The 144179-nt window shown below is 39.8% G+C and overlaps 1 protein-coding gene across 1 annotated transcript; it reads right to left on the reverse strand.

Moving 5' to 3' along the window:
* Positions 1-32420: 32420 nt before the first annotated feature.
* Positions 32421-107603, reverse strand: DEUP1 (deuterosome assembly protein 1). Its single transcript, XM_036323989.1, has 14 exons — positions 107575-107603; positions 94861-95032; positions 93390-93485; positions 85800-85934; positions 80081-80194; positions 77589-77834; positions 68493-68638; positions 65167-65272; positions 59653-59850; positions 57640-57726; positions 49902-49925; positions 46388-46584; positions 41218-41332; positions 32421-33406 (listed from the first exon to the last, which is right to left on the reverse strand). The coding sequence occupies exons 1-14, from the start codon at positions 107601-107603 to the stop codon at positions 33230-33232; spliced, it is 1842 nt and encodes a 613-aa protein (XP_036179882.1). The 3' UTR covers positions 32421-33229.
* Between the last annotated feature and the right edge of the window lie 36576 nt (positions 107604-144179).

Consider the following 144179-nt stretch of genomic DNA (forward strand, 5'->3'; position numbering starts at 1 on the left):
TTTTTGGAAGTCAGATTTCCCGGACTCTGCTGAGTGCCTGTTCTCCTGTCATTGTTGATTACAGAGAGATGGGGGCGGGGGGGGGGGGGTGAGAAATGCTGTTCTAATTTCTAATCTCGGAGGCTGCACGATGCGCTCACTGATGGCCAGGCTGTTCCTGAGAACGTGGGGCCTCTCCGAGTGGGTCTCAGGAAGACAAAGCAGCTGTTGAAAGGAAGGACTCCAGCTGATACTCAGAGATCCTGGGCCTGGCAGGGCTGACGGGGCTCTTGGGCCTCCCAGTGGGAGACACTGTGCCACCTTGCCCTCACTCAAGTGCCCGTGGCCCTGGGAAGAGAGTTATAAAAATGATTGTCAAATGCGAAGCTGATCGCATAAAGTTCCTCTTAGATTTCTATTTCCATCCCCTTTATTTGGTTCTCTCAGGAGCCTCAGGGATGGTTGGTTTCATTCAGCAACATACACAAAAATAGCATAATATGGTATCTGGCATGTACCCATTGACCTGCTTCAGCAAACCCCACCCTGGGCCACTCCTGCTCATTCATCTCGACTGCCTCGCACACCCAGACACTCACGTGCACACCACATTGGGTTATTGCAGCCGAACAGGAGATGGGACTTACACCCAGCCAGTCTGGTTTCCGAGTTCATGCTCTTCATTAAGATCTGCTACCTCTTCATACTGACTTTCTCTCCTCCACTCTCCCAGTCTACAGAAACCTTTCCTGTCCAGGTGTGAACGAACTCTTTTGTTTGGGGATTATGTATTCCCAAATTTTCATGGGCTTGAATGGGCCCACCCCCTCTGGCTGATGGCTGATCTCTGTTCCCAGGTTTGACTGGCAGCAAGCACGTTCCTGACGTCACCCTGACTCACTGTGCATGCACCCATCTTCCCCTCTGTCCAGTTCCTTCCCCCAGTAATCTGCAGGGAATGGACCCGTGGTTCCCCTGGGGAGTGTGAAATGGCAGCTTCCTGGTGAAGCTGCCCAAATGACATGCCTGTAATGTGTGGTCTTCCCTTTGCTCCTTTCTTATTATTAATAACTAGCTAATTACAATGGTATCAGTATCATGCCTAGTACATTTTAGGTGCTCAATAGCCATTCCCTTCCTCCTTGTCTGTGTGTTCAGCTCGCAGAATGTGCATACAGGCCTGCCTCCCGAGGCTTTACTTGCCAGGCTCACACCACACCAACCACACCGCACAGCACCACGCAACACCGCACCACACACCACACCGCACGTTGTATATTAGACCCTTCAGGTGCCTCTGGGTCTTATTTCACCTCCCGTTTTTCCTCTTCATTGTCCATCAGGAGGCCTAGGGGATTTGAACTGGGTTTTCAGAAGGCAGCTACCAGATGGGCTTGGTGAAAGCAGGCTGAAAATTGACGTTTAAAAGGAATACAACTTTGACATGAGCCACCTCCTGGCGGGGACCAAATGCCAATTTACTGTGAACTTGAGTTTAACAGTTCTCAGGGTAAACAGGAGTCCCATGTGGATCGACTGGGTAATTTTTTTTTTTTTTTGAGACATTAGCTTTCAAATTGGTCCCAGTTACTCAATGGCTTCAAGCAAAACTGAATAATTTACTAGCAGTTTCACAGGGAGTCACGCTGGGTTCTGCTGTAGGCTGTGGGGCTCTTGGCTTTCAGAGTCCTCATTAATGAGCCTAACATTTCGTGAAGAACAAATTCCAAAAGAAGAATCAGGTTAGAAACAGGAATAGAAACCATTGTCATTCATGTAAAAGGTGTCACCTGATGTGTTTGTGTGTCTGTTGGTTCTGAATCCAGCAGCTTAATTTCTACCTTTCAGTTCAAAGACAGAGCAGCACACGCCCATCATTCCTTCCTGCCTCCTTCACGAAGCAACAGGAAGGAACCTGCAGCCAGACTCACCTGTAAACTGGAGACCGTAACATCTGCCTCGGGGTTGTGAGAAGGATTAAAGAGATGACTGTCAGTTCCTTTTCCCCAAAAGGATTTCACATCAATATTTACTCACTAGAGTTAGAAAAAGGAGATTTCTTGAAATTGTGGCTTTTAGTTGTCTTGGTGGAAGTCTGCCATCATAATCGTGTGTATGTATGTCACACACACACACCCCTTATAGCTCTGTATTGAAAATGTCCCAGGTGGTCTGACAGCTGAAGGCGTCTCCCTTGCTTTGAATGCACTTTATATTTTAGGAACCATGTCTAATTCTGTTCTCTACAATATTTACCACAGACTTGCTTAAGCTTTATAAGTGAGATACAGAATCTTCAGATCAGGGAAACATAAGTAGCTTCCTCTCAGTCCTTCCAGAATGTATGTACTAGAATTGCATAAGGGTTTGCACATCTGGATTCCTGTCCTGCTCTCCCCCATGCTTCAAAGTAAGTTTTGCCCCCCTCACTCTATCAGGCCTGATTTTTTCTTATGGGCCTTTTTGTTCTACAGTAGCCAGTCTGTCCTTGTCTGTTCTGAGTATTTTCTCATTATTCTGCAAGCGTATGTCTCTGACGTAACTGTATCTTAGTGGGGTCATCTGTATTATCCCCCTGCCTGCCAGTTCCGTGGAAGGGAGCCAGTCTTTTAAAAAAGCATTTAATCCCTTGCGCTATTGGGTAATAGCAAGGAATGGAGACCAGAGCGAGCATGTGGGTGCTCAGTCATGCCGTGATGAAGGCTCTCTCCTTTGTCGTTCCCTTCCCTATGGTAATATGAAGGTTGTCTGTCTTGGAACCCCCTCTAGGACTGAAACTTTTCCCCAGCCTGTGAATATTCCTTTTTGATATAAGGCACAGCTGGCCACACACTGAACGCCTCATCTCGTTCAGAACGTATATTAAGCCTTTTGGGATTAGGCCTAACTCCCAGGGCATAACTCGTTTGGATTGGAATAAATTAACACCCACTATGAAATTCTTTTGCAGTCTCCTCACCTTGAAACCCCTGTACCTCAGCTGTACTACTAGCTCAGGGGAGGGTCTGCCCATCTATGTCATCCACCCAGATTCGCCAGAGCCATTGAAATTCCCTGCCTCACGCAGTCCTCTAGGTTGGGTTTTAAAAGATGTAGCAATATATGTAAAATATGTATTTAAAGCAAAGATGTACTGATGATTGAACATTTAAGAGATGGAAAAAGGTATGTCAGGCAAATTGAACAAAAGCCATGGTGGCAATTTTAATATTAGCAAAACAATTATAAGATGAACATGTCATCAGGGCAAAGGATGACATATACTAGTAACATAATAATACATGATCTTACGATCGTGGATATGTACGTTGCTAACAATACAGCCTCAAAATATACAAAATAAAAGATTATAGACAGACTAGAAATAGATCAGCACTTTTAGTTGGAGGTTTTATGATACATAAATAGCCGAGAAGAGCAAAGATTAGAATATTTGAATTATAAAACTAACTTGATCTAGAATATAGATATAGGTCTTTTTACTCAACAGAATAAACATTTTTTAAGGGCATACATGGGCTAAAAAATAATAAAAAATGGCTTAACTATTTTTTAATTTGATGAAAACTATAAACTCACAGATTCAAGAAGTTAAACAACTCCAAGCAAGATCAACACACACACACCCCACATCTAGATACCTCAAGGTCAAATTGCTGAAAATCAAAAATAAAATGTAGTGGAGGTAGAAGTTAGGCCTCAAACTTCTCTTCTATAGCATTTAGCACTAGAAGAACAACGCGGACAATTGCCAGGAGGGAAAAGCCTGACCCAAGACTTCTTTTGTGTTTTAACTTTGTATATTGTTTATTTAATAAATATTTAGAGTGCAACTATGTGCCAGGCAGTGTTCTTGGCATTGGAGATACACCAATGAGCAAAACAGACACACATGACAGAAACATAACGGAGACTTTAGTTCACCATTTTCAGCAAATGAAGAGGAAGTGAATAAAGGATACATGTTTAGAAGACCCAAACATCATAAAAGAGATCTGACTCATAAATGTCCAATTATGTCCTTTAAAACACGTTTTTTTTCAAGCTCTAGAAACATCACAAAAATTATTTATTTGCTTATTTAATGTTTGCCTACTTCCTCTAAATTATGAGCTTTATGAGATGGGAAGGGACCTTGTCTGTCTCATTAACCCCATTTCCCCAGGACTAATAGGTGACCCATAAATATTCTTGAGTAAGTGAAAGAACACATTCATAAAAGGAAAATACAAAGGGCCAGTAAACCCATGGTGGGGAAAAAGCACAACTTTATAAACAAAGGTATTTCTGTTCAAATAGTAATAGAATACCATTTTTACCTATCAAATTGGCAAAACTTTCAAAAAGTACCATGCTCTCAATCCTTGGTTTGTATATCTCATTGCATACCTAGATAAGGTGTCAACTCCGCAAAATGTCAAGCAACACAGATAACACAAATAGTTCTTTCCAGTTCCCAATCCCCACATGCAAACATCCAAGATGAACCATGAACATCAGGAAATGTACTACTTGTGTATGTCACACCCTAGCTACCTCTCTACTTCAGTGGGTGGCCTGGCCCCAGGCAGATGGCATATCATCCTGATGGACCCACAGCAGAGGTTGACCTCCTCCTACATGGCCCCCGGGCACTCTCGGCTTAGCTGTTCTTGCCCATCGCTGAGAGTCTGCCCCACTCAGCAGCAATCAATGGAGTATCTCCCCCAGCCTGGCAGTTGTAAAGTTGCTACATGGGACTCAAAGAACATTTTTACATAGCAATAAAAGTGCATATTTTATGGTTAGATTTACAGATTGTTCCAGGATTTTAGAACCTCGGAGTCAGTCTCTTGAATTACTGGTTCAATCTTCTACCTCTTCCTGCAGCACCCTGATAGATTCTGATTAAGTATCTAGGATTAGGAGAACTTACAACTATCCAAGATGGGTCCTAGATGCTAGTATTAGCAAAACAAAAGTCAAGGGGGGAAAAAAAGGGGGACTTATGTAATACTCGTTGTAATACTTTAAGCAATAAAACAAAATTTAAAAAAAGCAGGAGAAGATTCCATATCTGAATAAGGATATCTTACTGTACTTCTAAGCTAGGCTTGGGATTTGACCCCCTGCCCACTAGAAAGTAAAGCATCTGCAGTAATGACAAGAATTAATCTCAGCTACACCCAGAATGAGAATTTGAGTCTATGGGCATGAAGTATATACATCAGATGCCAGGGATACATCATCCCAGCTCTTCACTGGATAAGAATGATGACCAACCCAGATGTCATGTTAAACCCTTGACATCCTGACGTGTTGGCTCAGACTATAATTATTTGAATAAGGATCTCTGATCAATGATAGAGAAATGAACGCATGACACATGCTCCTTGCTGGTGATAAAACAATAGTAAAGGAAAAGGAACTGAATTCCCAGGGGGTGGCGCGGGGGTGGGGGGGTGGGGGGGCCTTGAGCGGAGAGAAAGTGAGCATAGAGAGCAACAACAAAGGTGGAAAGTGAATGAGTGGTAACTGGCTGAGCATACCTGAGAATGTTGAATTATAAGCTCTCAACAGAGCATCTAAGAATCAACCTAACTTTAACTCAAAGCTCAAGAGTTGATACGACCAGGTTCTTCTGGAAGTAATTGTGAAGGTGGAGCTAGAAAAAAGGAGATTGATTGAAAGTTAGTCTACACAAAGAACCCAGACTTTCCCCCTAACCCTGGCAAAGGCAGGTGATTCTTAGGAGAAGGTATCTTGGCGGGGCACCAGGTATAGTTGGAGGAAGAGGTCTTGTACTAAAAGTCTGAGGCTTTGGTGATATACACATCAAATGCTGAGATCCCAGCCTGTTCCCACACCTAGCCCCTGAAGGATTAGACCCTTCAGATAGAAAGTAAAGCATCTTCTGCAGATAATTTAATAGGCCCGAGGGGAAAGACCTGGAGACACTAACATTGTGGGCTACCAAAAGAAATGATCTATTGGGTTAGCCTTCAGGAAAGACCTGGGACAGTAAAACTCTACCAAGCCTTACCCACCCTGGGCACAGAGCTTTTGAGTGCCCCGCCCCTATACAATCAGCTAAGGATCACAACGCATTTTTTTAAAGAGGCCAAAATAAAGAAATAGTTTAAAAGCAATGCAAAGGAAACAGAGACTGTACCTAATGACTGAATGATAATTATCATATTGGATCAATGTAAGGTTTCTAATATGAATGTGGGAATATAGGTGTTTTAAAGATGGTTAAAAAAATGTTTGTGCTGCACGGTGGACAAAACTGAGATCGTCAATGGAAATACTGAGAAAGTTAAAATCAATCTTTACAATTCAAACAGAGACCTGTTCAAGAAACAATCATATTGATTTGACCCACAACAGAGTGCATTGAAACAAATACCATCCTGGGAGTGAGAATCTGGGATGTAGGAAGGTAAGAGCAGTGCACAGCTGGAGAAGATGAGCTCACGGTGCTGTTACAAAAGCAACAGAGAGAGAGGAGGCTGCAGATTCCGAAGGCAGAGGAGTGACATCCTCGCTGCTCTTAGCCCCTTCATGTTAGGATTGGGAATGGACACGTACCCTGCAGAAAGCCACTGCATCATTATGAGAACTAATGACTGAAAACACAGTGTAAGACCTCTGAGTGTGTAGATCTCTGTATATTTTTAGCTTCTAAAACGCCATTGAATGAACTCACAGTGTTCCTTGGTGTTTGCTTTAGACTATAAAACTACAACAACCTGTGGGCCAAATCCAACCTGGTACCTGTTTTAGAACAGAAAAGTTATTTTTAAAATTAACCTTTTCATTTTGAGATAATGGTAGATTCAAATGCAGTCATAAGTCATAAGAGAGATCCTGTGATCCTTAAACTACTTCCCCCAATATTAACCTCTTCAAACCTATAGTACAGTATCTTAGTACAACCGGGATATTGAAGGGCACAGTCAAGGTACAGGACAGATTGCCACCAGGACACTCCTGTTTCCCTTTTATAGCCACAGCCGCTTCCCTCTTGCACCCACCCACTCATGGTCCATGGCAACCACTAATCTGGTGTCCATTCCTATAATTTTGTCATTTTAAAAATCCTATATAATAAAAGCCTAATATGCAAATTGACCAAATGGTGGAATGACCAGCAGAATGACCAGTTGCTATGACACACACTGACCACCAGGAGGCAGATGCTCAATGCAGGAGCTGCCCCCTGGTGGTCAGTGCGCTCCCACAAGGGGGAGCGCCACTCAGCCAGAAGCTGGGCTCATGGCTGGCGAGCGCAGCTGCGATGGTGGGAGCCTCTCCCACCTCCGCAGCAGTGCTAAGGAGCAGCAAGCAGGCGGGCGGTAAGGAGCAAGGGCTCCTGGACTGTGAGAGGGCACAGGCCAGGCTGAGGGGCCTCCCCCTCCCAGTACATGAATTTTGTGCACTGGGTCTCTAATATTATATAACAAAATGTAATCATTTGGGCTTAATTTTGTCCACTTGGCATAATTCTCTGGAGAGTCCTCTAAGTTTTGTATGAATTAATTGGTTTCTTTATTGATGAGTAGTATTCCATAGTGTGATGTACCATTTTTTTTTTTAACCATTCACCTCTTGAGTGGTTAAAAGTCTCCCAAGCCTCACCCATAGGCACAGGGACATGTGTTTTGTTCCCAGTTTGGGGCCACCATGAGTAGAGCTGCTATGAACATTCACATACAGGTTTTTGTATGTGTGAACATGTCTTCACTTCTCTGGGATAGATGCCAAGTGCGATTTCTAGGTCATATGGTAGCTGCCAGACTTCTCCAGAGTAGCGGCACTGCTTTACATTCCTACCAGCAATGTGGTCCAATTTCTCTGTGTTCTTGCCAGAATTTTGTGTTGTCACTATTTTCAATTTTTAGCTATTTTGTAGATGTGTAGTAATATCTTATTGTGGTTTTAATTTTCATTTCCCTAACATCTTTTTATATGCTGATTTGCAACCTGTATATTCTCTTCAGTGAAATGTGTCCTCATGTCTTTACCCATATTCTAATTGTATTATTTATTTTTTGCTGTTGTGCTTTGAGAGATTTTTATACATTCTGAATATATAGTTTGCTAATATTTTGTCCCAATATCTTTTATCATTCTAACGGGATCTTTTGCATAACAAAAGTTCTCAATTTTGATGACTTCCAATTTATCAAATTTTCCTTTTTAAGAATTGTGCTTTTTCTTTATGTTTAGCAACTCTTTGCCTAGCCCTTGGTTCTGTAGCTTCTCTCCTATGTTTTTGTCTTAGACATTTTATAGTTTTACATTTAAGTCCATGATTCATTTTTTTGTATAATTGATTTTATAATTTGTTAATTACCCCAAAAGGTTAATTTTTCTATAAAGTATGTGATTCATGAAGAGGTTGGGTGTGCAGAGCAGCCCCCAAATGCTGAATGAGCAGAGGGGACAAAGAACGAAGCAGAAAAGTCCAGCATGTCAGGTTAAGGAGTTGTGATAGGGAACTTGCAGGAACGCATTCTGGTAACCGCAGGATAAAATGGATACCTGCACCATTTACAACCTCCCCCACTCCCACCCTCAAGACCACCTGTTTTATTCCCCTAAGACATGCACCTACCTATTCCTAAAGGGATGCAGGGGTGATTGAGGAGAACAAAGGGAGAAGATGCCCGGGCTCTGGTGCCAGGGCGGGTTAAAAGATAACTTTGAAGGCGCCTTTCCCCAGAGAAAGGACTGAAGGTGTAGGAAGGATTAATGGGGTAGTTCTGATTAACCTGGCATCTTTCCACACCTTTCAGAGTCTACCTGTGGAGAAGGGGAGGGCATCAAGGGTTCGGCTGGATTAGTTTTAAAAGGGAATCAGCTTTTGAATATGGAGTCAGATCTATCTACACAGGATGATACTGATATGTTATTTCTTGCTTGCTTTCCCTATATATTAAGTCTTAAAATTGGGTAGATTGAATACTTTTTATTCTTTTGCAAAAAATGTTTAGCTATTATAGTTCCCTTGCTTTCCATATAAACTTTAGAATAATCTTGTTTACGTGTTCCAAGAAATCCTGCTGAAATTTTGATAGGAATTGTGTTAAACCTATATATTTATTTTAGGAGGACTGAGATCTGTTCTATATTGAGTCTTCCAATCCATGGTATATCTCTCATTTATGTAAATCTTTGATTTCTTTCATCAGTGTTTTAACATACAACTCTGCACATGTTTTGTTCGATTTCCACCTAAGTATTTCATTTATTTGCATAATTGTAAATGGTATTATACCTCTAACTTTAATGTCTATGTGTTCATTGCTGGTATATAGAAATACAATTGATTTTTGTCTGTTTACCTTGTATCCTGCCAGTTTGCCAGACTAATTAATTCTAGGAGTCATTTGCAAATTCATGTCATCTGCAAATAGGGAAAGTTTTATTTCTTTGTTTCCGATCTGGATACTTTTTATTTCTTTTTCTTCACTTATCACACTAGCTGGAACTTCCCTTACTGTATTGAGTAAGAGTGGTGAGAATGGACATCCTTTCCTTGTTCTTGATCTTAGGGAGAAAGCACTCTATTTGTCACCATTAATTAAAATGTTATCCAGCCCTGGACAGTGTTGCTCAGTGGTTGGAGCATTGCCCCATAAACCGTAAGGTGGTGGGTTCAATTCTTGGTCACGGCATACCCAGGTTGCAGGTTTGGTCCTCAGCTGGGACATGTACAGGTGGCAACTGGTCAATGTTTTTCTCTTACATCGATGTTTTTCTCTCTCTCTCACCCTCCTCTCTCTCTAAAATCAATAAACATATCCTCCAGTGAGGATTAAAAAAACAAAACAAAAACATGTTATCCATAGTTGTTTCTTTTTGTTATTTTTGTTTGTTTTTTTGGTAAATGTTTTCTATCAAATTGAGGAACTTTCCTTCTATTACTATTTTTCTGAGAGTTTTTAAATCAAGAAAAGGTGATTTTAATTTTGTCAAATGCCTTGTCAATAATTGATATCATCAGGTGATTTTCTTCTTTAGTCTTGTTAATGTCTTTAGGTGGATTAAATTGATTGATTTTTTAATATTGAAATAGTCTTGTATCTGTGGAATAAATTTCACTTAATCATGGTGTATAATTCTTTTTATGTATTACTGAATTTATTTGTTAATATTTTGTTAAGGATTTTTACATCTATGTCTGTGAGGGATATTGGTCTGTATTATTATTATTATTTTTATTATTATTATTGGTATTGTTTTAGTCTAGTTTGGTATCATGGTAATTTAGTGTCATGAAATGCATTGAGAAGTCTTCTATTTTTTGGAAGAGATTGTATAGCACTTATGTTAATCTGTATTTAAACATTTGATAAAATTTTCTAGTGCAACCATCTGGGCTTGGGTATTTCTTTTTTAAAAAAATTATTGTTTAAAGTATTACATATGTTCTTTTTCCTTGATTGACACCCCCATCACTCCCACCCCTGAGGGCAAGCCCCCACAGCCCCAGAGTCTGTGTCCATTGGTTATGCTAATATGCATGCATACAAGTCCTTTGGTTGATCTCTAAACCCCCTCCTCCCCTGCCTTCTCTCTGAGGTTGGATGCTCTATTCAGTGCTACCTTGTCTCTGGATCTATTTCTATTCATCAGTTTATGTTGATCATTATATCCCACATATGAGTGAGATCATGTGATATTTATCTTTCTCTGACTGACTTATTTCACTTAGCATAATGCTCTCCAGTTCCATCCATGCTGTTGCAAATGGTAAATGTGCCTTCTTTTTTTTATAGAAGTGTAGTATTCCATTGTGTAAATGTACCACAGTTTTTAAATCCACTCATCTGCTGATGGGCACTTTGGCTGTTTCCAAATCTTAGCTATGGTGAATTGTGCTGCTATGAACATAGGGGTGCATATATTCTTTCTGATTGGTGTTTCTGGTTTCTTGGGATATAGTCCTAGAAGTGGGATTACTGGGTCAAATGGGAGTTCCATTTTTAGTTTTTTGAGGAAACTCCATACTGTTCTCCACAGTGGCTGCACCAGTCTGCATTCCCACCAGCAGTGCACGAGGGTTCCTTTTTCTCTGCATCCTTGCCAGCACTTGCCATTTGTTGATTTATTGATGATAGCCATTCTGACAGGTGTGAGATGGTACCTCATTGTTGTTTTGATTTGCATCTCTTGGATGATTAGTGACTTTGAGCATGTTTTCATATGTCTCTTGGCTTTCTGAACGTCCTCTTTTGGAAAGTCTCTGTTCAGGTCCTTTGCCCATTTTTTTTGATTGGATTGTTTATCTTCCTTTTGTTAAGTTGTATGAGTTCCCTGTAAATTTTGGAGATTAAACCCTTATCTGAAATACCATTGGCAAATATGTTCTCCCATACAGTGGGCTTTCTTGTTGTTTTGTTGATGGTTTCTTTTGCTGTGCAGGAGCTTTTTATTTTGATGTAGTTCCATTTGTTTATTTTCTCTTTAGTTTCCATTGCCCTAGGAGCTGTATCGGTAAAGATACTGCTACAACATATGTCTGATATTTTGCTGCCTATGGAGTCTTCTAAGATTTTTATGGTTTCCCATCTGACATTTAAGTCCTTTAACCATTTTGAGTTTGTTTTTGTGTATGGTGTAAGTTGGTGATCTAGTTTCATTTTTTTGCATGTATCTGACCAAATTTCCCACCACCATTTATTGAAGAGACTATCTTGGCTCCATTGTATGTTCTTGCCTCCTTTGTCAAATATTAATTTAGCATAATGGTTTGGGTCTATTTCTGGATTCTCTGTTCTGTTCCATTGGTCTGTTCTTGTGCCAGTACCAGGCAGTTTTGAGAACCGTGGCTTTGTAATATAGCTTGATTTCTGGTATTGTGATCCCTCCAACTTTGTTCTTCTTTCTCAAGATTGCTGTGGCAATTCGGGGTCTTTTTTTTATTCCAGGTGAATTTTTGGAGAGTTTGTTCTAGGTCTGTGAAATATGCCATTGGTATTTTAACGGGGATTGCATTTAATCTATAGATTGCTTTGGGTAGTATGGACATTTTAATTATGTTGATTCTACCAATTCATTAGCATGGTACATTCTTCCATTTATGTCTTCCTCTATCTCTTTTTTCAATGTCCTGTAGTTTTCCAAGTAGGATATTTCCTTTTATTTATTTTTGGTAGTTTTTAAATTTATGAGTTCAATTTTCTCAATAGTTTTAGGGTTATCCAAGTGATCTATTTGATGTTGAATGGGTTGTGGTAACTGGTATTTTTCAAGGACTTGGTCTATTTCAACTACGTTGTCAAATAAATATTTGTTTTCATAGCATTCATAACAGTGTTGTTTATAGCATTCCCTTTATTATCATTTTGATTTTTTTATTTCCACAGGTTCTGCAGTAATATCCCCTATTTCATTCCTGATATTGGTAATTTGTGTCATTTTTTCTTTGTCAGTCTTGCTAGAGATTTGTCAATTTTATTGATTTTTTTCAAAGAATCAGCTCTTTGTTTTATTGATTTTCTTTATTTTTTTCTGTTTCCAATCTCATTGATTTATTCTCTTTTTTATTTCTTTTTTTATGCTTACTTTGGAGTTATATTGCTCTTTTCTTCTAGATGATTGAGATAGGATCTTAGATTATTGACTTGAGACTTTTAATCGTTTTTTACAATATTTTTTTTATTGATTTCAGAGAGAGGAAGGCAGAGGGAGAGAGAGAAACATCAATAATAAGAGAGAATCATTGATCAGCCCCCTACATGTCCCAACTGGAGATCAAGCTCAGAACCTGGGCATGTGCCCTGACTGAGAATGGAACCATGCCCTCCTGGTTCATAGGTCAATGCTCAACCATTTATATTTAATATAATTATTAACCAGGGCTTAAGTCTGACATTTTATTTATTTTTATTATTTTCGTTTTTAATTTTTCTGTTTAGTTTTTTCTGCTTTCCTCTTGGTTACTTAAACATTTGTAGAGAATTCTATTTTGACTTATCTATAACATTTTTTACTGTATTTTCTTTTGTAGAGCTTTTTTTTATTGGTTGTTCTAGGTTACATTACATGTACATAACTTATCACAATCTTCTAGTGTCATTTTATCAGTCCCAGTGAGGTATAGTAACCTTACCTCCTTACTGTCCCTTTACCCATAATTGTAATTTAAAATTATGAAATAATTATAAATTAAATATTAATCGTACATACACTTAGAATCACATAATAAAATACAATAAATTTTCCTTAACCAACTAGCATACTTTAGAAAACAAGAAGAGAAAGGCAGTGTATTGTATTTAACCATATTTTTATTCTTTCTTGTGTTTTTTATTTCTCCTGATGGTCCAAGATTTCTTCTTTTATTTATTTACTAGTGACCCAGTGCATGGATTCGTGCACATTGAAAGGAAATTAATTAGAAGGTGGCTAGCAGGGTGGGACTGGGTGAGATGGGCTGGACACGTCCTGGAGCCAACCTCCCGAGGTCCCTTCGCAGGCATCTGTGGAGTGAGTGAGGTCCCTCCAGCTCTCCAACATCCCCTGAGGGGTCCTGGAGTGCGAGAGGGCACTCTGCAAAGTTGCTGTCGCACAGGGTGTGGAACACAAACGCAAGTGTGCAGTAAACCAGATTCGGAGCCTACAGTGTTCCAGCAACAACATAACCCATGGCCAAAGGTGGAATTGCATGGCCCTGCGAGGAATTGGGCTCCCTCCTCTCTGGTTTTGGGGTGCATTGCCTGAGAACTACAGCTGCCAGTCACTGCAGCTCGGCAGCTCCTGTGTTGAGCATCTGCCCCCTGGTGGTCAGTCGGATGGTTGAACACTTAGCATAGTAGCCTTTTATATATGTAGATTTTGTTTAGAGAACTCTTTTAGCAGTTCTTTTAGGGTACATCTAATGGTGACAAATTCTCTTAGTTTTCCTTCATTCAGAATGTCTTGACTTCCTCTTCATTCCTGCAGGATATTTTCACTATGTATAAATTCATGATTATGGTTCTTTTCTTTCGACATTTGAATATATTGTGCCATATACTTCTGGTCTCCATGGTTTCTGATGAGAAATCTGTTTTAATTAAAACTGTTTTCTCTCTATAGTTAAGGTGTTGTTTCTCTCTTGCAAGTTCCAAGATTTTTTTCTTTGTTTTAAGTTTTTGGAAGTTTGACTGTAATATGTCATAATGTGGGTTTCCTTAGGTTTATGCTACTTAAAATTTGCTTAGCTTCTTGGGAAGTTTTCAGGCATTATTTCTTTGAGTACTTCTTTACCCCTTCCCTTTCTTTCCTCTTCTTCCAAGGCTCCAACGATGTAATTGTTAGGTCCTTTGTTATAGTTTCATGTGTTTTTGATATTCTGTTGATCCCCACCCCACCCCTCGCCATTCTATTGTCTCTTGCTTGTTCAGATTGAACAATTTCTATTGTTCACTGATTGTTTTCTCTGTCTCCTCCAGTCTATTGTTGAGCCTATCCACTGAGTTTTATTTAATATTATAGTTTTTAGCTGTAAGGTTTTCACTTGGTTTTGTCTTCTATTTCTTTGCTGAAACTTTCCAGTGTGTTTATTTTTTCCAGGCATGTTTCTAATTGCTTGCTGAATCATTTCATGGTGGTTACTTTAAATCTTTGTCAGATAATTCTAACCTTTGTGTCATCTTAGTGTTATCCCCTACTGATTGTCTTTTGTCATTCAACCTGAGATCATCTATATTCTTGGTATGACCTATGAGTTTTGTTTGCAACCTGGATATTTGGGGTATTTTATTATGAGACTCTGGATCATATTTAAATTTTGTGTTTTAAGAGGCCTAGTCTGACGAAGTTCAAGCAGGGAAATGGCGAGTAGCATCATTACTGCCAGATGGTAGTGGAAGCTGTGGTTGGCATCTCATTACTGCAGGGTTGGGGTGGGAATTCTAGCTGCCCTGTAGTAGATATTTTGCTAATATCACCCTGGCTGAGAGGGGCCTCATTACTGTTGCCTACGTGGACTGTGACACTGTGATGGGTCGGAGGGGTGGCCTCATTTCCACTGTGGGGAATATCCTGATTCTCCACTAGGCCTCCACTGACACGGCCCTAGTGGCTGCCTTGGTATTGCCCCGTGGGGGCTCCATGCAGTTTCCACTGATATCACTGAGTGTGATGCCTCATTATCTGCGGGCAGGGATGAAGGTTCTGCTCCACTCAGCCTTTGGTGAAGAGTTTAGGATGAGGGTGGACATCCGTGCTGGTGTGGGTGGGAGCCGCATTTTCTTTCTGTGGTATTTGTCTGAATTAGTGTGGTTATTGTCTAAATGTTTTCTGCCTTGTTATGCTGCCTCTTGTCTTTTGTCTAAAGAGTATGGGCTTTGCTGGGGCTTTTTGTTTGTGCCCATTGCAATTTCAAGGTGGTCAGCGTTTTCAGCTTCAAGTCTAGGACATGTGAGTGTATCAGGGCTGTGGTGACGAAGTATTGCAAACTGGGTGGCTTACACGACAAACCCAAATTTGAGTTGCCTTATAGTACGTCTAGCATAGCGTCTTCAATGGAATAAAAGTATTCCTTCCAAATGAAGCTATATGTTTGGCCATGAAATCCTATATTCTCTTAAGTGATTATATTTTAATATGAAAAATAGTACTCTGTATTTATTTCCCAAACTCTGAGACTGCTCTTGACTCCTGCTTGTGGTTTTTTTTTTTTTTTTTTTTTTTTTTTTTTTTGTCTTTTTGGTTTAAAAAAAACCCCCACTGTATTACAATACATATAAAGGGCTGTACATACTTAGGTATACAATTTAATGAATTTGGAGATAAGAATATACATTAATGAAACTAGGACCACAATCTATGCCATAAACATATTCATTAGCTCCAAAAGTTTCCTCCTTCCCTCTTTACTATTTTTATTGATGATTAATTTAGAGCTTCATGTGTGTGCATGTATATTCACATATATGTACACTTATTCTCCCAACATTCTTGGGTGTAACTCTTGTTAATAAAAACCTTTGGTTATAAACTAAACTTTGTATGTAGCAGACTTTTTGGTTGAAGCTAACGAGGTGTTTTAGTTTAGTTCCTCATAATTTTATAATTTATCTCAGCCAAGATATATGTTTCAGATTGAAAATGGTTTTAGCTCAAACAGAACTTACTTTTGGAATATTTTCCTCAAGCTGATAAAAATGAGAAATTTCAAAGCTGCAATGTTCTCGTCTTTAGAAACAGAAAAACAAAAGAAATAATCCCAAATGGGGAGAATGTTAGCTCAATTCCATTCTGTTTTATCATTTTAATGTAGAAAATTTTCTGATGAAGCGAGGCCTGTTGTGCCCACCTCAAGTGCAACATAAAGCCTACTTAGTGTGAGCCCTTGGGCCTCATATAATAATTTTTCAGGCAGTTCAGCATACCTGATAGAAGACATATGGACCAGTTAATTAAAAAGCCTACTTCTTGATTTTGTGTGAAGCACACAGAGCCAAATAAATTTTATCTCTGATGGGTTCTTCCTGTTTGCGGAGCAACCATATCATCTCTGTGCGAGTAAAAAACATTTAGGAAATCGCACACCAGGCTCTCCCCATCTAGCAGAGGTCTGGATTATCAGCTGTCAGCTGCCAGTGTCAAAACAAGTGTGGTTCATTCTAACCCCCTAGGTCCTTGGGCTTTTGGTTTTCTCCTTGGCAGCAAGGGAGGAAAGTGTGCGCGTTTAAATTAAGGGCTGTCTCTGTCATTGGGTGCCTTTCCAAGAGGGTTTCTCTGTGAACACCATGCTGAGTTTTAAGGCAGCGATTCTTTTAATATATTTTATTGATTTTTTACAGAGGAAGGGAGAGTGAGAAGGATAGAGAGAAACATCCATTCAGCTGCCTCTTGCACGCCCCCTACTGGGGATGTGCCCGCAACCCAGGTACATGCCCTTGACCTGAATCGAACCTGGGATCCTTCAGTCTGCAGGCTGATGCTCTATCCGCTGAGCCAAACCAGATAGGGCAAGGCAGCGATTCTTAATGGGGCAGTTAAAGAAGGAGAATGTTGGTCTGTTGGCAGCATCCCTTGTCCCAGCAACTCGGACTCCAGGGAGGGATAGGTCTTTGAGAGGAAAAAACTTTGATGGGCTGTGGAATAAAAAAGGAGGTTGTTTTTAGTGGTGACTTTCAGGAGGTGTGTGTGCGCTTTGCGGGGGGGGGGGGGGGGGGAGGGGGATGTGTGAATCACTTGATTTTTATATTATTTTTTATTTTTTGTGATTTTAATTTTATTTTAAAAATATTAAAAAATAATACGTTATTGTTGAAGGTATTACATATGTCCCTCTTTCCCCCCAGAGGAGTCACTTTAAAAAGCCTATCTGTTTAGAGGCAGTGTGGTCTAATATTAGGAGCATGGACGTTGAAACCCCACAGATTGGCCTTTTCCACATAACTGACCTTGAGATGAATCACTCAGTTTTTTGAATCTCAAAATACATTGGGCCTACTTCTTTAAGGGGTTATTATAAATACTAACTTGAATTTAAAAGCCACAAATCACTGAAACTGACTAAAGAAGAAGTAGGAATCCAAATAGGCTTATAACAAGGGAAGACATTGAATTGATAATTAAAAGTTTGCCATGAGCAAAAATCTAGGCCCAGATAGCGTCACAGGGGAATCTGGGCCTAGATTTGAAGAAGTGATGCTAGTTCTTTAGAAACTTGTTCAGAAAATAGAGGTGTAGGGGAAAGTTCCCAATTCATTCTGTGACAGAAGAATTAATCCTGATATCAAAGCCACACAAAAGCATGACAAGAAAATTACTGACCACTATCCCGCAGGAATATAGACACAAAAATCTTCAACAAAATATTAGACTTACGGGGAGATCACTTTATAAGTTATGTAAATGTCTAACCACTGTGTTGTACACCTGAAACTAATGAAATATTGAATATCAACTGTCACTGAAAAATTTTTTTTAAAATGTAATAAAAATAGTGCATCTCTTATAAATGGCAAAAAAAGGTAGTAAACTGAACCCAGCAACATTTAAAAAGAATTATACATCATGATCAAGAAGGATTTATCCCAAGAATGTAAGATCAGTTTATACGAAAAAATAAATTAATGTAATATACTACATTAATAAAGGATAAAAACCACATGATCATCTTAATAGATGCAGAAAAAGTAGTAGACAAAATCTAACCCCCAATCATAAGAGGTCTCAACAAACTAGGCGTAGTACGTGGCAACTTCCTCAATCTGATAAAAAGCATCTACAGAAAACCTACAGCTATTATCTTTCTTATTGGGAAAGACTGAAACCTTTTCCTTGAGATCAGAAACATGATTGCTGTCACTGCTTCAATTTAACATTTTATTGGAGTTAATTAGTGCAATCAGGTAAGAAAAAGAAATAAAACGAACCTGAATGGAAGGAAGAAGTAAAAGCTATCTTTATTTAAAGACAACATGATCCTGTATGTAGAAAAATTTTAAGAAACATACACTAGTAGAATAAATGAGCTCAACAAGGTCACAGACTATAAGAACAATATACAAAAATCAATTGAATTTCTGTAAATTAGGAATGAATAACCCCATAATGAGATTAGGAAAGCAATTTCATTCCTAATAGCATCAGATAGAATAAAACAATTAGGAATAAATTTAGCAAAAGAACTGCAAGACTTGCATATTGAAAACTGTACGGTATTTCTAAGAGAAACTAAGGAAGATCCAAATACATGGAGAGATATTTTACATTCACTGATTAATTGGAAGACTCGATATTATTAAGATGTTAATTCTCCCCAAATTGAGGTTCAACCTGGAGAGAATGCTATTTTGGAGAGAATTGCCATTCTTATCAAATCCCAGCAGGATTTTTGTTTTGTTTTGTTTTGTTTTGTTATTTAGTTTTGTTTTTGTGGGGTTTTTTGTTTGTTTTGTTTTTTGCAAAAATTGAGATGCTGACAAGACGATACTAAAACTTATGTGGAAAAACAAAGGGCCTTAATTAGCCAAAACAATCTTGTAAATTGGAGGATTTACACTTCCCAATATCAAAACTTACTGTGAAGCTACAGTAATCAAAACTCTGGGGAACTGGCATAAGGACATACAGATCACTGGAACAAAATTAAAAGTCCAAAAATAAACCCTTATATTTATGGTCAATTGATTTTTCAACAAAAGTTGAATTCAACAAGACAATTCAATGGGGAAAGACTAGTCTTTTCAAGAAATGGTGCTGTGACAATGGAATATCCACATGTAAAAAGATGAATCTAGGTTCATGTACCATACAAAAAGCTTCACTCAAAATGGATTATTAACCTAATATAAAACCTAAAACTATAGAACTTTCAGAAGAAAATATAGGAGAAAATAATTGTGACCTTGAGTCGGGGAAAAAGTTCTTACTATGCCAAAAGCATAATCTATAAAAGAAAAAATCGAAGAATTGTGCTACAGCAAAATTAAAAATATATGGCTTCAAAAGATACTATTAAGAAAATGAAAAGATAAGCCACAATCTGGGAGAAGATATATGCAAATCAAATACCTGATAAAGGACTTATTTTGAAATGTATAAAGAATTCTTTTAACTCAATATAGAAGAAAAATTATTATAAAACTAGATGTCCGGTGCACAAAATTCATGCACGGCAGGGTGGGGGTCCCTCTGCCTGGCCTGCCTCACCTCCCCCTTCACAGTCTGGGAGCCCTCATGGGCCTAAGTCGCAGTCTGGCCTCCCTCTACGGGAGGCAACCGACCAATCAGATATATAGATACTTTCTGGAGGCAGCGTGGACTCCTTATTTCTTTCCTCTGTGGTTGGAGAACGGGAACTAAAAGGTGGAGACAGAACTGTGGCTGGGCCTGGGGCTTTTGTAGGCAGCAGAAAGAGGGAGAGGGCTGGGGAAAGTCTAGACATGTTTCCTTTGATTGGCCTCCCTTCCTCTGGGCCCCTCCCTCCGTTTTTTCCTTCTTGTGGTGGATGCTCGGACCTTGGACCAATGGGAGCCCAGCAATGGTGGTATTCAGCCCCCTCACTTCTCAGCTGAACATACAGCTGCCTTTCCAAGCGGGGCTGTTTTCAAGTGACTAAAGAGCTGGGAATCCACAGCTCCCGGCCTCTCCCCTCTCGGTTTCCTCTTTGGATCTGTTGCAAAGTTCACCAAGACACCGAAGCAGCTCTGCCCTGGTAGTGCTGCACCGGCCCCCACCCAGGTCCCGCGGACACTCTTCCTCAAGTCTCCGGGCCCACAGTCTTTGCTCTGGGAGGACACCTGGAGCCCATTCCCCCAGGCAGGCGGGGCGGGGGCTAGCTTGGAGAGCTGGAGGAAGATGGCAGAGTAACAGTCAGTATGAACTGGCGTCTGCTCAGCCAGACTTCCTAAGCTCCCCACTGGGCCCAGGCTGAGCCCCTTCCCGGAGCCAAGAGGACCCCAGCTGAGGTTCCCCTCCCTGTATCCAGTGCCCTCCTCCCCGGTCCACCCCCAGGGGCAGGAGCAGCTCGCCTGCAACACTCTGGTCCCTGCCAGCCAGGCAGACTGCAGCCTAGGGCGCTGGTGGCTGCGAGCCTCCTCTCCTGCCTGAAGCAGGGGTGGGGTCTGTGGCCGGCCACGGAGGCAAGCACTGGGCCAGGGTGGAGCAGGGTGTGCGGCACTAGCAAGCACAGCAGTCTGTGCATGCCCACTCCGGCTCCAGGCTGCCAGGCTCCCGCTGAGCAGCAGCCTGCGGCGAGGCCCCGTGCCCCTTGCAGCCGCCCCTGGGAGCTGTGCATGGAGATGCCTCTGAGCCACCATCTGGCCTGGGACCTGCTGGGGCTGGGGTGGCCTCGGACTCCCGCCGCCCTGCCAAAGCCGGACTCGGGCTTGGCCAGCCGCCCCATCCCTGCCCACCAGTCGGGAGCAGCCTCAGCCTCTGAGGCAGCTTGACTTAGTGCTGGGCATCCCTGCGCGCGCGCCTGTGCCGGGGGCGGAAGTTTCCGCCCCCCCCTCCCCGCCCACCAGCTTCTGCCTGGTCGTGACTCCGACACCTTTAGGACCAAATTAGCATATTACCTCTTTATTATATAGGATGGGCTAAAGATTTGAATGGACATTTCACCATAAAAGATTGGTGAGTGGTAGATAAGCATACATAAAGATGCTCAACATGATCAGTAGAGAAATACAAATTAAAACTAGGATGAAATTCCACTTCACACACACTGAAATCCTATCTAATAAAAGAGTAATATGCGAATCCCAGCAACAACACAGCACTGGTAACTCTTACGCAGCCAGCTCTGGGCAGTGAACTTCCACTGGTCAGAGAGGCCCTGTAGCCTCAGAGGCCAACCCCAGAACACTGCCACCCAGAGGCTGACCCACAAACTGACTCTTTGCTAAACACAAAATAAGGCAGTCTGGGAAACAAATGCGGCTTGCTTTAAAATAAGGACTGTGGTTTACAACACAGAGGAACAGTGTATCGCAGGGAAACTCAACACTCTCCTGAATACCGGGCAGGTCTAAGGCGAGCCACACTGAAGAATAGAAGAACCGAAGGACCTTCACTACTGCAATATATTTTTTTTTTTCTTTTTTCACCTTTTAACTAAGAAACCAATTTTTTTTTCTTTTTTTTTCTTTTTTTTTCTTTTTTTTTCTTTTCCTCTTCTTCTTTTTTTTTTTCTTCTTTTTTCCATCACCTGATTTTACCCTTTTAATTACTACCTTCTTATTTTTAACCAGTATTATTACTGCTACCATTTTACCATTTTTTTTTTAAAGTGCCATTTTATTTTCTCTTTATTTTATTTTGGGATTAGTGTTCTCCATTCTATTTTCATCGTTATATTATTGGTTGTTTCTAGTTTGCATTTATCTCCAGGGAGCTGTTGCTGGAATTTGTTGGGATTAATGGCTGTTCTATAGGAGCATTCTCCTCATATAAAAAGTCTCTTCCCCTCTTCCACTTCATTCTCTCTTTTCGCTCTTTTTTTTTCTTTTCCTTTCTTTTCTCGCTTTTACTTTCCCCCCTCCTTTTTCCCACTTTCATTTTTGCACTCCTTTTTTTGGTCCCTAATTTTCTTTTCTTTTTTCTCTTTTCTCTTTTTCTCTTCCTTCTTCCTTATCCCCTAATTCTCTTAATTCAGGTGGTCACCTTTATTTGGGGTTATTAATATCGTGAATATATTTGTGTATAGTGCCTGGTACGTGGTGCCTTGTTGTGTTGTATTTTGTGCCTTTAAATCAACACAGCAGATCCAAGCAACAGCAACCTCCTGAGCACCACACCCTCTGCTGAGGAACAGCAGCTGTACGTGAAACCTCGCCCCACCAGCCAGAAGAGCCACCACAGCTGTGAACAGCACCCACCAGAGGAGTTGCTGCCAACTGAAGAGCAGCTGCTACCGCAACCGCCCGAAGAGGAACCGCAGACCAAGGAGTCACTGCCACCAAGGGAACAGCCACTGAACGACTCAACGTCTGGATATGTCAGTGAGATCAAACATGGGTAGACAAAGAAACCTCCAAAGGAAAGAGAAGGAGGACTCTCCAGAAAAGCAGCTAAGTAATACAGAGGCATGCAACATGACAGAAAAAGAATTCAGAATAAGGGTCCTAGAGTGCATAAACCGGATGGAGGAAAAAATCGACAACCTCAGCAAGAAGCAAGAAGAAACAGATGAAAAAATCGATAACATATGGAAGAAGCTAGAAGAAACAGATGAAAAAATCGATAACATATGGAAGAAGCTAGAAGAAACAGATGAAAAAATCAACAACTTAAGTAAGACCCAAGAAGATATGAAGAGCGATATAGCTGCAATGAAAAACTCCATTGAAAGTATCAACAGTAGACTAGGAGAAGCGGAGGACCGAATTAGTGATTTAGAAGACAAGGAAGCAAAACACACCCAAAATGTACTGCAATTGGAGAAAAAAATGAAAAGACAGGAGGAGAGCCTAAGGGAGCTTTGGGACAACATGAAACGAAACAACATACGAATAATAGGGGTACCAGAACAACAGAAGGATGAACAAGGATTAGAAAACCTATTAGAAGAAATAATATCAGAAAACTTCCCTGAGGTGGGGAAGAAAAAAGTCACACAAGCCCAGAGAGTCCCAAACAAGGTGAACCCAAAAAGACCCACACCAAGACACATCATAATTACCATGGCAAATGTTCAGGACAAAGAGAGAATCTTACAGGCTGCAAGAGAGAGACGGAAAGTTACATACAAGGGATCTCCCATTAGATTGTCAAATGATTTCTCAACAGAAACACATCAGGCCAGAAAAGAATGGACGGAAATTTACAAAGTGATGCAAAGCAAAGGACTGAATCCAAGAATACTCTATCCAGCAAGGCTATCATTCAAACTTGAAGGGGAAATAAGAAGCTTCACAGACAAAAAAAGGCTAAGGGAGTTTATCACCACCAAGCCAGCAATGCAAGGAATGCTAAAGGGACTGGTATAAAAATAAGAAATAAAAAGCTCAGAAAGAAAACAGCCACACAAAAACAGAAATGCCTACAAACAACTACCTTTCAATAATAACTTTAAACGTAAACGGACTAAATGCTCCAAACAAAAGACATCGAGTGGCTGAATGGATAAAAAAACATGACCCATACATCTGCTGTCTACAAGAAACCCACCTCATTAGAAGGGACTCACACAGACTGAAAGTGAAAGGATGGAAAAATATCTTTCAGGCAAATGGAAAGGAAAAGAAAGCTGGGGTAGCAATACTTATATCGGACAAAATAGACCTCAAAGTGAAGGCCATAACAAGAGATAAGGAAGGCCACTTCATAATACTAAAGGGATCAATACAACAAGAAGATATAATCCTGGTAAACATATATGCACCCAATGCAGGAGCACCCAAATTCATAAAAAAACTCCTGGAAGATATCAAAGGAGACATCGACAACAATACAATCATAGTAGGGGACTTTAATACACCACTGACAGCACTGGATAAGTCCTCTAGACAAATAATCAGCAAAGATACAGCAATCCTAAATGACTCACTAGATCAGATGGACTTAATAGACATCTTCAGAACACTTCACCCGAAAGCCAGGGAATATACATTCTACTCAAATGCTCATAGGACATATTCAAAAATAGACCATATATTGGGTCACAAGCAAAGTATCCCCAAATTCAAGAAAATTGAAATCATAAAAAGCGTCTTCGCAGACCACGATGGCATAATATTAGAAATAAACTACAATAAAAACAACCCAAAATACTCAAACACCTGGAAGCTGAATAGCATGCTATTAAATATTGATTGGGTTACCAATGAAATCAAAGAAGAAATTCGAAACATCCTGGAAACTAATGACAATGAAAACACAACAATCCAAAACCTATGGGACACAATGAAAGCAGTCCTGAGAGGGAAGTTTATAGCTCTACAGGCCTATCTCAAAAAACAAGAAAAAATGGTAGTAAATCATCTAACTCTACAACTCAAAGAATTAGAAAGAGAGCAACAAGAAAACCCCAGAGTGAGCAGAAGGAAGGAGATAATAAAGATTAGAGCAGAAATAAATGACATAGAGACCAAAAAAACAATACAGAAAATCAATGAAACCAAGAGCTGGTTCTTTGAAAGGATAAACAAGATTGACAAACCTCTAGCCAGACTCACCAAGAAGCAAAGAGAGAGGACCCAAATAAACAAAATCAGAAACGATAGAGGCGAAATAACAACAGACCCCACAGAAATACAAATGATTGTTAAAAAATACTATGGACAGCTCTACTCCAACAAACTAGACAACCTGGAGGAAATGGACAAATTCCTAGAAAAATACAACATTCCAAAACTCAATCAGGAAGAATCTAAAAATCTCAACAGGCCAATAACTATGGAAGAAATTGAAGCAGTCATAAAAAAGCTTCCAGCAAACAAAAGCCCAGGACCAGACGGCTTCACAGGGGAGTTTTACCAAACATTCAAGGAAGAACTAAAACCTATCCTCCTCAGACTACTACAAAAAATTCAAGAGGAAGGAACACTTCCAAGCTCATTCTATGAAGCCAGCATCACCCTAATACCAAAACCAGGTAAAGACAACACAATGAAAGAGAATTACAGGCCAATATCCCTCATGAACATAGATGCCAAAATCCTCAACAAAATCTTAGCAAATCGGATCCAGCAGTACATCAGAAAGATCATACACCATGACCAAGTAGGATTTATCCCAGGGATGCAAGGATGGTACAATATCCGCAAATCAATAAACGTGATACATCACATAAACAAATTGAAAGAAAAAAACCACATGGTCATATCAATTGATGCAGAAAAAGCATTTGACAAAATTCAACACCCATTTTTGATAAAAGCTCTCAGCAAGGTGGGAGTAGAAGGATCATACCTCAACATAATAAAAGCCATATATGACAGGCCCACAGCCAACATCATACTCAATGGACAAAAACTAACACCATTTCCCCTAAGAACAGGAACAAGACAGGGATGCCCCCTCTCACCACTCCTGTTCAACATAGTATTGGAAGTGTTAGCCATTGCAATTCGGCAAGAAGAAGAAATAAAAGGCATCCAAATTGGAAAAGAGGAAGTAAAACTGTCCTTATTTGCAGACGACATGATATTATACATACAAAACCCTAGAGACTCCATCAAAAAGCTACTGGACTTAATACATGAATTTGGCAATGTAGCAGGATACAAAATTAACCCCAAGAAATCCGAGGCATTTCTATACACCAATAGTGAACTTTCAGAAAGAGAGATTATAAAAACAATCCCGTTTACCATCGCACCAAAAAAATTAAGCTACCTAGGAATAAACTTAACTAAAGAGGTAAAAGACCTCTACTCAGAAAACTACAGGACGTTGAAAAAAGATATAGAGGAAGACATAAACAGATGGAAGAACATACCGTGTTCATGGATTGGTAGAATCAACATCATTAAAATGTCCATACTACCCAAAGCAATCTATAAATTCAACGCACTTCCCATTAAAATACCAACGGCATACTTCATAGATCTAGAACGAACTCTCCAAAAATTCATCTGGAATAAAAAAAGACCCCGAATAGCTGCAGCAATCCTGAAAAAGACCAAAGTAGGTGGGATCTCAATACCAGATATCAAGATGTATTACAAAGCCACTGTTCTCAAAACTGCCTGGTACTGGCACAAGAATAGGCATATAGATCAATGGAATAGAATAGAGAGCCCAGAAATCGGCCCGAACCAATATGCTCAATTAATATTTGACAAAGGAGGCAAGAACATACAATGGAGCCAAGATAGTCTCTTCAATAAATGGTGCTGGGAAAATTGGACAGATATATGCAAGAAAATGAAACTAGACCACCAACTTACACCATACACAAAAATAAACTCAAAATGGATAAAGGACTTAAATGTACGACAGGAAACCATAAAAATTCTAGAAGAATCCAAAGGCAACAAAATCTCAGACATATGCCGAAGCAATTTCTTCACTGATACAGCTCCTAGGGCACTTGAAACTAAAGAGAAAATGAACAAATGGGACTACATCAAAATAAAAAGCTTCTGCACAGCAAAAGAAACCATCAACAAAACAACGAGAAAACCCACTGTGTGGGAAAACATATTTGCCAATGTCATATCCGATAAGGGCCTAATCTCCAAAATTTATAGGGAACTCATACAACTTAACAAAAGGAAGATAAACAATCCAATCAAAAAATGGGCAAAGGACCTAAATAGACACCTTTCAAAAGAGGACATTCAGAAAGCCAAGAGACATATGAAAACATGCTCAAAGTCACTAATCATCCGAGAGATGCAAATCAAAACAACAATGAGGTACCATCTCACACCTGTCAGACTGGCTATCATCAACAAATCAACAAACGACAAGTGCTGGAGAGGATGTGGAGAAAAAGGAACACTTGTGCACTGCTGGTGGGAATGCAGACTGGTGCAGCCACTATGGAAGACAGTATGGAGTTTCCTTAAAAAACTGAAAATGGAACTCCCATTTGACCCTGTGATCCCACTTCTAGGAATATATCCCAAGAAACCAGAAACACCAATCAGAAAGGATATATGCACCCCTATGTTCATAGCAGCACAATACACCATAGCTAAGATCTGGAAACAGCCTAAGTGCCCATCAGTAGATGAATGGATTAGAAAACTGTGGTACATCTACACGATGGAATACTATGCTGCTCTAAAAAGGAAGGAACTCTTACCATTTGCAACGTCATGGATGGAACTGGAGAGCATTATGCTAAGTGAAATAAGCCAGTCAATGAAGGAAAAATACCACATGATCTCACTCATTCATGGATAATAGAGACCATTATAAACTTTTGAACAATAATAGATACAGAGGCAGAGCTGCCTCAAACAGATTGTCAAACTGCAGCAGGAAGGCCGGGGAGGGTTGCGGGGCAGGAGGTAGGGGGGTAAGAGATCAACTAAAGGACTTGTATGCATGCATAGAAGTATAACCAGTGGACATAAGACATGGGGGGATAGGGGAGGCTAGGGGACTGTCTAGGGCGGGGGGATAAAATGGACACATATGTAATACCCTTTGTAATACTTTAAGCAATAAAAAAAAAAAAAAAAAAAAAAAAAAAAAAAAAAAAAAAAAAAGAGTAATATGCAAATTAACCATCACTCCACCACAAAGATGGCTGCGCCCAGTCCCCTCAGCCCCGCTGCTGAAGTGTCCAGGCCTGTTGGCCAGGCAGGTGGTGGGGGAGGTGGGGGGGGGGGCTGAGGGGCAGAGCCGACAATTGGAGGGGGCAGGGGTGGAGCCAGCGATGGGAGGGGCAGGGGCGGAGCTGGCTCCAAGGGGAGCAGGGAGCGGGCCTAAGCTGTCAGTAGGACATTCCCTGAGGGCTCCCAGTATGTGAGAGGGGGCAGGCTGGGCTGAGGGACCCCCGAGTGCATGAATTTCGTGCACCGGGCCCCTAGTGTTATAATAAAAAAGAGAGACAATAGCCTGGCTGGGTGGCTCAGTGGTTGAGTGTCAACCTATGAACCAGGAGGTTATGATTCGATTCCTGGTCAGGGCACATGCCTGGGTTGCGGGCTTGATCCTCAGTAGGTGGCGTTCAGGAGGCAGCCGATCAATGATTCTCTCATCATTGATGTTTCTATCTCTTTCTCCCTCTCCCTTCCTCTCTGAAATCAATAAAAAATATATATTTTTAAAAAAGAATGACCCTCTTAAAAAAAGATGACAAGTATGGGAGAGGATATGGAGAAATTAGTACCCTTATACACTGCTGGTGGAAATGTAAATGGTACAGTTACTTGGGAATACAATTTGACAGTTTCTTTTAAAAGTTAAACATAAATTTACCATGTAACTCAGAAATTCTGCTCCTAGGAATCTACTAGCAAAAACAAAACATCCACATGCAGACTTGAATATAAATGTTCCTAGCAACTTTATTCATAACAGCTGCCAAGCTGGAAACAAATGTCTGTCAGCTGCTAAAGTGGGTAAATCAGATGCCTTTTACTTGTACAAGCAGAGTACTATTCATCCACAAAAAAGAACAAACTGTGTATACATGCTACAACCTGAACCACAAAAACAAGCTAAATGAAAGAAGCCAGATGCAGAACCCTACATCTTACAGGAATCCATTTATATGAAACATCTAAGTAACTCAGAGAGACAGGAAGTAGCTTAGCAGCTGCCTGGGGTTGGGCATGGGAACAGGGAGTGACTGCGAATGGGCACAAGGGGTCTGTTTGGATGATGGAAATGTTCCAAAAAAGTGTGTGCACAACTTTATAAATTTAGTAAAAGTTATTGAATCATACCCTTGAAGTGGGTGAACTTTATGCTATGTAACTATTTCTTAATAAAATTTTTAACGATTAAACAAGTTTAATTTGTATTGTAGTGGCTGGCACATGGTCCTTCAATAAGTGATAGTATTATTCGTTGAGAATGTTTTTCATTCTGAGTTCAGATCGGATGCCTCAGAGAGCAGTTCTCATTGTGTTCTGGTCTCCTTACTAAGGGCTGTATGCTCATTACCTCCTTTCATCCTCATAACAGTCCTCTGACGCAGGTCATGGTACTATGCCTGTTCTACAGATAAGGAAATGGAAGCTTTGTTAAGGTCACAGGCTAAGGCATGGAGAGCCCCTTACTGCCAACTGAGCTAACCTGTTCAAATGTATGAGAACCTTTAAGACCTAACAGTCTCTAATCTGGCCATGGGGCATCTCCTCACTCTATGCTTGGCCCTGCTGAATCTTTCCCTGTTTGAAACCTTGCTATTGGAGATGAGCTGGCAGCTCAGCTGTGTGATCAGATTCTTGGTCACCGTAACAGGAATTATCTGCCTAACTCAGACTCATGTTCATCCTGTTATAAGACTGTGACCGCTCTTGCCCATGTTGGGGGATGGTGATGTGCTCCACTTCTGAACACGGCGTGGTTGATTCCTGTGGCGCCGGCCAAAGTTTCTGCCTGACCTCCCCCCTGGGAGGTCCTGGAGGTCATGAAAACTTTCCCCTCGGTTTTCCCTCAGCCAGAGCTCCGGAGGCCCATGGTCCATTCATTATTATCCTTGGGCCACAGTGTAGCCTCATTATAGGAGGAAAGAATTTGGAATGTTTTATCACTTAGGATTTAGCTCCTGGTGATGCTCCAATCTGTGGGGTTCAAAGGGTTGGACAGAGTTGCAGTTGCTAAGTGGGCTTTAAGTCCTTGGGCCCGAATCTCTATTACGTTTCTACCACATTGCTCTAGCCCTGGGGTTCTTATGGTTTCATTGGCTCTAACCAGTAAGCACATGGCTAATGTTCTATAATAGATTCCTATTAGACATTAGTTGAAATGTATAAAAGGACTGTGAAGATGCTCAGATGGTCCTATGTGAGGTCAAGTATGAGTGAAAACCTCCCCCATACCCACCAGCATTCAGGCAAATTCACAGTTTGTGCACTTTTCTGCAGCTGACAATTTGCTACGTCTAGTATTTTGTCATTGTACCCTAAACTACCTCCAACTTCTACTCTTGCCTTTGCTAGAGGCATCCCCCATGTCTGGATTCAATCCACTCACCGATTGCTATTTATCAAATAGCTCCCATGGCCAGGACCTGGGCGAGGTGCTCAGGGGAGGCATAGAGGCCTAAGAATAGCCCTCTCTTCTAGGAGCTTTCAGACGGGTCGAGGAGACAGGGGTCACATATATAAAGAGGAAATTTATGTTAATTGAGATGACGGGATGGGGAGGGGATCACTCCACATCATTGTTAAAACTGCAATTGATTACAGATTGCTTGGGTCAGATGAATGTTTGAGGCATAGCAGGGACCTAGACAAACTCATCTCCAGGGCAGGCCTCCATAGTTAGGCAGTGGAAGCTGCTTAGCTTGATGGCGGTCCCAGAGCGGGAGGTGATGGTCAGAGGCAGGTTGGGCTGAGTGTCCAGGTGATGTTAAGGGGGGACTCTGAGGACCACTTAGCCAGAGCAGCTCTGTTGACAGATAAGAAGACTTGCCTATCATTTTGTTTTAACTGAAATTTGGGGATTATCTGTGATTTTCCAGCAGCCCCTCTCTCCCAAATTTGCTTAATTCCTAAACCAGTTAGGTATGTTCCTGGATCACTGAGAAGTAAAGGTATACACTGAGTGGCCAGATTATTATGACCACCCCATTGGTACTTCATTGACACTTCCAAAAATACTGAATATTGACAACTTCCTAAGCAAATATTCTCAAGGTTTTATTGTTATTATTATTTGCATAACTAATTCACTTCATTGTACTGATGGGGTGGTCATAATAATCTGGCCGGTCATAGTAATCTGGCCACTCAGTGTATATTTAAGCCATTAAGAGGCAAAAGTTAACTCAGGGCACACTTCCTCTTTGAATTGACTTGCAGTGTTCAATGGCCTGACTGGGCTTTCTCCTGTTTCCCTCCTTCCACTCCTTCCCTCGTGTGGTAGCTAGACTGGCTTTTGTGGTGTGCAGGAGGCTATAGCCATTGGCATGGTTTCTGTAGGAAAATGAGTTCTGTGCTAATAACAGAGCAAATCTGCTTCTCCCTCAGTCCCTCCCACAACGACGTCTGGGCCAACTGCTCCATGGAAGCCCTTTGGTCTGTGGAGGGCAGGAGAGGGGAGTGAGTGGGGATGGACGCAAGGAGGCCTCCCTCCTCTCCTCCTCTCACAATTCAACCAGCGCTGCTTAATTTTTATCTTCATTATAGGTTGGGCTTCGGCATATAATTCCTTTGGAACACCAAATCCTATTGCTAAGCAACACATATTGAAAACCACTGTTTTGAGAAAGCTGGTGTGAAGTAGAATCTAGTGATTTAAAAGAAGTTTGCTGTGGGCTTGAAATAATGATCCAGAGGAACAAACGTACTGTTAGTCCTGGACAGCCTGCAGGGTCGTGCTGTCTTGACTGCTAAATTCTAAGAACATAGTAGCCTGGATCTTCATTTCACCACCCAGCTTTCAATCCTGCCTTAGTCCTGAAGAGAGCGCAGTGGCATCCAGATAGAGGGGATTATAAAGATAGACATATTTAAACTTTTGCCTTGTTTACATTTGCAGTAAGGATACAAAGGTTTTAGACTTTGTTTATGGGACACCCTTTCCCCTAGACGTCCCCTCCCCCCCCCGTCTTCATAACACTTTGTGGACGGATCACAAGAATTCTCGCTTCATATTACACAGTGTTTTACAAAGTATCATACTTTAAAATGATATTAATTTGTAAGAACATGTGATAAATAACTGCAAAATGCAATGGGTATTTAATTTTAAAGCGTGCCTTTAACGTTTAGGTAAAACGTTTTTTTGTACGCATTCAATAGAAACTTATCTGGCCACTGGGTAAAGCTAGCAATAAAACTACTGGTCTTAAGATAACACTGAAAAATTATTTCCTTTGTGTCCAGGCTAGAAATGACTAAATAATTGAAAAAGTATGTTGATTTTTCTTATTTTTCTCACGGGGAGCTCTTTTGGGCACACTAAAGGCTTTGTACTCCTCTGATGTTTTTGTTGTGAAACATGGCTCCTGTAGGTACAGCCTTATTCACCATCTGCTTGCTTGTGACAGCTGGAGCCAGGCGCCAGAAGCCGGGCATTTCTGCCTCCCTTGCTGACCACGATTTCAGAGGGTTTCTTAACAGCTTGATTTCCAGGAGGAAGGACACTCGCCTTGCTGAGTCACAGGCTTGTTTTGGGTTGAAATGAACAATGCCTGTGAAGGCTTTTTGCAGAGATCAAGAGCTATACAAACCCACATGGTCGAGTCCCCTGAAGTGATCAGGGGACTGTAGTTTCACACAACAATGACACCTGTTACCTAAAGACTCTTGACTTACTTTTCAGTACATTGAGGCTTAATTTCCTTTAAGAGAAAAAAAACACCCACTATAAAAGCTATGGGACTTACCTGGAGTAACTACATAGGGGTTTTTTCATCTTTATATAAATGCCATTTTAAAGAAAGAATAATGGATTATCGTGTGCGCATATATGTAATGTGAATTTTATTGTTCACAACCATGCTATTACTGTTCTATAAAGATTTGACATTTGGGTTTCAAGTCCATGGAATTTTGCATTCTTTTATTAAAAACAGAGGTATTATAACAACAATGCTTTATATTTCCTTTATCTTGTTCATGTCCATGAAGTACTAGTATTGACAAGAAAGCATTAATATTTGGCACACATATTGCAGGTGTGTGGACAGCATATTCTATTGTGTTGAAACAGAGACATTACAAAGATGAGTGCAGAAACAGTAAAGCTAGGTTTTTTTTCTTCCTAATAGAGGTTTTAGGATGTTTACATACCTCAAAATACTTAATATTTTTCATTTTCACAAATTCTTGAGTTTTCAAACGAGTCCAACTGGGCTGCACTTGATTTATTTACATTTGGAATAAATATAGTGCTGCCCTTTCCCTCCTTCCGTGTGGTTTCAGCGTACATGATTCAAGTGGGAATAAAACTGCACATTTAATTCCAAAATATTCCTAGACTGGAAAAAAAGTGCTCTTTTGGAGTAGTGATGTTTATTTTAGAGTAATTCTATAGCCAAACAATTTATTTTGTGAATGCAGATATACAGATAGCGTGATCGAACAAAATACTTACTATTTTCTAGCTGCCTTACAGAAATGATTTACTCAAGAAAACAGAACAAAATTTCTCAGTTTCATTAATCAGCTTCGTAAATATTTTGCCAGAGCTTTTTTTGTTGGGGTGGGGGAACAAGTAAAAAAAGTTTGAAAGCTCATATGTGTCTATTTTGTTTTAGCTTGGTGTATTTATTGAGAGTAAATTCTGTATGTCTTTGCAGTTCATCAATATGTGTATTTAGAAGTTTTTCAAGTTCTTTTGCTCGCTTCTCTTCCTCCATGAGGAAATGCTGCGTGGCCAGGGACGCTGGGAAGGACGTGTCTGGGGGAGACTAAAGGAAGAAAGACAAGTTAGCCGAGGAGCACAAACCCTTTTTAAATTTTCATTCTTCCAGGCATTCTTCAGCCCTGACATATTGTCCAACACTGCAACCCTTAATGAAAGAACATACCTTAAGCTGAATTCCCTCTACCAGTGTAAAGCAGTCCCTAATGACATCGGCAAGGAGCTAAAACATCACAGCTATGATACATAAAAAAGCTCTAGAAGTGAATATTACAGTGTCCAACTGAAGGTGCAGAGAGAACACAGTTACCATGAAACTTACCTAAAACATACTCCACTGATTTGCAAAGCCAATGATTTTCATTTGAAAATAGGCAACCCTAAAAAGGCTGAATAAGATTCTAGTAGAATGGGACGAAGAAAGCTTATAGAGGAAAATAATTAAGGATTACTTTACAAGGGGGCTGACTGCTGCTAGGGAGTTATTTAGGTGAGGGGGGCGGAAGAGTGGGGAGGGCCATAGGCTGGGAGGGATCTTGTTTGTCCAATTACAGCTGAGAAAGTCTCAGTGCTGGGTGCCCAGTTCCATCCTTCAAGTAATAAGGAAGTGCTCATTTAACTGTTTGTGGCCTGTTTAGTGCTTACTCTTATCCCCTACCACACACACAGTATCTGTGGCTGAGGAATAAAGGGTGATATTAAGTAATTTTATAGTGCTCATTAAAAATAATTTTTAAGTTAATTAAAAATAAATTGGGGAAATTTGTACTTAAACCTTCTAGTTCTGTGGTCAACTTTTGTTTTATTAGGAAGAATGGGACTTTATGAAGAGTTTGGAGAGTCAGCAGTTTGAATGCAGGTGAACTTTGTCACAGGGGGAGGGAGGGAGATTTAGTTCACAAGTCTGGCCTCCGCCAAAGTTTATGGGTCGTGGCAGACGATAGTGAAGTACCACAATCTTATCCAAGAAATGGCCCCAGCTGTAGCTGCTGGGCCAGACACACAGTATCTTTACTGCAATAGAATATCACAGCCTTGGGTATGTGGTATGCTGCTGTTCATCTGGCAAATGCATCCTTTTAATAATAAGGAGCAGGGCCAGCAGCATTAGCACGCACATGGCCTAGCCTAGACAACAGTGCACGTCCATGTTTTTGCCCCACTATTGTGTTATGTTAATGATGCTGTTACAGTCAATTCTGAAGGAGCCTGGGCCACCTGAACATTCCAAGGACTACAGACTATAAGACATCAATCATCTATTAACATTAACATCATGCTAAGACCCGATGAACAAGAAGTGGTAAGCATGTAGAAGGCTTGGCAAGACAACACAGACTCCAGAGAGTGAAAGACAAGCCTCATAAGCAATTCAGGGGATTCACCCGGTGTTTTCAGGTGTCCAGCATAGCCACATATTTCCTCTTCAGCACAAACTAATGCACCTTGAATTTTTATCACTACGAGAGAAGCACAAGGAGCAGGGAATCTAGATGGGTGAGGAGATGGTGCGTATTGGTTAAGTCCTTGAGACCAATTGCAGCCTCAAGGAAAGTAGTTTATAGCTCTAACCAGATATTATGATCATCCAGAATCTTGGAGAAGCTATGCCTGAAAAGAATGAACAACATGGAAAGGATGCTGAAGGCTCCCCTTCACCAGGTGGTGCATCTACCCTGCAGCACTGTGGGTGTTGACTGCTAATTGCTCACAGCTCGCCACTTCTCTGGAGACCTGCCCTCAGTTGCACTGGAGCCTCCTGCCTCATTGCAATCCCTCCTTCAGGGCATTCCCTCTCAGAGGCAAGCCTGATTGACACAAGGGCACAAAACACCAGACTTCTTGTCCTGCCGGGGAATCAACTCTGTCGTGTAATCCATGCTCCAAGCTCCTGGTGAGATCAGGCTAGACCAGTGGTCGGCAAACTCATTAGTCAACAGAGCCAAATATCACCAGTACAACGATTGAAATTTCTTTTGAGAGCCAAATTTTTTAAACTTAAACTATATAGGTCGGCACATTGTTATTAACTTAATTAGGGTACTCCTAAGCTGGTCTTTGCTAAAAATGTCCTCAATCCGATTGAGGTACATTTGCTGAGGTTGACCCCTTCCAACTCTCCCATCCACACTCGTCTTGTATACTTGTTTCGTCTATCTCCTTTCGTTCATCCTCTCTGTATGTCCAAATCATCTCAACATACCTTTCTCAATCCTCGACACTACATCTTCTTTCACTCCACAGCGTTCCCTAAAATTAACTTAATAAACTTTACTGAAAGTTTTAAGTCGACTTTGCACTGTGCTTGCATGCCTGCACAAGGTATTTTGTGGAAGAGCCACACTCAAGGGGCCAAAGAGCCTCATGTGGCTCGTGAGTCGTGGTTTGCCGACCACTGGGCTAGACCAATCTTAACTGAGACCTCATTCTTATTTAGCTTTCCTTCCCTCCTCTCTTCTGCTGAGAATACTCTCTCAATAAATCACTTTCACAACAATCTCCATCTCAGATTCTAGGGACCCTGACTGACCTCAGGCAGACAACATCCTAGATTCTTGTGTCAGTGACTAGGTGACATCAATGCCATATACAGTGGGGCCTTGACTTACGAGTTTAATTCATTCCATGACGGAGCTCGTAACACAAATTACTCGTATGTCAAATCAAAAAGTGAACGAGTGAGACACGTGATGCTGGGCTGATGTTGTGGCGTTCACTGTGACGTTCGCTGCGCCAACTAGCGGTGGGGTATTTGAAGCTGGCTCATAACCCGAATTTTAGCTTGCAACTCAAAGCAAAAAATTGGCCGAGAGACGGCTCATATCTCGAAAAACTCGTTAGTCGGGACACTCGTAAGTCAAGGCCCCACTGTATTGAGAAAGGAAAACAGCAAAAGGAGCCCATTAAGGATAAGGTCTTACTTATTTGTGATTCCCCAGGTTCTAGCACAGATTCTGAATTTTGAATTAATATATGAATGAAGACAATGCATTCTATTTTGAACAAAGCTGAGCTAGAGGTGACTAGGGACTCAGATTATCAAGTAGACAGTGGATATATCAGACCAGATCTCAGAAGGTAGGTCTGGATCAGAGATATAAATTTGGAAATTATAATGATTAAAGCCACGAGTTTGGTTGAAATCATCCAAGAGATGCAAATAAAAGAAGTTAAAAAACAGAATCCTGGGGAACACTTCATTTCAGGCACCCACTCCCATGGTCATGTTCTGGACATTGATAACTGCATTGTTTACTAATCAATATTTTAAGCAAACCACATATTATCCTTCTGCCTTACTTAGTCTATAGCAAATACCACAATGGTGCAATATTGGAAACTTTCCCTTTGCAACTGACAATGAGAGAAGGGTGCTGGAAATACCAGTTTTACTACTCAACATTTACCCAAGGTCCTGATCAGTACAAAAGGCAAGAAAAAGAAAAAAGTATAAAGATTTGAAAGTAGGAAAACAAACTGACATTATTTTGATTTCAAATACAAATAAATTAGAAAGAATCTCCAGGCCTGGATTACATGTATAAATTCAAGTGAGTATTTACCTGGGGAAAAAGATTGAGAATCCTACCTTGCACCATTTGCAAAAATTAATTCCAGATGAAGATCTAAATAAGAAACAAAAAACACCCAACCAGAAAAGCAAAATGAAAAAAGAATCCAAAAATACGAAGATAGTGTAAGGAGCCTCTGGGACAGCTTCAAGCGTACCAACATCAGAATTACAGGGGTGCCAGAAGAAGAGAGAGAGCAAGATATTAAAAACCTATTTGAAGAAATAATGACAGAAAACTTCCCCTACCTGGTCAAAGAAATAGACTTACAGGTCCAGGAAGCGCAGAGAACCCCAAACAAAAGGAATCCAAAGAGGACCACACCAAGACACATTATAATTAAAATGCCAAGAGCAAAAGACAAAGAGAGACTCTTAAGAGCAGCAAGAGAAAGAAACTCAGTTACCTACAAGGGAATACCCATACGACTGTCAGCTGATTTCTCAACAGAAACTTTGCAGGCCAGAAGGGAGTGGCAAGAAATATTCAAAGTGATGAATACCAAGAACCTACAACCAAGACTACTTTATCCAGCAAAACTATCATTCAGAAGTGAAGGCCAGATAAAGAGCTTCACAGATAAGAAAAAGCTAAAGGAGTTCATCACCACCAAACCAGTATTATATGAAATGCTGAAAGGTATCCTTTAAGAAGAGGAAGAAGAAGAAAAAGGTAAAGATACAAATTATGAACAACAAATACACATCTATTAACAAGTGAATCTAAAAATCAAGGGAATAAATAATCTGATGAACAGTATGAACTGGCGATTGTAATAGAATCAGGGACATAGAAAGGGAATGGACTATTCTTGGGGGGGGGAAAGGGGTGTGGGGTGAGGGAAGAGATTGGACAATAATCGTGCACCTATGGATGAGGACAGTAGGTGGGGAGTGAGGGCGGAGGGTGGGGTGGGAACTGGGTGGAGGGGAGTTATGGTGGGGAAAAAAGAGTAACTAATGTAATAATCTGAACAATAAAGATTTAATTAAAAAAAAAAGAACAATCAATAGAGGAAAAACTTTTGTCTTTTTAAGAGAGCAAAAGAGAACATTTTTAACATTAAAATTTATTTACTTAAGTGAAAAAAAAAAAAGAGCCAAAGCTTCCAGAGGGAAACATAGGATAATCCTATATAATAAAAGGTAAATATGCAAATTGACAGAACAGTAGAACAACCGGTTGCTATGATGCGCACTGACCACCAGGGGGCAGACGCTCAACACAGGAGCTGCCCCCTGGTGGTCAGTGTGCTCCCACAGGAGAAGCGCCACTCAGCCAGAAGCCGGGCTCATAGCTGGTGAGCAGAGACGCAGTGGCAGAAGCCTCTCCCACCTCCAAGGCAGCGCTAAGGACCCCTCGGGGGATGTCCGCCTGCTGGCTTATGAATATGATGTGCATGAATGTCATGCACGAATGTTGTGCACCAGACCTCTAGTATTTTTATAACTTTGGGACAGGCAAAATTTTTAAATAGAACATCTAAAAATATTAACTATAAAGAAAAAGATCCATAAGTTTGTATTAAAATTAAGAACTGTGCTCATAAAAAAATAAACAAAGGAAAAATAAACAAATGGGATGACATCAAACTAAAAATGCTTCTGCACAGCAAAAGAAACCATCATCAAAATGGGAGAACATATTCACCATTTTACATCTGATAAGGGGTTAATTTCCAAAATATATAAAGAACTCATACAACTTAGCAAAAGGAAGACAAAAATGGGCAAAGAACCTGAATAGACACTTCTCCAAAGAGGACATACAGATGACCAATAGACATACGAAAAATGCTTAATGTCACTAATCATCAGAGAGATGCAAAGTAAAACTACAGTGAGGTATCACCTCAGACCTGCCAGAATGGCTACCATCAACAAATCAACAAGTGACAAGTGCTGGCGAGGATGTGGAGAAAAGGGAACCCTAGTGCACTGCTGGTGGGAATGCAGACTGGTGCAGCCACTATAGAACACAGTATGGAGTTTCCTCAAAAATTTAAATATGGGACTGCCGTTTAACCAGTGAACCCGCTTCTAGGACTATATCCTAAGAATCCCAAAACACTAATCACAAAAAATATATCCACCTCTGTGTTTATAGCAGCATTATTTATAATAGCTAAGACCTGGAAACAACCCAAGTGCCCATCAGTAGATTAATGGATAAAAAAAGGTGTGGTGCCCTAATTGGTTTGGCTCAGTGGATAGAGTGTCGGCTTGCGGACTGAAGGGTCCCAGGTTCAATTCTGGTCAAGGGCATGTACCTTGGTTGCGGGCACATCCCCAGTAAGGGGTGTGCAGGAGGCAGCTGATTGATGTTTCTCTCTCATCAATGTTTCTAACTCTCTATCCCTTTCCCTTCCTCTCTGTAAAAAATCAATAAAATATATAGTTTAAAAAAAAGGTGTGGCACATTTACATAATGGAATATATGGTGCTATAATAAAAGAAGGATCTTCTACCCTTTGCAACAACATGGATGGGCCTGGAGATTATTATGCTAAGTGAAATAAGCCAGCCAGAGAAAGACAAATATCACATGATCTTATTTGTGGAATCTAATGGAAAAATAAATTAATGAACAAAATAGGTCCAGCCCTGCTAGCGAGGCTCAGTGGTTGAGCATCCACCTATGAAACAGGTCATGGTTTGATTCCTGGTCAGGGCGTGTGTCCAGGTTGGGGCATGCAGGAGGCAGCCGATCAATGATTCTCTCTCATCATTGATGTTTCTAGCTCTCTCTCCCTTCCTCTCTGAAATCAATAAAATATATTTTTAAAAAACAAAAATATATTAAAAAATAAAAACCCAAAGAAACCCAAAATAGGTCCAGAGGCATGGATGCATGGAACAGACTGACAGATCTCAGAGGGGGAGGGGAAGAGATTAACCAAAAAACTTATATGCATATATGCACAGCCCATGGACATAGACAACAGTGAGTGAAGGCCTGGGGTGGGCAAATTGGGGACATCAAAGGGTGGGAAGTTGGGGACATCTGTAATACTGCCAACAATTTAAAGAAAGATTAAGTGAAGAGGCAAGTAAGAGCGAGAGAAGATATTTTCAGCACACACAATCAACAAAGGGCTTATATCTAGAATATATACGTAAAGAACTTCTACAAATTAATAAGAATAAAGATAATCCAATAGAAACTTAGGCAAGAAAATTGAACAGACACTTTACAGTGGAAGATATCAGAATGGACAGTAAATAAATGAAAAGGTGCTCATCCTCAGTAGTCACCAGAGAAATAAGAATTAAAACAACAATAAGAGGTTACTAATCACTGACCATAAAAGCTAAATGTAAAAAGAACAACCACTATCATATGTTGGAAAAAATACAGAACAAAGAAAACACACATTATCTCCTGTGTTAACTCAAATAGTTAGGAAAGCAGCTTGGCAGTACCTTCTAAAGCTGACCTTATGGATATCCTGTTATTTAGCAATTCCGCTCTTTAGGTATACACCCAATGGAAATTATGCACTTGTGCAACAAAAGATACATACAGTGTTTTCAGTAGCATTGTTGTAATAGCCCCACACAGGCTATAAATGTCCATCAACAGTAGAATCATTGTCGTATCATTGCATGCAGAATTTATATACAATGGAATACTATAGACTAACAAAAATAGATAAACTATAGTATGGAAAACAACATGGGTGATGAATCTAATAAATAGTGTTGAGCAAAAAAAGCCTGAAACACAAGAACATACCATTTATATAAAATTTACAAATGGCCACAACTAACTTATTATATTACAAGTCAGGATAATGGTTATCTTGGGAGCAAGTTGAAGGTGTGACTGGAGGGGGACGGGGGAGGAGGGCTTCTGGAGTACGACGGCTGTCCTATTTATTACCTGGGTGGTAATTAAGGGGTAATTGATGTCCCCTTAGTGACAATTCATCAAGCTGTCCAGTCTGATTTGTGCATGTTTCTGTATGCATGTCAGAGCAACAGAAAAGATTTTTAAATGGGCACAAAAGATCACCTGTAGCTCTTTAAAATATAGAGATCCTTGAGGACTCATGGAATGTCCAGGGGTGAAGTCACAGTAATTCTGGCCTGCTCTAGAGGTGAATACCATTGATTGACATATTTCATGGAACATTATGGCTCTCTTTTCTTTTGTAGATAGGCATGGCCAAACCACTCAAGCAGCAACGCCTTCTTAACAACTATGTACACATCAGTATATCGGTATCAGTGTAAGCGTAATCACCTCTTAAAGAAAAAAAAAAAATCCAGCACCTGCAACTCACCAGTGGGAATACTTCTTCATCACTAACCAAAGGACTTGTCATCTCTTTAATTTGAAACGGCAAAGGTGGCAACGGAGGCGTTGCACTTCTGTTTGGCTCGCAGTCTGGGCTAAGCCTAAGGAAACAAGGAATGGTTGTCAATGTTGCTACCAAGGGCACCTGTTTGCTTATGTAGCTAAGGATTTTAACTTCTCTGATGTCTAACTGGAGGAAAATACACCAAATGTTTGGTCTTGTTATCTGGGTATTTCTTTGATAAAAAGGCGAACAGATTAAGCAAACAAAGCAAAACAAAATTTATAGACCCAGACAACAGTATGGTGATTACCAGAGGGAAAAGGGGTTGGGGGCAGGTAGAAAAGGTTATAGGAGGGATAAATAGTGATGGAAGACTTGACTTGGGGTGGTGAACACACAATACAATATACAGATGGTGTATTATAGAATTGTACACCTGAAACCATATAATTTTATTAATGTTACCCCAATAAATTCAATTAAAAACAATAATTCCAAACTGGGAGCAGACAGAGGCAAAGGGAGATAAAGGCAATGGAAGAGGTGTGGAACCGGAGGGAGGGGGGCTGAAGACAGGGACAGATGGGAGGAGTGTAACCAACAGCAGATGGAAGGGAAGGGGCTGCCAAGATAAGGGCCCAGTACAAACAGAAAAATAATTAATGGCAATAAAAATAAAAAATATCTATACTAATAAAAGGGTAATATGCTAATTAGACCAGACGTCCTTCCGGACAAAGCCGAGGCTGCAGATGGTGGCTGCTGCTGTGAGGGCCTGGTCAAGGCTCAGGCAGCTGCAGCAGCCAGCAGTGGTAGCAGCGGCAGCAGAGTGATGGGGGCGGTGCCTTCCCCTGATCGGCTGGTTGCCTCCCGCAGAGGGAGGCCAGACTGCAGCTTAGGCCCACTCCCCATGGGGAGCCATCAGTAGGACATCCCCTGAGGGCTCCCAGACTGTGAGCGAGGGAGGCCGGGCTGAGAGACATCCCCCCACCCAGTGCACGAATTTTCATGCACTGGGCCTCTAGTATTAAAATATAAAAGGTATTTCTTTGAAAATAATTTTCCTGATGAATAATTTCTACTTAACTTAAAAGACTTAGAATGATTAATAATGAAGCAGAAAACTTTGTACCATAATCGATAAAAATATCCTGTCATCCTTATTGCCTACATTGCTTTCCTCTCTGTTTTACTTTTGTATCTCTTTGCCACTTAATTAAATAACATGGAAACCAGTTTGAGAAAAATCTCAAAACAGCTAACAATACTGCCCTTGACAGTTCTAAATAGATAATTAATTTTTTATTTTTTTATTTTACATAACCTCACTGGCTTTCTTAACAGAATTATACTTTTTAAAAATTCTAGAACAAGTCATTCTCATTCCTTTAGGAAATAATACTTTAGAGCATCTTTTCAATTTAAATAGTCTCCTAAGCATCTCCACACTGTTGACCTTGAGCATGTGCTTTTATCTGTTAGTTTAATGTTTCCACGTATAAAAAAAGGTGTTTATGAGAATTGACCTCCACAATTTGGATGAAAGGCACAGTGCAGAATTTGCTGTTTGTGTTAAAATATACGGCTGAAAATGAAACCGAATAAAATACCAGTGAGGTTTTAAATTTTGGTATGCTGACTGAACAAACGAATAATGAAACGAAGAAACAAACCCATTTACCCTAAAATTTTACCCAAAAAGGTCTTAACAGGATGGGCTGTTTGGGACTAAATAAATATATTTCTGAGTGTTAACTCATGAAAATGGGGTTTAAATTGAATAAAAGTCATCAAAGACCATGAAAACATAAAAATCCCCTCAACTTAAAATTATTTTCTTTTACTATTAATTCAGTCTCTCCACAGGTATTGATGAACCATTTTCAAAGTTTTCGTATTTTGATTTCACACAGTTCAAAAAAAATGTACATCATTTTTCCCTGTTCTCATCCAAAGACCATCTATATAGACTTGTTTCTTATTATGCAAACAGCAAACATTTTCAAAGCTATGCAAACAAACAGCAATAAAAGTTAAGTGAGGTATCTGTAAATTAGTCCATAAAGACAAACACAACATGCGTCCCATTTTTACTTATCTTGAAATACATCTTTTTTAAAATTCATTCTCCAAAACCATAATTACCATGGAAACAAAACAACAAATGAAGCTGAAATAACATGGTTTATGATGTGCACAATCAGATGAAACATCCCACAGTCAAACAGAATTATAACAATTGCATAGTACATCTGCATAGAACCTTCAGCTGCACCATTGGACTGAGGCCACCATTTATACTTCAAAGCACAGTGGCAAAAGTGAGATAATTATAGAAGTGATTCAAGAAATCTCTCTCTCTGTAATCTCAATTATACAGAGATTTCTGGGAAAGTATTATTTGTCCTAAATTATCTAAATAATTATCTCAATTATCCATTTTCCTTTGGATGCAGAGATACAGTTTGATGGTGTTAATGACTAAAATTGATATAGGAACATTCTTTTTATTGTAAGATCAATGAAATGCAGAGATTGAAAGGAAAGATTACATTATGAAGTAAAGTGCTTTTGCTTTAAATCATCTTTATAACGGACACGTTCTTCTTCTAGAATCCAGCTATTCAAATACTTCATAAAACCACCTGGCATAAAATGCTAAGTAGATCAATGTAATAGCTATCTTAAAAATTATTTCCATTATCGTCTCCACCGGCCCTCTTTAAGGCCTCTGCCTGCAGTTGCCAGGAGGGCAGGATCTGATCACTCTGTTGGGGAAAACTGGACCCGCTTGAGAGTTGGAGAGTTGAGTCAACTTGTGGCACAGTTTTCAGAGCTGTCTGACTGCTCATCCAATCCTGGCCCTGCATCAGTGTTCCCCAGGCTACAGGACAATGTGCCCAGCATGGGGCAGGAGTCCTGCACAGCTACGCTGATTACCTGCTTCCCGCCTCACCTGCTAGCACTGCACACAATGCTCCCTGTTCTATGGGCTCCTCATTATTTCCTGGCCTAGAATGGCTCAGCCTGCTATGTTTTGCTTTTATGAATAACACCATGGCACAGAATGTTCTCACCTTGCTTCGCCTCTAAATGACTGTTTCTTGACAAGGGATCCTGTGAGGGTGGTTATGACAAACCTGGTTATATGGGTTTTTAGTTTTAGAAACTTTTATTAACTAGACTTGAAGCTATCTGAATGGCTAATGTTTGTTGGTTACTAAAATTTTTCCAGTACATAATTTCACTTGTAAGCATATATATATATATCTTAGAGATCAAATTCCACTTATTACAAAATTGACTTGCCATTAAAACTAGTTATATATTAATAGCTCTGGATACCACCCACGACTCCAAATTAGCTTATAAATTATTCTAAGCTTCAAACTCTAACTTAAAATTTTTTTAAAAAATATTCAATACATCCTCACCCAATTAAATTACATTTTATTTATACATGTTTTTAAAGTGCCAAATTACTGTGTTATTGAAAAGAAATTCCTTTGGGATATCGTAAAATGCTTCACGTTTTAAGTGGATGAGCATGAAAAACGTATCACTTCTAACAGGAGTGAAAAGCAACAACAGCCGAAACCGGTTTGGCTCAGTGGATAGAGCGTTGGCTTGCGGACTGAGGGGTCCCGGGTTTGATTCCGGTCAAGGGCATGGACCTGGGTTGCGGGCACATCCCCAGTAGGAGATGTGCAGGAGGCAGCTGGTCGATGTTTCTCTCTCATCCATGTTTCTAGCTCTCTATCTCTCTCACTTCCTCTCTGTAAAAAATCAATAAAATATAAAAAAAGAAAAGAAAAGCAACAACAAAACCTGAGCTGCCTGAGTACATTGAAGTTTATTTTCATACTGAATCATACAAATCTTTTTAGTTAAAAGCAGGAAGTGGCTAAAAATTAGAGTACAGGCTTTAACATTTTGTGGAACATTATCTTCCTATATTTTTACCTAAAAGCCTTTTCCTTTCTCAACTAGTTTAATAAGACCTTTTTGCATCAGCCATTGATATGTAAATATAATATGAATTTTTGGATTTTTTAATGTCTAACAAATTGATATATAGCTTTTACTCTTTGACTTGGCTGAGCTGTGCTGTGAGGAAGAGAAAGAATACTTCATGTTTCACTTGCTAACTGTAATGGGTATGTGCTGTACAGCTCTCCACTGGCGAGTTCAGTGTCCTTGCATCTCAACAGCTCTCCCCACAGTGCCTGTTACATGGCGATAATTTATTTGGAACATTTGAAATGCTGTTTCTGTTAAAAACCAGGTCACTGGAGAACACTGAAATCAGACAAGGCATTAAAACAAATTTAATGAAACTCGCAGCAAACGAGAATGGCAGGACGCAGGCTTTGCAGCAGGCACGCTAGTCCACACTGCTTATTAAATCATTTCCTGCTGAGCACTTTACCTCTTAGGCTGCTTTCTACGTCCCCTACTGCCTTGTTTTTGTCAGGACCTTTCGCACATTCTGTACCGCTTGACAAAGAGAAAAAGGGGTCAATCCAAACAGTAGAAAACTTTAAAAAATAATACAAGGCAGAGGACCTGTCTTTTTGTTTAACTAACAACACCTGGTACCTTCATCTAAGGCTTTCGAAGTTTTTTCCAACGAACAAGGTTAGGAAACAATGTCTGCACCTAATGGGTGCTCTAACATACCTAGGGAGACCCTTTATAGTATCTCTAGGGGCCTGCTTTTCTCTCACAGTGAGAAGACTATAGACATGGGTCATGATGACACCCATGGAAAAATGAGTCCACAGATTAGGGAAGCACTTTGCAAAGGATTTGCTCTATATTAGAGACTAGATTCTTCCACCCAAAGCAAGATGTGCCCATGTGAACTGGCCACCATAACTGAAAATCAGTCCTGTCTTGGGGGGGAGGCGTGCCAGGTTCAGCTTTGTAACTAATTTACGGTAGCAGTCTACCCATTTCACTGTTATATTTTGAAAGCTTTTGACAACACAGAATTTCATATAAAACAATGTACCGACACTATTGTTTTATCACTATGAAATAAGATGTAAAATGAAGAGGAAGTGTGTAAAGTTATAATTTGAATTGTTTAAAGATAAATTTCAATGCCATGTTCATACATTCATACCCTTATACAATGGAGCCAGCATACCTATATTCATTTTTTTCTATTTTTATTTGGTTTTGATAGGCATACTGCACCGGTTCTTCGTAGGTGCTGTGGTTAGCCCACACTGGTTTTCCATTGGCATGAAGTTTTGCAAGATCACTCCGGAGCTTTTCATTTTCATACTCCAGTTTGTTAATGGACGTGTACCTTGAATGTTCCCTGTTAAGGCACTCCATGCTCTAAGAAGAAAAGAAACCATCACTGAAAAAAGTGTTCCTCGTAAGTGATGCATATTTTCTGTGCGTTTGGAAAGATCCTTCCATTTGAGTCAAATGATGTGGCTCTATTCTGTGTCCCTCCTAAATGCCATTTCCCACCCTCACCTCCTCAGGACACAGATACACAGTGACAGCTGCGGCTGAACACACTGCAATAAAAGCAACACATACACTACGGCCCATGTTCCAACAGAGAAAAAGGTTCACTTATGCACCGTATTCTCTATCTCCAGAACAAGTTGGCTAGATTTAAGGGTTTTGTGTTTATAGGGTGTTGATTAATAATGAACATTAGTAGTAATGTTCCATTATTAATTGACACATAGATTCAATTTGAAATTTTTTTCTGATTAAAGTAACACATGTCATAGAAAATCCTATATTGGTTTCCCACTGTTGGGTGATACAACAGGTTATATACTAAATCCATACAGACTGGGGTCTGATTCTGGACCACTCTACACCCTTCATCTAACAGTTGAGATTGTGCAGTACCATACAGTATTGAGCAATGTAGTTACATGATCAAGTTTTACTAACTGATATGGGCAACCCAATTTTAATATGTCTTCAGAAGAGAATAGGAAACATATTTAAATCACAAGATGAGAGGTTTAGAGCAAGAAAAAAAAAAAAGATTTCTGATGCTGTTTGAATTAAATGCTGTAAGAAGTTTCCTAGCCAGGGACTAAATTTTTCTTCTCCCAAAGTTTTAAAAAACATTATATATTCTCACATAAACATGTTTTAAATGACTCTACATTCTCCTTTCTGGTCCTGTGATTCGAATATCTGTAAATTGTGCAGTTGCTAATTAAACAAGAGTTCTCTACTGTTGGAGTATTTTAGCATAAAAAACGTACCATGTATGAGACATCTGTTCTGACGCTCCAAATTCCTATGTTTAAACGCCTATAAGACTATAGATGAGTAGTATGGCTTAGAACTTTCATTTAGAAGTTTCTAAATTTAGGCTTTCAGTGCCTTTCGTGGCATGACACCTTAGGTATTAAAATCAGTACATATTAGGTATTCGAAATGTTTACCTACTTGTTTTGGTTTTTGTTTCAAAGGATAAGCCTTCCTACTACATTTTGTTTACTACCTAATGGATGCAGTGGTTCTCAACCTTCCTCATTCCGCGACCCTTTCATACAGTTCCTCATGTTGGGGTGACCCCCAATTTCATTGTTACAAATTGAACATAATTAAAGAATAGTGATTAATCACAAAAACAATATGTAATTATATATGTGTTTTCCGATGGTCTTAGGCGACCCCTGTGAAAGGGTCATTCGACCCCCAAAGGGGTTGCGACCCACAGGTTGAGAACCGCTGGATTAGAGCATCTTATAAATATGCATAAAGGTCTCACTTTTAAATGAAAGGAAACACTCCTGAGGGCAAACTTCCCCAAAACAATACAGAAAGGGGATATACTTACATGGCTTTCGGGCTATGGTGCCCTTTGGGAAGGAAGGTCATCAGAGATATTTCTCTGATTGTTAAGCCCTTGCCTATAGTATGCCTCCACAGAGCTACACCAGTGCAGATAAGAGAGTCATGTGAGTCTGCTTTAAGAGAGAAAGGATTGTGTGTTCTAAAATTAGAGTACTTTTGTGATAAATATAAAGGAGGCAGAGTCCTATATAATGTTGCAATTCACAAGGGAAATATTCATCTGAGCAGATCTGGTTGGAAGAGGTCATGGAAAAGATTCAGAATGTTGCTCGTAAAAAGATAGCTACTATTCAAAATGTATAATCCTTCATGCTCTGCTGCTCAATTATAATTTTCTTCAAGCATTTTCTTATTAAATTAGATTTAATCTGTGACTCCTTTTGGCCCAGTGTTAAGCTAATTAAGGATAATAATAATGATTTATTAAAAAGCCCACAATTTCTAAATGTACCATATTTAAACAAGTGTTGTGAGCATGGCCTGGAAGAACTAAACAGCTAATGCATTTTCATGATTTATATTTAAAAGCATATTCTGCTCTGGCCAGTGTGGGTCAGAAGTTACAGCATCAGTTCATGGGTCTTGGGTTCGATTCCTGGTCAAGGGCACATACCTCGGTTGCAGGTTCTATCCCAGCCCCAGTTTGGGCATGTGCGTGGGGCAACCAATCGATGTGTCTCTCTCACATGGATGTTTGTCTCGCTCTCTTTCTCCACCCCCCCCTTCCCTCCTGCCTCTCTTTCTCCCTCCTTCCCTTCCCTTTCACCCCTCTCCCACTCTTTCTAAAAGCCAATGGAAAAATATCCTCAGGTGAGGATTAACAAAAAAGTAAAATAAAAACATATTCCATTTCCCTTGACAACAATGGTTTTTGACCTCTCTCATTTCATGTGTTTCTTAAATACTTCTCTGGCAATTTCAGGAATATATCCTTCACTAGATGGTTATCATGTGAAAATAGGCATTGCTTAAATTCTACCTCTGTATTTCTGATGGCTTATTTTTAAGCCCCTTATCTCAATTTCTTTTTTCTTCTTCAAAAATTTAGGATTCTACGGTTTTAATCCATTTCTTTATTCTTGCAATGGTGAAACCCCTGGTGCCTACACACTCTCATTAGGCCAGTTGAATTCACGAGGTGTCTGAACAATAGTATTTTGTATGCGCACTTATTTTAAATTCATGTATGTTCAAAAATAGTAGTTAGGCTAACAAAGAATTTATACAGAACTGGCTTTAGTCATATTTTATGGTTAGTATGCTGATTTTTCAGGCTGTTTTAGGTACTTCTGAGGGTTCTTATTTGTTATGCTATTATTTTATTTAGAAAATTTTATGGGTAGTGAAAAGCAAATTAGTCTTAAAAATTACCCTACATCTTGAGTCCTGATTAAATCTGGTTTTATGACACTTCCTTGAAAAGAGAGAAACTTTAATAACTATAAGTACAGGTCAAGTAAATATGGAATCACAGACATTACCATGATAGACTTGATTCTTTGTTAGCCGCCCTGGAGCAGAATAAAGCTAAACACCTCCCTTTTCTCCATGCAGTTAAGTTTTTGCACAGATTCCAAGAATCTCACTGAGGCCTGAGGAAAACCTGCAGACCGGGTGGTCCATCCATCAGCACAGCCTCCAGAGGAGAGGGGCTGCCTGGCCCCAGCATGCACTGGGCAGTGCTGGCGCAGGCCTGCTGTTCCTGCCACCGTGAGTGCCTTTCTGAAGTCCTTTTCCTGAGTGTAAATTAGCAGGGACCTTCACAGTCAGTCGAGCAGGAAAGCTCCTAAAGCTCCAGCTATTTAGAAATAACTTACCTTAATATCAGTAACTTCACTTGTCTAGAAAGGAAAAAAAACACTATTTTAATATTATCCAAATACCACACATTTTAAAAGACATAAAAATGATGATGTACATATTTTTTTCCTTGTCTTGATGTAAAATTTCAGCACTAATGATTTAATTCTGCATTTACTTGTTCATTTCAATTATTTCAGAAGATATTAACTAATAATATAACAGTGGAATGAATTTAACACATAACAGATAGGAGTTTTCTTCATGACATCTTTAAACTGAGTGCTAAATAAGTGACATAATAGATTGTAAACTCTTAAAGAGCAAAGAATTCTATTAAACTCTTTTTTTAAAATTTAATAGACACTTGAGATTTTTCTCTTTGGGGAGAGGCTTGACTATTTCAGTTATCAAAGTCGATTCTAAATCTTCACATACAAAGAATAGGGAGCAGTTATAAAATCAACTTCTTTTATGAATTATAGTCATACATAAAGTATATACAACTAACTACTATTTTAATAAGTATCACACTGAGGGCCATACAACCATGGTATTCCATTTTATGATATCCAATTAACCAATCTTTAAACAAATTTATATTGTATATGTATGTGCTAAGTGCTACAGAGGTAATTAAATATGAAAAAGAGACCTTCCATTCATGGAGAATACAATAAAAAATTGAGTAGTTTAAACTAACATGTATGAAAAAATAGTGAATGATATAAAGTATAATTGTGAGTTAAATTATGTTGCACCAAGTAGAAACTTAAATACTTTTTAATCAAGGAATAGCAACAACTATTTGGACTGAGATCACGTAGGAAGTGAGACAAAATGAGGCTCTTCTAATCTCTTTAATTATATTAGCAATGGTTTCCATGGTAATTTATTCATGCTTCTTAGACTACAGGTGAGATTCATAAATCCACAAATATTTATTGAGCCCTAACCTATATCAAACACTCTATGAAGGAAAAGTATTAAATATAATCCACTTCATTTCTAAAGAATTCTATGGCTGAAGAGCCAAAAATACATATAAATAGAAATTTTTTTTAAAAAAAGATAATTCAAAATATTTTACAGCTAAGAGTGCTAAAGAAAGTCAAAGAAAGGAGAAATAAATGGAGCCTAGACTGGTAGGAGACAAATACATGGAAGAGTTAAAATTTAATCTAGGTTTATAAATCTAAAAGCTATTACTTTAAAATACTAATAAAAGAAATAATCCCATTGTGTGTCAGATTTAAGAAAACAGAGGGAGAGACATAAATTGTACAAGCTGAAGAATAAGAAAGGAACATAAACACAGAATGTAGAAGAGATGAAAAGAATTGTAGGATATTATTACCTTTGATAATAAGGAAACAAATTGGAATGGATAAAGATTTCATGGAAAAATACAAATTTCAAACAAGAAAAAACCAAGATAAAAAACCTAAGGAGAAGGGAAAATTGAATACACCAAGTATCTTAAAAGAGAATGGAAAAATAATTGAAGATTTACTGCACTGAAACTTCAATGTCCAGATGGTTTCACAGCTAAATTCTTTCTAACTTTTAAAGAACTGATATTTCTAATATTACTTAAACTCTTTTAGTCCACTCATAAAGATGGAAAGCTCCCAATTTATATTATAAAGCCCACATAATGTTAAAACAAGTAGAAAAAACAATAACTATATACAAATATCATTTATACATATAGATCTTAATTTCTAAATAAAATATTACCACATAGAATCCAGTAATACATCAAAATTGTTCAAGTATAGCTTTTAAGGGTTGTATTTTGTCAACCCCTCATACCTCAGAATGTGACCTTATTTGGAAATAGGATCTTTACAGAGCTAATGAAGTGAAAATGATGTCATTAGGATAAGCCCTAATTCATTATGACAGGTATTCTATAAAAAAGGAAAATTTAGATACAGAGAAGGACATGCTAGGAGGGAAAATACAAAGACATGGAAACAGGACAGCCATGTGAAGACAGCTAAGTGGAGAGATGCATTTGTAAGCCAAGGATTGCCAACGATTGCTGGCAAATCACTAGAAGCTATAGCCAGGCCAGCAAAACCCTCCCCTCCAGGTTTCAGAGGGAGCATGGCCCTGTGGACCCCTTTGGATTTCTAGCTTCCAGAACTGTACAATAAGTTTGAAGCACCCAGTTTGTGGTACTTTGTTACAGCATCCCGAGCCACTGAATCCAATGACCAACAATGTTTACTCCAGGAATGCAGAGGTGGATCAATATTAGGAAATATCTGCCAACCATAGTCTGTGACATATCAACAAATTAATGAACAAAAACCACATCTACATTAATAAAAGAGAAACATGCAAATTGGTGTCACTCTGTTACCCTTCCCATTGGCTAATCAGTGAGATATGCAAATTAACTGCCAGCCAAGATGGCGGCCGGCAGCCAGACAGCTTGAAGCAAACATGAGGCTTGCTTGCTTCACTGACGGAGGACTCCAACGTACCCCGCCTGCTGCTGCCGGCCTCTGAGCTTGCAGTTTGAAACATTGTTACAAATATAGAAGCTAAATAAAACTCTAGAAACCTGCTTTCAGCCAGCCAGGATCTCAGAGCTGGAGTTGAAACAGTGTTTCGATTATAGAACCCAAACAAACCAGATACCTGCTTTCAGCTGCCGAGGCCTAAGAGCTGGAGCCAAGCCACAGAGCTAAAGCTGGCCCAGAATAAAAAAAAAAAAGAAAAAAAGGAGCGGTTGGGAGCTTCAATCACCCGCCAGCCTGAAAACAGCTCTCAGCCCCTCACCCAGACTGGCCAGGCACCCCAGTGGGGACCGCCACCCTGAAGGGTGTGTGACCAGCTGCAAACATCCATCAGCCCCTCATCCAGGCTGGCCAGGCACCCCAGTGGGGACCCCCACCCTGAAGGGTGTGTGACCAACTGCAAACAGCCATCAGCCCTTCACCCAGGCTGGCCAGGCACCCCAGTGGGGACCCCCACCCTGAAGGATGTGTGACCAGCTGCAAACAGCCATCATCCCCTCATCCAGGCTGGCCAGGCACCCCAGTGGGGACCCCCACCCTGATCCAGGACACCCTTCAGGGCAAACCAGCTGGCCCCCACCCGTGTACCAGGCCTCTATCCTATATAGTAAAAGGGTAATATGCCTCCCAGCACTGGGATCAGCGGAGTCGCGAGGCCTCCCGGCACCGGGATCAGCATGACAGGGTGTGGCGCCCCAACCCCCTGGTCGGCCCTGCTCTGTGTGTGACAGGGGGTGGCGCCGCAACCTCCTCATTGACCCTGCCTTGAGTGTGACAGGGAGCAGTGTCCCAATCCCCCAATCGGCTCTACCCTGAGCGTGACTGAGGGTGGCATCGCAACCTCCCAATCCGCCCTGCTCTGTGCATGACAGGGGGCGGCGCCCCAATTCCCCAATCGGCCCTGCTCTGAGCCCGACCAGGGGCTGCACCTAGGGATTGGGCCTGCCCTCTGCCACCCGGGAGCAGGCCTAAGCCAGCAGGTTGTTATCTCCCGAGGGGTCCCAGACTGCGAGAGGGCACAGGCCGGGCTGAGGGACCCCCCTCCCAAGTGTACAAATTTTTGTGCACCAGGCCTCTAGTCTATTCTAATAATAGAGAAATATGCAAATTGTCTGGGACATTGTCACAGTAACAGTAACAACCAGCAGGCTGCCTGGGGTGACAAAGCTGGCAGAGGGGGTTAGTGAGGGATGACCAAACAGCTAAACAGCAGGCTGCGTGAGGCAACCAGGTCGGCAGAGGAGTTAGTGAGGGATGATCAAACGACTGAACAGCTGCATGGGGCGACTAGGTCGGCAGGGGGAACAGTTGGGGGCGACCAGGCCAGCAGGCAGAGGCAGTTAGGGGTGATCAGGCTGGCAGGGGAGGCAGTTAGGGGTGATCAGGCAAGCATGCAGGTGAGCAGGTAGGAGCCAACGGTCCCAGATTGTGAGAGGGATGTCTGACTGCCAGTTTAGGCCAGGATCAGGCCCTAAACTGGCAGTCGGACATCCCCCGAGGGGTCCCGGATTGGAGAGGGTGCAGGCTGGGCTGAGGGGACCCCCTCCCCAATGCACGGATTTCATGCACTGGGCCTCTAGTGATGTCATATATACTGAAGAGGCATTTAATAAAAACTAGCAGCAAATCTTAATTCTAAGTTAAGGATAGAAAGATATAATAAGAACCATAAATCAAGAACAAATATTATCTTAAACAGAAAACACTAAAATAATTTCATCTAAAATCGGGAATTAGACTAATTTGTCAGTAATCACTATTATTATTATTATTTTTGAAAAATATATTTTTATTGATTTCAGAGAGGAAGGGAGAGGGAGAGAGAAATATCAATGATGAGAATCATTGATTGGTTGCCTCCTGCACGCCCCACACTGGGGATTGAGCTCGCAACTCAGGAATGTGCCCTGACTGGGAATCAAACCATGACCTCCTGGTTCCTAGGTCAATGCTCAACCACCGAGCCATGTCGTCTGGGCAGTAATAACTATTATTTAATATTAATTTGCAATATGACAAAAATAATTGATGTGAACAATAGAAAAGAGATAAAACTTTTGTTGATACAATTGTATATATCTTAAAAAACAAGAATCTCAAGGAAAATGCCTACTAGAACTAACAGATAATTTGGCTTTTTATTTTTTTCTATATTAGCAATAAGTTCTTATGTGTGGGAAAAAAATGTTGCACTTACAACAGTGACAAGATTTATAAAATACTGAGATATAAATTTAAAATAAAGGCACAGAATCTATACAAAGAAAACTATAACATCTTATTGAAGAGCATAAAATAAGAAATGAAAAAATGGAAAGCCATGTCATATTCTTGGATGGGAAAATATACTACATAAAAATACCAGTTCTTTCAACATTAATATATAAACTTAATTCCAAACGGAATTTAACAGGAAATTACCAGGAGAAACTAGATAAATTGAACTTCACTTTGATATAAAAATTTAAATTGGGTTTCTGTTTTCTGTCACATGCAAAATTAGAATTCAAATGGATTAAAGACTTAGATGAAAAATGTAGATACTGTGTAGTCATTGGAAGAACCTTGTTATTCAAGGAAGGAAATTCAGAAGTTGTAAACAAAAAGATAGACATGTGTGACAAAAGTTTAAAACTTTTTGTATGGCAAAAGGATTTGTAAAAAAAACTTACAAAAAATACATTTAGAAAAGTGCTACTATAAGTTGACAAGAAAAAGACAGCTCAACAGAAAAATGAGCAGACTATAATTAATTTATAGTACATTGCCAAACAAATATAAAAAAATATGCACACTGTAGTTAGGGAAATGCAAATTAAAGTTATATTGAGAAATCACTTTACACCAATCAGACTGACAAAAATTTAAAAGAGATATAACATATACTGCTGGCAAAGATGAAAGAAAAAGGTAAAAATATGATTTGACAACAAATTTTTAAAATATATATATTTTTATTTATTTCAGAAAGGAAGGAAGAGGGAGAGAGAGATAGAAACATTAATGATGAGAGAGAATCATTGATTGACTGCCTCCTGCATGCCTTCACTAGGGACTGAGCCCACAACCCGGGGATGTGCCCTGACCAGAAATGGAACCATGACCTCTTGGTTCATAGGTTGACACTCAATCACTGAGTCATGCCAGCTGGGCAACAAATGTTTTAAAATTAGAACATACATATCCTTTGAATCAGAAATTCCATTTTTATGGAATTATTTCAAGATATATGCATAAGGATGTTTTTTACATTTTTGTTTATTTGTGCAAAAACCCAGAAACAGAGTTGAATTAATTATGAATGAATTAATTCTGAAAAATAGTTGAATAAATGTTGATACATTCCCATCATGGGATATTATTAAGCTGTTATACAGAATGACACAGATCTAAACCAGTAAGGATTTGCAAAGGATATTATTGTTGAGCAAACAAAAACAAGACACAGAAAAGTATGTGTAATGTAATCCAATTTTTCAAAAAGGTTAAAAACCCTAAATAGGTATCTGTATGTATGTATATGTATGTATATATATATTTACACACATATATGAATTCATATATGTTAAAAAGTACAAAATAATACCTACTGAATAGTTAATATGTATTATCTGGTAGATGGGGTATGAAGTGGCATAGAGACATGAAAGGAGAAAGGGAGAAGCAAGAAAAAAGACTTCACTAGAAACCATGAGTATATAAATTATGATTCACTTTATTAAAATTATATATTTTACAAATAAGTATGTATTTTTTCCTAAGAAATTAGGAAAAATCAAAAGATGTTTTTCTACTGACTTATAGAGATGTTTATGAAATATAGTCAAAAGGCAGAATAATGTATAGTATACATTTATTTCTGTAAAAGAACACTCGACTCATCCCCTGTATATGTATGCATGAGCAAAGAAAACGCTACAGAATATTACACTGGATCTCTCAGGAGTCGAAACTAGGACTGGGGATAGAAGTAGGAATAATTAACCTCTTCTTCGATTTATTTCATTTTAAAAAAACCAAACACAAATAAATAAACTCTACAGGAGTCAGAGTGAAGCAGGCTCAGGGGGGCTGTGAAGACATTTTTTTTAAAAGAACACAAACCATTTTGTGAAAGAAAAAATAATGACACTCATAGGGGCAGGGTACAATTTAACTTGTTGTGTGTCCAGTGTTTAGAAATAAAAGTCCTAGGCATCACGAAGATTTTATGTAACAGCTAGGGAAACCACATACACTTTACTTTTTATCCGTCTATAGTACTCTAATCACAGGACCCATAACCGGGCCCAAAGAGGGGGGCGAATGCTTCCAGAATGCATCTACTCTTTGAAGCTAGAATATGGACTATTTATTATGGAACAAATACCTACTACTACAGAAATACAGCACCATGACTTAAGAAGGGACCGTGGGCAATGCCTAAACCAACTTCCTCATTTCACAACTGAGGAAACAGGTCAGGTTAAGCAATTGCCATACTCATCCCTTATCTTCCTCCTTCCCTGAACAGTAGAAAAATATTTTGTTTCAGAATTTTCCTTTAGAGCAAATTAGTGGTAAACAATTAACAATGATATTTCATTAGTTCAATAAATAAGCGTTATCCTATTTACATATAAAAACCAACCCTCAACTGTTAACAATTGAATTGAAAGGCACAGAGACTATTTAAGTTGCCTTGTGTAAACCTGTGGAGCCACTGGTTAAAATCATAAGGTCAGGTCTCAATCATTCACTTACTCATCCTTTTTATGCAACCAACATTCCCTGAACACTTACTATAGCCCTGATGCTGTGAAGTGATGGTGATACAAACGTTAATAAGACATGGTCCCTATTCACCGTCCAGTGGGGAAGTGAGAAACTGCAAAACAAGTCGGACCAAAACACAAACCGGTTTTGGATGGAAACTCATTCTGACTGGAATTTCAGGGGCGGCTTCATCAAGGGAGAGTCAGGCCATATGGGATGTAGGATTTCAGAGGCAATAGCAAGATAAAAAGCAAGGAAGTTTGAGGAAGTGATCAGAATTGAGCCCAATCCAAGAAAAGAATAAGGGAGAAACCAGACATTTAACTATTTTAGCCTGAAGATAAAAATAAGTTTAATAGGTGTGCAAGATATTTGCCACCCTGCAGGAAGTGCTCAGCGAGTAATGTGAGTAAACCCTGACCAACCAAGTCGTCTCTGTTCAATTTACTGAATGATTTCATCATATTACCATGTACCGTCCAGGGTCTAAATCTCCCATCATTCCTTTTAGATGTGTGTTTTCAGTTCTGACAGCTTTATATTTCATATCTGAGACCTGAAAGGAGATTAGTAGGTAAAAGTGAATGTAAACTTTATAATGAAAGCTCATGATTCAATTACAATTAATTTTACATTGTTAATATGAGTATTTCCTAAGTGGAGTGAAGGGAACACTTCTTCGGCATGATCATCATAAATCAGGAACTCTCATTTGGTTCTCCTGTGTTTGGTTGGCCCCACTTTACACTCCTTTTCTGATCAGTTACAATAACGATTCATTTACATGTTTCTTTCCAAGTCTCAAATTCCTTTCCTCACGGCTATTTTCTATTGTATGCAAATTACCACCTGAAAATCACAATTTTAAAAACATGTTTGAATAACTGTCTTCACCACCTGATTAATTTTTACAATATGCAAATATGACTTACATGGTTAATTTTGTTTGTTACGATATTTCTGCCAACTTTCCTTTTTTTTCGGGTGGCTACTTCATTTTGTCTCCTAATTTAATTTTTCCTCAGATGTCTTCCTACTTGACAATACTTAGAACACAATATTTACCCTTTTATTTATCTAGAATTCATTTCTATATAAAAAAATTCTTTTAAAAACATTTACTTCTGTAAATTATAAAATATATTCCCCTTGACAAAGCCTAAAAAAAATAAGAATATAATGGTGAAAGTAAAAATTCATAATTCAGTGATCCAGATCACTGCTAACATGTGTAAAATATCCCAGGTACAAGCAATGCTACTATCGCATCCATGCTTTTTTCCTGCATATTGTACAAATTAATCAGTTTAAGGCTTATAATTGGGCAGAGGCTGAATCTTTTCTTGTTTTTATAATACACAGGTTTAAATAGCCATGCTATTTCTGAAGTGACCCTTAAATGCCTTGAAAGTTATTGAATGGGACTCTCAAATCCTGTAGACTTGGGGTAAAAAAAAAAAAAAAAAGGCAGATAAATCCTATGCTTGGAATATCAGATTATCAATTTGATAATGAATAAGGGGTTAAGGGAATTTCAAAATAAATAGGATAGAAGGGAGGGAGAGAGGGATGGCAGGAGGGAAGGTGGACTTGGAAGTTACTTGCAGAGTTTTAACAGCAGAATGTTATAATTGCTGTTTCCCGCCCCCCCCACCCCCCGCCCCATGAACCATGCTGTACATTGAATTGATGTTTAGTAAATATAAACTAGTTTTCATGTTTCAATATCCATTTTTTAAAACCTTAAAATAAGTTATATAAAATGGGGGTGAGAAGTATCCAGGAAATACTGAAATAGAGGCTTTTTAGAAAGATAAAAATGTTAATGGAAGGAAACTATAGAAAAAAATTCAGAAAGAAATCTTGGACTAGAGCATACTGTGGGAGGTGATCAAACTATGGGCCACAGAAAATTTTAGGATGAGATTTAATGAAATTATCTTGCGCTGTCGCTTATTTCCCTGGTTCTTTTTTTTTTTTTTTTCCCCCTAGATTTTGGGTTGTCATGTTCTCATTTCATTTGTCTCTAGGTATCTTTTGCTTTCTTCCTTGATCTCATTGTTAACCCATTCACTTTTATTTTTAAAAAATATATTTTATTGATTTTTTACAGAGAGGGAGGGAGAGGGATAGAGAGCTAGAAACATCGATGAGAGAGAAACATGGATCAGCTGCCTCCTGCACACTCCCTACTGGGGATGTGCCCACAACCAAGGTGCATGCCCTTGACTAGAATCGAACCTGGGACCCTTGAGTCCGCAGGCTGACACTCTATCCACTGAGCCAAACCGGTTAGGGCTCCCTGGTTCTTTTTTGATGACACTTTGCATCTCACAAAGGTTTTATGTGACAGAGCATTTCTGTGATGCTCGTCTCAGAGACACCACCGAGGGATGCAATGCTTCTATCAGTCAATAATGAGGGCTGCTATCTGCCCTGAGCAAGAGAGTGGCCTGGACAGGGCTGTCCTCCGCTCCCATACCTGTTGTTTTGCTAACATTTTTTCCTTGATTTCTAGCTCCATCTTTAGCTGTCTCTCCAGAAGGGCAGCTTTCCTCATGATAGTTGCTATAGTGATCTCCTTCTGATGAAGCTCCTCTGTTAGGTCAGAGATCTCGTTCCGCATTCTTTCCTGCTCACAGCTGTGGTGCTCTCCCTCCTGGCAGAGATGGCTCCTTATCTGCAGCAGATAGAGTCCAGGGAACATTAACGAGTCCTGTCATTTGTAAAGCAGCTAAAAGCTTTTACTGGTCGTGTTCTGTCTTCTTATCCTACCTTAAACGTAGGCAGGCCCTCTCCACCCCCATTTTCTGATCAATGCTAAGTTAAAAACAGATACTTACAATAATGATTCATTTACGTTTTTCCTTCCAATTTCAAATGTTCATTTCTGACTTCTATTTTCTATTGTGCATAAATCATCACCTACTGCTGACACCAGTTTGATAGGCAGGTGAAGAAAGTAATATCAGACATTCTCCTCCAGCTCTGATTGGTATACAAAAAAACTGCACGATGGATGTGCACAATTTTGTGAGTTTGGACCCACACTCAGGCTACTATCACCACAATCAAGGTAATAATCATATGCATTAGCTGCAAATATTTCCTTGTGTCCCTTAGTTATTTAATTAGTGTGTGTGTGTGTGTGTGTGTGTGTGTGTGTGTGTGTGTGTGTGGTAACAACACTTAATATGAGATCTATCTTCTTAAATTTTTACCTGCACAACACCTTATTGCTAACTACAGGCACTGTGTTGTGCAGTGCATTCTGGGACTTAATTCATCTTGTAAAACTGAATTGTATGCCATTGAGCAGCCACCCATGAGTGCTGCGGTGGAAGAGCACTGAACCCACGATCCGGAGCAAGCAGTTTTTAGGGGGAAAAAATTGGCTTAGAGAGGGCAAGTGATTTGCTCAAAGTCACAAAGCTGCTAACTGACAGAGCCAGGACTATAACCTAGGACTCCTGGCTTTAAATTCAGTACTTTTTTTTTTTTTTTTTAATAAATTGTGCTGTACTTTTTGTGATTAAATCCTATGTTTTTCAGAATCATGTTATGATAAATTTCAAACTTAATGTGTTCATGAAAACATATCACCTCCTTCCTTAGCCTGTGGAGCCTCATATTCTCAATCTCAGCTCAGGATCACCTTGGACTCCTCCCGCCCTCACCCTCCCCAATCCATTCAGGCAGCAAATTCTGTCTCTTCTGTTTCACTCTCTCTTAAATCTCACCCCTCTTCTACCTAGTCCAGCCTCTTACTGTCTTTCTATGTATCATTCACTGGCTCTAATTCTTGGTGTTCAGAGATAAAGTACACAGTCACTAATCTCAGAAACCACAGTCCTTTGGGAGAAACAGAAAAATTAACAGTTACAACACAGTGTCACAATAGATATCAGCAGTGTATGGTAGAGGCAGAACGTAGCGGAGGGGTACTGAACCCAGCCTGGGATGTCAGGGCAAGATTCGCAGAGGAGGGACATCAGACTGATATTGAAAGATAAACGGAATCCAGATGGAAGACAGAGATGGAGAAGGCTCCCAGGCAGAGAACGCAGCCCAGGCACAGGGGTGAGTGCACACTCAGAACCGAAAGGAGCGTGTAGCGGCTGGGACCAGGTGAGCTGTAAGAAGGCAGGCTGCAGAGTCACGCAGAGGCTGTCCTCAAGAGACATATATGAATTTACCCCAGGGCACTTCCCTTTAAAGTAGATATTCTTTCATTTAGTCTGTAAACATTTCAGGATGTCTCTTTAAAAGAACAAACGTATCCCCCTATCACTCTCTTTTTAAAACATAGCTGGAATACCACTAGAACAGGGGTGGGCAACCCCTGGCACGCGTGCCAAACATGGCACGCCTGTAACTTTTGCTGGCACACGAAACCCTCTCTTATAATCTTCCATTTACAATTTTTTTCTTAATATCGACTTTTTTATTTTTCAGATAAATTCAGTGTAGGTGCATCTTAGATAAATAAATAATTTTACATAACAAGTTATCTTAAAGACCATAGACATGGATTGACGAGAGAGGGGAAGAGCAATTTCTATGCCTCTGCCTTAACTCTCCCTGCCTTCCTAGATCCAACAGTGTTTTGGTTTCATCCACATACGCTTGTGAATCTTTGTTCTCAGTGATGAATTTTGTTAAGTCTCGTAATAGGAGTAGCCTGACAGATGAAAGTAGTAGCTCGTGCATATCTCTGAAGGTCACGAAATATAAACCTGATGCAAAATCTCTGTCATCAGTGATGCAGCAGCAAAAGTCCCACTGATAATATCAAACGGAGTCATAAAGTTTTCTGTCGGACTATCAGTGTACGTGTATACATTAAAAAGTAAATGTATTTTTCATCATCATATACTGTGTTTTGTCGCTCGAATGAATCATCATTTATTCAAGGTTCTTCACATATGTACACCTTAAGAGATACCAAGTAGGTGTAACATGTTCTCAAAAGATTAGGGTTGGCACGCAAAAGAATTTTGAGTCAGAGATTTTGCTGGTTTGGGCACGCACTCACAAAAAGGTTGCCCACCCCTGCACTAGAAAGTCTTAAAAATATTAGCAATTCCTCAATATCATCAAGTACCCAGGAAGTACTCAAATTTAAAATTGTATCAGAAGTGTAATGCACTTTTAAAAGTTTACTTGAACTGAGATGTAACTATGAGCCGCGCCTTGCCACTGGGGCCTCTCTTTTTAAAGCCTCTCTTTTTGTATGTGTCTGTGTGTGTTCTAAGTGCTCCACATACATCATCTCATTTAATCCCCACACAGCTCTCTATTTCGCAGATTAGAAAATTAAGTTCACATAACTGCTCGCTCGCAGTCACATTCTGGTGACAGGCGGTCTGATTCCAGGACCGACACTGTGCTGTGGACCCTCTGGGAGCGGAGCCCTGGAAGGTGGTTCACACACGGAGAGCTAGAGTGGGGTGCCCTGACGTGGAAAGCAGGCATGTCCCGCAGGCAAACCCGATCCAGCCCCAGGCTATGCTACCAGCCCTCATATGATTCTATTCTTATCACTAACGCTTTCCGAATTTCAAAGATGGACGTGACCTGAGAAATCACAGGGTCCAACCCCATCATTTAACAGATAGAACAAAAAGACCCAGAAGGCAAGGAACTGACTGAGTCTATGTTATCCAGCTCCCAGGAGCAGAAGAGGAGACGAGGAAAGTGAAGGACAGGTGCCTCGTCCTGAGGACGATGTTACAAGTCTCCTTTCATCTCCCGTCTTCTCTCTCCAGGCTTTTCCTTACAATTTTTTTTTTTAACTAGGTTGTTCTGTAGTTGGTCCCAGTTTGAATTTTGCTGTTTGCATCCCTGTGGTGTAGTTTACCTGTTTGTTTTTTTAATGTTCGAAAATGAATATGCTATAGTGAAAATGGAGTAAACTGTTTTTCCCATTTAGTTATTAAAACAACACGCTGTACTGCAAAACACCCTTCTAAATGAGATTAACCTGCCTAGCTATAAATAATTGTTGGCTTTATTGAAAATGTCAACTTTACCACAAATAAATGACTTAAACTAGTTCTATGTTAAAAAGTGAAGATACATAATAGATGGCCCTTGTTGGTGTTATCACTAGAGAATTAAAATGCTCTCCACAACCACTTCTGGAAGCTAGAGCTGTTTATGCACAACTCCTCTGCTACCTTGTCTGCACGGCAGTGCATGATCTACAGGTCTCCCAGAGCCTAGGAAGAGATTTGTGCCTTGTATTCTCTCCTTCCATATCAAAACAGTGTAAAATCAGTATAGTCCTTATATTACTCAAAGTTTTATTACTCTTTCTAGATCTATGAGGTCAAGAAGAGTGTAACTACACCTTAGGTGGCTTTAATCAATTATCATAATGTATCCACTGGAGACACCAGAAGGAACAGTGTTTTAAAGTTATAGTTTTACATGCCCGTAAAATCGGTTGTATGGGAATATGTGAAAAATATAAGGAAATAGTCATTAATTCACATCACCTTTCCTACACATCATAGTTGCCTCACAGTCAACTCTCTGGGAGGCAGGATTTATCTTTAACATCATCGTATTTCCTACAGAAATAAGCAGAATAGCTAGTAGTCCTACTAGATGCTCAGTGAGTGTTTATTGAATTTATACAAACAATAATTGAAGTTATGACCCCCATACAATGATGGGAGATCTGAGCCTTAACATGAATGAATTCATTCTCTAATAGTTATTTTCACTTATTGTGTGTCCGGCACTGTGCTGGTAATTCACAACTACACCCAGGTTTTTCCTACTTTTAGCAATTGTTTAGATTATACAACACTGGATATTCGGTGTGATCGTCAAACCTAAATAAAGAACCAGAGGAGTGAGTAGTAGCTGTGATAAACTCACGGAAGAGAGTCACTACTGGATTTTCCTAGCGGGAGAAGAGAATATACGTTTTGTAGGAGTTAAGAACCACAGTGCCCAGGTCTTATTCATCCTTGTATTTTTTTCTTTTATTGATTTTTTACAGAGAGGAAGGGAGAGGGATAGAGAGTTAGAAACATCGATGAGAGAGAAACATCGATCACCTGCCTCCTGCACGCCCCCTACTGGGGATGTGCCCGCAACCAAGGTACATGCCCTTGACCAGAATCAAACCTGGGACCCTTCAGTCTGCAGGCTGACACTCTATCTGGTTAGGGCCATCCTTGTATTTCTAGCTCCTGGGAGAGCACTTGGCACATGGTAGGTGCTCAGTGACAAAATGTGGGTGTAACCTGATACAATAGCAGCCAGTGTCTACCAGGTGCTTCCTCTGAGCTAGGCAGGCCCTGTTCTAAGCATTTCACATGTATTACTTCTTTATGGATTTTAACTTAGGGGAAGAGTATGAACTCTGAGCCAGATCACCTGGATTCAAATCTGGCCTCTGCCAGATTAGTCGTATAATATTGGGAAAAATTACCTACCCTTAGCTTCCTCCAATATTAAAAGAGAATAATAGTAGTACCTACCTTTTAAGATGGTTGTGAGGAATAAATGAATTAGGATTTGTTAAGCCTTTAGAACAGCTCCTGGCACCTGGTAAGTGCTATTTAAGTAGCTCATTGGAGCCTCATCACAACCTTAGGAGGTATGTACTTATGATCCCATCCCCATCCTAGAAACGTGGACCCTGAGTAACTTGCATACACAACTCCCACCTTCCTCACTAACATGTGGCTGATGCCCATCTGTGGACTCATACTTCTTGCTATGAGCTCCCTCTCATGGAGCTACAGGCCCTCCACATGACACAGGCAGTCTCCCGTGGCTGAGTGATGTCCTAGTGTTTGTGGTTCTTACAGCAGCACACAGAAGAATGTCAGTGTTAGCAGCTTGGAGAAGAATATAGAAGGGAAAAGAAGGGAATGAGAAGGAAGGACCGCCCCCCCCCCCCCCCCCCCCCCGTCTCTGCCCCCGCCTCCCGCAGGGAAAGACTGCCTGGAAGAACAGAGTTCATTATTTTCCATACCTTAGTCAGTTCTTTCTCATGATTTGGTTGATCCGGGGTCAGTGAAAACAGTTCTTTCCTTTTCCTTTCTGGTTCTTTAATAGAAGGTGAATAAGATGATTCAAGTCTACAAATCCAAAGGAGGAAAAATTAAGCTAACTTGATAAATTGTTAGCATTATGTTGTTAATTTAGACCATCACAGATAGATTATTAGTTTATTGGGATCATTTCTAGGTACGAAAATTGCAAGTTACATTACATTCAGATCTCATAAGTATTTACCTATTTAACTGAGTGCAAATGTTTTTAGCTGAAAAAACAAACAAAACAACTCAGCTAGCAATTAATATGGAATTTTAATTGTGCATTAAAAATTAGCAGAATACTTGGTTTACATATGGAGGTAAGATTTTTGGATGAGAAGAAAAGCCTGTCTCCTATAATAAAATAGCTTGAGAACCATCAGAAAAGGAAATACACCTGAGTTGCCTCTACAGCATGGGAAGAAACTATGTCAGCAGGAATCTGAGGGAGAAACCACTCCATAAAAGTGTTCCCAGATGACTGAATCTGGCAGGCTACTCAGAGAGAGCTCAACTACATCTATTCTTTGGCTGTTCCATTTATAAAATGGAATTGCAACCACATACGGATATAGAGAGCAAAAGCGAGAATTGGTATAAAAGGTACAATTTCCACAGGAAGCTTGGAGTAGTATAAGCCGGTAATGTGTACATCAGGGAAGTTGGTTAAATAAAATCATTAAAGCAGAACAAATAAAGATAACTAGGTAAGGAAAGCAGTGTGCGTTCTATTGCCTGACTAATCTGGTAGAGTCCCGGGTTCTGAGAAATGTACCTACTTGTACAATTTTAGATTTCCAAGAACTTTGTAAAAGGGTCCACAGATCAAAAACTTAAATCACATAACCAAAACAAAATCTGAGAAAAATAACTAATGAAGAGATTAAAAATAAAGGGATATTTTAAAAGGTACAAATTAATAGTGATATCCTTGCGATACATGTGTCTCGATTGGATGTGCATTTTTAAAATCAAATATACAAAGTGTCCAAAAAATGTATACACATTTAACACTGATAGCTCAATTTCTGTTTCTTTCTTTTCAGATTTAACCCGTTGGAATTAATAATTATTCAATGTATATATACATTTTTTGGGGACATCCTGATTATGTTAAGTGTAGAAAACAGAATATGGAGTATATATGCTGCTATAATGTCCTCCAGGAAAAAAACAGTGTCAGCATTTTTTGTATATTTCTTTTTTTACTATGCACTTGTATACATACATACACATTTTCCATACAATTAGAATGTACTGTACATATTATTTTTCAGCCTTCTTTTACTTTTAACTCAGTAATATATTGGGAGCATTTTACCCAGTATTCTCCTAAAATGTTATTTCAAGATCAATCTTAAAATTTTCTTATTTGCTATGATTTTCAAATTTCATTTGAAAATGAATTTTCCTTTTTTCAATTCTTCCTAAGGAGTCTTAGGAAGTGGAATGCTAAACTGAATGGTAAAATCCTCATGATGATCTTGTAAATTTGAGTGAATAGAACAAATATCAAACTTCAACGTGGACAAGTTCATAGAAGAGAACTATAGTCACGCTAATGTAAAATGGTAATATAAATATATAAGGGAACTATCATTTGTCTCGTAGGAAAGGAGTGTCGGAAATATTTTTAATAACTCTCAGAACCTAGCCCAAGGTGCTTCAACAACTGAAAAAAAGAAAAAGCTAACAAAATCTTAGCATTATTGAGAAAAGTTCTGATCATGAATAAAAACATTACAATGCTACTTCTATAAAACTATTGTATGTCTACTTCCAGGGGTTGCTTCACCTTAACACAACTATAAAGCAGAAACAGAGTCCAAATGAAAGAAACTGAAATAACATAAAAATAATATAAAGGGCAGGACCACATTCATATGAGAACAAATTAGGATTAGAAACTTTCAATGGGAACGATGAAGGCTGAGAAGACTATGCTCAAATCTAAAATAAAATAGAAGCTGTGAAAGTTAAATAACTGTTCATCAACTCTCAGAATACTGGAACTGAGTAATATGATCCAAATGAGAAAGAAGTAGCTTGGAGACCAAAATAAAACCAACATAAATAGAGGATGGCAACTAGGCATAACGAAAGAGTTGTATTGGCCAAATATGTGAATAATTGCAAGATTTTAGCTTAAATCATGAATTGAAGGAAAGTTGGCTATGCTTGGAATTTAGCACTGGCCTGGAAGATAGCTGCACTTCACAAAAACACGAGACATGGTTGAGCAGTTTGCTGTTCTAGGAAATTTATGTTTTTAGGCATGTACATTCCTTGTGCGAAGACATTTCTCACCAATTCACTACACTGGAACAGTGCCTTGCACATAATATATTTCCAATAGATTTATTAATGATTGGTGATGATGATACATAGCTTGTATACAGAGCACTCAATAATGCTGACCGCCCAATAGGAAGCATTCTACCATCCTTGGTGAGACATACAATAGGTCATTTTTAAGAATCTTAATTTGCCATTTTTGTAAAGGGTAGACCTCAGGCAGGCAAGTACCACAACTTTGAAGAAATAATTGTTATCTTTAAAACAATGTAATCATCTTTCAATAAAATATCCCTCACCACTTGGCTATTCATTTTTTAAAATCCTATCATTGGTCTGGCAATAGCCTTCAGAATTGAGAAGGATTCAAGTTCTAATGAGAATTAGAACATCAATGAATGGTTGGAATCATCACACTGTCTATTCACAAGCATAAATATTTAATAATCTCCAATAGTCCATTTCCTTTGTGGTTATGGAATATGCAATATCTGTCTGATTTTAAAAGGGGAAAAAGATTTCTAACAAAACCCTTAAATGGAACCGATAAGGTGATGAATGTGGACGCAAAATTAAATACAATATTTATAGGTGAAAAAGTTAACAAGTTTATAGGCAATCAAACTAAAGGCATTTCAAAAATATGAAATAAATCTTATTTATATTTATATATAATTAAATATCAGCTTTATAGTATTGTTTTAATAACATCCTGAAGAATAAAAGTTCTAAGAAAATTTCTGACTCAGTATAACAGATACGTATCCATAAACCAGAACATGATATATTTTTCTAGGTATTAATTTTGAAGATAAAATAGCCATTAATTTTATTGTTAATATCTAATAATTAACAGCATGTTAATACAAAACAAAGAGACTTTTCTAGTTTCAAATGTAAAATTCTTAAAAAGTCAAACAGTATATTTTGTGCAGTTTCTCTCAGGCTGCTGAATAGAAAGAATTACCTTTTTTTATTTTCTTGAGCATTTTGGCACTCTCCTATTTTTAATAATTCTCTGTGCAACTGCAGTCGTTCCATTTCTATAATCCTCAAGAGATCATCACGTGACTGTAGCTCACTTTTCACCTCTGAGAGTCCTGCTTCCATGGCCTCAATAAAAAATCAAACATTTTTAATGCTCATATTTGGATGTCATGATGTATAATAACACAGTTTAAAATGTTTAACATCTACGAACCAGCCTAATTTCAAATGAACTGATTGATAGTCTTTGCTGGCTCTGTCTCAGAGAATTTCATTCCTTCATTCATTTTTTCCAACAAATATTTACTGAGCTCTTATTATGTACTCAACACTGAGGATACAGACAGAGAATCTGTCCTCAATGAGCTGACAACCCAGTGATAATGACAAAGAATATGGTCACACTGTACATTACTTTGAAAGAGGAAATATAAAAGTATGAATAAAATATCAATGCCTAAAATGTGCATCAATGCAAATAATTCCTAATTTAAACTTGATAATAGCCAAGAAAAACATAATTTTAAAGCTGGCCAACCAAGTAAATTACAAATCATGGTTCCACTGCTGTCCAATGGTAGCCCTACTTTAGCTGGTAGCTAGAAACACCAGCAATCCTGTGCATCCCGTGTTTTATTTTGTTAGCAGGAGAAACTTGGGCAAGTTTAAAAGCTGTTAGGAGAGAGAAGGGGTAATAGTAATGGTGACAGGTTCCTCAGAAGGTGGGTGGGATGGTTCCCAAAGCACAAGTGGACATACTGCCTAATGCAAATACTTCCACATTTCCTCTTTTGCAATAGGAAAGAAGGAAGATGGAATCTAGACAAGGTCATGCATTTGGACGTGGGGAGATAAGACGGTGGCTACCAGGTGACTTCTCTTTTCCTTATGAAGAATAAAGGAAGAAGAATTGGACGTGGGGGTTTGGGAGTTATTTTTATTTATTTATTTATTTATTAAAATATATTTTATTGATTTTTTACAGAGAGGAAGGGAGAGGGATAGAGAGTTAAAGTCACCAATGAGAGAGAAACATCGATCAGCTGCCTCCTGCACACCCCCTACTGGGGATGTGCCCACAACCAAGGTACATGCCCTTGACCGGAATTGAACCTGGGACCCTTCAGTCTGCAGGCCGACGCTCTATCCACTGAGCCAAACCTGTCAGGGTGGGAGTTATTTTTGAGAGTGAGAAAAGTCTGAAGCCGTCTGCATTGGGAATGGGAGAGTTAGCTAGCTGGAGCAACGCAGTAGGATTCCTGGTAGCGTTGCGTTCTCACGTGAGGTTTGTGACCGTGACCTGCTGAGGATTTTCTCCAGCAGTACTTGACTGTCCCCTGGGAGAGAGGAAGGGCAGAGTCCTTCTATTGTCATGTCTCTTCCACTGAATTATACAGGGAAACGAGTATTTATTAAGCATGCCTGACCCTGTTCGTGAAATCCACTGCCATTTTTGTAGATGAGTAAGTTGAGGGCCAGACTTGGTCCAAAGTTACACAGCTCCTAAGTGACAGACTTTGTAATAGAAGTCCAGATTTTTTTGTTTACTACTCCAGTGAGAACATTCAAGACACCAAGATAATTTGTTTTACACAAAGTGAATTAGATCTGTAGCTTACTGGTAAAGACAGAGTGGGGTGTTCTGAGGGCAGGAGGTTGTCTGCTAATAAAGGCTGTAGAAAACACTATAGATATTTTTTAAAGTCAGTACAATAATTCTTAATATATATTTGATAACAGATTTATTCAAATATAATCCACGTACTATAAAATTCGTCCATTTAAAGTATACAATTCAATGGATTTTAGTATATTCATATATTTGTGCAAGCATCACTACTATCTAATTCAAGTACATTTCTATCACTCCCAAAATGAACCTAATACCCACTAGTAGTCACTCCCCTCCCCGCAGCCCTGGCAACCACTAAGGTATGTCTGTCTCTATGAAATTGCCTATTCCGGACCTTTCATACAAATTAAAACACACACTATGTGGCCTTTTGTGACTCGCTTCTCTCACTTAGCATCATGTTTTCCAGGTTTATCCATGTTGTAGTACTTCATTCCTCTTTATTGATAAACTAGAGGCCCAGCACGCGAAATCGTGCACAGTAGCCTGCCGCTGCTCGCAGCCCCACCCACCCGCCCGCTGCCCCACTGTGCTTGCAGCACTGCCCACCCACCCGCTACTGCTTGCTGCACTTGCTGCCCTGCCCACCTGCCATCCTCCTTGCTGCGATCAGAGCCTGTGGGCCACAGGGGAGATACCGAGAAGTGCTCAATGCACCTCATGGTGACTGGTCGTTTGGTCGTGCTGGTCGTCATGGACACTGGCTTTTTATATATATAGATGATATTGAATTGTACGAATATACCACATTTTATTTATTTATTTATTTTTTTTGTTTGTTTGGTTTTTTTTTTTTTCCTTTTTTTTTATTGCTTAAAGTATTACAAAGGGTATTACATATGTGTCCTTTCCCCCCCCCCCCCGCCCTTGACAGTCCCCTAGCCTCCCCTATCCCCCAGTGTCTTATGTCCATTGGTTATGCTTATATGCATGCATACAAGTCCTTTGGTTGATTTCTTACCCCCCTCCCTCCTGCCCCCCAACCCTCCCCAACCTTCCCGATGCAGTTTGACAATCTGTTTGAGGCAGCTCTGCCTCTGTATCTATTATTGTTCAAAAGTTTATAATGGTCTCTATTATCCATGAATGAGTGAGATCAATATACCACATTTTATTTATTATTCAGCATTTGATGGACATTTGGGTGTTTCTTCTTTTTAGCTATTATGAACAATACTGCTTTGAAAAGATATGTACAAGCTTATATGCATGGATATATGTTTTCTTATTCATTAATTTTTATCCAAAAATTCCTAGAAATATAATGGTGTACACAGTATAGAACTTATGTATTCCCAGATAAACTTTTTTACCAAAGCCTTAAAATTTACATTATTTTACAGAAGACCTAGAGACCTGGTTCAGTGAAGGACTTAATTGCAATATCTTAGCCCCAGAAGTTCCTGGCTGGCTCTGAAAAAAGTATAAGAATATGTTCAAACTAGAGGCCCGGTGCACGAAATTCATGCGGGGGGGCGGGGGAGGGCGGGTGCCCCTCAGCCTGGCCTGCACCCTCTCCAATCTGGGAGCCCTTGGGGGATGTCTGACTGCCGGTTTAGGGGGCTGAGGCAGAGGCAATTGGGGGCGATCAGGCCAGCAGGGGAGAGCAGTTAGGGGCAATCCAGCCAGCAGGGGAGAGTGGTTAGGGGCGATCAGGCTGACAAGGGGGAGCGGTTAGGGGCGACATCCCTCTTGCAATCTGGCACTGCTGGCTCCTAACTGCTCACCTGCCTGCCTGCCTGACTATCCCTAACTCCTCTGCTTGCCTGCCTGATCACCCCTAACCTCTCTGCCTACCTGCCTGATCACCCCTAACCACTCTCCCCTACTGGCCTGATCGCCCCTAACCACTCTCCCCTGCCAACCTGATCACCACTAACTGCTCTCCCCTGCCAGCCTGATCTCCCCTAACTGCCTCTGCCTTGGCCCCAGCCACCGTGGCTTTGCCCGGAAGGATGTCCGGAAGATGTTCAATCTAATTAGCATATTACCCTTTTATTAGTATAGATAGGTGACTTAATAGTCTTATTTGGATAAAGTGCCTGTTTCAAACAGTGGGACTTTTAGATAAGTTTAAAATTTTAAAATAAACAAAAGAAATGTGAAACAATAGATTAGCAAGTAGTAACACAAATTAATCTGATGTGAATATCACCCATTACTTTGCCCAGCTGAAGAGAACTACCTGGGCTCCTTGCTTGGCAAATTTGCCACCAGGGAGCGATCTAACATGAAGCTGCATGTAGAAAAGTGGGCCTGCCTCCACTTGGGCAGTGCGGCACAGGAGTCTCCAGCTCAGGCCAGTGAATTGTAGTGTCACCTCGGGCTAGAGTTAACAGAAATTCTGTAAAATGTCATAACAATGGAGTCTATTTGTTCACTGTTAATGAAAATAATACCTGTAAGAGTAACACTTGGAGATATCATTAAGGGGAAAAAATGCTTATTTATTGTGATTTAGCTCTACAAGGAGGGGGATTTATGTTAAAATTAAAATTCTTCATAATACAAATCAATAGTAATGATTTGATACATTTTTCTTATATGATTAAATATGAAAAAGTTTTATTAAAATTGACAACAGTATGGAAATTGACTTAAAAGAGGTCAATTTACCTCTTTGATAAACTGAGAGTTGTTTTTTGACTTATGCAATATCCCTTTGAATTCAATGTTAATAATATCAAGTTGACCTAAGAACTAGTGAATTTATTTAACTTAGATGTAGTTTTTAAATTGGCATGCTTTTGCATAAAAGTTAAATCAGTTATTTTCAATGTGGATGCAAATATTCAGGAAATAATTTTTTGGTATTTGTTTCAGATATTAGAACACTTTCAAGTTTGTTGGGAACAACTGGGGTATGTAAAGCTACTTTTTTAACTGTAAATTTTATGAAATCTATGTACAGATGAGGTATTTAAAATGAAGACTTAGTATCTAAATTGAGATATGTTTTAAGTGTAAAATACCCACCAGATTTTGAAGATTTAGTATGAAGAGAAATGGGAAGCATCTCATTAATAATTTTTACATTGATTACATTTTGAAATGATAATACTTAAGTATATGTTTGTTGAAGAAAATATATTACTATTATATATTAATCTCACCCATTTCTTAATAATTCTTTTAATGTATCTACTAGAAAAATCCAAATTATATTTGTGGCTTGCCTTATATTTCTACTGGACAGTGTTGCTATAGTATTTGATGACACATTAACAAGCAAACAAAAAGGGGTCAAGTTTTTTTTGGCATAAATATTTGAAAAGATTCAGAACAATTTATTTGTCATTAATCACCAATGGGAAATATTGCACACTTTATAAATGTGAGTGTAGTGCAGCATAGTGATTAAATATATTCAATGAAATTCAAATGTACACTCACACATTTCAGTGTTGTAGAAGGACATTGAGAAGATGTGAGTCATGTGAAAATTCAGATGCACATGGCATTAAAGTGTGTTGTAAACTAGAGAATTTTATATGCAATAAGTGACAGTAATTCAAATTGAAATTATTGTTTTTTTTTAATTCATGTGCAAGATGTGGAGCACTGTCATATGACAGTTTTGCAAAAAGAAAAACTTCTTTCTAACTACAGCACTGGTTACAGTAATTACTTACCTCTAATTATTCCAATTTCATAAAATACACATTTTGTAAAACAAGCTTAAGGCCCATCTGTTTAGTTAGAAATTTGCCTAATGGTTTGAGAGAAGCTGTGATTTTATTTTTTTATTATTATTTAAAAAATGTATCTTTGTTGTTGAAGAGCATTACAGATGTCTTTCCGCCCCTATGTAGCCCCCCTTCCCTCTCCCACCCCACTCCCCAGGTCTTCACCACACTGTTGCCTGTGCCCATGGGTTATGCATATATGCATATATGTTCTTTGGTTAATCTCTTCCCACCCACCCCCCTTTCCTTCTGAGATTAGTCAGTCTATTTCATAGAGAAGCTATGATTTTAAACCTTCAAATCAGCTACCAAATAGCAAATAATTGATATCTTATCACTTAATATTTATTCTAAAGCAAAAGAATGAAACATAAGTAAAATTTGGAAATAAAACAGAGAAATGTCCAAATGAAAGCATTATTTTCAGCATTTTTTTTTCCAAATGCATCAACAATAGCATTTTCCTGGGAGTAGAGATCTTATCTTGAGTTTTTAAAAACCAAATTGCTTCTCAAAAACTTTTCATTAGAATTAAATTGTGTGTGTGTAACAAATACCCTAGAATAATTTGATTTATTTTTTAACACATGCAATTCTTTTGTAAAATATGAAATGAAAATTCTTAGTTTAAATTTAATAATGTTCCTAGATCCAAGGGTAATTAAATTATTTTTTAATGAATAAATGTTTATAAAAATAACTCTGGTAACTTTCTCATAGAAAGTGGTGGACAATAAATCAATAACAGTCACATTAAAATTTATCACAAAGTAGAGTTACAGAATTACTGGTGAAGAATATGAGAAAACTAACATTTCAAAGTTTAAAGCAAAGTTTCTCAACCCAGCACTATTTACATTTTGGTCTGTATTATTCTTTGTTATGAGGGTTGTCTTGTGCATTGTATGATATTTAGCAACATTCCTAGCCTCTACCCACTAGATGCCATTAATAACCCTTTTCCCTCTAGTGACAACAAAATGTATTCAGGTATTACCAAGTGTCACCTGGGGAGCAAAATCACCCCAGTAGATAACTACTGATTTCAAGGAAAATTATAATGGTTAGACAATTAACACTGTTATTTTATAACCTTTAGTATAAATACCAATAAAACTATATGTCGCAATTATATGGACTTCTATGAATAGCTGGATTTTTATTTTGTTAGGATATATCCAGGGACTGTTAATAAATTATTAAGTACATTAACATATGTATACATAAGGAGAAGTCAAAGTGGGTAGCATGGACTTTCCTTTGCCCAGACAACCCACAGAGCCTTCTCAGGACTATGTGTAAGGCCCTGGAAGTTTGAATAAATCTTAGGTTGAGGGGTGAGTCTATCCTGTTGATCTTGACTCATGAGGGCAAGTCAATGGAATGATATTGCTAAAGGCCAGGGTGACACTGGCCATCTGGTGGTTTGAGTTGTCTCACTTCCTCTACCTGTTCAGACTTTCAGGTTGCACTTGCTCTCTCCCTGTCGATAGGTGTGTGTCCGTGTGATAAGTGTGAGAAGCACAGGTTTAAGACAGTTACTTGGAGAGAGGGTTAAGATTATAATCTGAACTGGGAATGCTAATTTATTAGTGTTTCTCAATGGACACTCTTCCGCTCTTTGTAACATACTCTCTTTTATAAGACCCTCCAATGTACTTTCTGGAAAAGTATAAATGATCGAGGACTGAGATGTGAAAGGGTGGGGTTGCTCAAGGAAAGCATTACAGAAAGTTAGTCATGCTTTCCAGACAGGGCAACAAGAGGCTTTTTCTAGAATATGGAATAAGAGCAGCGACTTTTTAAAAAAATTTGTCTTTATTGTTGAAAGTATTACAGATGTCCCCTTGTTTGAGAGCAGCAATCTCTATCCTGCAAGTGAGTCAAGGCCTGAAAGCTGAACCTTGGCCTACAAGAGGGAATGTTCAGAGATGCTGTAAATGCTGCATCTATTTGTTTAAGAGGAGCTATTGTTAGTGAAGAAGTTAACCTCACTGGAGGGTAGAACCAGAATTATGAAATATGTTCCAGGCAAACTAAAGATTTCTAGGGACCAGCACCCAAAAGACTTCAAGAGGAGACAAAGAGAACTCTTCAGTTTGTGCGGGATAACCTGAGACCTAGAGGAGAATATTCAGGAAGCACCCAGAAAAATACCCTATTGATTATGATCCTGGTACAGACTCTTGCAGTACAAAGACAGCTGCATAAAATAAATTTCGGAATCTCAGAGGCAAGGCAGGGGAGGGTGGAGGGGTGGGGTGGGAGGTAATCAACTAAGTTGTCTTTAAATCAGGGCCAGAGGCATGAGCAATTGTCCCAGTACCCAGGAAAATGAAGGGGAAGTAGCTCTGAAAGGAAGAGATCCTTTCAGAACACCAGCAACCATGAAAGCCCAGCTTCAACAGGACTAGGTAGGCTGACTGTGGAGCTAAACATTAGAAAACACCTCGACAACCTCCAGAGCAGGAGTAAGGGCTAATCTCATTTCTATTATAGTGAAGCCAGAGAAAACATCAGGAATACCCTTTCTATGCCTGGAAAATGTATGGCTTCCTTCGTGTTCAGTATTTGTGGTTTAGCTTTGTTTGTTTGTTTACATCTGTATTCTAATTTGTATTAGAATAACAAACCCCTCCCAAACAAAGCTGGAATTGGGGTTGGGGGAGATGTATTTCTCTTAGAAATGCCACAGAATAGGAGAAGCTGGCAGCCTTGTGTTCTGTCTCCTTGCAAACTTGGGGAGAGGGAACATCAGAAGAGTAGATGCTAGCAGAGAAAGAATTTAAAGGACTAACCGCTTACATAATCCCCTATATAATGGAGCAGGAGGGGAGTCGGGGAGTGAGGGGTTGGCCCAAGACTAATAAATGACCCTGGGAGTTGAAGTGGCAGGAGATCCTGAGGTGGAGTATCTTAGAGAAGAAAGTGGAGTCTGCTCAGGTAGTGACCTGAAAAAGTATCCTTGGCATGGGGAGGGGATGAAGTAGGACTAAGAAATAGGCTAATTGAGGAAAGAGGCTGAGCGTTTGGAGGTGGGAGGTAAGACCTAGAAAGGGAGATAGAACCACAGAATGTCTCATGTACTAGTACATGGGATACCCATGAATAAGAAACGCATATTTAGTCAAATTCGTAATGACCAATTTTGATGAATGCGGTATAACTTCAGTAGTTGCAAAAAGTAGAAAGAAAAGAAAAGAAATTTTCGAGTTAAGAAAATTAATGCTCGGAAAAACCATCAATCACATCTGTCAGTGTGGAAGTTAACAAAAAACAAAGAACAAACAAACAAATTCCAGGCTACTGTTTGAGAAATGATGATGGTAAGGTTAACGATGATAAATTACAGAGAGTGACCCCCATGCTTCTTAGTGAGATTATTAGAGTATTGCACCCTTCGTGATTTCCTGTATCTCCAACCCAGGATTCCTGTAAGCCAAAGAGGCACAGGGTCAGAGAGTGAACAGGGAGGACAGAGGGTGGTGTGTGGTTAAAGGGCCCTGGTTTTTAGGTCTAAGGTCTGTGAGTGGCCTCTGTTACCCTGCACTGGTAGTAAATCATCATTACACCTCTGCAGAACCAAGGTGCTCTAGTGGGTAAAGTGCCTAGGGGATTAATGAATTTACTCATCAGGTGAGAATTCGTCACTAAGAGGAAATACGAGCTGAATTTACACATGCAATATAAACTTAGCTTTGAGTTATCATTTATATGAATCATGGGTAAGATCAGTTGAAAATAAATATATATTCACCTGGCACTGTCTTTGGTACATTTTCAGTTCCTGTAAGAGCTTCTGATTTTCATCTTGTAACTTATTCCGGCTTAATGCTATTTCACTAACAGCTGATTTTAGTTTTTCAATAATGAACTCATCTCTTCCACTTGTTTCACAACTAGCATCTGGCTCGCATATCAACTGAGGAATTTCAGAGCTGCTGTCCCCTTCCATGCACTGTTTTTTACCATTTAGTTGAGTTTGGTAACTTTGTGCCTGTTTCTGGGGAAGATGAAAATTGTGAAAATTAAATGGAGAATATCATATTTAAGTTTACATAAAGAATGATAGAGCCCTGGTCTGTGAGGCTCAGTTGGTTGGAGGTTGTCCCATATACCGAAAGATTTCAGGTTCATTTCCTGGTCAGGGCACATACCGAGGTTGCGGGTTTGATCTCCAGTCAGGGCATGTATGGAAGGCAATCGCTAGATATTCTCTCACACCAGTACTTTCTCTCTCTCTCTCTCTCTCTCTCCCCCCCCCCACTCTCTCTCAAATCAATAAGCATATCCTCGAGTGAGGAAGCTCAACAATTATTTCTGGAATTTTTATCTAGCAAAAGAATAACATTAGTATCTAAAGATTTTTTTCAAGTTTCAAAAACTTTAATAATGAAAAAAAGACAATTCCAAAAATAAATGCTACACGAATGAAAGCTTATAAAAAAGTGAAGGATAATCATGAAACAAAACCCCTCACTATCAAAATATACTAACATCTAAAATCTAATGATGTTGAATATTCAAATTCTGGGAGAATGTAGCTTATAATAATATAACTAGTGAAGTAGTGTTCTCCATGATAGGCCTGTTTCAAGACATCCCTTAATATAATTACTTTTTAAATCGATATTTTCTTAAACATCCATTTCACAATTCATTTAAATATTTTACATTCATTTATAAAAACACACTTTCTAACAACGGGTTATTCTGGGTTTAAATAATAATGAACCAAGGTAAAATACTTCAGTGATTTAAATGCTTTGCTAATGACTACAGCCATCACAGATTCTTGCAAACTTATACAGCTACTGCATAATCAGAAGAGCTAAAGGTATTTGTTACAATATTGTAATAGCATAAAAGTAGAAACAACCTGAATGTACATCAATAAGAAAATGATTGAAAAAATATCTATTATATACTAAGGTATGTATGGTATATCTACTATGTACTATGAAATACTACACAGAATTAAGTAGAATTTTATGTAGTAACTCAAAATAATATCCATGGATTATTTATTAAATAAAGACAAAAAAATTAAAAGGAAAAAATATAACTTCCACACAAATACATTTTTTACATGTTTGTACAAACAAAAGAAAAAGTAGTAAAGATAAATACCTGTTAATAACAGTGTTTATATTTAAATGGATAAAAATAGAGTATGAAATGAGGTTTTTTATTTTACATTATATTATTTTGTATTGCTGAATTTGGGGAACATGTATGACATATAATTCAAGTAACTTAAAGAAAGAATGAAAAATAAGTATATCAACCAAACAATATAGGCTTTTTAAAAAAAATCCTCACCTGAGGATATTTTTCCACTGATTTTTAGAGTGAAGAGAGAGAGAAAGACAGAGAGAAATATCCCTGTGAGAGAAACACATCGATTGGTTGCCCCCTGCATGAGTCCTGTCCAAGGCCCAGGCCAGGGAGGAGCCTACAACCGAGGTACTGGCCCTTGACTGGAATCGTACCTGGGACCCTTCAGTCTGAAGGCCAACTCTCCATCTACTGAGTCAAACCAGCTAGCGCCTTATTGGCTTTAATAAAAATGTGAAATTCCTTAGCCAAACATTAAAGATGTATTACAATCTGCATCCAACTCACCAGGCTTACCACCTGCTACTCTGCACCACCTCCCACATGGACTCCCAGCCAATTAAACCATTTTCCATTCCCAAAATTTGCCTTTTGCTCTCTTGCTTCAGTGATTTTGTCCCTGTTATTTCCACCACCTAGAATATATTCTGTCTTGTCTCAGAACATATCCATTCTTCCAGGTTCAGGCCCAGTCCAACCCCTGCTGGAGGATGTTTCCTGGCTGAGTCCAAATTTTTCCCTTACTCCTTTGACTTCTAAAAGGATTTTGATCCTTTCCATTCATTTGTCATTGTGATCTGTAAATCAGGACATGCATTATCTCTGTGTCTAAACTGTAAAGTTCTTGAGGGCCCGGAAAAAGCAACCCTAGACTTTCTAAGTGACTTGCCCACAGGCATGCAAAAACATGCCATAGTAACAATGGGCACTTTTGATAGCACCGTCTTTTGAGACATGTTAGACTAAACTCACCGTTACAGATATTTCACGTTCTTTAACCAATGTTAGACTTGCTCTGGTTATTTTCTACTAGTGGGCATTTCTCCTTGTAAAAAGATTACAAGCTGAATGGCAAAGATGGCAGTATTTAACCTCTAATCTCTTCTCATTTAGAGGATAGTATTAATGTACCTGAAATTGATTGCACTTCTCAGACAATATTTTTTGTTGAGCATCTAAAGAAACCAGATGAGTCTGATATAGTATCTCTTGCTTGTCCCATTCTCTTGATTTTGTTCTAAATTCCTTTAAAAAAAGTGGAGGGACAAACATAAATTGGAGAAAATTATTCATTTTAAAGCACAATGGACAGGGCTTCTTTCATTTGTACATCTTCATTTTGAGAAAAAAAAATAAGTGCATTTCCCCCATTACAAAAACAGATCAAATCATTCATCTTGGATTTATTGCTAGATATATATTAATTTTTACTGGGACTTTGTTTAAAAATTAAGCATTTTATTTGTAAAACAAAACAAAACAAAACAAAAAACTTACTAATAAGAAAGTTTCAAGCAACGTTTTGCATCCAGCATTTCCTTTCTATTTCCTGAGCTAACACCAGGAGTGTTTTCCCTTCTTTCATTCTCTACACTCAGTTATCAAGCCTGCTCCTTGTTTTTTCTATGGGACGGGGCTTGGACTGATTTAGTCACTGTCCCTGTGGCTTTCAAAACGTGAAGCCAAGATCAACTCATCCTTGAGAACAGACTCTCAGGCCTCATTTAGGCAGCACCAGCTGGGCTGGTCTGGGGAAGAAGTGTGGAACCAGCTTGATACAGCAAGCTCAGTTCTTCGAGTTTTTGCTCAAATAGCGTATTCAGGGAGCATGATCATCTGTTCACAACTTAACTCTAGGATATGGCTTTGGGAATGCCAAAGAAAACTTCACTGCTCCTCAGTTTTGCCTAGGGTTGGCCACTGTATCTTATCTTCCTATTCAGGCTGTAAGCAACTTAAGGGTAAGACCTACTTATTTCATTACTTTTGTATTCCTCATAGTGCCTGACAAAGTGCCAGACACCACTTATATTCCATGAACATACAAACAAAAGCATGGTATTAATAGTTCCTAGAATTTAAGCATGTCTCACTAAATTTTGCAAAGAAAACAAAATGGTTGGAAACAAACTCTATAGCTACTAAGTCTTTGACCATATATTATTGCATATAGATACATGGCATGAATGTATTGACGTTTTCAATGATCAATTCAGTAATTTTTATTAAGCGCCTAGTGCCAACCAGGTACTGTGAAGAGAGGAGAACTTGGAAATATTTCATGATTACATTTTTTGAAAGAAATCAAGGACTATGTAATAAAGTAGGGAAATATACATGTAAGTAAATAATTATACAGTACAAGTACAATATCAGTGGCACATAAAAGCCATGCAGAGGATGTCATGATTATTTCAGCCATCTCCAATAATATGTCAAATTGGAATATTTCATTTGGTCAGAGTCATTGGTGTTATTTTGGAAATTGGCTAAAATGACTGGGTTGGCTATGTTGGAAAGTAAATTTACTTATTTAGAGAATGAAAGCTATATCTTGTTTAAAATGAAAGGGAGATCGAATTTCATATTTTCTGTAGAGATTTGATTTTAAGGGACATTTGGGAAATTTTTTATTTTATAAATCCACAAGTTTCAAAATAATCAGTGAAGAAAGGCTATAAAGTAGGAAGCTTTTATAGTAACTAAAGGTGACCTGAGATTGAATGGTGGTAATAAGGTTGGAGAAATATGGATAGACCCCCTTTTAAAGTATATAATAAGACTTTATGATAAATAGATGATAGTTGACCCTTGAACATGTTGATTTGAACTGCATGGCCCAACTTACACATGGATTTTTTTTTCAAGAAATACTGTAAATGTATTTTCTCTTATGGTTTTCATAATAACTTTTTCTTTTTTTAGCTTATATTGTAAGAATACAGTATATAATACATATAACATACAAAATATGTGTTAATTAACTACTTGTGTCATCAGTAAGGCTTCTGGTTAACAGTAGGCTATTAATTACATTTTGGGGAGAGTCAAAAGTACATGAATTTTGGCTACATGGGGTGAGGTCAGCACTCCCAACTCCCTAGTTGTTCAACAGTCAGCTATATATTAAGGTAAATGGAGACAGTTTATTTAAAGTTATTGACTTTGATTCTGACACTCGACAATTTAAAATTTGGTACATGAAAACAGCATCCTTAGTAATAGTAACAAATTTATAAAATTTGGTTCTAGTAGAAAATAGGCAAAATTTCAAATCAATACAATGCACAAAAATTGATGTTTACTTTTATTCTAGAAAGGAGCCTTTGAAGTCAGAAGTCAAAATATTGGCAAGGTGGATTTAGATATTTCATATCTTTCAGATAATACTATTTAGCATCACTTACCCAACAACCTCAATCTTGGAAATAATTATTTCCTAACATGCTTTAGGAGACAGGAGCAACGACCTCAGCCACTTACAAATTCTACAACAGATAGAAGTGAGGCCAAGCAAGGCTAGGAATGTGTCACAGACATGTCAGCAGGTCCTGGCTTCCTTGGTCTTACAGCTGTATTGGTTTCAAGATTAGCTAGTAAGCACCAAATACCCAGTACCTATGGGGCCTGAAGAGACCTGGAGAGCTTTATGAGGATTTTTGCAGGGACTGGTGGTCAGTTCAGGTTCCAGAGAGTCTGCAGACTTGCCTGAACTGTCTGAGGAAGTTCTCTGTGGCTGGAAAGCCTTTTCTAGGCCTTTAAAGTTGAGAGTGGGTCAGGGTTATTAAAATTAGAGTTTCTAATGGAAGCTACATTATTTTATTTATATATTATTTTACATATTTACACACACACACACACACACACACACACACACACACACACACATTTAATCCTCACCCGACAATATTTTTTCATTGAATTTTAGAGAGAGTGGAACAGAGAGGGAAAGACACAGAGAAATATTGGTGTGAGAGAAACACATCGATTGGTTGTCTCCTGCACGTGCCCAGACCAGGGCCCAGGCTGGGGAGGAGCCTGCAACCAAGGTATGTGCCCTTGACCAGAATCGAACCTGGGACCCTTTGGTCTGCAGGCCGGTGCTCTATCCACTGAGCCAGGACTATACACATATATTTTAATCCCTCTACTAAACATTGAGAAATGGAACAAACATTTCTTTAGTAATTACTGTATGTCAAGGACTCTACAAGCCTCCACCTATAGGATAGTTTAAACTATTTATTGTGAAAATTTTTATACTTACATAAAAGTAGAAAGTATAACAAACTTCCGTGTACCCTTCACTGGTTTAATTACCTTTGGCTTGGTCCCATTTTATTTCACCTCTCTCTTAACCCTTTTTTGTTGGGAGTGTTTAAGACAACATCCAAACCTCATGTATTTTCACCCCTACATGTTTCAGCACACATCTAAATTAATATATATATTAATTAATATATATAAATATATATATATATTTTCTTGCATAACCACAATGTCACCTGTAAGATATTTTCGGCCCCATTTATTGATGATAAAATGGAATCTCTGAGGTTAGCAACGTGCCCAAAGGTCACAGGGCAAACACTAGTCAGTCATGACCTGCTTTAGCCTGTAAACTGCCCTGTTGTACTAGAGCGCACTGCTTCCCATTGCTCTATTACTCTAGCAGCGTATAGACGTTTGTCCCAAAGGAAAAGCTTAGTTGCAGACCGAAACTGGAACAGCCCATCTCCTACATGTTAATTTTTCGCGTGGCTCCAAGTAAAAACAGTTGCGTGAAGTGTTTCCATAATTATGCAATTAAACTGAAATTAAACTGAATCCACATAGTGTGCCTAAAAATTTTTTTACATATATACATGTCATATTTTGTGACTAATTTCCACTATAATTTTATGACATATTTTATGTAAGTATTTAGTTTCCTAAATGTAAACAGTGTACACATAAAGTAGTTAATATTAACTTAAGGTTTTCTTTGTCTGAACGAATGTGGTTTTCCCATTAACCCGCATGAGAGTCAGTCAGATGGGTCGCCAGTGGCCGGACTGCTGCGTTTTCCGTGAAAGCACATGTGCAGACGGTGCCCATCTTTAGCCGTCTCCCATGAGACTGGTCTGTTTCTAAAGCCAGTACAGTTACCCCACTGCAAGCGCCGGGGGTTATGCACGCTGCATTTTCCTAGAGGGTCAACTGTACTTAGTGGTAGTCATTTTGTATTAAAAGTGTATGTTCATCATTTAGTAGAATACAAAATTTGCAGGAATTTAAAAACTCAAATCCCAAACTTCCAACAATGTTATTGTAACAGGCTGGTTTTAGGGCTGTGATCCAAGATTTATTTTCTGCTCTTAAAAATATTTAGGAGGAGCCATGGCCGGCGGTGCTCAGTGGTTAGAGCACCGACCTGTGCACTGGAGGGTCTCAGGTTCGAGGGCATGTACCTGGGTTGCAAGGTTGCAAGTTTAATTGCCCCCCTGCCCCTGGTTGGGGCATGTGCAGGAGGCAACCAATGGATGTATCTCACATGAATCAATCTCTCTCTCTCTCTCTCTCTCTCTCTCTCTCTCTCTCTCTCTCTCTCTCTCTCTCTCTCCCTCCCTCCCTATCCTTGCCCTTCTACTCTCTCTTAAAAAAAAATCAATGGAAAAAATACCCTCACTTCTTGGGTGAGGGTTAAAAAATATATGTATTTAGGAGGAAAGTTTAAGAAGGATTGGTCATGGAAGAATGAGATGATAAAGTATCAAACCAGGCAATGAAATTTAGATAGAAGGAAGAAGGAGATGAGAGGCACTGGAAAAGGAAGGGGGAAAACCTGGGCTGGAACATGAGGAATAAGAGAAAGGACCAGATGGGAGATTCCTAAGAGTTCCTGCCTGGGTGATTGGGAGGTGCAGAACACCATCCACAAGGGGGAAGAAACTGAAATCATTGGCTGGGGTTTGGGCTTGAGAACAATGAAAGAAATTGAGTGAGATACCACAATAAGGGTCAACTGGAGGTGAATTCGTAAACAACTGAGCAGCACTGGGAACTCATCTGATGTCAGGGAATAGGACTTTATAGTAGATTCTCTACCCACTGTTACATGACCTGTAGGCAGAGTGCTCAACAGCACAGGGAAGGAAAATAGCTGGCTTATTTTTTCCAAGGCTGGAACGTTAAAGGGATAAGAATGAGTGCATCTGTGACATAGTGACATATTAGACCTTTTAAGGGACCGAGATTTTAGACATTCTAGGGGGGCAGGGGTGGGCAAACTTTTTGACTCGAGGGCCACAATGGGTTCTTAAACTGGACCGGAGGGCCGGAACAAAAGCCGGGTACGGTCTTTTTTTTCAATAGTTTTATTCATTTCACACGGCCGCGGGCCGTAGTTTGCCCACGGCTGTTCTAGGGGATAGTGGTGGCTAAATTGGAGTGGCACTACCTCTTTAAAGAAAAAGTACTGACACTTCACACTCTGTTCTGAAAACTGTTGTGGGGCTTCACTGGGATTTAATTCCTAATAGTTAAGTAGGAATTAAAAGATTTATTAGATATTTGCTCTAACAGACCCCAGGGATGTCCTTCAATTTCACTCAATGTCTGCAGTTTCTTTTAACTTTTTTTTTCTTTCCAAAAATGTTGATATGTGTGAAAGTTGAATAAATCAAAGTGCCTGAGTGGAAGGTACACTATGAAAATGTATTCAATGAGAAGTTGATCTGTAATGGTGTTCATTGCCGTAGCTGCACATGTCGTGTGTACACTAGAGACAAATAGCCCTCCCCCCGCCACCACCACCACAAGGAAAATCGATCTTTAATACACGTGAAGAAAATAAGAAAACATAGCTCACCTCTAATTTCTGGTTCAAATTACTTGGTTCAAAGGGTGTTTCTTCTTTGAGATGTGGTAACTCTTTTCGTCGAAATTTATTTTGTTTCATCTGGTGTAATCTCAGTTTTTCAAAGCTATTAGTTAGTTTGGAAAACTGTAAATAATAGAGAGAATGTTAACATGTTACTATTACCAGTAATTCCTAACTTGATTTCACCAGAGTTCTTTCCTGGTGTACCTCTTTGAAAATTTAAGTAATGATTAGAAAATGCAGTAAAGCTTAAATGTTCCAATTAGTGCAAACAGAACCAGTTATTAAAACTAACTTATTGAAGCTGAACACAATTCAGCTCCCAGGTAAATTTGGGATTTCATTAACTGCACAGTTAAACAGTGACTCACTTGATAAATGTTTTGTTCAGTTTGGCTTAACCATATGTAGTAAAGCTCATACTTTTAAAAAGTCAAGTGTTTTCCTTATTTTTATTTAGTGCCATCTTGTGCTGCCAGCTTTAATTTCAGTGTCTCAATCTAGAAAATAACCAACTTATACTTTATTCAGGAGAACGAAATACTGAATTTAAAAGATAGAAACAACAGAAATTGCTTACTCATGTTGATATAAAGTTAAGGAAATTTAAATATCAAAATTGCTAAATTTCTCTTACCAAGAATTCTTTTTATAATTTAGACTATTATATTTTTGTTTCTTTTTTTTCTGTCAAATAATAAAAGCAGCATGGTTTATCAACATCTGTGAGCAAATTTCTGTATGTTTACAAAAGATTTTTTTTTGTTTTTTACTTTTTATTTACAAATAATTATAGATTCACAGGAAGTTACAAAGATATTACAGAGAGGTTCTGAATCCTCTTCACCCAGTTTCTCCTAATATTTACACTTTAATGAACTGTCCTATATAATAAAAGGCTAATATGCAAATTGTCCCCTCAATCAGGAGTTCAACCAGGGGGGAGGGCCGGCTGGCCAACCCCCTGTGGCCCTTCCCCTTGGCCAGCCCCAAACCTAATTGGGGTGGGGCCAGCTGGATCCAACCTGAGCACGAATTCATGCACTGGGCCTCTAGTGGTATAATATCAAACCCCAGAAATTGACATCAGTCCATTATATTTTTATTGCTCACTATAATCCCATGGTATGGATGTAACCACAGTTTCTTTTAATCATTCACATATTGAAACATTTCAGTTATTTCCAGTTTGGGATATTATAAACAAAGCTATGGACAATGATGCTACTTTATTGATTATTAAGTAGTCACTTCTGCTATCTTTTTTCTCATATAATTAAAAAATTGAGATATAATTCATCTACCATAAAATTCACCCTTTAAACTATATAATTTATTGATTTTTACTATGTTCACAAAATTGTGCAACCTTCACAGTAATTTCAGAATATTTTCACTGCTGCAAAAAGAAATGTCATACCTATTCATAGTGACTACACATTTCCTCTTTCCCCAAGCCCCTGGTAACTACTAAAATCCACTTTTTGTGTCTATAAATTTGCTTGTTCTGATCATGTCATCATGATGGAATCATCCAATATGTGGTCTTTTGTGTCTGGCTTCTTTCTCCTAGCATAATGCTTTCAAGATTCACCCATATTATAACATGGACCAGTAAATACTTCGTTCCTTTTTATGGCTAATATTCCATTGCATGGACATATCACATTTGTTCATCCATTCATTTATTTATGAACATTTGGGTTATTTCCACTTCTTTGGATATTGTGAAAATGCTGCTCTGAACACTTGTACAGGTTTTTGTATGGGCATCTGTTTTTATTTCTCTTAGGTATATACTTAGGAGTAGAACTGCCGGTCATATGGAAACTCTAAGTTTAACTTTTTAAGGAACTGCCAAACTGTTTTCAAAATCATTTTCCATTCCCACTGGCAACATATAGGGTTCCAATTTCTCTATATCCTCATTGCACATGCTATTGTCCATCTTTTTTATTATAACCACCCTAGTGGGTGTGGAGGGATTATTTTATATGGTTTTGATTTGCATTTCCCTCATGACTAATGATGCTGAGCATTTCCATGCTTATTGGCCATTTCTATATCTCTTTTGTAGAAATGTCTATTCATATCTTTGTCTTTAAATTTTGTCATTTGTCTTTTTATTGTTGACAAGTTATTTTTAGATTTTGGATACTGGTCACTTCTCAGAAATATAATTTGAAAATGTTTTCTCCCATTTTGTGTGTTGTCTTTTGACTTTCTTGATGGTATCCTTTGAAGCACAAAGGTTTTACGATTTTGATGAAGTCAGGTCTATCAAACTTTTCTTGTGCTTTTGGTGCCAAATCTAAGATACCGTTGCCTAATGCAAAGTTAGAAATATTTACTCCTAATGTTTTCTTCTAAGAGTTTTACAGATTTAGTTTTTACAGTTAGGTCTTTGATTAATTTTGAGTTAATTTTGTTTATGGTTTAGGAAGGTTCCAGCTTAATTCTTTGTATTTTGTGGATATTCAGTTGTCCCTTTCCTCTTTGTTAAAAAGACAATAGTCTTTTCCCACTGAGTTATCCTGTCACCACTTTTGCTTTTTTTAAATTAATATTTGCCTGGTGTGTTTTTCTATCTTTTTACTTTCAATGTACACACATAGTTCTATTTGAAGTGAGTGTCTGGAATAGAGTACTGTATAGGGTTGTATCATATTTTTAAAATTTACTCTGTCATTTCTCCATCTTTTAATTGGTATATTTAGACTGTTTTCATTTAATGTAATTATTGATGTTAGGGCTTAAGCCTCACTTGTTTTGTTTCATTTGTTCTCCAGTTTTTGGTTTTGTTACCGGGAAACCTGGGTTTGGACTGCCTGTTGCTATGTCCAATAATGAAGGCAGGATTGAATCATATAAGGCATTTATTGAGAAGGCTAGCCAACCAAGAAATTAGGGCACTTACAAGCATCAAATCCTGTCTTACAGTAAGGTGCAGGGGACAGGATTATAAAGGGGAAGAGGGTAGGGTGAGGCTGGAACGGGCGTCAGCTATTGTCCTTAGTCATTGGACGATGAGATGATGTTGATGAGATGATGTTTTGACTCCTGGTGGGTCTGCCTGACCATGCTTATCGGTTCTGCTTGCTGGATTCACAGCTGTGTCACCCCTCAGTTTCTTTGCACAGGCCTTGAAAAGGAAACTTAAGAAAAACTTAACCCCTCTTCACATATGAGAAACTTAACCCCCTATTCACATAAGTATATATGTTCTAAGATGTGAAATAATATGATTATTTTTCACATTAATTCAGGTGCTCTATCTATAATTATAGGCCCCCCCCCTATTAGTTTCTCTCTTTTAGTTTTCATGTCTCCATCTGGGTTAATTTACATTTTTTAGAATTCCATTTTAAATTATCTATAGTTTTTTAAATATATCTCTTCATATAGCTTTTTTAGTTGTTGCTCTAGGTATTATGTTATATGTACATTGTTAACGCAAATCTCTACTGGTGTTGAGATTTTGCCAGTTCAAATGAAGTATAGAAATGGTATTTCTCTTTATGCCCCTTTACCCTGATCCATTTATAACATTGTTGTCTTAAGTATTTCCTCAGCATACATTAAGAACCACATTAGACGTTGTTTAAATTTTTGCATCAGCTGTCAAACAATTTAGAAAACTCAAGAAAAGTCTATTATTGTTTAACCATGTTTTTACTCTTTCCAGTGCTTTTTCTTTCTTTCTGATGTTTCACGATTCTTTTTCATTTCCTTTCTGCTGAAAGAACCTCCGTTAGCCATCCTTTCAGTGTAGGTATATTGGTGACAAATTCTCTTAGTTTTCCTTCATTTGAGAATGTCTCAATTTCCCCTTCATTCTGAGACATAGATTTCCTGGACATAGAATTCTGCGTTGATATTTCTGTTCTTTCAGAAATTGAAAAATATTCCACTTCTTTCTGGCCTCCACGGATTTGGATGAGGAATCTCCTACCTGAATTGGTTTTTCCCTACAGGTCCGATGTTATTTCTCTCTTTCTGCTTCCAAGATATTTTCTTTGTCTTTTAGTTTTCAGAATTTTGGCTATGATGTGTTCTTTTGGTGTAGGTATCTTTGGGTTTACCATGTTTCACTAAGCTTCTTGAGTCTGTAAGTTTACATCTTTTGCCAAGTTTTGAAACTTTTCAGCCATTGCTTCATTGAATACTTTTTCATTCCCACCCTGCCCTCCTCTCCTCCTGGGGCTCTGATGACACAGATCTTCAATCTTTTCGTATAGTACTGCATGTTCTGGAGGTTACTTTTCTGTTAATCTATTTTCTCTGTGTTGTTCAGATTGGGTAATTTCTATTTTGCTGTTTTCAAATGATTATTTTCTCCATCCTCTCCATTCCGCTTGTAAGCCCATACATTGACTTTTTTTTTTTTTAGTTTGGTTATTGTATTTTTTCAGTTATAAAATTTATAATTGGTTGTTCCTTATAGTTTTACTTATTTGCTAAAACTTTCTACTTTAGCATTTGTTTCAAGTATGTTTGTAACTTGCTCATTGAAGCATTTTTATACTAGCTACTTTAAAATCCTTGTCAAATAATTCTAACATCTGTTTTAACTCACTGTTTGCATCACTTGATTATTTTTTCTCATCTAAGCTGAGATCTTTCTGGTTCTGGTAAAATGAGTGATGTTTTTATTGAAACCTATACATTTTTGGGTATTGTGTTATGACACTCTGGATTTTATTTAAGTGTTGTGTTTTAGCAGTCCTCTTCTGATAACATTCCCGCAGGGAAAATGGCATGCTATCTCATTACTTCCAGCTGGCAGTGGAAGTCCAGGTCTTGGCCTTAGTTGGTAACCCAGGAAAGGTGCTCCTTATTGATGTTGAGTGGCAGTGGGACTTCAGGTTGAGGCGCGTAGGTGCCTTACCACCTCTTCTCACATGGCCTTCAGGGATACTGTAGTGAGGTTAGGTAGCCTTGTTATCACAGAGGGGTGGTGAGCAACCTGACTCCTCATTAGGCTTCCACATACCACTCCAGAGAGGAGGAGGAGGCATGCGTCATCACCTGCAGATGAGCATAGGAATCTAGGCTCTCACATGGTCTCCACAGACACTATGGGTTGGGTGGTGGTGGGGGGAGTGGCTTTGTTAATGCCCAGTGGTAATGAATTTCCTGGCTCTTCACTCCATCTTCTTTGATACCTCTCAGTCAGGAGAGGGTCTGGGCTGGGCTAGTCTGTCTACTGAGTCTCTGCTGGTGGGATGGGTTTGGGGTTGTAGTCGTTTTTCTGGCGTGTTTGGCTGCAGTAATCATGTTTAATCTTGCGAGGCTGTCTTTTCAGTGGTCTTTTGGCTGAAGAGAGAAGTCTCTCTTTGGGGCTCTTTTTGTTTGTTTGTGCCCACTGGAGTGTCTAGGTTGCCGGCTTCTCTGTTACTCAGTCTGGGACATAAGAGGCAAATAGAGACCCCAGGGAACTCACTATCATGTTGTTCCTTGGGTCCCATGGTCCTAATTGTCTGTCTCTTCTTTTTACTTCTCAGAGTTTACTTATACTGTTATAAATAATGTCCAGGGTTTCTAGTTGCATTTAACAGGACAGATAGGGAAAAGTAAATCTCCTCCAGGTTTATAGAAGTGGAAATCTCAAAAAAATTTATATATATAACAATTTTATTATGGTCAGAAGGAAAATAAAATATCCCCTTGGAAAAAAAAGCAATTTCTACAAGAAAGCTTTGGCAGAGTTGAGCTATTCAAGGCAGAGAGCAGTAAAGTGTATCCTTAATGTATTTTAGAAAAATGAAATTGTAAATAAACCAGGAATTTCAAAGGAGGAAGCAGTAGAGTAAGCTAGCAAGAACAAAAGCATGTTTGCCACAAGACAGCATTTTCTGGTTAAAAAAATGACATATTACTAGCTATTATACAAACCAAGTCAGTACATAGTACTTTCTTCTCTTTGTCTTTTTACTTCCTTCCCTCTTTCTTTCTCTTCTGTTCTCCCTCCCTAATTCTCTTCTTTCCATTCTTTTAATCAGAGAAGAAAAGAGAAGCAGAAAACAGCAGTGGAAGCAGATGGTTCAACAATAATGTAATGTTTCCAAAGTGTGTTCTTTGAAACACCTGTTGACGGTGTTTACCTTGTAATACTGTACTACAGTATAGTAGGTTTGGGTTTAAAAATAAAAAGGGTTTCATGGTCAGATATGCTTGGAAGATGATGGATTTAAAAGGCTACATGCATGTGTTTAAAGCAGGACTTCTCACAGCATCTAATATGCTAATATGCACTGTGACTATCCAGGAGCAGAGGAGTAGACATTTCCTACACTCTCAGTATTAGCCTTTCACAGGACAAAGTTCTGGAAATTGCAATGAAGATATGTGTTGGTTAGCCAGCAGCCAGGCAAAGCATCAAGTGTCTAGGACTCATATGCTAAATGACTGTTCAATACCTGTAAACAAGGCCCCAAACATTTTAACAACAGGCTTAAAAAAAACATGGAAGATATTAAAGATTTGGCAAGCATGACTGAACTAGTGAAATATAACATAGAGATCATACTCAACTTGTATCTATATATTTTCAAACTTATTCTAGGTCAGTTATAGTGATTTCATATTTATGTTGCAATTTTAGAGCTTTATCTTTATAGAAAATGCAAGGTTGATTCTCATTAAGTGTTAAATGTTTAGTGTTAGCAAGGAAAAACCATGTTTCATAATTCAAGCTACCACCTAGTGGCAGCTATTTAAATTGCAGGCAAAATGTCTAAGATTGATAAGATCATATCTATTACATGAAATCAAATGTTTCATATTCCAATATTTATGGCTGGTAACCTCCCTAAAAAGGGTACTTAAGGAAGAGCATTAGCTACTTTGGGCTCCTTTAACTATATTATCATTTATGAAATCTTTGCACTCCAAAAAATGTTGGTTGTAAAATACAATTTCATGATCAAAGCATATTTTCCATTGATTCATTTATGAAGTAAGCAAGGATGTATCATCTACTAGCCCAGAGATGCTCAGATGATTATCACCTGATGTGTTATCTGGGTTGGGGAGAGAGACTGTTCTACGGCCCAGTGGAGATATGAGAGTAAATCGGAAGGAAAGCAGTATCCCTCTCATCACGTGTGCAGAACCCTATCATTTCTGAAACAGCCTCCCAGTAACAAAGTAATAAAACCCAGTTTTGTTCTGTCAATGATCTACTTCATAATAGCAAATGTGCACATTTTAAACTGCCGTAGAAAAAAGGACTTCCCTATGAGGAAGTAATGACTCTAAAATACTAATTTAGTTTTTATTGTTGTTGTTCACATAGCTATTAATTATATAATTAACCAATAAGCCACTTGGCAAACAGAACGCTATTAGTCTAGCAGTGTGCTAACAGTTAACGAGAAGATATAGAGTGGACAATCTAGTAAAAGACAAAATCAATGCATCTACAGCAGTGAAAGACAGGGCCCAACATACAACCTCTGGTTAAAATATGAGAACTTTTGCTTGCACTTAAAACAACCCATTTTAATAAAGTCAACACAACTTTTATAGGTCAAAACATATCAAAATGTGTGATATTCAATGAACGAGTCTCCTTACTTGAGCTTTTAGGGTTTGCAGTTGTCCTTCATAATTCTGTGTCATTGCTAAGTTACATTTTTCCAGACTGTCCAACTTCTGTCTAAGTAATCCCACCTGCATCGAGAATAAAATTTAATTTTGATTTTACTAAATTTTGCCTGACAAAGTTAAAAAATGTCCAAAAGAGAGGTACAATTCAAATAAAACCGCTGTAGCAGACCAAGCATAAATATTGGTACTAAAGTGCTTAAAATAGCCATTAATAATTAAATTCACAAAAAACAAACATTGCTGGCACTATTCCACTGGGCACACATCGGGACAGTACGGTCTGGATGTTTGGCAGAAGACCCTCATCACCTCGCATTTCATATTAAGGTGTGGGATTTACTTTGCACAATCTTCTTGGCGGGCTTATGTTATCGGTACGCGGGCAGAAGCCCTACTGGCACTCTTCAGCTCTTCCTTTAAGCCCCACTGCCTTCCGTGGGAGCTCTGCTTTGGCAGGACGATGGAATAATCATTACATTTTTATAAGAACTAAGATATGAAAAAAATGTCTGACAGGATTTGGCTTACAGAGTTTGTCTGCTTGAAAGCAGGGGAGGCGTCTGTTTACACATCTGTGCCAGTACAGGTGTGGCAGTGAGAGAATAGTCCTCACACAGGTACCGTGAAGGGAAACTGGAGCCAGTAACTCAGTCAACTACACCAAACAATGACATCGCTAGCTATGCCAGAAACCAAATTCAGGGAGAGGCCTATACAGGGAGGAAAGTGGCTGCTGAACACATCGACCATATTTGATTAGTAAACATTTCTCTTCTGCCTCGTCCCAAAGAAAGATTCACAGACACGGAAGTCCACCTTAGGTAAAGCATGTGGCTTTCCTGAACTCCTCTGCAGGCCCGAGCGCATCACACATTCTGCTACAGCCTAAGCGGCCTCCCAGGGGCTGAGGGCTCGCCTCTTAAGTGGGTGCCAGGCACACACACACCCTCCCCCCCTCCACACACGCATGTACACACACACACACACACACACACACACACACACACACACACACCCTTCACCAAACTCTTGACATTCCACTTCTTTTAGGACATATTTTTCTAGTGGATTAGAAAGTGCAAATGCTCTTGAACTCTGCCTTGTCCAAGGACCCAGCTTTGACAACCATGTTTCTACAGCAGCAAAAGCACTGACATGTTACCTTGCCAGCAATATTTATTGCACGCACGTACTGAATGCTTACTTTCCTAGATGGCATTGATACTATATTTCTGTCTACATCATCACATTTTTATGGGTTTAGGCTCTGTCACTTATTTTGATAGAACACATTTAGCACATTATGACAGGATTTTGAGCAATAATTGCTATTGCTGCTGCCGCATAAAAACGATGTGTAATGAAAAACAGTCTGATAGACTAAGTACTATTTATAATAGTCTGAGAATTAATGTTTATTAATACAAAAATTCAGTACCTCTTGGCCCTTCTGATCCAAACAAGTCTGTGCATTTGCCAACTCTTGATCCCGAAGATCTAACCTTGTCTCCAAAGCCCGCATCTTCCTCTCCCAGTCCAATTTCTTGTTGCTGACCATGATGTCAATTTGTTCCATTAATTCCTGAAGCTCAGCCTCACAAGGAGAAGCTCTGCCAATTACAGAAAAGTAAAATGTGAGGTCAAGAAAAAATTATTACCTGGCTCTGAATAAATCACTAGTTCCTCAAATTATTAAAATATGTAAGTAGGAAGAAGCCTGAAAGCTAGAGATAGGTTTTTTTGTTTTGCTTTGTTTTGTTAATCCTTACCTGAGGATATTTTTCCATTGACTTTTTTAGAGAGAATGGAAGGGGGAGAAAGGAGGGGGAGGGAGAGAGAGAAAGAAACATTGATGTGGATGTGAGAGACACACATTGACACATCGACTGGTTGCTGGGGATCGAACCTAGAACCCAGGTACATGCCCTTGCCTGGGAATCTAACCCACATTGTGTGGATCATGTCAGAAATAAGTTTGCAATAAAAGTCAGCTAAATAAAAAAATAAATAGCATTTTAGAGCATACAAATTCTAAGGAAAATTCTCATTATGAAAAGTGGTTCCATGTTCTTGCATGTGAATATCCATGTACCTGTGTACATCGTAGCTTGAGATTTGACGGCAGGCAGACTGGGACTTCAGTTGTGCCTGTCAGGGGCAGAAGAGCAAGCCCAGTCAAGGCAGGGCCAGGTTCAAGGGTACTGCCTGGTTCCAGGGCCGCTGCTCCAGGAGGGAAACTTGGTGTGATCTGGTTAATGTCAGTTTGGAAGGAATCTGATCAGGCAGGTGTGGGCAAAGGAATGGGAGTCTTTACACAATGGGGATACTATTAGTCAGGGGTGGCAGTATCTCGGGTCTCTGAGGGTCTGCTGTGTTTGAAACAAAACCCGTGGTAATAACTACAATGATGGAGACTGACAGTTGGTGAGAAGAGAGGTGGCTGGGGGCTTCCGGGCCGGGTTCTCCTTTGGAGAAGCTGAAGCATAGCCCAGCCACCCAGCACACACATGTCCGTGTTAGAAAAGCAAGTTATTTCGTATCCATTCGTTGCTGGTGACGGGCTTCTGATATATTTCTGTAGCTTGAGGAAAGTCGGGCGGAGAGGCAGGCGCAAACTGGCATTTCCTCCATTTGATTTCACCAAATCAGAATTTTAGGGTAATTAAGGATCATTTAGCATTTTGAAAATACGGAGGCCCAGTGAGGTCAAAATCACACATAAATTAGCGGCAGAGCCAGAAATGGATTGTAGGCAGCTGCTTCCCATCTTAAGCCCCTTCCTGCATTCCACACAGGAAAAGACATGGTGGTGTTTTTAATAAGAACTTGCTTGAAGTATATAATGCAAATTAGCTCCATTGCAATAGGGTTAGAACAGGTATTAGAACCCAAAGAACTCAGAATTTCTGGAGTTGCTTTCTAAAATACCCAGAGTCAACCCAGACAAGGGATGTCCCTTTGAATGCTTATTCAACAGCAGATAGGTTTCAAACACAAAGTGCCAGCCTTAACATTCCTGGGATAAGGCCCAAAGACTCTCAAGTTTTACTTAAAACCTTAAACAAATTCAAAGAAAGGAAGTACTAGTTCCTCTATTAAAAAAACAATAGAACAAAAAGAATAGTTTTCACACCATTTTCTTTTTCATAACAACATGTATCAGCCTTTACTGTAAATACGCTTTGCTTATTTTTTCTGCTAGTATAAGCTCTGAAAGGAAAGGACTGTATCAGTCTGTTTATCACTATCCCACCAGAACTTAGACCAGTACCCCAGCTCGTAACGGATGCTCATTGCAAAATGAACAAATGAGTTCTTTTCATCACTATCTTATTTTAAACTATTTTAATTGATTTCAGAGAGGAAGGGAGAGGGAGAGAGAGATAGAAACATCAATGATGAGTGAGAATCATTGACCGGCTGCCTCCTGCACGCCCCCTGGCTGAGCCCACAAGCAGGGCATGTGCCCAGATCAGGACTGGAACTGAGACTTCCTGGTTCATAGGCCGATGCTCAACCACTGAGCCACGTCAGTGGCATGTAGAAATGCAGCATGCTAATGGAACTTGAGGTTTAGGCCCAAAGGAAAAGTATGGAATAATGTAAACTACTCAGTCAATATTGTTAAATGAATGAATGTTTTGTTCCCTGGTTAGGACTAAGTTATGCAGAAGTTAGGATAGTATACTCTTGGGTGAAAGGACTTTTACAACCATCTAGCCCAACTACCCATACAGTGTCTGCACATCTTCTACAAATGTCTCTTAAGAGAATCGTCTATCATACCCCACCAATCAGATTCAGCAGGTCTAGGACAGAGCCCAAGATTCTGCATTGGTAACAAAGATATCAAGTGATTCTGGTGCATTTTAAGGTTTGTGATCCATTTTGCAATAGCACTGCCCAAAGGTCATCCAGCGTATGTCTGAATTCTTCCTTTAGCAGGTAACCACTGACTGAGATTGTGTCCAGATGAGTTTTTAAAAGTTATTTCCTATACTAAAGAACTCTTTCAGGTGTGTGAGTGCTGCATCCCAGCGGCCACTGCTTCCCCTCTGGGGGCTCATAAACCACTGATAATCTCTTCCAGAGTCTTAACTAAGATTCCTTTTTACATCAAATTCATTTCGGGGTCAAATTTAATATCTCCTTTAAACATTCAATTGTCCCATCTTCTTGTATACCTGCTCCTCCTCAGTTTTTAGAGATAATTAATAGCAGCAGCTGTCTCAGTAGCAGCAATATTTGCTCCTAAATCTAGTGAAATATAAAGTAAAATACAAAGGGCTTAGTTTAGCCCCCTTCTCAGATCTGGGCACTAACATTATTTCTATTTTCATTTGTTCCTTTAGTCAAATGCTAGCCCTATGCTAATTATTTTCCTGCACTTCCTCTCATGGATCCTCACAACATCCCATCAAATACCTTATTATTCCAACTTTAGAAAAGTTGATTGAGGAGCTAAAAAAATAAAAGAAACCCTCTGAATCTCTCAGCTCTGGAGACTGGGTGGGTTGTGTCTAATACATTATACTAAGACACACACACCATGGCTCTTATTATTTTGGGGGTTTGTGTCTAACACACTACAGTAAGACACACACACCACGGCCCTCACTACTTATTGGGTTTATCCTCGGGAGCAGTAATCAAGAGAAGGATCCAGGTCAGGCCAAGGTCTAAATGCCTTAAACCAGAGGGGCGGGGGCACACTGAGACTTGTAGCATGATAACCAGTCTGGTGAGCCTAGAGTCAAAATATCATGATATCAACTTTGGAGACAAAGAGAGGGCAAAATAGAAAGCTGATGTTTTAAATGGAGGTAGTAGTGGCGAGTATGTGGGAAGGGGCAGGGGAATGGAATGTGGAGAGAGTCATGCCTAGTGAAAAGGCCAGGGTAAGATACATGGGCCTAGGTGTCAGGCCAGAGGCCTGCAACATAATGGGCTTACATGCAGGTTCCTATAAGGCAAACCTTCGTCAGACAGGTAGCCCTGGTGACCATAGAACCTGCTATTGAGACCAGGACAATTTTGAAATTGAAAAGGGCGCTTGTAATAATTATGCCAGCAAAACAGGTGTAAACAGTGATTGTTCTGGGGAAATTGAGATGTAGGTCAGCCTACCCGTCACCAATCTGGAAAGTAGAAGTGGATAAAAGGTCTGTAAAAAATAAAAAAGTGAGTTCAGTTGGGAACATGAGAGATGTCTTAGTAGAAATGGATCTTCAGCTCAGGAAGAGAAGAGGAGGATTAAAGGACAAATGTGGAAGTGAGCATAGAGGAAGGGGAGGGAGCGAGGAGGGGAAGCATAGAGAAAAGAACAAGAGGAGACCATTTCATGGGACACAGAAGAGTCTAAGAAAATGAGTTTCCAAAAGGCTGATGAGCAATCAATCATATTAGGGCTTAACTTTTTCAAAACAGTTTAATGAAATTCATTCTCAAATATTTGCATGTACATTTGTCTGAGTTATATTATTCTCCATTTAGCTATACTAGTAAGTATAGTTTAACTTTTCTGCGGTGGCTCACACACCCTGTGCTGCACATCAAATACTGTATCACACAAGAAACGTGAACAGAGCCGTGGGAGAGACTCCAGGAGGAGCCCAGAACCACTTCCGCAGACACGTCTGTGACATCAGCCAGCCCTTTAGTCACTTGCCTCCTGAAACAGTACAGTGAAAGTTATTTCTTTTTGACTTTTAGGTCATAGTTTCATGGTTACCCTTGTTCAAAATTAATTACAGAATTATAGCTAAAAGTGGCTTTTCCTCAAACACTTTTCTCGTTGTCCAAAAAATGTTATTAACTTCATGTTAGTGTTTGCTCACTTAGCAACAGTACAGCTCCTATTTTTACTGCCTATTTGAGATGGTGGCTCATATTCAGACCATTCTTCTCTCTCACTTGCAATAACCTTAATGTTGGGGTGTGGAGGAGATATAAATCCCACTACCTCACAAACCAAGCTTCAATGTACTTATAAAGGCCTCATTCTAAAGCCTTCATCATAATCTTCAAAGGAAGATTTTTATAGAAATAAAATGCAATGTGATAGCTTCCAAGCCTCTATCAATACTTTATTATAATTCTAGACACATACAAATTTAAAATTTCCTTTTTCATGTTCTGAAAAGAATGGAAGATCTGTTAAAATACCTACATTACAGGTAAACTTTTTCTAAAATAACTATCACATCCTAAGTAACATCTTGGTTCACAGATTGAATGAGGTGAGAAGACAGTGAAATATTAGCAGGCACTAACCTTCTTTCTTCAGGGTTATTTTTATAATTATCTAGAAGCATAAGTAACTTCACTATCCTTGTAAACATATATCTGAAGTATTTCACATTACTACATAAAAAGATATGATACAATTAATAACAAACAAATGTTTATCTACATGTGCATTAGGTTGGATTCTATAAGCCAATTGCTAGGACAACTAAAATTCCCTCTTTCCAAAAGGTCTATATGATGAGAGACTGCAGTGTTAGTGCATGTGAGGATAGTCATTTTACCATTTTCTATTTAAAACTAGAGCCAGTTATTTCACTGGATCCTTACAGCAAAAAATTAGGCAAACATTGATAAAATCTGTTCTTCCAATGCTAGAAAACTAAGAAATATACTGTTTCCTGGATATTGGAAATTTCTAATGAACCTTCTGATGCCAGCCTGTTCTGGTAACTCCCAAATCTGTACCTTATTCTTATCTCCTATGTGGCTAGTTGCCCACCCAACATTCATCCTTCCTTCCATACTAATGGAGCTCAGATGTTATTCAGAGTGGAATTGTGTCTAGTTAAAACACAACTACATTTCTCAGTCTCCTCTGGGGCTAGGCCTGGCCATGGAACAAAATCTGGCCTGTGAAATATAATGCAAGTTGCTGTGAAGCTATTTAAAAGAGGGACACAGCAGCTGCTGTTAGTGTCCTACACATTCCTCACACTCACCACTTCAAGGTACTCAGCCTGGTGTCTAGTGGACAGCTTAATTAGTCTCTCAAAGGAATCTTTCCCTGCCTTTCCTTCCCTCCCCGTTCCCCTCCCTACCCCCCTTTCTCCCTTTCCCCCTCCTTCCCCACTTCCCAATCTCCCCACTCCCTTCCTTCCTAGTTTCCTTTTTCCTTTTCAAAATCACTCATTGATTTTCTGTAATCACTCAGCACTGTGCTAACATTTCAGGATCTACCTTCAAAGTTGTATTTTACCCCAGGTCTACTTCACCTTTCTTTTTCAGAGGCAAAGAAATTAGAACTTGTCAAATTTAATTACTCTGGAGAGGAGTATGTGTGGGTGGGTGGGTGGGGATAAAATATGATGGGAGAAGAAAAATGGGGTGTAGTCTGGGGCATTCAGAAGGCAAGAGAATCAATCAAATTAAAAAGAATTTTCAGTGTGCAAAAAGAATACATTTCTACAATTTATTAAACTGCCAATATATTGACTTATATTCGAATTATTTTATACACTATAATTAAAACTGTATCTAACTCATAAAAAACCATATAACCTGTTATCAATTAATATACTTTAGAGTTGGAAAGGACACTTTCAAGGTTAAGAAAGACACATAGAAGAGTAGTGCTTTAAAGTATTTTTTCTGAATTCAGATGTGAGAAGTTATGCTTTAATATTTATCTGCTTGGTTTCTTTGAAAATATGACTTTCACAGCAGATAAAAAATTTGGCAGATCATGTAACAGTACCTAGATTTTTAGGAAGGATTTGACAAGATTCAATGAATGAGATCAATGGCTAAGATGTAAGTCACAGAATAAAAAGTAAATGATTCAGTAGAGAAAAATGAGACTTTTGGTTGAAGATGGATGAATACGCATTTTATTCTCTTCCAAAATCCTACTAAAATAAAGCGAGGGGGTCTTTTCAACCTATGCAGTCACACCTAAGAGGACAAAAATGAAGGGAGCTGGGAGGAGAGGAAGCCCAGAAGCAGCCCACATAGGGATTTCTGGAAGGAGGGCGTAAATGCTGGCAGCCCAACTTACACCCTCCAATCAGGAGAATTTAGAAGAGTGTTTTCTGGCTCTGATCAGCCTGAGACTGGTCACCAAAAGAGACTAGGCTGATGACCATACAGTAAAGACCCCCGTCGCAGCGCCCTGCCATGTACATGGAGCTGCCTGTCAGCTTTCAACTCTACCACCCTTAACTAGGAACAGGCAGTCAGGGACCACAGCCATTTGAAGAAAACCGTTCACACAACTAGGTCAAATACCAACAGAAAGACATTTTTGAAGTAAATTATACAGAAAGAAGAAAACTTCAAAACATTTGTAATTAAGATACTAGAGTTATCAATACCAGGACAAACAAAATGTACAGGAGATGAGAAATAATCACAGTGTACGATATGGCTCAGAGGTAAAGATCATTCATAAAGTCATTATGAGACAAACAGAATATTGACCCAACTAAGATCATAATGTATTGGAAGAATCTGAAGTGTGTGTGTGTGTGTGTGTGTGTGTGTGTGTGTGATGAAAAATAACCATTGTGGATGTCAGTAGATGATGTCTAAGACTGAAAAATCAAGAAGTAGCAATATAAGCATGTTATTTAGAGAGATGGAGGTAAATACCCCCCAAAAAAGTGCCTCTGGGGAGGGAACAGGAGATAGCTGTTTTTTGGTAACTGATAAAAAACAAAATGACTTTTTAAACTTTGTACATGTATAACTAAGAAAAGAAAGATCTCGATAAATGTTCTTTTTCAATTCATATGTGCATCCACATATATAAGGAAATTGACTTTAAACATTTTAAATTTTAATTAATTATTTATTTTTAAATTTATCTTTATTGTTGAAAGTATTACAGATGTCCCCTTCCTCTCACTACCCCCCCCCCCCCATTGATCACCTCCACCCCTACCCCATCCCCAGGCCTTCACCACACTATTGTCTATAATAACACTCCAGAATTTGTACATTTGGGGACTTTATGTATGTGTTTCATTGACTTTAGCATTGCTTAATGCATTTGTGGAATTGCCATTTAGGAAAAACCGTCAGATATAAGTGCATTAAATGCAAGCTTTAGTAATCTTAAATATGTTAGACTGTATTACACCCTGGCTGGTGGCTCCGCCTGAACCCTCAGGCAGCTGCAGATGCGCTGTAGTTGGTGGGCAGATTTCTCTATTTGAATTCTCCGGTAGAGTAGCAGAGGCTGGGAGGAAAGTGAAGCTGTGGAGCAGTTGTTAGAGGTTGGGGAGAGGCACAAATTTAAGGGTGTGAAGAAATACACTGGAGCCATACCCACCGAATAACTGATTGCAACGCCGTTGCTAAAAGGATCAAGAGATAATTTCAAACAATCTTATTCATATTTTAATGAGTCAAGGGTATGTTGCATTGATTTAAAAAACAAGCAATTTTGAATGCAAAAGGAACAACAAAATAAACATACAAAAAAAGAAATACTTGGAAATATAAACATGGTTGTCAACACTAAAGATCTCAGTAGTGGCAGAAAAAAAAACCCAGAATAAAATCACTGCTGAAATAAAAATGAGAAAACGCAATAAAGTTCTCCGTGACATAGAGAAAAAAAGGCAATGATGAAAATTAAGAGAGAAAGAAAAAGATATAGATATTCTAGGAGATAAGAACGAAACAAGACAGTGGAGACTAATATCAAATAAATAGAAGAAAATTTCACTGAGCTGAAGAAATTTGAATCTTTAGAGTAAAAGTGTTTAACACGTGCTATGAAAGATTGTTAAGAAAGGATGTGCCCTAACCTGTTTGGCTCAGTGGATGGAGCGTTGGCCTGCGGACTGAAAGGTCCCAGGTTTAATTCCTGTCAAGGGCATGTGCCTTGGTTGCGGGCACATCCCCAGTGGGAGGTGTGCAGGAGGCAGCTGATTGATGTTTCTCTCATTGATGTTTCTAACGCTCTATCCCTCTCCCTTCCTCTCTGTAAAAAATCAATAAAATATATTTTAAAAAAAGAAAGGATGCATACCTAGAAAGTTTTCCTGACAAATTTTAAAATTCTAGGAAAAACAGAAATCCTATAAACCTCTAGACATTAAAAAGAAAGAAGGAAAGAGAGAATGAGACTGCTTTCGCTTTTCCATCTGCAACACTCAATTCTTCAAGACAATGGGAGTCATGCTACAGAGTTTGTGTTTAAAAGTAAAAATAAGACATGTTAAAAGTTAAAAAGTATATCACCCGCATTCATTTTTATGAAAAGATTACCTAAGAATATACTTCAGTCAAATTAAAAGTAAATTCAAAAATTTCTTAAAATTAGGAACAGGGAAGGTTTTGCATATAAATAATAGTAATAACAATGCAATTAAACTTATAGCTGTTAAAAAGGATTCTTGAAATAAGAAAGGAATAAAATAACAAGTAACATTATCCTATGTATAATAATGTTTATAAAAATTAATAGCAACCAGGAACTAGAACTCCAGATTATTTCTTATAGGTGGGATAAGGGAATGGGGAAGCAAAGGCGTTACTAAAGTTAAGTCTAATTATGGTTGAGGTAATTTAATGTTATAGTTAAAATTCAGTATGCCAAAAGAGGAATCAAAATTAAAATGTTTGTAAAAAATGTAAGTTAATAACTTATAAGATGTAGAACTTGTAAAGGAAAAAGAAGGAAAACTAGATCAGACTAGCAAATGTTGTGAAGTAAAAAAGGGTCAAATGTTAACATTAATGATCATAAAATTCTCTGTTTTAATGACGATTCTCTAATTGAGTTATTTCTATTTTAAAAACTAATCATAGGCTATTTATAAGAGACACAATATGATATAAAAAAGAATGAAACCAAGGAGATGAATAAGAGTTGTCAATATCAGTACCAGGCAAAGTAGAAGACAAACAAAATAACATTAACTCATACTTGTGAGATATTTTATAAAGCAAAATCATATAATATACCAGGAAGATATAGTATCCATGGACCTCAGTACATTGAATAGAACATGAAAATATGTAAAACAAAAACTGCTTGAAATACAAGAATAATTGGATAAAACTATAATTATATAAAGATGTTTCTTAAATTTTTTTTTGACAGATCAAATAGACAAAAGTCAGGTAATAATGAATTTGAAAAACATAATTTAAATTTAATAATAATAATTAAAAGGTTTGATTATATATGTATGATCTTCTTTATTTTTTTTTTACTTAACCAATAGAGAATATACATTTGTTTTCAAATGCCCAGAGAACATTTATAGAGGTTGATCATCCAATAGATCACAAGAATAATCTTAATAAAGCTGAAATATCATCTAGGTCATAGTCTATGACCATGGTGGTAGGGAGATTAGAAAGTAATAACAAAAAAATAATTATCTCCCCACTGGAAGTTGTATTTCCTAAATATCTCTTAAGCTAAATAGTAAATCAAAATGGAAGTAATAGGCTATTTCGAAAATGACAGTATGAACACTGATCCTATGGTCCATAGTAAAGATGTGCACAAGAGGAACTTGAGCTTTAATGTTTTTATTATTTAAAGAAATCATGAAATCCAGACTCATAAAAATAACTGAACTATAATTTTCTTTTTTTTAAAATATATTTTATTGATTTTTTACAGAGAGGAAGGGAGAGAGATAGAGAGTTAGAAACATTGATGAGAGAGAAACATCGATCAGCTGCCTCCTGCACATCTCCTACTGGGGATGTGCCTGCAACCCAGGTACATGCCCTTGACCGGAATCGAACCTGGGACCTTTCAGTCCGCAGGCCGACGCTCTATCCACTGAGCCAAACCGGTCTTGGCAACTGAACTATAATTTTCAACTCAAAATTCAGAGCAAGATAAATAAAATAGATCATAAAAGGACAAATTAATTAGTAGAAATTCATGAATAACAAAACAAAGCAATATCTAGATATGGTTCTCTCTCTCTCTCTCTCTCTCTCTCTCTCTCTCTCTCTCTTAAGGGAATATTTATTGAACGAGAAGGTGCCAACTAAGAAGATAGGAGACTTAGTGGGGCCTCAAATCCATCTCAAAAAAGTAGAGTACAGGCTTCTTTTATGTCAAGGGAAGGGGGAAACAGGAGTGGCAAGAGGTGATTGACTACAAAAGACATCTGGGTGCCAGCAAGGGTCCAAGGAAGATTGTACTTGTCTGTTGACCCTAGTTGATGTGAGTTCGGTCATGAGCTTCCTGCAATTCCTTGATAAACAACACATACTTCCCTTATATCCTGAGATAGTATGTATTGTTTTTGTAAAACTCAAGCCAAAAGCAGAATCCCTCTAATGATTAATACGTCTACTAGTATATGCAAGACTAAGCAGAAGCTACTAAACAGAGACTTGGAATCAGAAAATCCTACCATTTCACTCTGTTACAATGCCCCCTTTTTTCTTGTCCATTCCTTAATCTTGAGGAAAATTAGACAACTGGGTCTAGGTTCAATTAAGAGAGAGGATTAGCTTTAAGATGAAGTTAGATTTGCCTGCCCATTGTGCCCCTCTTATCTGGCTCTTACAATCTCACACACCTCCCTCTTCCACAATGGTCCCTGAGCCATAGAGAAGGCATTCTGGATGTTTCAGACCAAAAATAAAGAGTAACTTTTGTTATTGTGTTCCCCAGGACCCAAACCATGAAAAGCTGGCTGCTGCTCAAACACTTCCTAACAAGAAATTGAAAGTGATCCTATTGTCTAAGGACCTCTGTGTCAAGGATTCTACGGTGAGTCCGATTTGTTCAGTGAAGTGGGTGCCCTAATCACTAGAGATTATGGAAGGAATATCCCAAGGGGGAAACACATTTCCTAACAGTTTCTTTCCCGTTGAGAGGGCATCAGTCTTGTGGCAACGGAAAGCTTCAATTGATCTGGAAAATATATGCACAAAAACAAGAACATACTGACAACCCAAACCTGGCAGCTGAATGAAGTCCAGCTTAAGTTACTGTGGCGGATAAGGATGCAAAAGCCAAAACAACAACAACAACAACAACAACAACAAAATGCCAGGGAGCGGGTTAACCAAGCAGCCATCTTTGGTTTCCCATAGTCCGGACTGTTCATTTAATTTGCAATCATTGTTTACCCATCTTAATTTCTTTCATTTAGGAACAGCCTTTTGCCATGTTAGAACCTTGGGCTGGCAAAAGTGTAGTAATGAAGGGCCCCCAGTTCTGGCCAGGGGCACATGGCTGGACTCTGGGCTTGATCCCCAGTGTGGGGTATGCAGGAGGCAGCCAATCAATGATTCTCTCTCATCATTGATGTTTCTCTCTCTCTCTCTCTCTCTCTCTCTCTCTCTCTCTCTCTCTCTCTCTCTCTCTCTCCCTTCCTCTCTGAAATCAATAAAAATTTAAAAAACATTTTTTTAAAAAGTGATAGCTAGAATTATCCAGACTTGTGCAGCTTCCCTTTAGCCTGATGTCAAAGTCATGGTCTGAGCAGAAAACCTGGAAGTGAGATACCTGAAGTGGTTTGACTAGTGCAAAATCAGTCACAGTCAAGATAGGCACACTAGCACCTCCCTCCCCACCATACCTCCTCCCCACTCAGCTCTGGGATCAGCCAGTGGCCAGTTAGCTAATGAAACAATAGTAGACAGAGAAACCTTGGTGGTGCTGGTGTCATGGAAGGGGTGGGGATAGATATTTGTGAAAAGGAATTTAATTTTTTTATGATGGTGAATGTTATACCAATTCTATTCCTGATCTCCAGGAAACTTTTGGTAAAATATCCAGTCTTGTTGCTGTGTTGAAGCGCTAAATCTGTTTCGAGGCTATGCTTAAGTGCTGAGTTCAGCCTTAAGGACAAGTGTGGAGGGTTGGACTCTTGGTACAGCAAGAAAGGGGCAAGCTGGCCAGGAACTGCTGCACTGTGAAAACCCAAGAGCACGCGGGGCCCTTGTGCACAGCCAAAGCGCTAAAAAACTCACCCAAAGTTGGAAAACAGTGATTTCCACTGCAGATCCAGGTCTAAATTGGAGACTCAAACTATAGATCCTTAAAATCACTCGTACTTCTCCCACATCCTCCTCACCAAAAATAACTGGCATATCCTTCTATTAATACTAAATTTCAAAAGTCATGTATCGCCAGGACGTTTTTGGCATAGCCAAGTACCAATTTATTAAATAGCAATTTCTCAGCACTTACCCTGCGGTATTATGGGCTTGGTTCTCCATGTCGAGAATCTGCCTCTGGGTGATATTTCTCAATGTTTAACCTGTAAGGGGGAAAAATGATCTAGATTCCCAAAATGATAGGAACCGTTATTAACCTAGAAGACAAGAATTGCTTCTGGTAAACCATTTAGTATGAGTTTTTCTGAATGTAATGCTCTTGGTTCTACAAACTGTAGAAACTTGCGTGTGTGTGTCTCCCTGGGCATCTGTGGCACTGGCTTAGTGGTGAGTAGATAATTGAGATACTTAATCCAAGTGGCATTCACTACAGAATAGCTTGGTGCCAGGTCCATGAGATGAGTAAAATAGAATTCCTATTTTATTCCAGCTAAATGCTCTCAAACTTCCCTTTCTTGTGGACCCTCTAAGGTTGCCGTTATTGTTTATTTGTAAAAAAAAAAAAAAAAAAAATTATGAGTAAATTTTTTATTTGGCCCTTTCTGGGTTTTGTCAGAGATTTAAAAGAAAAAGACTAAGAATTCCCTAAAATTAGGAATCTCACAATTCCTCAAAGACCCTGTAGGCACCTGCTCACCCTTGCGTGTTAGTATTTGCCCAAAGTTAAAAAAACAAAACAAAAAAAAACAAGAAAGCTTTCTCCAGCAACAACGTCTTTATGAGGATAAATGGATAAAGTATTGAAAAGGACTTCAACTCCTCTGAATTACTGAATAAAAGTCAATTAAATAGCCTTCAGGGGGTAGACAGAGGAGGAAGACTCCTGGACTGATGTCACTTTCAAATCAAAGGATTTAAGAGGAACCCTGGATTGTGTGTGGAGAGGAGGGGCGAGGAGCAGGGGTGGGGAACGCCAGGTGAATAAATTCATTTTGTAGGTCTCAAATCCTTCGCTTTCACATCAGGGGAACTGAGGCACAGAGGAGCCAGGTGATTTACCCAGGGCCACACACCTAGAACCTCGACCTTCTCATTTAGGGAGAAACTGCTGTGGATCTGCAAGGACCATCCCTGCAGCCCGGGCTCCCTCCACCCGTCGCGCGCCCCAGCAGCCACCCCCGCCTCCTGCCGCGACCCGCGCTGGGTACCAAGGCCACCCCCAAGGGGCAGCCGGCCTGCTGGGGTTCCCTGCGCCTCTTGGGCATGTCTGGCTGATGGGACGAGGGTCGGGGGGCGAGGCGGGGCGGGGAAGCCGGGGCGGGTTACCTGCGCTGCACCGCGCCGCACTCTCGGGCCGGGTCTGAGGGCCAGGAGCAGGATCGCGGGGTCCCCGCCCGCCCCGCCCCAGGTTCCCCGCCTCTGGCTGCCGCGCTCCCGCCTCCCGGGCCTCCCTGCCGCGAGGTCTTGGCCGTTGTGGCCTCACCCCCTGGGCCCTGGCCCGCCGCCGCTTGGCCACTGGTTGCCATGGGGACGCGACGCCTGGGGGTGGGTGGGGGTGGGGGATGGGGGCAGGGATGGGCGCGCAGGCGGGAGGCGGCGGCGGGAGCGGCTAGCGGATGCTCCTCCTCCGCGGAAACCTCCCCCTGGAGCGCGTCCTCCTGCCCCCCACTTTTAAGTCTGTGTCTGCTCGCTAGAGGAAGGGCTCCCTGAGACCACATTCTAGTCCTTTCCTATTTGTGGCTCCCTCTGCCTAGTCCGGTGTCCGGCACCCAACATGGGTCCGAGAAGTATTTATTGAATGAATGAAGGAAAGGAACAAAATATGTGTGTGTGTGTGGGGGGGGGGGGGGTGGGGGGGGGGGGTGGGGGGGTGGATTGCAGGGGGGAGGGGGTGGTCTGCATTCAAGTGTCTAAAATCCCCCTGGCTCTCCTCCCTCTTAACCACATTTGAAATTGTTTGAAAAAGAAATAAACTTGGGGTAAAGGGAACTGTCTTTTCTAGTCACCAAAGTCTTCCAGTTGGATTTCTTTTAACACAACATCATTCAGTGCACAGCTACTCTGGTCGCGATAGCAACAGCAACTATACCCGCCTTTCCCATACAGCTGTGCCTGCCTTTCCCAAACAGCTGTGCTTGCCTTTCCCATACAGCTGTGCCCGCCTTTCCCAAACAGCTGTGCTTGCCTTTCCCAAACAGCTGAGCTTGCCTTTCCCATACAGCTGTACCTGTCTTTCTCATGCAGCGCATTGGGTCCTTAGAATAATTCTGCAAGTTAGACTCCTTAGGAGAAGCGGACAGTCTTGCCTCCCTCTTAGGGAGAAGGAAATAGCTCCTTAGTGGGATGGAACACAGAGTGAGTGATTCTAAATTCTTTCCATTTCATCAAATTCCAAGAATAATTGATGACAGAAGCTCTGTCTCACAGTCCTGAATATGAAGAAAGATAGGAAAGAATATGTACATGTATATGTACGTGTGTGTGTTATATATTGAGCGATATTTTTAAGCACTTGAATTTTGTGTTTGGAAAAAATATTTTTTTTAATCCTCACCCAAGGATATTTGTTTACGTTGATTTTCAGAGAGAGTGGAAAGGAGGTGGGGAGAGAAGAGAGTGAAAGAGAGAGAGAGAAAAATAGATGTGAGAAAGACACATCAACTGGTTGACTACCCCATGAGCCCCCAGTGCTGGGGGATCGAACCTGCAACCCAGGTAGGTGCCCTTGACCAGGAATTGAACCCGTGACCCTTCCATATGCAAGCCAGGGCTGGAAAATATTCTTGCATCTATTTTAGGAACAGAAATCCTTTCCAATAATACAGTCAATTAATTTCTAATTCCTAAAATCTTCTATTTGCACTCCACTTTTATAACATTAACAATTTGCTACTTTAATATGACTATTAATTTAAAACCAATGTCAATCCCTTCAGGTTCCACCCAAATTAAAAAAATAAAAATTGGCTGTTTCTTGACAAATGGAGTTTCATGGATGAATTGTGTAAAAGCAACTCACATTATTAGTTCTAATAAGTGTTTCATAGCTCTCATATTATGATTGAATGAAGAGAATGATAATTTTATCTTTCCATTATTCTGAAAACCTTAGTCTTATTTTTTTTAATCCTCACCTGAGGATATTTTTATCCATTGATTAAAAATATATATATTTTTTATTGATTTCAGAAAGGAAGGGAGAGAAAGAGAAACATCAGTGATGAGAGAAAATTATTGATCGGTTGCCTCCTACATGCCCACACTGGGGACCAACCTGCAAACCAGGAGTATGGCCTGACAGGGAATTGAACCATGACCTCCTGGTTCATAGGTCCAAGCTCAACCATTGAGCCACACTGGCCAGGCCTCCATTGATTTTTTTTTTTTTTTAGAGAGAGAGGAAGGGAGGGAGAGAAGTGGGGAGAGAGAGAGAGAAACTTCCATGTGAGAGAGACACCTTTATGGTTGTCTCCCGTAACTGCACCGACAGGCTATAGGCCAACGATCTTCTAACCACTGAGAAAAACCAGCTAGGACCTTAGTCTTCTTTATTCTTGTCTAAACTGAATGGGTCAATATATTTATTCTGACCAGAGGAAGGCAAAATGGAACTAGGAACAAAAGGTAATGAAGTTTCAGGATGCCCAGTGTCACTCACATTGTTTAGCTCTTTTCCATTGGTCAGTTCATACTTTTATGTTCACTAGTTCCTTAGATGCTCAGAAGTACCATGTGATACTAGTGTAACAGGTATTATAGCTCCTTTTAAGCAGATTAGCAATTTAAGGTTTAGAGGGAATAAAGGATTTGTCAGAGACAATACATCTAGTTCAAGTGCAGCTAAGAACCCAAATCATCTTACTCCAAGTCTAGTGCTCTTCAAATGACCCCAAATTTCATGTTGAGGAGGTTTCTTTAGCAGTCAGAATCTTGCAGAGGTAACTACAGATATATTTAAAGCCACGTTCTCACAAAAAAGAATGGGTGTGGGCAGAGCTTGCAAAGCGTAAGTATGTGAGAGAACTCTTACTGTGATGGATTTAAGAAAATTTAAATATAGAGCAGAACCCCACCTTCCCTTCAATTTAATAGAAATAAAGGCTTTCATTTCAGGTTGAAACTTAAGGCTTGCCTATATCCCCACCCCGGAAGTAACTGCAAAGAGGAATTTACCCTGAAATGCACCTATTATTAGATCTCTTCAGGAGGAAGTAATGAAGAAAGCAGAAAGTCCCTGAGTATAAAGGAGAGGAAGAGTGTGACCAGGGTGCTGCTGAGAGCTCAGTCCTGAAAGAGAATTGGAGGACAAGTAAAGTCAGAATAAGACATAAAATATAGCCGAAACCGGTTTGGCTCAGTGGATAGAGCGTCGGCCTGCAGACTGAAAGGTCCCAGGTTTGATTCCGGTCAAGGGCATGTACCTGGGTTGCGGGCACATCCCCAGTGGGAGATGTGCAGGAGGCAGCTGATCGATGTTTCTCTCTCATCGATGTTTCTAACTCTCTATCTCTCTCCCTTCCTCTCTGTAAAAAAATCAATAAAATATATATTTTAAAAAAAAGACATAAAATATAATCAGAAATGGCCAAAAGAAAGTGTATGAGACATATATGGCTGAGGGAAGAGGAAAACCAGCAGAAACAGACCACAGAGGCTTCAAATATTGGAATCAGACAAAGATTATTAAAAATATTACTAGTAAGTTTTTAGAACAATAAAAGCCAAGATTGAAAAAAATCTGCAGGGAGCACTAAATATAAGAAATCAGCTGGCCTTGCCTGACCGGTGTGGCTCAGGTAGTTAGTTTCGTCCCCTGCACCAGGAAGTCACCTGTTCAGATTCCCAGTCAGGGCACAGACCCCCAGTTGCAGGTCGATGCCCAGTCGGGGGCTGTGCAGGAGGCAACTGATCGATCTCTCATTGATGTTTCTATCTTTCTCTCCCTCTCCCCTCCTCACTCTGAAATTGATGAAAACATATTTAGAAAAATAACTTAGCATATTTGAAAAGAAACCAATGGAAATTCTAAAACTAAAAAAATTAAATTGCTGCCCTCGCTGGTTTGGTTCAGTGGATAGAGCGTCAACCTACTGACTAAAGGGTCCCAGGTTCGATTCCAGTCAAGGGCACATGCCCAGTTGGGGGCACAATCCCCAGTGGGGAGTGTGCAGGAGGCAGCCAATCAATGATTCTCTCTCATCATTGATGTTTCTATCTCTTTCTCCCTCTCCCTTCCTTTCTGAAATTAATAAAAATATATATTTTTAAAAATTAAATTATTAATAACCAAAAATTAAAACACAATAGGTATGTATAACATTGGACTTGATACAGGTACAGAAAGAAATTGTGAACTGGAAAACAGATTAAAAGAAAGTTTCCAGACTATAGGGAAAGACAAATAATGACAATATTTTAATATGAAGGTTTTACAATATTATTACTATTTAATAGAATTATTTGTTGTTAAGAAAATAAAAATAGATGATATCTGTGAAAGTAGTATATGCCCTGGCATATAGTGGGTACTCAAGAAGTATTTGTCAAATTTGAAATAAAAAAATAATAGTTTTGCAAATCATCTTTGTCATTTGTTATAATTTCCATTTCTCTGTCAAAATGTTCAAGTTTCTCTTAATTTTTTAAACATATTTATCATAGTCATTTTCTATTTTGTGCCTTATAGTTCCAATCTCTGAAATGTTGGGGTTTATTGCCACTAGCTCTTACTCATTCGTGTTGTTTTGTTTTCTTGTGTTTTACGATTTTGACTATGAGATAATTTTTGGGGGGAGGTAACTTTATTTCTGACATATTTGAGGCTAGGATTGAAGTTGGAGTTTTCCAGAGAAGATTTAGGTTTGCTTTTGAGAGTTGCCTCAGGGCATGGCCAACCCCAAATCACTTTACATTAAATTCTTCACAGGATATTTTTTTCCAGACAATGCAGTTAATATGAATGAATGAAAAATAAGTGTTAGGTTCAGCTTATGATACAAACCCCCAGAGAAAGAATGTTTCTTCACCCAGTGCCAAAGTCAAGATGGGCATGTTTTTCTGCTATTTTATTTTTATGACTTTTTTAAAAATAAGATTTTTATTTTAGAACAGTTTTAGATTTATAGAAAATGTATAAAGATAATACAAGGAGTTCCCATAACCCACACCTAGTAGCCCTTATTAACAACACCTTACCTGAGTATGGCCCTTGGTCACAATTAATAAACCGATGTTGATATGTTTTTAGTAACTGAAATCCATTCTTTATTCAGATTTCCTCAGTTTGTTGTCATTGTTGTTGCTGCAGGATCCCCTCCAGGATGCCACATTACATTTACTTATCATGCCTTCTTAGCCACATCTTGGCTGTGACATGTCTAAGAATTTTCTTGTTGGTTACTATCTTGACACTTTTGAGAAGTGCTGGTCAGATAATTGTAGAATGTTCCTCCATTGGAATTTGGTGTTTTTCCCATGTTAGTGTGATTATGGGTTTGAGGGAAGAAGATCACAGTGCACATCCTATCTACATGATTTATGACTGTTGTTGATCTTGGTCACCTGGTTGAGATACTGCTTGTCACGTCTCCCCACTGTAAAGTTTCTCCCCCTTCTGTTTCCATTCTGTCCTCTTTAGATGGACGTCACTGCATGCAGCCCACGCTTAAGGAGTGGGGAGTTATGCTCCATCACTATCTTCAGGGTAGAGTATTTATAGAATTTATTTAGAATTCTTTTGCATCGAAGATTTGTCTCTTCTCTCTCATTTACTTATATCAGTATGGATTCATGGATATTTATTATATACTTTGAATTTTAATTGAAGGCTAATTTATTTTATTTCTCAAATTGTCCCAGCTTTGGCCATTGGGAGCTCTTTCAGTTAATTCCTATTTCTCTTTGCCATACCCTCTTAGTTGTGAGTTTTAGTTTAGTTTAGTTTTTTTATGTACTTCATTACTTTCTGATATTATAAGATGCCCCAGACTCATATTGTATATATATAATTTTTGCTTCGATCCTAGAATCAGCTATTTCTCCAAGGAGTTCTAGTTTCTTTTACTTAGAAATCAGTCAGAAACCAGGGGCTGGGCACTATCGGTGGGTGTGGTCATTGCTACTGTGTGTCATCGATTCCGGGCCCTTTTAGCTGACAATGCAAGGAAATATATGTTTCTATACTAACCCATGTAATATAGCAATATCTATAAATATTTCTGTATGTAACCATTTCTTGATTAGGCTAAATATGAGTTCCCACTCGAGTCTATCATGCACATAGATTATTCTAGCCTCCTCCCCTTTTAAATTCCTACTCCAACAGTAAAAAACTGGCTCCCACCATCCACCATTTAACTTAGGTAATTGTCCAGTTGCAGCCTATAGGTACAGCAGTATTAGCATTGTTAACCTGTAACCTATGGGAAACCACCTTATCAATTAGAGCACAGTTCTTATGTGCAATTAATTTTGCCTTTGGTCTTACAGCTTTCACTCATTTCCAAAGTCATTTAGGTGAGTACCTTTTCTCCCCATCTCTTTCAATAAGGTTATGTCATATATTTGTAATACAGTTAGATTCTTTGGTCATAAACTGCCTCCCACCCTAGGATCCTCCAACCTCCTAAGTAATATTTTTAATTTGTATACTTTAAGGTTTACTCTTTGTGCATCACTTACTTTTTTTTTTATCCTCATCCAAGGATATTTTCCCATTGAGTTTTAGAGAGAATGGAAGAGAGAGGGAAAGACGAAGAGAAATATCGATGTGAGAGAAACACATTGATTAGTTGCCTCCTGCACAAGCCCCACCAGGTCTAGGTCAGGGAGGAGCCTGCAACCGAGGTATGTGCCCTTGACCAGAGTTGAACCTGGGACCCTTTGGTCCACAGGCTGACGCTCTATCCACTGAGCCAAACCAACCAAGTCTGTGCCTCATTTACTTTTATAGTGAACGTAGCCTTTTTGGGTCCCAGTTTTATGCTGAGGTCTTCTGTTGGAATCCTCACCTGGTCTGGCTTTCAGCTTTCTATCCTATTGCCCTTCTGCATGTTGCCATCATAGAATAAGAGAAATACTCAGAAATATTCAGCATCCACTCCCTTGTTAGAGTTCTTGCTTCCACTGGGTTTTGAAATTGATTGGTTCCATTCTCTCATTCCAACTCAGCAATCTATTTATATTTTACATACTATTTTTGGTTTAATGAGTGTTGTTCAGGGTATCTAATCAAACATGCTGTCAGAAATGGAACTTCTTTCTATGTTATTTAAAAATTTCCCATATTCCAGGATATATAAATATTTTTTTTAAGTTCCCTCACCTCTTTATTTGTAGAAAGGGTGAAGTTTTTGAATGGGTTAAATAAATAATGCTCCAAGATCAGACTCCCAATGGCTATAAATCGTGATGCTAGTGAAAAATTAAAAAACACAACATAGCCATTTATGAAATAAGAGAATATGGCCTTAAAACATATTTGTAACACAGAACTTTATATTAGGAAGTACGGTTATTGTTCTTTTGTTGTTGTTTAATTTTGTTGCAATGACTTCTGTGAGTTGAGAATTACTTCCTGTGCCTCTCGGAGGGTCACGTTTTCTGGTTATCCTACAAGCAATGGTTAACACGCAGTTGGCTGAACAAAACTGAGCTAGAGATAGATGAAGAAGTACTTCCAATAAATATTAATGAATAAACATTCTGTCACCACTGTGAGCGACTGCAGCACCTGTTTTGGAGAGATACCAGTGTTTTATCCATTTCAGTGTCACCCTTCAACGATCATGTGGAACAACACGCAGGTTGAAGAGAAATGGCTTGTGGCACCCTCATTATTTAGGCTTGTGTTGCAAGACTGCTCATCATGTCGCCACCATTATGCCTCTTTTTGTCCCTGGGATAAGGCAGGCTAGCATTGTTGCCGGTGCTGCTGAACATGGGTTGTTAGGCCTGTAATCAAGCATTATTCTAGGAGGCATCCGAGTTGAGCATTGAGGGAACCTGAACTTGCCACATTCAATAAGAGAAAAAGAAAACCCAGACATTATTTTTGCTTTTGCTTTTGCTGGACTGAAATGATGAAAACTCTTAGACGTGGCTCAGAAAAGGAAACAGTGAAATGCGGACCATGAACTCTAGCTCAGGGTGCCTTCATTACCGTGCCGCTAACTCCCCTGTGGTTGATTCTACAGGGCTATGGTTCTGTGCAAGGCTTGTTAGAAAACAACTTTTGACAGTTTAGGGGAGTTATTTTCTCTTAGAAATAAATTTACATCATTCTGATGGGACGTTTTGGAATGTCGTCGGAAAAGTATCCTCACCTTTAGTCTGTGGTGACCTCAATACGCAGAAACCCAAATTAACACTGAGAGTTTTTAAATTGCTTTGTGAAGAAGGCATCAATCTCATTATCCTGGAGTTGTGTTAAAATTCATTATGCAGTCCTACTTCTGAACGGACTGGGAGAATTTTCTCAGCTTGACATAAATCCTTAGATGGTAGAGACTGATAATCATTGTGAGAAGAAACCACATTTTCTTTTTCTTTTCATAGTTAAACATTTCGATTGCATTTTCTCACGTTAACTGGGTATGAGTCACTTTCCCTTGATGGCTGAATTGAGTTTGTAAACCCATGAAGGAAAGGAAACTGTTTATTCTTCTGAAAAAGAATCAATAGCAGTATGCAGTGCCTTCCAAGCAGGAAAAACATATACTTTCAATGTTCATCATTTTAAATTGTGGAATTCTTTCTTGAGCCCTCCTTTTTCATTGCACATACAATATGAGAAAACCACTATACAAATGATTTATATCTAAGAAAGCCAGCTGAGCACTATTGAAAGAGTGTGGCTTTGAATTTAGACAAAGAAGAGTTTGAATCCCAACTCTATTGTTTAATAACTATACCTGTGGCAAATATCTTATTAAATACTAGAGGCCCGGAGCATGAAATTCGTGCACAGGTAGGGTCCCTAGGTTTGGCCGGTAATCAGGGCCCATCAGGACCTTCCTTTCCCAGCTGCCGGCTGCCCACCAGGGCCTGCCTTCATTCTGCGCCAACACCCTGGTGGTCAGTGCATGTCATAGAGTGGTTGAACTCTCAGTCAGTCAAACTCCCAAGGGGACAATTTGCATACAGTGGGGCCTTACGAGTTTAATTCATTCTGTGACGAAGCTCGTAACTCAAATTACTCATATGTCAAATCAATTGTGAACGAGTGAGACACGTGATGCTGGGCTGATGTTGTGGCGTTCACTGTGACGTTCGCTGCGCCAACTAGCGGTGGGGTATCTGAAGCTGGCTCGTAACCCGAATTTTAGCTCGCAACTCAAAGCAAAAAATCGGCCAAGAGACGGCTCGTATCTCGAAAAACTCGTTAGTCGGGACCCTCGTAAGTCAAGGCCCCACTGTATTAGCCTTTTATTATATAGGATTAGTTTCCTCATTTCTGTAGTGGGAAACAACATACTTATAAGGCTATCCTATCTAATAATAGAGAAACATGGTAATTAACCATAACTTCACTACCCTTCCCATTGGCTAATCAGCGAGATATGCAAATTAACTGCCAACCAAGATGGCAGCCGGCAGCCAGGCAGCTGAAGCGAACAGGAGGCTTGCTTGCTCCAGTGATGGAGGAAGCCAACGTTCCCTGCCTGCTGCAGCCCAGCTCTAAGCTGCACTCTAAGCAACAAAGTTGCAATTATAGAAGCTAAACAAGTTCCAGATACCTGCTTTCAGCCAGCTTCAGCCTCAGAGCTTAGAGTGGCAGTGATGGCAACAATGTTTCAATTATAGAATCTAAACAAACCCAGATTCCTGCTTTCAGTCAGCCACAGCCTCAGAGCTGGAGCCAAGCCTCAGAGCTAAAGCCAGCTCTCAGTTCCAGTGACAGCCATAGAAGGTAAATAAATCCCAGAATAAAAAAGAAAAAAGAAAAAAAGGAGAGGTTGGAGCTTCAGTCACCCGCCAGCCTGAAAACGGCCCTCAGCCCCTCACCCAGACTGGCCAGGCATCCCAGTGGGGACCCCCACCCTGAAGGGGGTGTGACCAGCTGCAAACAGCCATCATCCCCTCATCCAGGCTGGCCAGGCACCCAAGCTGGACCCCCACCCTCATCCAGGACACCCTTCAGGGCAAACCAGCCACCCCCCCACCCGTGCACCAGGCCTCTATCCTATATAGTAAAAGGGTAATATGCAAACTGACCCTAACAGCAGAATGACTGGGAGTGACTGGTCACTATGACACACACTGACCACCAGGGGGCAGACGCTCAATGCAGGAGCTGCCCTCTGGTGGTCAAGGTACTCTCACATGGGAGGAGCTCTGCTCAGCCACAAGCCAGTCTGATGGCTGCCAGTACAGCGGTGGTGGTGGGAACCTCTCCTGCCTCCTCAGCAGCGCTAAGGATGTCCGACTGCAGTTTAGGCCTGCTCCCTGCTGGCAAGTGGACATCCCCCGAGGGCTGCCGGGCTGCCAGAGGGATGTCTGATTGCCATCTTAGGCCCAATCCCCCGGGGAGTGGGCCTAAGCCAGCAGGTGGTCATCCCCTGAGGGGTCCCAGACTGCGAGAGGGCACAGGCCAGGCTGAGGGACCCTCGTCCCCTGAGTGCACAAATTTTTGTGCACCGGGCCTCTAGTCTATAATAATAAAAGCATAATATGCTAGTTAGACCAGACATCCTTCCAGACACCATTCTGGATGAAGTCAGGGCTGCAAGGGAAGCCTGGGTCCTAGATGCTGGAGGGAAGCTGGTGCTGGCAGCCAGGGGAAGGAAGGCCTACTCTTGCACAATTTTGTGCATCGGGCCCCTAGTAGTAAATATTAAATTAAGTCAGTATGTATATAATTCACTTGTCATATAGTAGGTACCCAAGAGTAGTTGGAATTAGCATCCTTATTGTTACTAGTATTATTGTAATTATTAGTTGTTACATAACTATTCTGCTATATTGAAAATATCAGAGAAAAAATTATATGGTCACTTTCAGAAACAGATTAGCCTGAACAAGTTATAAGATAAAGTTTAGTCATAGAACACTTAAATGATATTTGAATAGTGATAAAGCAGGAGAGAAAAGATAATTTAATTCATTGGCTGCTAAGGTTTCACCCCCCTTCCCCCAATTAAAAGTCAATCTCATGGGATTAAATGAAGACTTTCTGCATATCTGAATTTCACTTATTTTATCATTCATTCACTCAAAAACTGCATGTTGATGTAATATGAAATATATTCTAGGCATTGTAGAAGAGGAAAGACTAGGTGATAGAAGAGTGCAAACAAACTTATTTAAGATAAGCAAGGTGCTTTTTTTAAACCATAAGCAAAAAAGATGCTCACCCTCATGAAAATTTAAGGACTACAAATTAATAAAAACATCAGCTATTTTCTCTCATAGGGTTGAGAAGAACTAGGAAGACATTTCAAATTGGCAAAGATATATAGGCACTCTCATCCACTGTTTCAGAGAACATAATTGTTACATTATTTGAGGGAGGTAATTTGACAATATCTAAATGTAAAATGTGTATAGCCAGAGATTTCAATTTTAAGAATTTATCCTACAGAAATAATAGGTTGAGAACATAAAGATATACATATAAAGAGGCCTGTTGCAGCATTGTTTATAATTGCAAAAGAGGACCAGGAGAGAGCAACAGAAGAGTACATTAGTTATATATTACTGTGTATCAAATTATCCCCAAAATAGTCGTTAAAAACAACATTGACTATCTTACAGCTTTTATAGATTACTAGAGACTCAGTGCATGAAAATTCATGCACTGGAGGGGGGTCCCTCAGCCCAGCCTGCCCCCTCTCACAGTCCAGAAGCCCTCAGGGGTGGGAAGTGACCCAGCGATCAGGGGAAGGCGACACCCCTGTCACACCTCTGTTGCTGCCACTGTTGGCAGCACAAGCCTCCACCGGCCCTGGTTACCTGAGCCTTGGGCAGCCCTGGGCGGCTGGGCGGCCGCCATCCAAGGCTTGCTTGTGCCTTGGGCTGGCCCTGGGCGGCTGCGGGGGCTGAGGGGACTGGGGGACTCTGGAGGCAAGCATGCCTGGGGACGGGCCCAGCCTTGCTGCACGCCTACGCTCCCGTGGGGCTGAGGGGACTGGGCGCCGCCATCTTGTGGCTGTGGGTGCAACCATCTTTGAGGGTATGGCAGCAAATTAGCATATTCTCTCCTTATTGGCTGTGGATGCCACCATCTTTGCAATGGTGTGAGGGTCAATTAGCATATTCCCTCTTTATTAGATAGGATGAATTTGATTGCAGTGTATCTGGATGATTCTGGCTCAGGGTCTCCCATGTGATTACAGTCAATACAGCCAGGACTGCAGTCATTGGAAAGCTTGTCTAAAACTGGAGGATGTGCTTCTAAGATGCTCACTCACGTGCCTGTTGGCAGAGGACCTCAGTCCCTCTGCACGTGGACCACATGGACCTTTCCATAGAGCTGTTTGAGCATCCTAATGACACAACAGCTGGCTTCTCCCAGAGAGAGTGACCTAGGAGAGAGCAAGAGGAAGCTCAAAGGCCTTTTATGACCTAGTCTCAGAAGCTTTACCTTATTATTTCTACAATATTCTATTCATTAGCACCACGCCACCAGGTCCCATCTAAACTCAAGGGAAAGCAAGTTAGGCTCCGCTTTTGGGGCGGAAGAGTGTTGAATGATTTGTGTACACGCTTCAACACTATCCCAACTTGTTCTCTGGTCACAGATCATTAAAATTCTTTGTACATGGAAAATCTACCCATCCCCTTCCAGCACTATCCCCTTCCCCTACCTCAAGTCTCACCCCTTCACAGCATCAGCTTAAAGCCCAGAAACATGCCATCTTAATCAGATCCAGGCATGGACGAGTTTTCTCAGGCATCCTTGCTTAAGCGCATCTCCTTGAGTGCAGTTCCTTCTGTCTCCAGCCCAGTGAGATGAAGAAACAAGTTGTTTGCTCATAGATGCACCCAACAGACATATGTGGAACAGGTATAGCATAACCACTTCAGACATTATTTCTCAAAAAGAGGAAAATGGGAGGCCCAAAGCAACCACCGTACTATAGCAATTCTGAAACCCACCCAGGTAGATGTTAGAAGTTTCTTGCTTTGGCCTGACTGGCATGGCTCAGTGGTTGAGCATCCACCTGTAAACCAGGAGGCCACTGGTTCAATTCCTGGTCAGGGCACATGCCCAGGTTGCAGGCTCAATCCCCAGTGTGAGGTGTGCAGCTGATCAATGATTCTCTCTCATCAATGGGGAGGGTGGTTGGGTGAGAGATAATTAACCAAAGACCTTGTATACATATATGCATAACCCATGGACACAGACAATAGGGTGGTGAAGGGGGCAGGCTGGGTGGAGTCAAGGGGGGAAATCAGGGGACATAAGTAATACTTTCAACAACAAAGATTTATTTTAAAAAATGATGTTTCTATCTCTCTCTCCCTCTCCCTTCCTCTCTGAAATCAATAAAAATATTTAACAAAAATTTTTTTTTCTTGCTTTGAACTCAGTTCTACTCCTTTCTAGGAATAATTTTCCATGGCTCTTGGCTCTACCCTTTGGGTTCTTGGTTCCATCCTCTTATTAATCCTTCCTTTTCCTTAAAAGGTAGCCTTTTAGGGATCTGTGTAGTTTTCTCAGTAAAATTTTAGTCTTTTTGTCTGTCTCCTTCGGTATTAGCTGCTGGTATTTCTTTAATGATAACTATTCTTAGAAACTTTCTCAGTATCCTATATAATAAAAGCCTAATATGCTAAGTGTCCAGTCATCCGTTCAACCAATCAAAGCGTAATATGCTAATGATATACTAAGGCCATTCAACCACTTGCTATCATGTGCACTGACCACCAGGGGGCAGATGTTCCAACTGGTAGGTTAGCTTGCTGCTTGGGTCTGGCTGATTGGGACTGAGCAAGACGGGCCAGACACGCCCTGAAGCCCTCCTGCGGTCCCTCCCCAGCTGGCCAACCTCCCACATCTCTCCCCGGCCCCAGTAGTGCACTGGTGGGGTCCCTCAGCCTGGCCTGTGCCCTCTCACAATCTGGGACCCCTTGGGGGATGTTGGAGAGCTGGTTTTGGCCCAATCCTGCAGGCCAGGCCGAGGAACCCCACTGGTGCACGAATTCGTGCACCGGGCCCCTGGTTATATATAATCTTATTGCAGTTCACTTCATTAGGCAAAAGTCACACCCACAAATCTCTTTAAGGTAAGTTCTTCTCTATCTTGGCCTTGTGCTGAATGAACTATTGTAGGACAATATCCTTAAGGTTCTTTGAAGCTCTATTGTTTTACTAGAGTCCCAGTGATGGCGAACCTTTTGAGCTCGGCGTGTCAGCATTTTGAAAAACCCTAACTTAACTCTGGTGCCATGTCGCATATAGAAATTTTTTGATATTTGCAACTATAGTAAAACAAAGATTTATATTTTTGATATTTATTTTATATATTTAAATTCCATTTAACAAAGAAAAATCAACCAAAAAAATGAGTTCACGTGTCACCTCTGACACACGTGTCATAGGTTCGCCATCACTGGACTAGACCATTCTTTGAAGTCCAGAAAGATCTGACCCTTATTGTGGTCATAAACAAGCTCTTCCTTGGCCACACCCCTGGACCACATTTTCCTGGCGGTGACCTGGATTTGTTCTTTGCTGGGAAAGATCTAAACTTCTTAATTTTAGCTTTGTTTGCCACCTGGAAAGGCTGGGAATTTTTAAAGCCATCAAGTTCTGGCTCCACCAGTTTTAGCAATCCTTCCTTTAGTTTTTCTATTTTCTCTCACGTTTTCTTACAGCTAGCAAGAAAAAAGCAGGTGGCACCTCCAGCATTTTACCTGGAAATATTCTTTGCTAGATCACCTGGTTCATGTTCTACTTTCCCCATTACCACAGTATGGCTGACAAGGATTCTGCCACTACAGGACAAGGATTCTTTTTCCTTACTTTCCTTTAAGCTCTTACCCACAGCCTCTCTATGGCAATCAGGCATTTATTAGCAGTTTCTTTAGGCTTTTACTACCACTCTTCCTCAAAGCCCTTACAGCCTTTGCCCACTACCTAGTCCCAAAGCAATCCCACAATTTTTTGGTATTTATCATGACATCACCTGACTTGCAGGTACCAAAATAAGTATCAGCTATCTACTGCTGGTAGCAAATTACTCCAAAATGGCATCTGGCAGTCGCCATTTATTATATCACAGTTTCTGTGGGCCAGGAATCAGAGAGCAACTTAGCTGGCTGTTCTGACTCAAGATTTCTCATAGAGATTATGGTCAAGACATCAGTCAGGGCTGCAATCATTGGAAGGCTTGACTAGGACTGAATGTCCCATTGCTAAGATGGCTCACTCGCATGCATGTTGGCAGAGGTCCTCACTGGTGGTTGGTAAGAAGCCTTAGCTCCTTGCCACATGGGCCTTTCCTAGAGGTTGATTGAATGTCCTTGTGACACCACTGGTCCTCCCAGAGGGAGTGATCTGAGAGAGAAGCAAAGGGGGAGCTGCGATGCCTTTTATGTTCTAGTCTTAGAAGTCACACATCGCCAATTCTGCCATATGCCATTCTTGGAGGTGAGTCCCTAAGGTCAGCCCACACGCAGGAGAGAGGAATTAGATGCCCCCCTTTGGAGAGGAGCATCTAGAACTAGTGGACTTATTTTATTTTGTGAATATACTTTAAAATTGCCCATTCAAGTCAATGAGTTATGTCAGAATCACTTAGAAAATTGTTGCAGTCCAGAGGAAGCTGATATCTAAACTCACACGGGTTAAAGCAAAGAAGTAACTCAATTCATGCAAAGGTAAGATTTCCTTCTTTTTAATAGCCAAGTAGTATTCCATTGTGTAAATGTACCACAGTTTTTTTATCTACTCATCTTCTGATGGGCACTTGGGTTGCTTTTCCATCTTGGCTATTGTAAATAATGCTGCAATGAACATAGGGGTGCACATATTCTTTTGAATTAGTGTTTTGGGTTTCTCTGGATATATTCTGAAGTGACTCGCTGGTGGGTCGCAAGAGTTCCATTTTTAATTTTTTGAAGAAACTGCATATTGTTTTTCACAGTGGCTGTACCAACCTGCATTCCGAATAATAGTGCACGAGGGTTCCCTTTATTCCACACCCTTGCCAACCCTGTTATTTGTTGGTATATTGATGATAGCCAATCTGATAGGTGTGAGGTGATATGTCATTGTGACTTTAATTTGCAACTCCATAATAATTAGTGATGGTGAGCATCTTTTCATATGTCTGTTGGCCATCTGTATGTCATCTTTGGAAACGTGTCTATTCAGGTGTTCTGCCCATTTTTTAATTGGATTATTTGTTTTTGTGGTGTTGAGTTGTATATTCTCTTTATAAACTTTGGATATTAACTCATGAGCTGTATCGTTGATGAATATATTTTTCCACTCAGTGGGTTGTCTTTTCATTTTGCTGATGGTTTTCTTTGCTGTGCAAAACGTTTTAGATTGATGTAGTCCCATTTGTTTGTTTTTTATTTTGTTTCCCTTGCCCTAGGATATATATCATGGGGAAAATATTGCTACAAGAAATGTCTGAGATTTTACTGCTTATGTTTTCTTCTAGGATTTTTGAGTCTAACATCGATTCTTTAATCTTTTGCTATTTTATTCTTGTGTATGTTGTAAGAAGGAGGTCTAGTTTCTTTTCTTTCTTTTCTTTTTTTTTTTGCACATATCTGTATAATTTCCCAAAAAACATTTATTGAATAGACTATTTTTTAAAATATATTTTATTGATTTTTTACAGAGAGGAAGGGAGAGGGATAGAGAGCTAGAAACATTGGTGAGAGAGAAACATTGATCAGCTGCCTCCTGCACACCTTCTACTGGGGATGTGCCTGCAACCAAGGTACATGCCCTTGACCGGAATTGAACCTGGGACCTTTCAGTCCGCAGGCCGAAGCTCTATCCACTGAGCCAAACTGGTTAGGACTTGAATAGACTATTTTTACTCCATGGTGTGTTCTTGCCTCCTTTGTCAAATTTAATTGACTATAAAGACGTTGGTTTATTTCTGGGCTCTCTATTCTGTTCCATTGATCTATATATCTGTTTTTATGCCAGTACCATGCTGTTTTGATTACTTTGGCCTTGTAATATAGTTTAATATCAGATGTTGTAATGCTTCCAACTTTGTTCTTCTTTCTCAAGATTGCTGTAGCTATTCTGGGTCTTTTGTGTTTCCATATAAATTTTTGGAATATTTGTTCTAGTTCTATGAAATAAGCCAACAAATGCCATATGATTTCAGTTATATGCAGAATCTAGTGAACAAAATAAACTAACAAACAAAATAGAAACAGACTCATAGATATAGAAAACAGACTGACAGCTGTCAGAGGGGAAGGGGCTTGAAGAGGCTGGGTGGAAACAGTGAAGGGAATAAGCAAAAAACCCAAGCTCATAGATACCAACAATGGTATTGTAATTACCAGAGGAAAAGTGGGATGGGGGGAGCTGGAAGAGGGAATAGGCAGGATAAATGGTGATGGAAGGAGACGTGACTTGGGGAGGTGAACACACAATGCAATATACAGATGATGTATTATAGAACTGTACACATGAAACCTATATAATTTTATTAACCAATGTCAATCCAATCAATTCAATAAAAAGTGTAAGTTGAAAAAAATTACTTAGGAAAATGAAATTTAGGAATGGGAGAAGTAGATTAGTAAACTACCTTTTCATTATGAGCCTTTCTATTGGACTTTCTAATTATGACTATTTGACTTTCTAACCATGTATATATATATAAAAATAAAAATGAAAACATTACTAATTGTTAATAGCTCTATTTCTACCCATAGCCTAGAAACAGACTCATAATCCTTGCCAATATCTATTTTAGGCTTATCAGAGTTGGGTCGTTAGGTGAGAACTATTGGCCAGTTTTGGCCTAAGAGGAAATACTCAATCTCTTATAGGCCTGGCCCTGGGTTTATGAATTTAAGCGAAAACAAATCCAGAGTCTGTTTTATGGTATACCAAATTGGAACATGTATCCTGTATAACTAATTCTGAGAAACACCTCAATTAAAGGATGTAAATCACCAGTATAGAGCTCTATTATTCCAGTGAAATTGCTACAGTTGAAAAATACTATTTAGGTTTCTAAACACTAACATGAAGATGTACTTTGAAAGTTTATAGTACTATGATTGATAGAATTTAATTACTTCAGAGTTTTCAGAGTAGCACAAATAACTCCACTAGAGATATTGGCATAACACTGTTATAAGAAAATCGTGTTTCTTGAAGTCAACGTATAGTTAATTCACATTTGAAGATAAGGCTGCTGTGACAACATGACAATTTAATGAGGTTTGAATAGCTTCATAAAAGGGATTATTAAAAGGAAGAGAAAAGAAATGCTTTATGACAGAAAAATAGAATACCAGACTTAGCTAGACAACTTTTAACAGTTATTTGTAAGGACTTTTTGTCACTCTTTTATCATAGTTTTCATTCTTTTTTTCCATTTCTATTACTACAGCAGTGGGGATTATTATTTGTTCTATGATGAAAATCAGTTTCTGTACAAGATTGAAGGAGCATACTTAAATCTTTCAAGCACAGCAGCTGTTAAAATCTCCTGGCATTTTTCAATGGCACTTTTATATTCCTTGGAATTTTATTGTCTCTGCCTCCTCTTTATATTAGTCACATGGAGAGTGTGCAAGGGCAAAAGTTTGTAGCTGGAACTTTCTGGCTCACAAAGTCTCAGAGGAGGTTGTATCTCAGATCCTGGAGAGGAAGACCTAATGGTGTGTGGTAAATCGGATATGGGCCAATGTGGGTAATGGTACAATGTTAGACAAAGCATCAGAAAACTGAGGGCCCCAAATTCCACCAAGCCAGTGGAATGACTTTGAGGAAGCCACTCTGAATCTCATCTCTCTCATCTGTAAAATGAGATGATTGGGTTTAATGATCTCTAAGATGCTTTCCTACATTCAAATCCCTTAATAGCGATGCGACATGTTTTACTCTTGTAGGATTTCTATGGATGAGTGTTTGAACATAGAAAGTATATAGGTAGGGTGGCCTATATTCTCTTAGGGAAACCAGAAAAAGCATGACCAGTGTTAATACCAGTGCTAGGATAACTGCAGTGTACATTTGAATCCATGTGGGTAGTTTAAAGTTGCTATGATTATGTGGAGCCAGGGAAAAGTATTAAAAAGCTGAGTATCATTTAGAAAATATCTCTGTAGGAACTATCTATGCCAAGAATAAAGCTTTAAGAAAAGTGAAACAAGGAAATCCCTAAAGACATGAAGTGGCTCATATATGCTTTTATTTGTTTGTTTGTGGACAAGGTATGAAAAGGAATTATATACTTTTTTGGTGAGGAGATGTAACTTGATTGAGTAAGATATGGGGTAGCAATTCAGATAACAGGCTTAGCCTTACCTCACAAATGTGGGCAAATTATTTTTTCTTTATTTCTGGTTCATCACCAATCAAATAGTTACACTTTGAAGGTTTAGTGTTTACATTTTAGTACTTTAGAAAGGAACATAATGGAGCAGAGTGATTAGGGGACCAAGACCCTAGAGTCAAACAGAACTGGATTTGAACCCCAGCTCCATGACTTTCCTCTTGTGTGTTCTTGGGCAAATGAAATGGTTTCTCTAAGCTCAGTTCCCTCAGCTGTAAGGAGAGAGCATGTCTGTGGTAGAAATCTTCCGTCTTTGCCTGCCTGACATATTTCGCCTTCTTTTGGAAACCCTCTTTCCTGTAGGGACACTCCTTCCATGTGATTAGTTCAGGTAGGGGCTGAAACCAGTCTGCTCTAGTCACGTGCTTGGGTATGACCTGGGCCTGGCCAACCACATTACCCTCTCCCTAATCCAGCTCAACTTCAGACCTAAGTCAGCCAATCGGACAATTCTCTGGGCTTTGACTCCCAGAGCCGTGGACAAGATGCTTCCTTTCTATTTGAGTTACTAAGGGGGTAGAATATAAGATTGAGTCTAATGAGGAGACTGTTTGGAGAGATAGAGGCTGGGATGGCAGGACTCAGAGCAGGGGACAGATGGCATCAAGGGCAGGTGAAAGAAATGGCCAGGACACTTTTATCTGTTAAGATTTAGTTTGTCTGCACACACAACAACAGGAAACACAATTCTTGAACAGGATAGAGACTTGTTTCTTTCTTACATAAAATAGCTAAAGATAGGTAGCTTGGGACCGGTCAGGTCCCTCGGTGGTCAGAATACAAGGCTCTTTCTAGGTCACTGTGTGAGCCTCACTCAATATTGCACACGATGGCTTCTGGAGACCAAGCCATCAAGTTGGTGGTCCAGGCAGCAGTTTGATGGACGGGGTCCAAGCAGGGTCCATTTAAGTCTTATTGTCTAAAATGTGGGTCATTTCCCCACACCTAGATGCAAGGGAGACTGGAAAATGTGTGGGCAGCAATGTATCCACCTAAAACCCAGCATTGTGTTACTAGAGAGGGGATAAGATGGGTATTAGGAAGAGATTAGTAGTCCCTGACACACTACTGGAGGGAAGCAGCATGAAAGGGATGAGGCTCAGAGCAAGGCAGTCTGTCATTGCTAAAAGGGAGGAAGCAAGAGCTACTTCACTTGCACAGGCAACAGCAATCACAGAGACAGACCGCATTCACACATCCAACAGTGTATTTGCTGTGTTCCAGAAAGATCTGTATGCATATGCACACACACACACACACACACACACACACTTATGTGCACACACTACACAGTAGGTCAAAAATATTGCCTTACAGTTCTAAATAGTTTGGTTACAGAGATTAACAATAAATATGAAGTAGACTTGTCAGTTCTAAAATTCAGATGATTCAGCTTTCTCTTTAATAATAACCAAACCAGAGCACCCTATAAACATTTTCAAACATAAACTCCTTTGCTATAGTCCTTACAAAAGTTTTCAAACTCAGGGGAACCGAATATTCTAGGATGTCAAAAGGATTTTTGGAGATTTGGAAAATTTTAAGAGCTAAGAGTTAAGTATGTGAGGTGATAGCCAAACTAAAGATAGCCATTCAACTACCGTTTCAGACAATGTGTATATCTGTCTGTCAGAGACTCGTTTTCAGATTCTCAGGAGATCAGGTCATTAACAAATATTCCAGAGGCTTTCGCATCAGCAAAGGACAAATGTTAATTATCTGCAGACTCACTATGAGAGGAGGACGGGGGCCAGGTGCAGTTCTGCAGAGGCAGTCCCCAATTTACCAGAATCATGTCACAATTCCTTCACACTAAGGCAGTGTGTGTGCAAAATCGGCTTGAAACTGGACAAACATATGCTGGATGGCCGCTAGGAAAGCATGTCTCCCAGGGTAATATATTATACCGAGCAGGTATAATTTATTCCTGATCTGCAAGAATCATTTGGCATTGTCTCTGGGCATCCATGTCAAAACCTTGAAGTGCTGGAGAATAGACTAGCATGAAACGCACGGGCTTGCCAGAGTTGACAGGGCATTCCACATTTGATGCTCATGCATCGTCAAGTGTGTGCTAATGAATTACAAGTGGTGTCACACAGTCTTTGCATGTTGTGATAGTAATTCAAGACTTCAGAATTCCAAAAACGCACTTTCGACATGATTCAAGTGTATAAATATTAAGGAGGCATTAACCTTTATCAAAAAATGATTTTTTCTTGTGTGAAAAAGATCAAAATTTAGCATAACAGGGCACACAGTTTGACTTTGCTGTAAGGTGATAGATGAAAAGAACAGTATTCACCTCCAAAATTATTCATGTAAAAACTGAGACCTTTCCTTTACATTTCTTTGGTAATGGCAGGAGTGGGGACTGGAGCTGGGGGAAAAGAGGAATATTGCAAGTAGTGAGAAAAGAGTAAATTGAAAGGCGTCAGTTCTTTAATTAATATGCTGCTTGTCATTTTCTTAGCGTAGAGAATAACAAAAACCTGCAGGCACTAAATAAGATGAGCCCTTGAGAGGTTTCTCGCCCCAGACAACCTACCAAGTTTGTGTCAATTTGGAATCACAGATGCAAACATTTTGTTCAAATGATTTATTTGTTTTCTAGCCATATGGCATCAAGAAGAATGTTTTCAAGGTCAAATGAATATTTTTATGAGTCAGAATGTGGGATTTCATGAACCGGCCTCCTTGAGGCTGATTGAGAACCTTGGTGAAGCAAATTGGAGCTTAGCTCAAGTCCTCCGACCAGGGACATGCTTACATAGCTATCAATTCCCCTTAAAACAGCACTTTTTCTCCAGCAGGATTCGTAACTGAAGTCAATCAGCCTCAGGAGAGCCCAGACCAGAGAAAATAAAATAGTAAAACTACTTATATTTATCTTATATTGTCAAAATCTTCAATTTGGGGCAGCTTTTTGATGGCTGCATCAGCCCCACACCATTAGGGCAGCAATCACATTGAACTTGTCCACTGGCATACCATTTTCTGGCCCAGTGCCTGGCTCATAGCAGGTACTCAGTAAATATTTGTTGAACAAAAACATAGATATCAAGGGTCACATGATTAAAACTGCCTATTAGAATTAACTTAGGAAACATCTCAGGGTGTATTAAGCAGTAATTAAAATTTTATATTATGACCTATGTCCCAGAAACTTCTTAAGGGACTTGTAAATTTATAATATGCTAAGCTCTCATTTTGTAAAGAATTTTGTGCTTTTGGACTTGCATATAAATAATTGGGGGTATTTATTAACTCTGGGCTGTAGGAAATGAATCCAAGCAGTAGTAATACTGCTGTAATTAGCTAGTTAGTCACAATAAGAAAGGAGCAAAGGGGGAAGCCAGATATTATAGGTATGTCATTTGGGCAGCTTCACCAGGAAGCTGCAATTTCACACTCTCCAGGGAACCACCTGCTCATTCCCTGCAAAACACTGGGGGAAAGGGTCCAATACATGGGAGATAGATGCATGAGCAGTGAAATTGGGGTGACATAGGGAAGGTACTTGTCTGTCAGTCAAATCTAGCAATGGAGATTATTTGCCAGGCTAGGCGGGGCCATTGCAAGCCTGTGAAAGTTTGGGGATATATATATCCCCCAAACAAAGGAATTTTCTCTCTTGGCTTCCTTGCATTCACCCGTGTCCCCTCCAAGCCATGTGGCCCTGTGGGCCCCACATGCAATGGACTGATGGACTGTAGCAGGGAACACAAACTAAGCTGGCCTGATGCTGGACTGGACTCTGCTCCGGCATGGAAAGGGAACTCTGGATGCTGGCTCTGATTCTAGCTCTGCTGAAGCCGAAGTCATGCTTCTTCCTTGGCGGGACCAGGGGAACTGGGGCCTTAGAAACTCAGGGGTGTAATTCCATAGAAATAAATCTTTCTACACTGTCTCATCCTCTTGTGAGGGACCCCTGGAAATCCTTATTCCAGCAGTACCCCAAGAACCCCACTTGCACCGATAACAGAAGGTGCTTCCTATATTATTCTCTGTGGGAGAATAATATAAATTGTGGGACGCTTTAATTGTGATTACATAAACAACTCTAATGATATAGCATGCCATGGAAGAATTATACATTTAATACACCACTTACATCTCTTCCATTTGGAAGAGAGGTCCTTTCATGAAAACAACCTTCCAAAAGAGGAATATTGCAAGTAGTGAGAAAAGAGCAGCCATGAAAAGGGCACTGTGAGTGTGGTCAGAGCATTGGGGGCTTCCATTTTCCATCATACGGGATAAAATTCAGCTTGGGCAACAACTCTGATTAGAGTTCCCATGGATTTATTTGGGAAAGAAGGGGAAGAATGAGTGATGATTTTACCTCTAAATTAAAAGAAGTTCCCTGGCTGGTGGTTAGAGCATTGGTCTGCATACTGGAGGGTCATGGGTTTGATTCCTGGTCAAGGGCATGTACCTGGGTTGCAGGTCAGATCCCCAGCCCTGGTCAGGGCATGTGCGGGAGGCAACTAGTCGATGTGCCTCTCTCACATTGGTGTTTCTCTCTCTCTCTCTCTCTCTCTCTCTCTCTCTCTCTCTCTCTCTCTCTTTCTCTCTCTCTCTCCCTCTTTCTCTCTCTCTCTCTGTATCTCCCTCTCTCTCTCTCCCCCTCCCTCCCTTCCACTATTTCTACAAATAAATATCAATGGGAAAAATATCCTCACTCCTCTGGTGAGGATTAATAAAAACAAAACACACACACACACACAGAAGGGCATCTAGCCTGACTTTATACATCTTTATTTGAGCTTTCCTGGTTTGTAATTGTAAAGAATGTGTTGCTATTTGCTGTTATGATTGTTTATTTGTGTTATTTTTTAAAAAATATATTCTATTGATTTTTTACAGAGAGAAAAGGAGAGGGATAGAGAGTTAGAAACATCCATCAGCTGCCTCCTGCACACCTCCTACTCGGGATGTGCCCGCAACCAAGGTACATGCCCTTGACTGGAATCGAACCTGGGACCTTTCAGTCCACAGGCTGACGCCCTATCCACTGAGCCAAACCAGTTAGGGCTGTTATGAGTGTTTAATACTTAATGCAATTTGTAAATGGTTGCTGTGACTGCTAGTTACCACCTACTGTGTTATATAAATGAGCCAAAGATGGTCTTTGGGTATTGCCTCCTAGTTTATTATTGCACTGAAGGTTGAGATCTATTAGTTCAAAAGCCTACCAGAATCAAACTCAAAACTTTACACATTCAATTATTTTTAAAATAGCTAAACAAGAATATTTTTATCCATTTAGAGCCTACCTGCTGTGTGTATCCTGTGACACCTAACCCCACATATGTAGGCCATTGATAAGATAGTGTTTGTGGTTATAAGTCCCTGAGTTGCTGTGGCCCTTTGTAGCTCTCTGACCCAGGGACATATGACCTAGTCACATAAGCTTCCCCTCCAAACTTTCTCTCCCCTTTGATTTTCCTTGTTTCTCCCCTAATGGATGGGGCCCCCACACTGTAGCCTTTGGACATGTTCATGCAGTGGGGGACTTCCCCTCTCATGCAACCCTGTCCAAGCATTATCCATATGAGGGCACAAGAACATAGTCATCTATGAGCCAGAAAGTAAACCCTTGCGAGACGCAAAATCTATTGTCGGAGACCAATTCCAGCATGACAGCAGGGCTACATCTGGGAATGGCTGAAGGCACGTCCCCAAACCTGAATAGGATACATTAAATTGATTTCTTGGCTGCCAGGCAGCTAAAAGGCATCTTAATCTACATGTTATTGCCTCCTACTGGCCAAACACCTGAACAGCCGTAGGCTAATTCCCCCATTCTAACAATGTTTGTGTATACCCTTTGAAGTGTATATCTCTGCCTTGCCTCAGGACAAATTGTGTTAATAAAAAGCATGGGGTCCCGGGACGAAGAAAACCTAAGACCTTAGACCTAAGATCTTAGAACTTAGCTCCTTTAGCTAAGCTCCTCTGACCCCCAAAAATGCCTTTCAAAATTATATCTCGTTTCCAGACTCTTTATTAGCCTCTGGATTCCTATTTAACATCTACTCACAGCCTTCTCCAGATTCCTGAACCCTTCTTGATGCTGGGACAAGAACCCCGGCACTGCTGAGCTTTGAGCTTGAACTTCTCAGAATCCAGAACTATGGAAAGTAAATGTTTGTGATTTCAACTACCCAGCCTGTGGTATTTTTGTTATAGCAGCAGCCCGAAGAGACTAAGGCAACAGTCATTATAGCAGAAAGATTGCAGCCAAAGCTCGAAGTGGGAGCGTGAGGGATATTTGGGGGACAGCAAACAAGCTAGTTGATGGAGCCATGGAGCACATGCAGGGAGAGATTGGGAGAAAAGCTGGAAAGTGTCACATAGAAGGCCCTTGAACACCAGCACTGAATGCCATTGATTTTGGCCAGCAGTGAAGGGTCCCTACGGCTCTGGAGTGAGACAGTGATGTGATCTGGAGACAGTGTGAAGTCTGGTCTGAAGAGGGGAAAGACAGGAGCTTAAAAAGATTTCACTCCCACGGCTTTGCAGTAATCCAGCAAGATAAAGAAAGTCTGAACTAAAGTGGTGGAGGAGGAAGATGCAAGGGACATTCAGAGGTTACTGATTATTTCTCCAGCCATCATACAGATGATGCCATCCTAAGTGACTCATTCCTGTCTATTTTTATCATTGATGTTATAGATACCTAGAAGCCAAGAGGTATTGCTTATAGCATGACCATATCTCTTCACATTGAACACATCGCAACACTCACAAAGAAAGTCTGAGCTCCCCAAAATACACAAACTGCAGAGGTAATTTACCAAACTGGTAGAATTAAATACTTTGATAGAATAAAAACAAAATGGATAACTAAAGAACCTTGTTGGCTAGAAACAGTAACTTTCCCAAATACAGTTAATTAAAAATGAAATTCGTAAGTTCATGTGTTGATTTAGTGTATTTCTATAAAATGTATTTCTATAAAATACATTTGTAGTTGTTTTTTTTTTCATAATACCCGCTAGCCTCATAAATTAATAAAATTTAGGTAAAAATGTCACTGGGAAGGAAATAATCAAGCGTAGTGGACTTCTGCAGTGTATGCGAAGCAATTATCTCAAATAACATTCATTGCTCAGGTGCTGTTAACAGTGCCCAGGCAATTGGAACATTCAAACTGCAACCACGGAGGAGAATGGTTTCCAAAGTTACTTAAAAGCATTTGCTGCCCTGGCCGGTTTGGCTGAGTGGATAGAGCATCAGCCTGCGGACTGAAGGGTCCCAGGTTCGATTCTAGTCAGGGGCATGTACCTTGGTTGTGGGCACATCCCCAGTAGGGGGTGTGCAGGGGGCAGCTGATCAATGTTTCTCTCTCATTGATGTTCCTAACTCTCTATCCTTCTCCCTTCCTCTCTGTAAAAAATCAATAAAATATATTTTAAAAAAATAGCATTTGCTATTGTCTTAATGGAGTGTTCATCGCTTCTCCATTCCTTTATCTATTTCCGCCCCCCCAATATGGGGGAGTCCTTTGGCTCCTGGAAAATCACCCCAGTTCCAGGGAAGAAACAAGTGGCCTATACTATTAATGCTTTCCATGGCTCAGTGTTTCCACTCCCACAGTGAATGGTTCAGCACTCATACCTGATCCGAGGAATCTATGGAGGATCACTACCTTTTGCTTACTAACAACAGAAATTCTGACTTAACTTGGTTTTAATAAAAACATACACTTTCTTTTACAACAAGAAGTCTAAAGGTAGAGCAATCTTTGCTACACCATGATAAGGACTCCGGTCTCAGCTTTGCCTTCTCCATGGCTTGTATTGTCCTCAGGATGTTTTTCCTCATGACCACAAGAAGGCTGCCAGCAGCAACAGGAGGATACATATTTTGTCCCATACCAAGCAGGTGAAATAGAGAGGAAGCATATTGCCCTTTGATACAACTAAGCTCATTTACTAGTAGATCAGATGCTCACCCTGAGCCAATAGCAGACCAGGAGAATATTTTCCTGATTAACTTAAGCTTTGAGTCCTGACTCAATCACTTATAAGAGGAATAAACATACTACGATTGGGTTATACTAGTCGGGATTCATACAAGGAGTTAGAGTTTGGATGGATACCCGCCCCCCACCCCCAAATGTTCTCTTAGGAACACCTCTTAGAGGTGGGGAGAGATGAATGCTGGTGCAAAAAGATGCTGAAATGCATGTATCATCTAGGGCAACAACATGATCAGTGAGTTGTAAAACAGATTACTGGGCAGAAATTTCACGGTAGATGGCAGAGATGTCAGGGAACTGATTAGATGAGTCACTCCTATGGAGGACTTGAAATGGGAGAGGGGAGAGATGGAGAGAGGATTTGGTGTGAAGGATTTTTAAAGAAAGAGCCACTGGTGTCCTGTGAGTCTTGAGCCCCCATCCTAAGGGGGCAGGGTGTCTACTCTCAGAACAAGCTGAGTCAGAGGGGCTGCAGGGAATCACATGGGTAGCTTGCTGTTTCCCGTGCAGTTAGGGAATCAGTGTGGATGTGGCTTGACTCTTGTCCTGGAAATCTCGAGTCTGGAGATGGGCTGTCAAGCTGTTTGGGTGGCAGAGAGAAGGGGGGTTGCTGCTACACTATAATGGACCTGCACTCACAGAGTTTTTGTGACAATAAGTGTGCAAATGTTTCCTGTGGCCCGGTGTGGGCTCTATGTGTGAATTTGAGAGTCCATAGGAGAACATTCTTAGATCTTTTCCATTGGGATCATGGGAGGAACAATGAGACTTGAGCAGAAATGAAGCTGAGATGGATCACCCGTTCTGTAGAGCTTGTAGAAGAAGGAAGTGCATGAAAAGCATGCATTTGCTCAAAACAGAGAAACTGCAGGTGAAAGATGACAGAACCCCCTCCTTTCCCCCCTCCCCACCCCCCCAAAGTAAGTCAGCCTTAAATATCTGCCAGACCCAGGAAGTGTGACGTCATCTTACCACACTACTGGTCACATAAAAACTCTCCCCTTGTCTTTCCAACCTCTCTGATATCTGCTCCCACAGGGGTCATAAACTGGAAAGCAAGCGGGATAAGGAAGAACAGGGAGAGAAAGAAGGACCATACCTTTAATGCAAGGTATGGCCAGCAAGTGGCCAGCCTATAGCAGGCCCCAGCTTCGTTCTGGGGAGGGAAAAGATTTTAAATTTGAATCAAGTTTAAAGAGCATTTTAAGCAATCGAATTGACATGGTCTTTGCAGTTGAAGGTGACTTTTGAACTTGATGTTAGCTAAGAGAGACCCCAAATCATAGGCTTTCTGGGAGTTTTCATCCTGGCACCACTTCCCTTTGGTCATGACCTGCAAGAGCAAAAGGGATCCTCTGCGCCATACATTTCAATGCCCAGAGCTCAGTGACCAGACTCTGGGACCTCTGCTACAGCTGCCAAAAAAAAAAAAAAAAAAAAAAAGGTATCTTGATGACAGTGCTTGAAAAAGCCGCAGCAAAAGTGTGGCCTCTCATGTATAATGTTTGCTTCCTCCTAAATCTGGCTCAGGGGTGTCTGTCCAACAGGATCTAGACCAGGTGCAGAATTCAAGCTGACGGGAGTCTGAGCAGTCTGAGCTGTCTAGGCCCAGGCAGGCAGCAAGCCCACCCCTGTCAGGCAGTGGCATGGGATCCAGGGAGCCAGCCTGCAGTATCTGGCACAGCGCCTGCACCACACACCTGGGGGCCTGTCCCTGAGTAATTTCAGTATGTGCATGTATTTACACAAGAGGTGGATTAGGAAATATCTTTATAGCCTCCCTGTGCATTTGGAAGCCAGCTACTCACTGACGTCCAGGAGTGAGCCACAGATCCAGGTGACACCCAGGGGTAACCCTTCACTGTCTCCTGCTAAGTGGCCACCTTTCCCCTGGCCCCACCTTTTCCTTGAGCAATGAAGCTTCTCCCCACAGGTCTCTATTGACATCTGACCCATCCTTTGGGGTCCCCCAGGAGCCTTTCCTTGACTCTCCAGTCTCCTCTGAGTTCCCTCTTTTCTGTGATTTCCAGCCAGAACACCATCTTACATGCAGTTGCATAATCCTTGAATTCATAGACAAATGTTTTCATTCATTTATCCATCCTTAAATGTATGAGGACCCTATACAAGGTGCTTTGCTATGTGCTAGGAGGTGAATATGACAGGCATGGTTCCTGACTTCTTAAAGCTTGAAGACTAGTGTGGAGGATATAGACCTTAAACAAGCAAAAAACATATAAATATAGAAGCACAGCATGTAATAAGAGTGTGAAAGTAAACCTCCAGATGTGCTGAGAGGGTAAATCCTGGGTCTATCTTAAGTTGCACTATCAGAGAAGGTGTCTCGGAGGAAGTGAAATAGAAAGCGGGAAGCAAAAGTAGGGATTAGCCAGGTGAATACAGGAGGAAAACATTCCCGACAGAAGGAATCATATATTTGGAGGGTGGAGCAGCGGCGAGGCGCGAGCAGCAGCGATGCCACTGGAGCTGGAGCTGTGTCCCGCGCTGGGTGGGCGAGCAGCACCCGTGCTTCATCATTGCCGCGATCGGCCAGAACCACCAGGGCGACCTGGACGTGGCCAGGTGCATGATCCGCGTGGCGAAGGTGAGGGGAGCGCTCCAGACGAGCGGGGTGCCAGGAGGGGCAGGCGGGGGGGAGCCGGCCTGGGAGGGGCTCTGGAAAGGAGAGGGGTCCAGGGAAGCCGGGTCCACCTTTCTCTGCCTCTTGCTTGCATCGTCCCTAGGGTTCTGGTTTCGAGATCCATTTGTGAATCTTTTTAAAAAATATTATCTTTATTGACTTAAGAGAGTTAGGGAGAGGGAGAGAAAGAGAGAGATAGAAACATCAATGATGAGAATCGTTGATCGGCTGCCTCCTATGTCCCAGACTGGGGATCGAACCTGGAACCCCGGGCATGTGCCCTGACTGGGACTCGAACCCTGAGCTCCTGGTTCGTAGGCTGTTTTTGAATAAAGACCTGGAGTCAGGAAAGAGATCTGAGCATTTTAGAAACGGAGAGGACAATATGTCTGGGACACTATGGCATGGGGCACAAGTGGGATAAAGTTAGAAATATAGGGGCTTCCAGGTTGTGTTAAGAAATTTGGATTTAAAGTTAAGGATATTGGAAAAGTTTTGAAGAATTTGTGGCAGAGCAGTAATATGACCAAATTAATGTTTTAATGTTTTAAGACAGGGGTTCTCAAACTACGGCCCACAGGCCACATGCAAATACAAATATTGTATTTGTTCCCGTTTTGTTTTTTTACTTCAAAATAAGACATGTGCAGTGTGCATAGGAATTTGTTCATAGTTGTTTTTTTTTAAACTATAGTCCGGCCCTCCAATGGTCTGAGGGACAGTGAACTGGCCCCCTGTTTAAAAAGCTTGAGGACCCCTGCCCTAGTTCTTCAATAGAAACCAGATACAGAAGAGTAAGAGAGAAAGAAAGAAAGAAAAAGAAAGAAAGAAAGAAAGAAAGAAAGAAAGAAAGAAGGAAGGAAGGAAGGAAGGAAGGAAGGAAGGAAGGAAGGAAGGAAGGAAGGAAGGAAGGAAGGAAAGAAAGGAAGAAAGAAAGAAAGAAAGAAAGAAAGAAAGAAAGAAAGAAAGAAGAAAGGAAGAAAGGAAGAAAGGAAGAAAGGAAGAAAGGAAGAAAGGAAGAAAGGAAGAAAGGAAGAAAGGAAGAAAGGAAGAAAGGAAGAAAGGAAGAAAGGAAGAAAGAAAGAAAAAAGAAAAGAAAAAAAAGAAAGAGAAAGAAAGAAACTAGGGAGCAATTACAAAAGCATAGACGAAAAGTCACAATGGTTGGTTACTCATGGTGGTTGCAGGGCAGTTGGAAAGATGGTTTATAATTGGGATCATACGCTTTGTATCTATTGTACATGCCAGGCATCTTGCTTGGTGGAAACCTATAGCTGTGCTCAGTCAGTAAATATAATCTATATATATATAAAGAGCCAGGGGCCGTCACATCCGAAACAACTGAACAGACGACCAAACAGGCTGAGTGGGGCGACCAGACCAACAGGGAGGTTAGTGAGGGACGACCAAATGACTGAACAGCAGGGGTGACTAGGTCAGCAGGGGGGCCAGTAAGGGGTGACTAGGCTGGCAGGGGGGGCAGTTGGAGGTAACCAGGCCAGCAGAGGGGGCAGTAAGGGTCGACCAGGCTGGCAGGGGGGACAGTTAGGGGCAATCAGGCTGGCAGAGGGGGGCTTTTGGGGGCAACCAGGCCGGCAGGGTGGGCAGTTAGGGGTGATCATGTCAGCAGGCAGAGGAGGTTAGGGGTGATCAGGCTGGCAGGGGGGCCAATTAGGGGTGACCAGGCAGGCAGGCAGGCATGTGAGCAGTTAGGAGCCAGCAGTCCTGAATTGTGAGAGGGATGTCCTGGGGATCGGGCCTAAACCGGTAGTCAGACATCCCCCGAGGGGTCCCGGATTGGAGAGGGTGCAGGCTGGGCTGAGGGGACCCCCCTGCCCTGTGCATGAATTTTGTGCATGGCCTCTAGTGAATCAATAAAGTAATTAGTTAATTAATCACATGCTGTTTTAATCTTTTAGAAAGAGAAGCTGACCTATGCTGTTAAATGGATCAAATATTTCACAACAGGAAGCCATTGCACAAAAACATGGTCAATCTGGTTTGCTGGCTAAGAAGATAGACTTGTTGTAGGTCAGTCTTGTAACTTTGGCCATATTAACAACTAAATAATACAGAGTTATGTTTAGTCACTGTACTAGGTTAACTCTAACATCCCCAACACTGCTACTGATGGCTCCTCTGACAGGTAGCACTGGGAACCTGATACAGCCATTGCCATGGCCACCATCATCCCCAGAATGGCTTCTGGGCAGTCCTTGCTTCTTCATAATGCTGGTTTCTGATTCAAAGTCTAGGGTGCACTTCCGGTTAGTGGAGTGTAGCTCGAAGCTCATGTCCTTGAAAGGTGGGAAAGGGAGCTTCCAGGGTTGGAGGCAGATTTATAGGGTGAAGAATTTTCCAATCATAGGAATAGGGTTTAGATATTGGGATCCTTAAAAAAGAAAAATATCATCAACTATCCACATCAGTTCATAAAAGAAAAATCATTTAGTGCCAGACTGTAAAAGGGGGCAAATTGCAGTATATAGGACAGCCTATTAATGGAATACAGTTTGTTTTTATTTTTTAAAATATGTTTTTATTGATGTCAAACAGAGGAAGGGAGAGGGAGAGGAAGAGAGAGAGAAATATTGATGATGAGAGAGAAACATCAATTGGCTCCTCCTGCATGCCCCCATTGGGGACTGAGCCAGCAACCCGGGTATGTACCCTGACCAGGAATCGATCCATGATCTCCTGCTTCATGGGACGACGCTCAACCAACTAAGCCACATTGGCCAGGCTGTTTTGTTTTTAAGTAGAAAATTCGCTGTATTGTCCTTCCTGTTTTATTTTTTTATTGGTGGCAAATCTCTTTCTTGAGGCAGCTTGGTCCACAGAACTGTTTTGGGAATGTGTGTAGTGGATGTGGGCTTTGGAGTAGCAGACTTGGTCTTTGAATTTCAGCTCTACTACTTAGCAGTTGTATAATCTCAGGTGAGTTAACTCTGAGATTTTAGGTTATCGTTTGTAAAGTGGGGATAATAATTCCTAGCTCCTAGAGTTGTTGGGGGAATTAAATGAGATCATATATGTAAGTGTTTAGCAGGAAACCTAGGAGGTAGGAGCCGGGGGTAGGTGCTCCTCTTCTGTTCTTACCATCTGGTTCTGTAACAGGGTCTGCATCCTTCACTAGAACACTAGACTGTCAGCCCTTCGCAGTCATGAGCTGAGCGAATAATTTTTACTGTTGAGCCTCTGGTACCTAGTACAATGCCTACCTAATAAGTCCATAATAAGTGCTAGTGACTGCTTGCCAAATAAACAAGTAGCTCTTACTTAAATTATTACTAATTGTATGAAGTAATAATGTGAAACACATGACATCATTCTTGGCACAGAGTAGGAATTAAATATGAAATCGAAGCAGTAAAAACTCCCAGCAAACAAAAGTCCTGGACTGGATGGATGGCTTCACAGGTATTTAATATAAATATGAGTTACCAACTTTAATTTCTAGTAATAGTCAACTAGGTTGTTGGGGTGCCCCCCCACCTCATCGATTATTTTAAATTGTGGTAAAATTCATATAATATAAAATTTATTATCTTAACTATTTTTAAATGTACAGCTCAGGGGTATTAATATGTACATTTATATTATTGAGGAATCATCACAAACATCCATTTCTAGAATTCTTTTTTTTAATTTTAAGATTTTATTTTTTTAGTGCAGTTTTAAGTTTACAATAAAATTGACTGGAAGGTACAGATATTTCTCATATTTCCCCTACACCCATACATGCATAGTCTTCTCCGTTATCAGCATCACTTATCAGATGATACTTTTTATTTTCCAAGGATGAACCTATAGTTATACATCATAATCACCCGAAGTCCATAGTTTACTTTAGACTTGATTCTTATGTTGCATATTTCATGGGTTTGGACAAATATATAATGACATATACTTATCATTATAATATCACAAATTGTATTTTCATTGCCCTAAAAATCCTCTGTGCCCTGCCTATTCATTTCTCCACTACCCTAACCCCTTGCCACCCCAACCCTGGCAACCACTGATATTTTTATTGTTTCTATACAGGGTGAGGCAAAAGTAGGTTTACAGTTATTTGTATGGAAAAGCAGTACAATAATGAATAATTAATAATGCAAGAATAACCTCTGTATTTCCTATACTCACAACTGCAAACCTCCTTTTGCCTTTTTTAGAATGTCATGTAGTTGGAATCATATAGTATGTAGCCTTCTGGATTGGCTTCTTTCACTTAGTAATATGAATTTAAGTTTTCTCTTGGTCTTTTCATGGCTTGATAGATTTTTTGTACTGAATAATATTCCATGTCTGTATGTATCAAAGTTTATTTATCCATTCACCTACTAAAGGACATTTTGGTTACTTCCAACTTTCAGGAATTATGAATAAAGCTACTATAAATAGCCATGTGCTGGCTTTGTCTGGACATGAGTTTTTAACTCATTTGGGTAAACTCTAGGAATATAATTGCTGAATCATATGATACAAGTAAGTTTAGTTTAGTAAGAAATCTCTAAACTGTCTTCCAAAGTGGCTGTGCCATTTTGCATTTCTATCAGCAATGAATGAGAGTTCCTATTGCTCCACACCCTTGCCAACATGTGGTGTTGTCTGTGTTCCAGATTTCAGTCATTCTAGTAGGCATGTGACATGTATGGAGTACCTTTTCACCCACTTATCTGCAATCTGTATATCTTCTTTGCTGAGGTATCTATTAAGGTGTTTGGCCCACTTTTAAATAGGTTGGTCATTTTCTTATTGTTGAGTTTTAAGAGTTCCTTTATAGTTTGGATAGCAGCCCTTTATCAGATGTGTCTTTTGTCAATGTTTTCTCTGAGTCTGTGGTTTGTCTTCTAATATTTTTGCTATTGCCTTTCACAGAGCAGAAATTTTTAATTTTGGCGAAGTCTCAACTTATTGATTACTTCTTTAATGGACTGTGTCTTGAGTGTTTTATCTAAAACAGCATTATCACCCCCAAGGTCATCTAGGTTTTCTTCTACGTTATCTTTCAGGAGTTTCATAGTTTTTCATTTTACATTAATGTCTATCTGGGATCCATATTGAGTTAATTTTTGTAAAGAGTATAAGGTCTGTGTCTAGATTAATTTTTTTAATGTGACTGTCCAGTTGTAGCACTGTTTTATAAATGGGCCCTGGTTTTATTAGCCTTGCATTCCAATGGGGATCGAATTCATTGTCTTGTATTTGAACTAGGGAGCCTAAAAAATGCCCCCTCCATAAACAGGGACCTGAAGGGCTACATTCTTAGGGTAAAGGTGAAATAGTCGTCATCCTGGCCTCAGAGGTAGATTTACCATGAAGTTAATGAAACTTAAACTTTAAGGCTCCTCATTTACATCAAAGTCTTCTAGGGCCCAGGGAGGGCCTGGGAAATGTTTAACATTGAGAATAAAGAAAGGTGTCCATACTCCTAAGGGAAACCTGGTTGTTCTGTAGCCTGAGTAGCAAGAAGCTATCAGAACTGGTTTTAAACTCTTGCTCAATTGTCTCAACGAACACCCTTTTCAAAGTCAGCCAAACAGTGTCAGCCAATCACTCCTGAAAGTTAGCCAATCAGAGACTCACTCCAATGAACATGCCTCTGAATG

Source organism: Myotis myotis, unplaced genomic scaffold, assembly GCF_014108235.1.
Source record: "Myotis myotis isolate mMyoMyo1 unplaced genomic scaffold, mMyoMyo1.p scaffold_m19_p_10, whole genome shotgun sequence".
Taxonomy (NCBI): domain Eukaryota; kingdom Metazoa; phylum Chordata; class Mammalia; order Chiroptera; family Vespertilionidae; genus Myotis; species Myotis myotis.

Bases quoted from the DNA above. Each gene is read 5' to 3' on its own strand.
- DEUP1 (XM_036323989.1), bottom strand. From the start codon at position 107,603: ATGGAGAACCAAGCCCATAATACCGCAGG. The intron at 77,835-80,080 runs GTACATTAATAC...CATCTTCCCCAG, and splicing joins AGAAGTGCAATCAATTTCAG to AAACAGGCACAAAGTTACCA. The intron at 49,926-57,639 runs GTAATATGATGA...TTTCCTTTCTAG, and splicing joins TAGACCCTGGACGGTACATG to ACAAGTGAAGTTACTGATAT.